Source organism: Eublepharis macularius, chromosome 4, assembly GCF_028583425.1.
Source record: "Eublepharis macularius isolate TG4126 chromosome 4, MPM_Emac_v1.0, whole genome shotgun sequence".
In the NCBI taxonomy this organism is placed as follows: domain Eukaryota; kingdom Metazoa; phylum Chordata; class Lepidosauria; order Squamata; family Eublepharidae; genus Eublepharis; species Eublepharis macularius.
In genome coordinates this window covers 83,107,735-83,233,168 of record NC_072793.1, presented here as the reverse complement: position 1 = coordinate 83,233,168, position 125,434 = coordinate 83,107,735, and the positions used below count along the sequence as shown (strand labels likewise).

The following is a 125,434-nucleotide window of genomic DNA, read 5'->3' as shown; positions in this document are numbered from 1 at the left end:
CTGCCCATTCCACTAAAAGAAAAGCAAGTTCTCTGAGCTATCTCCTGGGACATTGAAGAGGAAGGGTAAAACCAGAGAATGCAGCTAAGATGAAAGGGCAGTTGGGGTGGAGGAGAAATAATCCTAGGAAAGTGACATCTAAGAACAAGCTTGTAACCAGAGCATAACCATAGACCCTTTCCTCAGCACAAGAGGTTCAACTTCTCTCTCACCATCATCAACCATATCTGTAGGTCCATTTGGTTGTTGAGCAAATCATTGTGGTCCTGTTCACATTACAGTGAATTCATTACAGTGAATTCATCTGTTTGTAAGAAGGCCAGGGACCGGTAATTGGATGAAGGATTGCAGTTCAGTTGCATACTGCAGAGAAATGCATGCTCAATTATATTTTGATGCTTCTGCACTGAGAATATGCACAGAGGAGGCCTCCATGCATAATTTAATTGCCCAAGGATGGAAAGGGTATGGCTTCTTTAAGGCAGAATTGTGTATGAAGGAGTTGAGCAGAGCAACCCCCTATAGGTTCATATTTTAGTGGTTTACATGTAATAAGATGTGGGTTTTTTGCATAGCACCAACTTCCATGAACTTAATCTCTGCATCAACTACGACATCTGACTGGCTCAGTTTCAGTTCTGGGCCAGCATATAAACCATAGTTCTGGTTTAAATAAAAAGCCTTAGGTTTTTTTAAAAAAATGTACAACCACTTAGTACAACCTATTGCAATACTTCAATAGTAATCTTTTGATAGTTTGCTGTAGTACTACATATTAGAGAGCTTACAATATTTCTTGAAGTCACCTGTGTATAAATGGTTGTGAACTGTAAAAGGTTGTGATGGAGAGAACATGGGATATATAATTCTCCATGTATTTTTTGCATAATGATGGGACAATTGCCTCTTAATTCAAAATTACAAAGACTTCTGAGGTTTCCATATTTCCAAGACCTGTCATAAGCCTTTTCATGGTAGAAAAAATAGACATCAGATGTTCTCATTTCATGAAGTGTTTGTGAACCAGCGTTCCAACCAAAGTGTGTGATGATAATTGACCCACATCTATGGAACCCACATTCTGTATTTGCCAGAAGGTCATTATGCTCAAAGCGCCAGACCAGGTAGGCATTGACTGTGTATTCCAGAAGTCTGTAAAGATAGCATGTGAAAGCAACAAGCTGCTATACTGGATTCTTGAAGCCTGAACAAGGCTTCAAAACAGGTATACTGAGGATAGTCTGTCACAGATCTGGGAAAACATGTTTCTGCAAGATTTGATTGTCAAGAGTTAGAAGATCAAGCACATATTGGGGCAGTCATGACAAAATTCCATGTTGGGTAGTACAGTTATGTTACCAGAAGGTGCAAAGAACAATGTATAAGTAAAGGCAATTTAAAGGTAGATCATATCCATCCCACTAGCAAGAGCTAAGCAAACTGCAGTCACTTCCACTCTAAATGTGAGAGACATGGATTCAGTGGGACAGAATTTGGGACATAAAAGGAGGATTTAATACTTTGCCTAGTCTGACGTCTCCAACTCTAAAAGATGCAAATGACTTTATTGGCAAGGGAGCCTACTGGCATTTTCAGGGAGCAAAGCTACATGATCTCTTGGTTTTCTCTGAAAAATGAAAAGGTGGCCTGTGGAAAGGTCAGTCATTTGGAAAGAAACAGAGTCTCCAGTACCAAATACTGATAAATAATTATTAAAGTCCTCCACAATCATATCCTTTGATCAGAATTAATTAGTCCTCAAAGCCTGAGATAGCCCTTGCACTCTGCCAGAAGCAAAGACTGTGGTGGCAGCTGCTCTGTTGTTGTTTTCTGTTCAGCAATTATATTTCTAACCTGCCATTCCTCCAAGGAGCTGAGGGTAGAATACATGGTTCTCCCTCCCTCCATTTTATCCTCACAACCACCCTGTTAGGCCAAGACAATGGCTGGCTTAAAGTTATGCAGTAAGCTTCATGGTGAACAGGGATTTGAACCTAGGCATGCCCAGTCCTAGTCCAGTGAGCTCTGGTTGACATGCTGTCTTGGAATACATCACAAGCCACCCTGGCTGCCATTGCCTGCGGAGATGTAGTCAACAAAATGAGTGGGAGTAGGATGCATTTTCTATACAAACTTGCCAATTTCCCCTCATTAGTAATGTCTTTCTCCATAACAATGGTGACTGTTAGACCCTGGTGAATTTGGTAGAAAAGGTTCCTGAAGGCACATTTCTTGAGGTCAGTAAGTGGTAACTGGTGATTTTACATCATCCAATTGAGACTAGAAAAGTCAATTCATTTGGATAAAGTTCCATCAAGCATAGAGGTGACCATATTATCTTTCCATCCGCTCTATTTGTTTTGGGGCAATGTTTTTTGTAGTTAATAGGCTGAGTTTGCATTTCTTCAGCATACTGGAGGTCACATCTGGCAGATGCTTCTCCATGGAATTACTCTTTTAATGCCCATTTTTTGAGCTTATGCTTTAATGACTTGTTAATTGTTTCCACTTCTGGAGACTGATCAAAAGAGATCCTTCTCACTGCTCTCACACCTAGAAGTGCCAGTCTCCTAATTATTTATTGTTCTGGAACATACCTGCTGTCTTGTGCTACAATAGCTCCCCTGCCGGAGTTAAGGGACATGTGTGAAGTCACAACAACTGGAACACTTCCAGTACCTTTGCACTGAATATAGATTAGAGGCATGCTTCTTAGGATATTTGTCATTGATGGTGAACCAGAAGAAACTGAGGCAGAGATTCTCATGCCGGTATTGCATTTCAGAGTTAGATAATGAATCTTTGGCCTGATACCATTGGCCAATCCCAATCAAAGGTTTAAATGAAATCTATAATACAATTAAGAACAATTTTGTGCCCAAGCTTCAGGTTGATACTGATACTAAGGATAAAAAGTTGTTCTACTCGTACACGGCAGAGTCGTCACATTAAGCTGTGACCCACTGCTAAGGTAACCCTGAGTTGACAGAAACTGGGTGGGCCACCCTTGCATACTTAATTAAGGAGCCAAAGTTGTACACTTCAACACCCAGAATCCCAGGCTCCTCTTGATAGGTATCTACATATGGCAAATATCCAAAAAATGTTCTACACCCAGCAAAGCTAGGAGGGAAGGCAGAATCTATACCACAAGCAGAAATCTGCTTAAGAGAGGGGGAACAGAAAGACAGCTGCATTTCTTTTTTCAGAAATCTATGACATATTCAATTTATATACCGCCCTTTAGGACAACTTAACACCCACTCAGAGCAGTTTACAAAGTATGTTATTATTATCCACACAACAAAACACCCTGTGAGGTGGGTGGGGCTGAGAGAGCTCTGAAAGAGCTGTGACTGACCCAAGGCCACCCAGCTGGCTTCAGGTGGAGGAGTGGGGAAATCAAATCCAGCTCTTCAGTTTAGAGTCCCGTGCTCTTAACCACTACACCAAACTGACTCTTGAATTAGCCACCCCATATGCTACCAAGTATGAATATCCTGAACAGAACTAGTCAGGGCTTCTGTCCAGAACGTGTGACAAAAGTATGTTGGAAAATTGGAGTGGGGGCGGGGAGGAAGAAAACGAGGTGAAAAAAATGATTGTTTTGATGCCCTTCTGTCTGGGAGAAAGGGGAATTGTTAATGATTACCCCCCCCCCCCTCTTGCTACAGCCTCTCACTTTGCTCCTCACACTGTTCCTTCAAGTCTACTGACTCACAGGAACATAACTGCAGGACTCACAGGAAGCTGTAGTAAGACAGGGGAGGCAAGGAAGTTGCCTTCTTCTAGTATGACTCCACTCATGCTGCTTAGGATCCAAGCCAAAGTTTACATGTTGTTGTTTTTTGCTAATGTATTTTTGCAAATATAAAATGCAGCACAACAGAGTTCAAAAACAGCCAAGTTGCTGCCTACAGTAGGAAAGCTGTATAATGCTATGAGGGAAGAAAATATGAAAGTCATTTCTTTATGGAGTAATGGTGTAAATCTTGTTATAGAATGTAATAGAATATTGGATTGCAGATTGGCCTCAGGTATTCTTGGGGCATATATTCTATCCAGTTTAACAAGAACCTGTGAGGGGAGGGGGGAATAGCACCAACATTTTTCACAAGTTCATTATTTCATTGCTTTTTAGTTGTAGCCAATTACCCAGCTTTTTTGTTTGTTTTTTGATTCTGCTTGCCTTGTACATTTCTCAGTTCCAGGTCCTCTTTACTCATCGGGAATGGGCAGTAACAGGGGAAGTTGTGGCAAAGGAGCTTTCATTTTTAAGATTTACTTCACACTTCCAAAGTGTCGTATTCTCTATTTTTGTCTTTCCTTGTAGCACTATCCTGAACATAACAGAGTTTGGCTTGGTAAGATGACCAGCTCATTTAGCTTTCTATCCTGTACAGTGCAGTCTAAGAGCCAAGCTACAAGTGACATCTGACACAGGTTGGACACTTGTCAGCTTCCTTCAAGTTTTGATGGGAAATGTAGGCATCCTGGTCTTGCAGCTGTAATGGAGAGCCAAGCTGTAAAACCAGGACGCCTACATTTCCCATCAAAACTTGAGGGAAGCTGACAAGTGTCCAACCTGTGTAAGGTGTCGCTTGTAGCTTGGCTCTGAGCCTACTGCTTTAAGTCAGTCCTGCGTAGAAATGATTCAAGTCTGAATGCTGCAACAGGTTCTTCTGCTCAGCCTTCCTTCCTTTCCTGGTTTAGATTTACTCTATTACTCTAAGCCTATTCATAGCAGTAGTCCAGCTATAAAGTGTGTGCACTATCCAAGTCATGGCTGCCATTGACTTTTTAGAAAACGTGCAGTTGATAATGCCTAAAAGCTGAGTTTAATTTTTTTTTTATGACAATTACCTAAAAATGGATGCCAGTTCTAGGCTGTACTTAAGCCACAATACGGATCAACGAGCAATTGCTTCCTCTATATCTGATCAATTCTTCCCAGCAAATGAGAGAGAAAATGCCATCATTCTTATGTTAAGCCCCAGTTGCCAGACTTTGGAAGCCTGTGTCAGATTCCTGTGCTTTGTTTACTATTTGCAGCCATGTCAACAGTATCCGCGTGCACCTTTTAGCCTGAACAATGAATTGTGTTGACATTAGACTCAAACAGTAGAGAGGTATTCACTATTTTAGAATCATTGAGCACTTTATTAACCAAGTGTGGTATCTTGTTCTGTTGAAGATTGCATCAGAAGGTAACATAGTGGTTAAGTGGCTGGGCTGCGAATCAGCACTTTGCCAATTAGACTCCCACTACAGCCATGAACACAGCAGGTGGCCTTGGGTAAGCCACTCCTCTCAGCCCCACCCCCCACCCCAGCTATATTGGGGGGATAATAATAACACTGACTTTGTTCACTGCTCTATATGGGCACTAATCTGTCCAGAAGAGTGGTATATAAGCACATTGTTATTATTATTATATTATTTAATGTATTATTAAATCCACAGCATTAATAGCCTGCATTGGACAAAATTAGCCAAGATCCAGATTATGTAATCAGCAGCATCATGCATTGTTATCTAGTGCTGAACTGTACCACTTCAGACTGCAGATGTTTGAATGTTCCCCTAAAAACACACACACAATTCCAACACTAGATTTTTTTATGATATAGCTTTGTATGTGCTGGAACTTAATAAATGGTTACTTATAACAATCAGAAATGACATAGCCCAGGAACAGGTATCATAGAATTGTACTGATCATATGTTTCAGCTCTGATTCCATCAGAGTATACAGAAATTGCTTGCCTTGATATAAAAGCACCTAAGCTATCCCATTGTGTGACAGAACAAATTAGCAGAGCAATGTGCACTTTACAAAGCACACTTAGCATGATTACCAAGTTGCATATTTAGTGACTTGACTTGGTATGGCAAGGAGGGGAACGTATCTCAATTATTAAGCAACACATTCCTGCTATTATGGCAAAAAAAAATGTTAAGGGGGGAACCAGCAAGTGACAAAGCAGTGAACTCAGGAGGACTTCATTTGAACTTGACATGAAATGTTTACAACAAAGTCCAGAAGAGTTTTTCTTCCTGAAATCAATTCATGTCATTCTGGCAGCAGCCTTACGGTACTGAGGATGCCAATACTGATGCTGTGCAAGAGGCTTTGGGTAGATTAGTCCTGAATCAGTATTAAGGAGGATATGTTAAGGTTTTGGTAGGAAGCATTTTGTTATGCCACAATATTAAAATACAGAGTGCCAGATACGTAACTTAGAAAAGATCTCTTCCCTGTAGCATTTTTTCCTCAAAACAAAGTGCCACATTTTTATATCAACACCTGCAGTACTGATGCATCCATAAGACATAAACTTTGTCATCCATAGAAGATTATATCCAGTTTATTGAATCAGGATACACTCTGCATATTTGTAATTCATTAAAAAAAATACATTAGAAGTGCATGCTGCAGCAATGTTTGTGTTTGCATCAAAAAAAGGCTAGAAAAGTATTACAAAGGGACCATGTGTTCTTATCTCAGATGCAGGGTATCTAGTTAAAAATCCAGTATGTCCCCTTCTCATACACAAGCATGGAAGTAATTTCCACAGATGTTTTTGAATGGAGCAACCAAGTGGGCCAGGCAAGTCACCTGGGTCTTTCCCACCTGATCATTTCCCTTTGGCCAAGAGACAATAGTAGCAGCAAGGGCCCACAAACATGATATTCACATGCATCCCACAATCATGTAAGATTGTAACATGGCTAATTGGGCCCGAGCTGCTGTGGATGCCTATGATGGGGGCCTTAGACATTCAGATCTTTTAAGCTTCAGTTCACAGACTCAACAATATTAACACATAAATTCTCTCTTCAGTAATGAGCACTGGACCAACCATTAATTGCACCCATAATGTTGACTCAGGTTGGAAATAAAGCAGTGAGTGGGAGGAAAAACATTTTTAAATGCCAATATTTTCAGTCAAGCTAGAATTGTGTGACTATAGAAGACATGCACTTTAGGAGGTATTTCCTCAACTGAAAGACCTTCCAAAAATATAATCAAACCTAAGCAAGATACAGTATTTGTGTAAACGATGCTACCCATCGTTTCCAATGAAGGACTGCCCTGCCTTTTCTATGTGAAATTTGTATGTATGTGTCCCATTGGTATGGCCTTAACGCTCCATTAAGGATGTGTTTTGCTACATCCGACCCAGAGTGCAAAGCAACTGCTTCCTTAAGAGTAAACATTTTTACATCATGATAAACCTGTAACTTATATGAAGTACAGCTTGCATGAACACAGAAAAAGAAACATTCAGATGTCAATGGCAGATTATTTTTTTGGCTTGTAAAAATAAATTTTAAGAGAAATCTATTTCAGCAGTTTGAAGATGGAATGTAAATTTCTGTTAAATGTATATAAAAAGTATATTTATTCAATCATACATTCATGCCAATTCCAACTAAAAACAAAAATAAACATTTTCTGACACTTTCTTGTCTTTTTGCTTATTTGTGGGAGGGTTCTTGTTAAACCCAAGGCAACAACTGTGATGGTTTAAGTGTTTTAGATGTCCATAAAGTTAGAAGTTTCCAAGAGATTCCTGCCCAAGTAACCAAATACAATAATCAGATCTTTGGGGGGAAGGGCACATTTGATTTTACTTCATTTATAGGCTTTCTTTCTCCCATAGTGCCCCGAACAGCATACATCTTTCTCCTCTCCTCTATTTTATCCTCACAACACTTTGTGAGGTGGTTTAGGCTGAGTGTGTGTGGCTGGCCCAAGGTCACCCAGTGAGCCTCCTCAGCAGAATGGCAATTCAAGCCTGGCTTTCCCAGACCCTAGTGAGACACTAACCACTACACCACACTGGGTCTGCAGCCAGAGGGGAATGGCAGGAAAATCCTAGCCTCCCTTCCTTCAGCAGAGATTAGACTGGATCCAAGATGAGGGTCCCTAGAACCTAGCCCCACAACCAGTTAATTTATTTGATCTGTTCTAGATAAAGGATCTACTATGGTTGCAATCCTGTAAAGCCCCCAAACAACAGGCTATGCCATTGTGCTGCTTGACTAGAAGGATGTGAAATGTGAACTGAGCATACACCTCATTCAATATGTCATGAGCAATTTATTACCTGCAGCAGGATTTCAAACACTAATAGCCTGCCCCCATCAAAACAAAATACACACATCAGAGTACTCAAGCTAGCCTAATCTCAGAAGCTAAGCAGGGTCCAGTCATGGTGAGTACTTGGATGGGAAACCACCAAGGAAGTCCATGCTCTCCAAGCAGAGGCAGGCAATGGCAAATTTCCTCTGTTTTATCTCTTGATTTGAAAAGTCTCTGGGGTCACCCTAGAGTTGGCTGTGACTTGATGACACTTAACACACACAGAGAATAGCTTACAATAAAAATAGACCTACTCAGTCTTGATTACATTTAAGATTACATTACATTCCAATAGCACGTGCAAACCCAATAATTTGGACTCTTTTTTAAAAGCCCATTTTACAATTAAAACAGTCAAACATTTTTTATTTTAGAAAGGTAATGATTTGTGTGTGCAGAGGAGTTACCTTGTTAATCTCAAAAAATAGGAAGCTCACAGAGAAATGCCCCCACCCCAAGGTATGCTAGACTCAGACCACAGAGGGCATTAGTTTGCACTAGAATTGACTGGGGACATTCATGTAGTCCCCACTTTAAGGCAGGAAGGATTTGGACTAGAAAGGAAAATCAATTTCATACATATTCTGAAATGCTTGTATAACTTACCCTGTTCTGTTCCTGCCCTATAAGGTTGGCAGTTTTTGAAATTAATTCTTGCTCCTCAATGATATGTGCAGTAGACCTCTCTGGGAAAGGTGGTCTAGGGGGTGGAACAGTGGGCCAAGCTACACATGACGAATGGCACTTGAACAGCAAGCGTATTTCTCCCTGTTCACTTGCCCTCCACTCAATCCACTTGCCGTTCAAGTGTCATTCGTCATGTGTAGCTTGGCCCTCAGTGTGTTTCTGACAGTTCTAGAGCCATACACCAGAGCAAAAGCTATTCACTTGAGATATATGGCTAATACAGTAACCAGGCCAGAAGGAAATGAGAAGTGTCTCATTGACCTTCACTTCTCTGGCAACCCATCTAAAAGTTCGTCATAATGTCCTTTTGATGATATATCATTCATATGCTCCTTGGAGGCAGACAAGAACCTGCAACAGCAAACTCTTTTTCGTTTCAGCTGAAGGCTGAGCGATTCTAAAAGAAACATAGAAAACAACCTTAAAGAGCACAGTCACTTGTTCTTTGCAGACTTGTTGTAGAAGTGTTACCTGGAATGGGCCTCCTTGCAAGTAAGTGGGGGAATTAGTGGCAAGGAGGAAGGCTATGTAAGAGGGGTAACAATGGGATGTCTCCACCTGTATTTACGGGGTCCTTTCCCCAAGGTAGCAGATGAGACTTGGTGCTTTTAAGGTCAAAGAGTATTTTTATTTAAAGAGGAAAAACCAACATGCACACAAGAGACAATTAAAAATGATTGGCACACGCACGTGCACACACACACACAGAGTCCTAGGAAGTTAGCTAGAAACTGGAACAGAGTGAGGGGAGGGGAAGTATATTTACCAGTCCAGGAGAGTAGAGTAGTCCATGGAGGAAGGAAGTAGCTTCAAACGTCCCATGTTCTCAGCCAGGAGAGAAAGGCTTAGGGAAGCGACCCTAAGGGAGTAGCACTTGGATCCAGTAAGCGTGCAGAGTTTGAATGGGGCAGGAGCCCTGGTTTTTATAGGGCAAGATGTGTCCTGAGGTTGGAGAGCCCTTCAGCGGTTGGGACAAAGACCATAAAGGTCAGTCTCTGGGAATTACAACGGTTTGATTACCTCATGATTGGTGCTGCCAGATTGTGTGAAAGGAAAAGGAAAATCTCTCCTGCCGCCTCACAAAGCAGCAGTTTGTTAATGAGTTCCACTGGAGCTAGGTTGAGAGTTTAGGTATGAGAAGGATAGGTTCCCAGTGAGAAATTAACTTATCGATGCTGATTGATTGCTCCTTGATCATGGGTGGGAAATGTAATCACGGGAGGAGGACATCGGAATGTGCCAATGAGGTAACACAGCGAGACCCACTATTGTTATGATCTCATGCCAGTTGCTGGGACAACAGTAAATTCAATCACTCCAGTCCTCTGCATTGTATCTGAGAGTCAATCTGCGTGTGACTCAATCTCCCGGGCAGATCTTCGTAGTGCTCTGCCCAGCTGGCTTGGAATTTCCCCTGACGCAGACCAAACTGCATTAATCCAGGGGCCCTGTGATTTTTACATCACAAGCCTGTATTAAAGGTATATTAAATATGGCAGAGGCCAGAGCCAACCACTTACAGAAGCATTGGTTTGTCTGCAGGCCTTGGATGGGACACACACACTTAGAAACTTAAATAACCCAGCTGTCTTCTAAACTATTATCAGTATTAGGCTTATTGTGCATGCTTCCTTTGATTATAGCTTCTCTTTGTGGCAATAATAATTTTATATACCACCCTTCAGGACAACTTAATACCCACTCAGAGTGCTTTACAAAGTATGTTATTATTCCCACAACAATCACCCCGTGAGGTGGGTGGGGCTGAATGACCCAAGGTCACCAGCTGGCTACAAGTGCCGGAACGGGGAATCAAACCCGGTTCTCCAGATTAGAGTCCCACTGCTCTTTACTACACCAAACTGGCTCTCTCAACCAAGCAGGTTGACTTTCCCTAGGACTAAGTACATGTAGCATATGCCCATGATCATACAACCAATGCTTTTGTGACTGTGCATGGAATGTAATTGCACAGGAGTCATGAGCATGTGACTATCCACAACTAGTTCTCACCTTCACAGCTGTTGCATGAACTTTAAAAAAATAAGGCCAATCTCCAACATTGCAACCCTTTTAAGATTCATTCAAAGAATTATGGCAAATAAAAACTAGAAATATCTTGAAATTTGGGCTCAATTTGTTCTTCGAGACCTCATGCTTCTCCTTCTCCACCTCCACAAGGCCTCATCTGTCTGCATTGTTAAGGGGAGAAGGGATACTAGTACAAATGTAACACTACACTTTGGTCACATGAGTATGGGTTCATGCACACTAAATTACATTATGAAACATAATGCCAGAACACTTGTTGAACATGTAGAAAGGGCCTCAGTAGTGCAACCACTGGAAGCTATCTGAAAAAAAAAAACAGCCTTTCAGCAAAAAGAGTCCAGCCACCCTCACATAGCAGTTTCACAGAGCTTCTTGAGCAATACGCACCCAGGAGGAATAATTTTTCAGCTCAGAGAGCAGATGTACTATAAAAGGCATAAACAATTACCCTCTTGACTTCTTCCTACTTAATGTCTTCATTTTAAAAAAGCGGATTGAATGCTAGCGGGTCAAACTTGTGAGCAGAAAAATAAAAGGGAAAACATTGAAGAGAAAATGCATGAACAAAAGTTATTCTGTAAACGGTGGTTTATGTCCTACAGATCCTCCAGTCACACACACGCACAAAATTTTTAACACAGAGCAGACATGGATGTATCTATATATGTGGCATTATTATGAAGGAGCGTGGAAAGCAGAGAGGTCACAGGATTCAACTTCTTGAATTTCTAAATTTCCATAGGTAACAAAAGAACAAGTTTCCAGCTTATGTGACTGGAAACAAGCTAGGAAGTACAAGAGATAATACCTTGCTGAGATCTCAAATAGGTAGCTTAACAAGATCTAGTATGGTATTGTCATCAGGGTGTTAGTCTGATGTAGCAGTTATGAGCAGCAGAACTCTAATCTGGAGAACCGGGTTTGATTCCCCACTCCTTTGCTTGAAGCCAGCTGGGTCAGTCACAGCTCCTTGGAGCTCTCTCAGCCCCACCCACCTCACAGGGTGATTGTCATGAGAATAATAATGAGTGTGGCATTAAGTTGTCCTGAGGGGCACTATATAAATTGAATGTTATTGTTGTTGTTTTGTTTTCAGTCTAGGATCTGAAAATGCAACTCAACCATGGAAACTCCGAGTAACCTTAGTCACTTTGTTTCAGATTAACCTACCTCACAGGGATGTTGTCATGACACTAAAGTAGAGGGAAGAATGATGGTATAAGCTGCTTTAGGTCCCCACTGGAAAGAAACACATGGTATAACTATATAAATAGACAAAACATTAAATTACTAGGGACGGGGCTTCGATGTCCACCACAAATTCCCTGACCAGCAAAACTCAATCTATGAAAAACAAAAATAAGAGACAAAAGCAACATTCTGCTGTGTAATTTGCTATTTTTCTCATTCATACACGTGACGGAACAGGACTTTATTTGGAGCAGAATTTGGATAATTTTGAGGCAGAATTTCATTCTTTTGAGCAGACAATATTTTTCCCTCCACGAATTCCACTGTGGTCAAAAAACAATTTTATGAAATGGCCATAAAATATCACAAGTCTTTGTAGTTACCTCTGTGGATTGAGATCTGTGATACAAACTACAAATGAGGGGCATGACAATGGCAAACTACCTCTGTTCGCCTCTTGCCTTGAAAACCTCAGCGGGGGCCACCACCATAAATTGCTTGTGACTTGACACCTTTTTATGAACAACAGTTATAGGTAAGTGCAACCCTGTTTTCATCGTCGTATCTTCTGTGCAGTCCCACATAGGAGATTAGTGAGCTAACTTATTCAGGAGGTGGGCGATAAGCTCTTTAATGGAAGAGACTCTTCAGGACAGCGTCACCAACAACTGTGCCTCTTCTAGAGTCTATCAATGGCATAATGCTTGATGGATGTAGACAATGTGAAGCAGGTGGCCACTTTACATAATTCCACTAGAGGGATGCCCAAGTTGAAGGCTGGCGAGGTGGAATAAGCCCTTGTAGTGTGCACTGTTATGTATAATGGGCATGGTTGTTTAGATGGAATATAACACTCCTTAATGAGCTAAACTATTCCATTTGAAATGGTCTGTGTGGTGACTTTCAGACCCTTTGGGGGTTCAAATTGTCTGTGGCCCAAAAAGACTTTCCATTTTCCATTTGGCAAGATATGATTTCCTGGTGATTTCCTAGCCTCTCAACATCGGTATGCGATGTTTGTATTTGTTACCCGCCCTGAGCCTGCGAAAGCGGGGAGGGCGGAATACAAATGTAATAAATTAAATTAAATTAAATTAACAGGACCTTTTGGAAGAGAGAGGAAAAAACTAATCCAGATGAGATACGAACCAGGCTGTCAGTTTCAGAGTGCCCAGGTTTTGGTGAAGAACCACATTGTTCTGTAACAGGTGTGGTATCTGGGGGAAATGGTATTCTGCTACGCACCATTTGAAATACAGTGGCAAACCAAGCCTGCCTCAGCCATAAGGGGCTATTATGATTGCTGAGGAACCTTCTTTTATCTTCTTGCTGAGTGTTAGCATCATAAAGAGATAGAAGGGGTGATGCCTACAAGAGGGTACGCAACCAAGGGATCTGAAAAGCATCCCTGAGAGGCCTTCCCCTTCCCCACCCTTGGGTAATACCAAGTCCATTTTCTGTTGAGGTATGTGGCAAACAGATCTATGGTTGGATTGCAAAAACAGCAGTGAGGAAATCTTTCAGATAGATCGTTTATAGTTCTGAGTTTTAGACCATTTCAGGGCATCTGCCAGAACATTGTCCTTGCCTGCTATGTGTATGGTAAAGAGACTGACTTAATGCTGAATAGCCCATTCTCAGGTTAGGGGCAGGGAGGCTGTGCTCCCGTCTGTTTAAGTAATGCATAGCAGTTGTAATGTCCATGCATATTTGAATGTTTTTGCCTTCAATTAGGCGAACCAGAGCTTTCAGAAAATACCTTATTGCTCTGAGCTTGAGGAGGTTGATGTGCATAGACGATGCTTGAGGGGACCACAGTCCCTTTACTTGGGTAGTCCAAGAACAAGCTCCCCATCTCAACAGGCATCTGTGTAGATCAAAATATGAACTGGAGAGGAGCCAAAGGGGGTTGCCACTAAGAGGTTCAATGTGTTTAGGGATCAGTGGATGAGAACTGCTTGTATGGGTTCTGATGATATGGCTGGAGCGAAGCTTGAGCCTGGCAAATGGAACTAACAGAGTCAGAGAGACCATAAAACCTAACAGTCTTAATTTGTTTTGCACTTTGGTGCCTGTATGAAAGGACCTTGTTCAGTCAGGAAAAAATTCCCTATCCTGTCTGGAGTGGGAAAGGCAAAGGCTTGGGAGGAGTCTAGGACTGTCCCGACAAATGCCACCTTCTGCTGGGAACCAATCTGATTTTTCCAGATTGACCCTCAGGCCCAATAGGTTGAGAATAGGGGTGTGCAAAGGCACACTGTTTCAGGATGTTGGGGGGCCATGTTATGGCCCCCCAAACCAGGTCCCCCTATCCTCGCCTAAAAAAGGGAAACGTGAACGTATTTTTAGCTTGCTGCTGCTAATCTTCTTCATTATTTCCTATGGGGAAAAAATGAAGAGGCAGGCTTGTCTTTCCAGGGGTGGCATTTTGCATGCAAAATGCCCCCCCCCACACCCTTAGGGGCCCTTCTCCCACCTCTACTCCCACTCCCCACCAAGGCTCAATCTGCTGCCACTTGGGGGGGGGCATTTCATGGCCTCCCCAAGTAGGTGCTCTCAGCCCCCAAAGTCCACCCCCCACAGCCCCACACAAACCCAATCCCCCCCAGCAGCCACACACAGACTCAAATCCCGATTCCCCACATTAGCCCCTCACAGACCCAAATCCACCCCCAGCAGCCCCACACCCATAACCCCAGGAACAGGCTGGCAAAGGCCAGCCCTCTCCCTTTGTTCCCTATGCTGGGAACTTCTAAACTCTCTTTCCCAGGGCAATTCCGCACAGCCCAGGGGTGCCACAATGGTGGGCAAACTTCTGAGTGCCAACTTGTCCCTGGGAAAGAGCACCTGACCTGACACACAGACAACCACCCCCTGACACCCCCACCACCTACAGAGAAGCCTGGCCAGCCTGCCGCACTGTTTCCTATGATGGGAACCAACTGCACATCAAAGAATAAAACATGAACAACACAAAATAATTTTTTTAAAAAAATATTTTCTCACTTTCAAAGTACAAGTAGGAAAAGCGTTATGACACATTACACCAGCAGTTCCCCACACAGAAAAATAACACAACTCACTTAACATCAGAGAATCACAAAAACACAATTCCTGTCAAAAACACTTTATTTCTTGAACAGCTTTAGGTTACACAGCAGGGGGGCACACCAAAGGGTATGCCAGAAGTATCTTACACGAAAATAACACAACTCACTTCACATTAAAGAATCACCCGAAAACACAATTGCTGTCAAAAGCACTTTATTTCTTTAACTGTTTTAGGTTACACAGTAGGAGGGCACAACAGGGCACGAAAGCAGCGTACTACACAAAATAATACAGCCCACTTCACCTTTTTTGACAGCAATTGTGTTTGAGTGATTCTCTGATGTGAAGTGAGTTCTGTTATTTTTGTGTAGTAGACTGCTTTTACGCCCTGTTGTGCCTTCCTACTGTGTAACCTAAAGCAGTTAAAGAAATAAAGTGCTTTTGACAGCGATTTTTTTGGGGTGATTCTTTAATGTGAAGTGAGTTGTGTTATTTTTGTGTAAGATACTGCTGCCATGCCCTTTGGTGTGCCCCCCTGCTAAAGCTGTTCAAGAAATAAAGTGTTTTTGACAGGAATTGTGTTTTTCTGATTCTCTGATGTTAAGTGAGTTGTGTTATTTTTGTGAGGTGGAATGCTGGAATGTCCTTTGGTGTGCCCACCATCGTGGCATCCCTGGGCTGTGCACATTTGCTCTGGAAAACAGAGTGTTATAGTTCACAGCATAGGAAACAAAGGGAGAAGGCTGGCCAGCCTGTTCCTGGGATTGTGTGGGGCTGCTGGGGCTGGATTTGGGCCTGTGAGGAGCTACTGTGGGGATTTGGATCTGTGTGTGGCAGCTGGGGGAGAATTGGGTATGTGTGGGGCTGTAGGGGGTGGACTTTGGGGGCTGAGAGCACCTACTTTGGGAGGCTATGAAATGCCCCCCCCAAGTGGGAGCAGGCTGAGCCTTGGGGCTGAGCCTTGGTGGGGGGTGGGAGGAAAGGTAGGAGAAGGGCCCCTGAGGGTTGGAGGCATTTTGCATGCAAAATGCCACCCCTGGCAAGACAAGCCTGTTATTTCCCAGCTGGAAATAGTGGAGAAAGGGGAGGAAGAGCATCTACTTTGGGAGGCCCCCCAAGTGGGAGCAGGCTGAGCCTTGGTGGGGGGTGGGAGGAAAGGTAGGAGAAGGGCCCCTGACGGTTGGGAGCTTTTTGCATGCAAAATGCCCCCCCTAGAAAGACAAGCCTGCCTCTTCATAGGAAACATGGAGATCAGCAGCAGCATCCACAGCGTAAGAGATCAGCAGCAGCATCCACAACGTAAGAGATCATCATCAGCAAGTAAAAACCTTTCCCTTTTAGGCGAGGATAGGGGGACCTGTTTTGGGGGGCCATAACTTGGCCCCCCCAAAGTCCAATCTTTCTGAAACTTGGGGAGTTGTTAGAGGGGAGTTAGAGGAAGGTCTCCACCAAGTTTGGCTTGATTTGGTGGGAAAATGCCTCCCCCAGGCTTCCGGGAAGCCTGGGGGAGGCTTTTTCCCATTGAAATGCATTACTAAAACAAGCTGAAATACCGAAACGTTTCGGAAATCAGTTTCGGATTACCCGAAACGTTTCGGGTTTTCTGAAACGTTTCGGGAAAACCCAAAACAACCTGAAACAGGTTGTTTCGGGTTTTTTTCGGGTATCATATACCCGAATTGCACACCCCTAGTTGAGAATGGCAAGAACCAGAGATGTGCTGGAGAGAGATTCTCTGGCCCGCTAGCAGCGATATGGTACACCCTTTTTCTGAGGTGGCTCACCACTACTCCCATGACAAGGGGCGGAAAAGAGGCCAAAAGGAAGAACCTTGTATCAATATTTTTGGATCCACATTGGAAGCGAAGGAACTTTCCAAAGTGAACATATATTGGAACATCGAAATATGCATCCTTTAAAGCTACAGTAGCGAACCAAACAACTTCTTAATAGGGGTAAAACATTTTTTTAACAACATTTGAAACTTTTTGGAAACTATAAACCTGTTTAGGGAACGGAGGTCTCAAATGGGACAGGAGCCCCCTGGCTTTTTGTCCTCAATGAAATATAAAGAAAACAATTAATACAAATAGATGGGACCAGTTCTATGGCCGGTTTTTTCAGCAAAGACTACACTTCCTCTATGAGGAAGATGGGAGGAGGTGGAGGGTTGGACAGAGAAGGGGTGTTTGGAAGGGCTGTCTTGAACTCCAGGTAGTAGCCTTCGTTAACTATGGACAACACCCAAGCCTCCTGGGTAACCAACTCCCAAGCCTGCAGAGAAAGTGGGTGGCTGTCTGACACAGTACAAAAGGGTTTGGCATCAAAACCTTAGTTTTTTGGAGCCAGACTGGTCCTTTTGGGATCGGGAACCATCCTTTGATTGATTCAGAAGTATCTCCTCCAAGGCTGAACAGGGGCTGAGGAGCTGTTGAGAGGAGCTGTACGAGCTTTGGAATGTCCATGGCTGGCCTGCACATGAGCAGTTCCTATGTAGAACTGCACAGAAGACATGGCAATGAACAACAGAGCTGCTGCATTCTGCATCAACTGTTGTCTTTGAATTGACTTCAAGGGGAGACTATGTAGAGTGCATTACAGTAATCTAATCCTGATACTACAGTGCCATGTATCCAGGTGCCCAGATATGCTGTGTCAAAGTAGGGGATTATAACGTGGGCTAGACGAAGTTGGAAGTGTTTTCTGCAGCTGCATTAACTTGCTTCTCCAGCAGCTCCCCTATCAAGTCAGCAAGGGTCAGCTGAAACCCACCAAAAAAGGGGAAGGCAATGCCATTCAAGATTTCCACTTTCCCAACCAGCATCACTTCTGTCTTGTAAGCATTCAGTTTCAATTTGTTCACTCTCAAGCATTTGACCACAGCAATCAATCAGTGGATCAGGACCACCTCTGCATCACTAGATTTGGATACAGAAATACAGAGCTGGGTATCATCCACATCTTGATGGCACCCAATTCCAAAGCTATGAATGTTTTCTCCTAAAGGCTTTACATAAAGGTTGAGTGACAGGAGGGATAAGATTGAGCCCCCAGGAAGACAGCTGGTCTCCACCACCAATACTTTTGGAGTCCAATCTCTGAGGAACAATTTAAAACAGAACAAGGGACATTCTGAGACCTACTTCTGTCTCCGTATTAATGTAGTCTTTACATGATTCCAGCTGTCAAGATGGCAAAGGTCCGCCGCACAAGTGTCATTCAGAGATCTCAGGATCCTTTGAATATCCATCACGGTAACTGGGCGAAAACAGTCCATAAGTAGACCAGAATACATTGGGCATTTCTTCTGCTTAACCTGTATTACAGGTGGCATCCAAATCAAGAACATATTTGTGTTATTTTATCAGCAAAAATCTTTGCAAAGATGTCACAGCAATTATCTGTTCCTGATACAGTAAAGGTGCAGATTTAGGAGTCAGCAGATACTAAACAATTAAACCTTAAACTACTGGGATAGTTGTGAACTAGCTGGTGCAACAGTTACAGAGAAATTTTTCTTTGCTGCTGTCACCACTGCTTCATAGGTCTTCCAATGGACTGCAGAGCACGCGCTCCTGAATTCAGCAATAGTTTTCTGCCAGTTTTCTAGACATCTTCAGGTCCTCTTTAGGTTGGTCCAGTAGCATGTCAAAGGCCAACAAAATTTTCAGGATATAAGCTTTCAAGAGTCAAAACTACTAAATATTTATCACAAGATCCCGCCACAGACTAAAAGCCTTGTCACCTTTGACTTTTTTTTGCCATCTTTTGAATTCCCCCATCCCCATTCTCTGTAGTTTTGTAAAATAAAGTGGCCTGATTTCTTTAGCTAGATCTTTTCACACTTTACCAACAGATCAAATCCACTCTCTGATTCTTTTCCTGGGTCCTGTACTGCTATTTTAAACCTCTCCAATTAGGGTTTTTTTTCTGAGAAACCATTAATACATATGCCAAAAGTCTTATCTGTTAATTCATATCATCCTGATTTGCCAAGGTTGAAATGGCATAAACTGAAGGAAGCAGATGGGGTAAGGCCAGAACTTGTACAGATTTTTGGGGAAGTATGGAATTCAAAGAAGAAACTACTACTGCTTGAACAGCTAGAGACATTAAGTAATGCAACTTGGGGAGCTGAAGCAGCAGTGAAAGGAAACAGCTATTGCAGTTGTTCATGTATATGCTTAGATGACATTTGCTGTTTGGCTGGCCTTGGGAGATGCTGTACCAAATGACAGAGGTCTGAGCAAAACAAAGCTTGGTACAACAAGGTTGGGAGAAACAGTGACCATCTTCTGGGTAAATATAATATTAATTTCTATAATCATGCATGTAAAAAGCATTACAAGATCTCAGGGCTGAAATGACAGAAGAATAGCTATTCAACTTTCATATACCTTAATAGAATTAAGAACATCAATCTGGCCTAACTCTATAATCTTTATTTCAAGTATAAAATGTTAACTAGGACCCCATAAAGCAGTAGGTGAAGGTTCTTGCAAAGTGGCTATAAGATGACACCATCTGAACCAAACCTGGGGGATTAGAATATCAATTTTCATTTCAGATATGAAACCAAGAAGCTGTATATGTGAGTTTGTGCTCAAGGCTGTTTTTCCCAAAAATAATATAACAATACAGTAGATGTTGCTTTTTTAAAAATAAAAATTCCCCTGGCATTGCTCCAAGCAACTGGGCAACTGGGGCTGCTGGCAGGAGGCTTCCTGCTAAATCAGACTGGCAAGCACTTCCCCTCAAGATCCATTCCCAGACAGCCAAATCATATGTTGCTGAGTAATTTCTCTGCAGCTTCTTCCTGTTTGACAATAGGCACGTATCAATTAGCATTCTCCACCCAAATAATCATATTTGTCCAACTTCATTCACTGCCACATGGCCTACCATGCTATAGGCAAGCATAGACATTAAAAGGGGAGGGGAGCTACCCCAACTAATGCTAGCTTACCACTAATATGAAAAAATAAACTCCTAATTAATTTATGAGATATGGATGAGAAAGCAAGCACACTAAAGGCACTTGAACAAGTAATATAACCTCTACCTTGAGTTGACTTCTCTAGCCTATTGGCCTGTATCAAACCAGACAATTTCAAAACAGAATGCATTTCCGTTTACAAGGGAGTCCTGCAGTTTCTGTCCCCCCACACCGCAGCCCTCTGCTTTGCACCCAGTGTCGCACCAGAGGATCTGCTAATCTTGCATGAAGCTCCCATATATGGAATCAGACCTGTTGTCCATCGAAGTCCAGTATTGTCTACTCAGATGGGTAGTCCTACAAGGTATTTGTGGTCCTCCAAAGCAACTGATCCTTTTAAAGTGTCCTTCTGCACGCCAAGCAGCTGCTCTGCTACTGAGCTGTGGCCCCTCCCCTTAAAGGAACAAAAAAAAAATCAAGTAAGTGGGAAAGTCCCAATCTGTGAAGTTTATGGAAGTGTTGAATATACACCATTACTTCAGTGATGCTTAGCTGCTATTTTGCCAGAGGAAAAGTGAACTCAGAAATATTGTATTCCCCTAATTCTTCAGCATCCAACACCTTTTTATTAATGTTATTAATCAATGAGCAGCAGCAGCATTGGCTTTTTAAAAAGCAGCAGGCTGTGCATTTTTGTACATCAAGAGAATGTTGAAAATACAGTTCCAATTTCAGATTTATTTGAGAATACACTAATAAAAGTAATCCAAAACACTGCAGCAGAATTGTCTATGGAGAACTTTCATAGGAAAGTATTATGTAAACTACATTTATGCAGCAATATCTGAATTGTGTGTGTGTATTATATGTCATCAAGCCAACTTATGGCAGCCCTATGAATTAATGACCTCCAAAACATCCTGTCATTGTTTTGCTCAGGGCTTGCAAACTGAAGGCCATATTTTCCTTTTTTAAGTCACTCTGTCTCCTGTTGGATCTTCGTCTTTTCCTAACGTTGTCTTTTCCAGTGAGTCTTGTCTTCTCATGATGTGACCAAAGTACAATAGCCTCAGTTGTCACTTTAGCTTCTGAAAACTCATGATTTGATCTAGAACTCACTTGTCTTTTTGGAATTCCATGGAACTCGTAAAACTCTCCCTCAACATCACATTTCAAATGAATCAATTTTCTTCTGTCAGATCTCTTCACTGTCCAACTTTAATACCCATACATAGTAATGGAGAATCCCACAACATGAATTACATTGATCTTGGTCACCGACAACCCTTACACTTAAGGACCTTTTCTAGTTCCTTCATGACTGCTCTTCCAAGTCTCTCTCCTGCTGATTACTTGGTTCCAGGCTCCCTTCTGGTTGATGATTGAGCCAAGAAACAATTTGTAATCCTGCTTTGGCACTTACTCTCTTAACCTTTATCTGTAGTTGCTTTACTACTTCCCGCCAGTAATGTGGTATCATCTGCATATCTCAAGTTGTTAATATTCCTTCTGCCAATTTTCACTCCGTCTACATATAAGCCAGCTTTCTTTATATGTTCTGCATATAAATTGAACAAGACATGAAGATAAAATACATCCTTGTCTGACACCTTTGCCAATTGGAAACTATTTCTTTTCTCCATGTTCTATCCTAACAGTAATCTCCTGGTCCAGCGTACATGTTGGGTATCAAGTCAGATGTTGTGGCACAACCATTTCTTTTAACATCATCCATAGCTTTTTATGATCCATAGTCAAAAGCTTTGCTGTAATCAATAAAACAAAACTGATGTTCTTCTGAAATTCTCTGGTATGATTCAGTAACCAACGTAAATTTGCAATGATCTCTAATGCCTCTTCCTCTTCAGGATCCAGCCTAGCATTCTTGTTCCATTTACAGTAAGAGTTTGGGTTGTAAAATTGAATCACTTTGTTTACATGGGAAATTAATGCGATGATCCAGTAGTTGCTACAATCTTTGACATCTCCTTTTTTTGGAATTGGAATGTGTATTGAGAGTTTTTATCTTGGGTCACTGCTTTGTTTCCCATATTTGTTGGCATATTCTCGGTAAGATCTCAACAAACAGTTTCCGTAGCTTGAAATAGCTCTACTGATATTCCCATCTACATCTGGGGATGTGTTTCTCCCAATTGCTTTCAATATAGCTTTCACGTCACTTCCCCAAATTGCAAAGTGTTCATCAAAAGATTCTTCGTTGAAGTAATCAGTCATCCTTTCATCTCTTCTGTATTGTTCATCGTTTTATTTTGTTCTGAACAGATGTATTTCCATGTTGATCTTTCAGTATCCCTAGCTGTGGTTTGAATTTCCCCTTTGATTTCGTAGGTCTTATGGAACAGATCTCCTGCTCCTTTTCTTCATGATAATTGTTCTTTCAAGTCACTGAAAAGCTGCATTTAGAATTCTATTTCAGCCGCTTTTTACATTTGCTTCTATTTATCCATAGCCATTTAAAGTCAGTCATCCCTCAAATCTGGCAATTTAAAGACCTGTCATCCCTCAAGACTTTTCATTTCTTTTGACTACAGTTATACTCTTTTGTACATTCTTCCTTGATAATATTTCTGTTTCAATGCAGTTCTTCTAGTTCACATTCCACTGAACTCAACAATGCAAATCTGTACTTTATGTGGTCTTTAAATTCTTCAGGAATGTTATTTATATTTTGGCACTGATTTTTTTCAGTATTTTTTAACTTTGTTCTAATTTTTGATATTAACAATATGTGGTTTGTGCCACAATCAGCTCTTGATTTTGTTTTAGAACTTTGTCATCTTCTGCTTCCATGTGGCGAAATCCACATACACAATTGTTTGGTTGCCTGAAGAGTGTGCTTGCAATGAACAAAATGTGGACTTCACAAAATTTTGAGCCTCTCTCCTGCTACATATTGTGCATCTAGTCCAAATAGCTTTTAATTTCTTCTTCGTCAACATCTGTAGTTGGGGAGTAAATCTGATGGTTGACAGGCCTTCCATGAAGTCTGACTGATATTATTTGATCAAATTTGTATTGCAGTTCCTGATTGCTTGTGCTATGTCTCCCCTCACTATTACAGCAACACTGTTCCTTCAGTTTGTCATTCCCAGAGTAAAACTCTTCGTAATTTTCTGACTAAAAATGTCCTAACCCAGTCGAGTTTAATTCACTTACATCCAGGATTACAATGTTTAAACATTCAATTTCTCATTTTACCGTTTCAAAGTTCCCTTGATTCATACCTTGCACATTTCATGTTCCTATTATACACATTGCACTGCGCAGGACTCTTCCATCTATTCACATCAGCAACTGTATATCCTTCTGGTTTTATTCCAGTACCATCATTAAGAACAGTGTCATTTGTATTTGTCCTCTGCTCTTCCCCAGTAGCTAAATTAGTGCCTTACAACCTGGGGGTCCTGTCTTCTAGTACTATGTCCTCTTTCTTTTGGGTTGCCTTGTCACAAAGTTTGAGGTATGAAATGACCATTGCCTTCTTCAGTGTGCTAATAGTTAGCTGAAGAATCATTGTTTATGAAAAATTCTCCTGCCAGTGTCACCTTTCACTATTGCTGCTGCCCAGTAGCTACCCTTCAAGGATTCCTCCACCACCGTCAACCACTGGAACTGTTAATTTTCTTCTGTTGAGTGACTGTTGGTCACTCAAAGGGGTGGATGCATCTTATTCTATTGTCTCAGTTTTGAGCATGCAATCTCGACTCTGCTTAGACTTAAGATTCTTTACAGATGGTCCCACTGCCTGCTTCAATGACACATTCAAACCCTCTCACCATGTTAAGTTGTGCATCCAAGAGGGAATATCCAAGAGGGAGTATCTGAGTTAACAGTGTCAAATTTAATTTGAGCTTTTTCAATTGTATCCCACTACTCACAAGTTTCATTAGCACAAAGCTTATTATCAATGCAAGAAGCTCTTTTACAAGCAAAATGAACCACCCTTATCTTACCAGAGTGAAAGTATATAATCTTATCATCAAAAATAACAGATTCAGACAGTAAGCCATGTTAGATTACTTCAACATGATTCAACAACATGCAACAGTAGAAGGGAAAGGATGACTTATGACATACTGGTAGTTAGGAATAAGCGAGGGAATGTGGACTTCATTCTTATAGGCAAGTTCAGAGAGCTGCAAAGAATGAGAAAGTTTCTCATATGCAGTATAGGCATGGCCAAGCAATAAACTACTATTGATGGAGTGGAGTACCAATACTATTTTTCTGTATAAACAGTTACCAAACTTACGTTTATTTGGGGAGGGGACTCAGGTGAGTCATAGCATTTTCAAAAATACTTGTGCTATTTGTGAAGCCAAGTGATCTAAAGATCATGTTCTCGCTTGTGATGACTTTTAAAGAACTTAACATCACTAATACACTAAATCTTAGTACTTTTTCTAGCTCAAACTATCCATAAGCAACTCTACTGACATTCATCATGACCTTTTATTTTGATCTTCAGGCTTATTTTAATCACCCTTATGTTCAAAATTGCCCTGACCTGGATAGCCAAGGTAAGCCTGATCTCATCTGATCTCAGAAGCTAAGCAGGGTCAGTTTTGGTTAGTAACTAGATGAGAGACCTCCAAAGATGACCAGGGTTGCAGAGGCAGGTAATGGCAAACCATCTATGTCAGTCTCGACGTCAAAGCCCCAGCAGGGGTCGCCATAAGTAAGAAATAACTTGATGACACTTTCCACCACCACCAATGTTCAACATTAAGAAATTCTTAGTCTCCAGGTTGCAGATATAAGACTGAAAACACAATACAATGAACTAAAAGTTCTAAAGAGGATTGGCTTAATGTCTTTGATGTTTGGCATTTGGTCACATTAACTACGGAACAAGAACATTACTAAGAGTAGCATGTCCAACCTTGCAACCATCCTCCTGTAAATAAACAAACACTGATGAATGACAAGTTATGATTCACAATGCTGATCCAGTTTTTCATGCTTAATCTACATCCAAATATGTCTCCATCAGGGTCTTGTAACAGTTCATTCGGAAGCCTTGTATACTATGCATTCTACTCAATATATAGTGGAGAAGACCATACATGCACTGAAAAATCTACAACGTTCTGCATTTTATTTTGTTTTATATACATTCAGCAAAGACAGATGTCCCACAGCATATCCAATACTGTGAATATATTGCAGTGAAAATAGGTATTATCAGCACTAGGATTTTAGAGTTCTTAGCCCATATTAGAATGTCATTTTAAAGCTAATGATGATTATTAACATCACAGCAACATACTACATAAATTGAACATGTGCATACTGCCAAATTTTATGGTTTCATATCCCATTGTCACATAACTGTGGAAGGCACTCGCTTCAGAGCTAATGACTTTGTCAGTTCAGGTGGGCCCTTGTACGTCTTCAAAAAGCTTTTAAAAATACATACCTATAAGTCTATTAAAAACAAGCCGTGCAAACTCTATAAACATGTACACTGATGAGGAGGGGGTGAAAGAAACAGATCTCTTGAAAGATTTAAACGTACTCCAAAACTGGATAAAGCAAATCTAGACTTTTTTATTTTTTTAACAATTTGCCAAGACTGGAATGAGAGATAAATAGAAGGCACAACAATTTTGTTTTTGTTTAATACAAATACAAACTAAACATGAAAAACCTCCCTATTTCAATAAAAAAAAATTTCACAAGTTCAGGAAGAGTGTTTTAAAGAGTCAAATTCTAGACATTTAAAACCTATCCCACAATCCTTGTAAGTGGTAAAGCAGTAGTGAGAATTCCTTTTCGTGATCATGTACCAAAAGAAAACATTCTATGGACACCCTTTATTCCACTTTTACAGCGCCAGAGAGAAAAGGGTGAGTGTTGATTTTCGAGCGGCAACACCTCCAGACCAGGGTTGGGTAGTTCAGGCAACTCCCCATCCCCCACCCCTCCCAAGGGAGATAAGTGGCTTTCCTTGCCCTTGAAATGTTTGTCAAGTGCTAGGCTCTTCCTACAGGCTCCTGAACACATGCAGCTGAAAAGGATAATTCCACTGACTGAAACGCTCCCCATTTCAGTAAAAACAACAAAAAAGCCACACATTCCATTAGGAAAAACCACTGGTACCAAAAAATCCAGTCCATATGTCTGTAGCAATCAAGGATTCAGTTCTGTTCTTTTTAAAATCCACTTTTTCCTGAAATATTGTTCCACAAAGCTGGAATCTGGGACAAGGACTAGAAAAAAAAATCACGAAACCAAACACAAACAAAATGGGCCAAAATAGTATCAAACGTAGCAGTCTATAACAGGCTAGGGCCACATTCCAAGATACCCAAGGCTGAAAATTCACAAATCTGCAGGAAGAAGGGTTTGTCGTATCACATCAATCATTGGCGTTGCCCGATGCCCCTTCCAATGCCAAATCCTGGTTTCTGAGACATCCCTCCACGTGGAGGCCCTCGAATCCCACCTCCCAGCCCCCCACGGGTGCCACCAGGCCCACGGGGTCTGTTGTCTCGGCGATCACCCTCCCTGGCTGCTCGCGTTTTTTTCTCTTCCACATTCAAACGCACTTCACCTCTGAACATGATTGGCTGTAGGAGGAAAGCAGTAAAATACCGTCAATAACCTGGTCACTAGAAAGCAATGTATCACATTAAGTACAAATCTTAATTCAGTTGAGGTGTTATTTCAAACAGCAGAAACTGATGGTAAAGACAAACAGACCTGATCTCCAAGTCATATAAGGTTTCCACAGTTCAAAGGGCTCTTGCCTGAATAAAGGGCTCGTCCCTCTATACTTACCTTGGACTAGCAGGCTGCCAAACTAACCTCGTTAAATAGTTTAAAGTCAGGACTAGGGTTTTTTTTTTAAGAACTTAAGCTTCACGGGTTCTTCAGTACACTTACAGCTTCAGCATGCATTCAAGATTTTACAGGAAGCTTTGTAATCCGGTAACAGTGATTTCAAACCACCAAAAAAATGAACACTGTAGTCCAGCTAAGGATACAAGCTCAAGACATGGCATTCACACCAACACCTTCATCTACCATTCCCACATCAGCATTAACTCCACCTTAAAGCAGGGAATTTGTTTTGTTTCTAAATGGAATCTGGGCAGGAATCAAATGTGACCTGCCTTTTGAGTACCCCCATTCTGAACAAAAGTAATGCAAAAACATTCTAATTAGTAACCTTGAAATGAACGATTTTAGAAGACTCAAATATGACTCTTGTTGCTTTAACATTACTTGTTTGAATTTAATGTACCCTATTGGCCAGGATCTTCTGAACTGGTTCTGGATCATCAAACACCACAAATCCAAAGTTAGGGAGCTTTCCTCCACTGTTGATACGTAGTTCCACAACATTCCCATAACCTGCAAGAGAATGTCCAAGTTCTTTGATCACACATTAGACTGTTCTGTAGAAAAAGCATGTACTCTTAGACACAACCCCCAAAGCTCCACCACTAGAAAAACAAAATCCGTTAACTTACTTTGGAAGAAGTCCTTTAGCTCTGACTTATCCACATCATGAGGAAGATTTCCAACGAACAGCTGGTGACTGTCTGGGTACCTCACAATCCGTCTAGTTTCCATATCGCTCTGCTCACCTTCTCGCACTTAAATTAAAAATACACAGCAGTGACATACTTGCTTTCTTATAGGAACTATGGTACCTTTCACAATCCTTTGTAGATGTAAATTTGTAGCTCAGCCTGCTGCAGCCAAGGAACAAAGTCTTGTGGCAAGTTCTAACCACAAGTCTATTATATTTGACTTGCCTCCCTCATTAACTGCTTTTTTAAAACTGGATCTTATTTTCATCTGTGATTTGTAATGTTTTGAGATACTAGGCCTTATGGCTTCTCTTTGTGCACTTATATCTCTGCTGAACACACACATCACTTCATACCTCTGATCTGCTTAGCTCTGGCTTGTGAATGCTTATGCTGTAATAAATTCATTTGTTTTCAAGGAGCCAAAAATATTAACCCTCCAACACTCAAATTTAGTCTTCACATTCAAAAGCCTGAGTCATCAGCTTGCAAGTGACCTCGTGCTTCAACCAAAATAAAGAATTCATCGTAGCAGTTTAGACTTAAAAGAATCTGGTTGAGTTTGTTTCACAGAGTCAGTGCCTCTGGGTATTGTAACAGAAATTAAAATATTCACTCAATTTAGTAACTTTAAATTACTTGCTGTCAATTTCTAGATAAGGAGGGGGAATTTTTTTTTAAATCTTCTCTTACTTGGTCTAGGGCCTCTTTGTGGGGCGATGTTTGTCCGTTGCTCACGCACCCTCTGGTCCCGCTGAGGTCTCTGTGGTGGAGTCTGGGATTCAGGCTTAGACTCAGGACGGGGCTACAATGAATGTACCAGCAATAAATACGACATGAAAAAACCAGGCAAATTTATCTCGCATATATTCCTCTGTCTTAACCACGGTAACAATGAATGGTCCTAGGAACCTCAGAAGGAAGGTTGCAGAAAGCAGGCAACTGCTTTTGCTTGGCATTGTCTGTCTCTTTTTGAATAAGAAGATATGAAAAAAATCAGTCTGAGCTGGAAGCATTAATGAAAGAGCCACTGCAATCTCATTGGCCCTTCCAACGCATGGGTATTTCCTAAAAGCTATGACTGTGCATCAGACTAGAAAGATATGGCCAATCAACAAGCTAGGAAGATTATGGTGGTGACAAATGAATCAGAGATTGTATTTGTAGCACAGAAATTATGACTAGCAAGCCAATTATCCTGTCCCCACACAATGAAGAAGAGTGGCAGGGAAGGGAAGCTACACTGCAGGGGAATGCTTTTTAAATTTGGACTAGATGGCACTTCAGCACTTGGGGAAGAAGTACCCAGTTTAGAACTAAATGGCAAGAAAAGTTCAAAACCCCTTGATATTGCCCCCACCCACCCAGTCATACTAGCAGCAGTGGGCACATAGGCAGTTCTGCTAATCATGCCCTCAAATTTAATAATATGCTGGAAACAATCTATGCTTGAAGAATACAGCAAAGCAGCACTCAGTTTAACACAGATAGGAAACTTTAAAGAAACTAGTATGGCCATTCTTTGGGGGTAACAGTCAGCAGTCATGTGCACTAGCCAATAGGTATAAGTGCAGACAAAATACACAGCATTTCAAGTTCCTATAGACATGCAAACTAAGGGAATTCACATTCTAATCAACAAAAAAATTTCTGATGTAGGAAAAATTCTATTTCCATTACTACAGGTGTGCTAACTGAAGGATGAGATGCTTGGATCCCCCCTACAACAATGGAATACTAATGTAATTATCTGGTGGTAGAAATGCCATAAAGTACCAATTAATTTTAAGTCTATATTACAACCAGTGGGGCCTGGCTGTATATTGCTTAAGTAAGGTATTCAATTGATCTTTCAGTTACTTGTTACTTAGTCTGTTTGATTCAATTATTTTTGAAGTACCTGTTAATTACAGTCTGTTTGACTCACTGATTTTGAGGTACATATCTATATTGCTTGATTCACTGATTATGGTGATGATATATTGATAGCTTTGATTTTTTCCCCTCATTTGTGTAGAGTTTGTTAATTAATAGCTTATGCTCCAGTTTAGCCAATGTTCAATTATTTTTAACTAAGATGCTAAATTAAAAAATAAAATAAAAAGTAAGCTACTCCTACCTGTGAAGCAGGTAACTTGACAACATGAGGAGGTATGCCTGACACTGGAACAGCTCCACTAGGAGGAAGATTCTTACTAGTTACTGATGCCCATGAAGATGTCTAACGGGGTGAAAGAAGTATTTTAGCATTACCACGTGAACTCAGATGTCAGTGTTCTTCAAAATTACAGGAACTTTCCATCGCATTTAGTCATCTTTCTTCAAAATGACCCCCAAATGACCAACTAATACTTTATTTATATTATGAACCATTTATACAGATACACATCAAACCTCCTTTCAACCTCTTCCAACAGTTGGGATGAGGATACAGACATCTCTGACAGCTGTTTCCTCGATATTAACAGATTAGCCATTCACAAAATCCATGAGCTGAATAATTCTAAGGGTGTGGATAAACTCTCAAGAAAGCTCTATATTTTGCTGAGAACCATTATGAAATTGATTGAGCCTCAATGCTGAAAATGAGTCAGTAAATCTAGGCTTGCACACTGCCATCACAAAGTGGTTCTCCTCACACATGGCTCAAAATAATTTGTAACAAAGTAGTTTGTATATGTTCAAATCGCTTGTGCTTTTGACTACAGCCCAGGATTCTAAACCATAAATCCAATTTTAGAATCCTTGTTTTAGGGAAGAGAAAAAACATACACTTCATGCTTCACCTGATTTGGATATTATAACAAACTACAGTTTGTGCAAAATTAGGAAGTCTTCATATCACACGCAGGGAAAAGGCACACAAATCCAAGGGCTTCTTGGCTTATTTACATAAACAAAGGAAGAATTGCTTGGGAAAGCTAAAGGAGGAGGTTGTCTGCAGGATCTCTAAAAGCCAAGGCTACCCATTCATTGTTTCACTGATGCATACAGCAACTATAGGCGGGACAGAATCAGGAATACTGTTTTCTCATAAATCTTACACTAAGCTTTGATGCAGACAAAGTTTTAAGACCCTACAACTTTGCAATTACGGTACATCCTGAAAGACTGCTTTGTCTTCTTCACAATACTTGGCACTAGTTTTCTGCTGAGGTAGTACAACTGGCTTTTCTTCAAGAAAGCATGAGGGGGAATATAGAAGTGGTACCATCTATAGAAGAATAACCTGAGGGTTTTGAAAGTTTTAGCAGATCTCTCCTGGGTCTAAAAATACCCTTAAAATGTGGAAGAATAAACTTGATGAAGAATGTCAGTGAAAATATCATTCATGTATTACCCTAGAGTCCTCTTGCACCACAGGAGCAGGATCTGCAGGTACAGGAGAAGGACTCTTCTCTACTGTTTCCTCAGGAGCTGTTTCCTCCAGCGCTGGCTCAGGCTTTTCTTCCTGAGCCTCTGGTTCAGGCTCTTGTTCAGGCTCAGGCTCAGCTTCTTGTTCAGTCTCTGCAGCTGGCTCCTCTAACTGCTCCTCCAAGTCATTGCTGTGGATAGGAAATTGATTCACTACGGGTGACCATTCATTTTGTGCTACTCAACTGTGACACCTAACAGTATGTTATTCCAGTTAATCTCTACCCTCATGCCGCAATTCTTTGTTAGGCTAAGTTACACTTGCTAAAGAAGAAACCTACAAAATTACTTCTTCAAACTAAACACACACTTCATTGTATTTCATTAGCATCTGTTCATGTAAATTTATGCTTTTTAAAAGATAAAAACAGCATCCATCAAGGTTAAAAAAAAACCCTTTCATCCCCTTCCCCCAAATTAGATTTTGAGAACTGATGTCCTTTGGTTCTGGCAAAAACAGTGTTTCTTACCTGTAACTGTTGTTCGTCGAGTATCTTCTGTGCAGACACACATTTGGCCTGCGCGTGCGCAGTCCCAATGTAGGGCTGTACAGAAGGACGAAGACGAACAGCAGGTTTTCACCTATTAATGTTTTTCACAACCACTGTTTAAATACGAAGATTAGAACCCCAAAATCAGAAATTTTCTAAAATAAACATCACACTTCAGTAGTCTGTTCAATGACATTTTATAAAGAAAACCAATACTGACAAAGTGGAAGGTCAAAATTAAAAAAAAGAGTCACTGAAGAAGTTAACTTCATCCAATCAGATACCATTCTTCAGGTTTTTTTCAAACACTACAGCCACCAGCAGTTAACAAAATGGTCAGAAGAGGTGGAACGATTACGCTGCCACATGTGTGGAAATTCACCTGACAGACTGCTCATAGTAGGCTGCAGAGTCATCAGCAACTGCCTCAGGGGTTTGCTGCCTTTCCTCAGGTTCTTCTGTCTCTTCCTCGGATTCTGATGGTGTCAAGAGTAGATTTTACACATCAGTGACAAGAAAAAGACTGACAGTAAAGTCAAAGTATATACTCAGTAATTTGTATACGAGTTATATAAAAAGTCATTACAGCTAACTGAAATACTTCTTTATTTTCACAGAACTTGGACAAAACAATTTTAAAGACATCTTTACAAATTTGAATGTGGCCTTCCTTGTGTTGTTTCAACTCCACAATTAAACAGCACATGAATGTTTGAAATACTCATACCACACCCAGTCTCCACTTGGAAGTGGTCTGGGAAAAGGAGGGGGGATGGAGCATTAATAATTACTTGATAACTTGTAAATACTTTTATGTACCTAATCTACCCATTCAAATTATTACACAAATAGCAGACCAATATATAAAACCATGTCTCAGCTTTCTGTACTCACTGAAGCTTATAAATATTTCCCATCATCTCATTTAAAGCAAACTCCAAGAGTCAAATCTTAAAGTTATAGAAAGGCATGAGTGACAACTGCTAGCTGCATATCAGAAGGAGCTAGTATAGCTTTCTTTACCAGACTGATTTTTGACTGTCACAATCAGAAAATATGAATGCAGCACTTCTCTTCATATTTTGTAGCATAAAATATTTGCAAGAAGCAACTTTGTCATTTCTCAAGCGCTAAATCCTCTCATTCCCAGGATATGCTTTCCGGGAAAGGGGCGGGGGGAGGGTGGATGGACAGGATTCTTAAATAGTTGTCTGCCTTGGCTGGTACTGCAAACCGCAATCTCCACAGTGCAAAAAGATAAGTAACATGCAGAAAGGACGGTCAGCACACATGTACCAAGATTACCAGCTGAGGCTGAATTCTAAGGAAAAACGAATTTTTATCCAAATGTTCACCAAGCAAGCTTTTAACTGCAATATTTAGAGTAAGACAAATCACATTACTTACCCTCAGCAGGTTCAGTATCTAAGTCACCAAAAACTTCATCCTGGTAGCGGAAAATGTCATTGTGGACATAAAACTTGTTTGCCACAGAACCCTGCAGACGAAACAAGGGCAAAATAAAATCCAATCAATTATCATCATTAATTTTGGGACTACATAGTAGTTTTACTCTGTCAGCAAGAACCCCATTCATTTGTTGGTGAACACTGTTTTGTCTCTGTGTCATAAAAGAAATTCTTTCACTACCATAACCACCAATCCATATAGATTTCCAAACTTACACTCATTCTAGACATAGGGAGCCAAGAGATGGAATACAACAGACCCACTAACGCAACAGAACCAAAGGCAGGGTGAGGATACTTCCACACAAGTTCAGCTGATAAGGTGTTGACTGAATGAACAGTTTTTAAGCTAGAAACAAATGAAGTTACTAAAGAGTGGGCAAACTCTCTGGGCCTGGTTCTGGTGCTGATAACAGCCACACAGTACCCCAGAAGCTCTCCCAGAGTAGTATGCCCCACCTGATTATACCAGACTCACGGGTTTCAGGGTTCTTGGCTGGAAGCCCTTGCAGGAAGACACTCAAGACTCAGGAAAGATAATTATTAGCTCAAGAGAATAGTCAAAATAACAATACTCACTCTTGAGGCAAAGCAATGGCAATAAAAAAAAAAGAGCTTGACCTAATCTTAGCTAAAACAAAGCCCACTAGACAAATAGGTACTCGACCTCCATGCTCCTGTGATTCAGCTTTGTTCCTTTTTTTTTGATCCACCCCGCCTTTTCTTAAGCCTGGGGGAGGAGCCACCTAATCAAGGACAACCACCAGGTGCACTTAATTAGCCACTTATCCACTGTTCTAGACAGTGGTCATCCCTTAGTTCAAAATACTTTTAAATACCAGCAAACCTACTTTATCATAAATGAACAAGATCTCTCTCCCATGGCTTGCTTGCCTTTTTCTGGTGCAGTACAACTGCTTATTTTAAATAGTTTGAAGCAACTATACCAGAAGATGGATAGTTACTTCTAGTTAACCTGAGAAGCTCTCTCTTATTTCCAAAGACTGTTTTCTACAGTAAATTTCCAGGTTATTTCCAGGATTAAGCTGCTAAATTAAACTATTTCCATACAACATGGAATTAATTAACACTTTTCACAGTGCAATCCTAAACAGATTTATACCCTCCTAAACCCATGGGCTTCAGTGGATTTAGAAGATTATAATTCTGTTCAGGATTGCACTTTAATGGAATACATATTTCATATCTGATATTTCAGATTAGTTCAATATGATGGATATAAAAAAGTAACCCTGTCAACTATCTGACTCTATAAACAAGGCCTTGACCAATTTTCTGTGTTTCTAGAAGCCAGCCCAAAAATTTAGGAGTGAGATTCATTTTTCATCTTTCAGGGTTTTATATTAATGTTCATCTTATATATTAATAAAAAGTAAAGATAGTCCCCTGTGCATGCACCAAGTTATTACTGACCCATGGGGGGAGTCACATCACGACGTTTTCTTGGCAGACTTTTGTTACAGGGTGGTTTGCCATTGCCTTCCCCAGTCATCTATACTTTACTCCCAGGAGACTGGGTACTCATTTTACCAACCTCGAAAAGATGGAAGGTTGAGTCAACCTTACCACTCTGCGCCATGGAGCCCCGAGACGCAGAGTGGTAAGCTGCAGTACTGCAGCCCAAGCTCTGCTCTCAACCTGAGTTCGATCCTGGCAGAAGCCGGGTTCAGGTAGCCGGTTCAAGATTGACTCAGCCTTCCATCCTTCCGAGGTCGGTAAAATGAGTACCCAGTATCCTGGTTTAAAGTGTAGATGACTGGGGAAGGCAATGGCAAACCACCCCATAAAAATGTCGTGATGCGACATCCCCCATGGGTCAGTAATGACTTGGTGCTTGCACAGGGGACTACCTTACCCTTTTTTACCTATATATTAATAGCGAAGTGCCCCCACCCCACAGAAACTTAAATCCACAGATTGGAGCTACAAGGCTACAATCCAGAAGCTTCTGCAACCTTGGGGAGCCCCCCCACGTTCACAAGCAAACTTGGAACAACAACAACGAAACACAATTGGGAGTTTAAACACCCTCCCAAACCACTCACCTGACTGCTGCGCATGTGTACTGGAGCACCGCAGCCAGAGAAGCAGAAACCATCCAGCCCACTGGCCCTCACCGCTCCCCAGTGGGGGTGTACCCAGCATGCCCAGCCAGGGCTGGGATGTTGTGAGACCCCACATGCCCAGGGAGGGCAACTCTGAGGCCAGCTGCCCTGGGTAAGTAGGAAGAGGGGGGAAGATGTTTTGGATGGAGGGATGGGGAAAGTGAACAACGTTCGAGAGGAAGGAGCAAAGGAACCAAGGAGGAATGGGGAAGGAAAGTGGGGAAGGAAGTGGGGAGAAACAGGGGAAAATCCTATGGAAGGGAAAAGCAAAGGCAGGGGGAATGGGATTACCCCTCTCTATAACACTCCCCTGTGCCATCCCAACCCAACACAATTTGCAACATTTGGTTTTGGGCCCTCACTTGAATTTTCTAATTACTGCTCAATTTCTTATAACTTTTACAATTAGTGCTATGACAAAAAGTTACATATAAATTAAGGAATAAATATATGGGTAACCATGGGTGTCATCCCCAAATCAAAAAGCTAACCTCTTACCCTAGCTTAACCTCTCCTACAATTTTCATAATCCCATTACTGCTTTCAAAAGCTCCATTTAATTGAATACTGGATGCAGTATAGAAGGCAACTGGTTAAGAAATAAATTAATCCACCACCACTGAGTGCTACTCACTCTGCAGCTCACATAGAGTCTCATCTGCAATTATTAAACACCAAAAGAGCTACATTTACTTTCACCCTGGCATGAGGCCTGCACTTCACGGAGATTCCCAGTTTAGCCATTCCTCTGGCAATGGCTGTTTCAAGGTGGAAACCACCTCCCAACCAGAAGCCCCACTGGGCAAGGGCTTTGCCCACTTTCCTGAAATATGGAGAAGGTGCCACATTGGGAAATGGTGTTCAGAAAAGCCACAGGTGGCTCCCAAGCCACTGAATAAATATAACTTGCATACATTTAAATTTACAAAGCAATGAGAAGATTTTTCATGTACATTTAATTTCATGTCATGTAACAAAACATTCTGATGCAGATTGTAGTTTCTGCATGGTTAGAATTATGTATGGCTTGGAATTATTATGAAGTGATATATATTGTTGGTTGTAGGAGAGGGTGAGTGGATAGGGAGTGGTGGGTAAAAGTGGGCTGGCCGGCATGGAGCCAGGAATCCCAGTCCTGCTGGGGCATGGGAGGTATGGTGGTAGGACCTGGTTTAAGACGAGAAGGCCACAGAGATATGGTACGGCTCAGTGCCCTTCTAACCTGCGCCCCATCCTGAGGCATGCTGGGTGTGGAGCTAGGATAGAAAACAGCCCCCCTTCGACACTGATGCTGTGCAATGCCAGGTCCATTAATAACAAAGCCAAAACACAGCAGGATTTTCGCAATGAATGGTAAGGACCTGGTATGCGTGACCGAGACCTGGGTGAGGGAGGGTAAAACAGTTGCCTTGAGAGAACTATCCCCCCCCTCCCAGGTTTCTCAGTCCTCCATCAGTGCCGAACAGGATACTGGGGGTGGTGGTGGTGGTAGCAATTCTTACTTGAGGGTCTTTCTCCTGGTATGGGGTACCAAGGAGAGCTTTGCTATCTGTTTGGTGTACTATCCGCCTAGCACACCAGCAGATACCCTGCTGTGCCTATTGGAGATGATGACAGGGTGGGCCTTGGAGTATTCCAGACTGATAGTGCTGGGGGACTTCAATGTCCATGCTGATGATGCTAACTCCTCACAGGCTATGGACCTGGGACTCTCCCAATTTGTATCGATCCCTACACATTGAGTAGGCCACATGCTAGATTTGATCTTCAGGATGGGGATTCATGTGGCTCTGAAAGTAACTGAATTGGTGCCATGGTCAGACCATGCAGTCTTGAAGGCTCAGTTGAATGCGCCACACACACACTCTGCAGGGGTGGGCAAGCGGATTTATGCTTGCCCATGGAGACTTATGGATCCAACTGGTTTCCAGAATGCTCTGCAGGATCCGATGCTCCCTGGTGGTTTGTTAGATGAGCTGGTGGAAAATTACTTGGATTTTAAAATTACTTAGATTTAAAATTACTTATATTTTAATTGTTTTTAGGATTTTATGTATCTATTGATTATGTAACATTGTTATGATTATGTTTTTAAATGATGTAATATCCCCTGAGCCCATTCGTGGGGAGGGCAAAATAGAAATATAATAAATAAATAAATAATATTAATAGTAATAAATGGATGTAAAAATTATGACATGACCAAGTAAACGGGAAGGTGTCTCCCATCAAGCCTTGCCCCTGACCACCCCTTGAACAAAACAACCTGACCTTTCAGTTTTCTCTTGCACGAAACTATGTCTGGAAAACACTACTTTTGGAGCACAGGTGTTATGTATGTATCCTGGAGGGCCCATTCATGAGAGTTCACCTCGAGCCTGCTGAGCCAGTCTGCAATGATGTTGTCTGTGCCAGATATGTTTACTGCACTTATGTTTACATCATGTCTGATAGCCCAGTCCCATAATGCCATCACTTCTTTGTATAGAGACCTGGAGGCTGTCCCTCCCTGTTTGTTCAAGTAGAACATGGTAGTGCAGTTGTCGGTAAGAACATGCACGTTCATGTCTCCTACCACATCTGTGAAGGAAATGTAAGGCATAACATATGGCTCTCAACTCAAGTAGACTAATGTGTAAGTTCCTTTCACTGTCTTACAATGTTCCGTGTGCACAGAGTTTCCCACAGTATGCTCCCCACCCTTTGGTGGATGTGTCAGTAGTAATGGACACCTCCGTGATCACATGTCCAAAGGGGATCCTTTTGACAAGTGGGTGTCTTCAAGTCACCAGTGTAATGATCTTAGCACTACTCTAGGAATATTGAGCCTCTTTTCTTGAGATTCCGACTCATTGTGGAAAAACAAGATAAACCACAACTGCAGTTCTCTCATACGCAGCATCATGAATGGAACCACTGTGGTGGTGGATGCCATGAAGCCCAAAAGTGTTTGTATACTTTTTGCTGACTGAAAGCGACATTTTAGGAATGTGAGGACCATCTGTTTCAGTTTTTGTGCTCTCTTTACAGACAAGAAAGCCCTTTCTGCCAAGCCGTCTAAAACAGCCCTGATAAATTGGACCCTCCATGCCGGTACTATTTTGGACTTTTTCTGATTGGGGAAACCCAACTGTAGGTAGGTTTATAAAGTCAAATCCACTTGTTTTTGTACTTTTCCCTCTGACCGGCTGGTAATAAGCCAATCATCAAGGTAGGGGTAAATGGAACAGTTGTGTGTTCTTAGATGGGCAATGACCACTGCTATGCATTTTGTAAACACTCGTGGTACGGTGGATAAGCCAAAGAAAAGGGCCTGGTAATGATAAATCTCCCCTTCGCACATGAATCTTAAGAACTTCCTGTGTGACAAGTGGATTGAGATGTGGAAGTATGCATCTTTCAAGTCTATCATTGCGAACCATGAGTTTGATGATAGCAGGGCTAAGACCGTGTGCAGTGTAGTCATGCAGAACCTGCATGGGGCAATGAACCTGTTATGGTTTAAGTCTCCATTAAGAAGAATTTCAAGTAGAAGCCCAGTCTCACCTCATCCTTAGGTACCAACTAGACTGCCCCCTTTCCAATAAGTGCTCTGAGTTCTGCCCCCAGTTCTGGGTGGCAGTGGCTAGCCAACCGGTTAGGAAGACTCAGACACGGGAAACCATCAAATTCAAATTTATAACCATTATTGATTATATTTAGGACCCAAACACTGGTGGTAATTGTGCACCAGGCTGAATAGAAGAATTGTAGCCTGTCACTGAATCAGGGGCCTTATGTCTGGCCTAGACAGAAATGTTGCTATTTGGGATGGTGAGACTGTGATCCTTCTCTCGGCCTGTGAGGTTGTTTCCTCCTTGGGAAGCTACTCTGACAGCTCTGGTAAGAACAATGTTGAGGATACATATATCTTTGGTATGGTTGGTACCAATAGGGCTTCCCTTTATACTGTGGTTGTTGTCGAAATTGGCCTCTTCCTTGTCCTTACTGGGTCGGTGGTAGGATTCCATATGAACGTCTGTCTGCCTGCCTTTTCTTTTTTGTGACGGGTATTCATTGGTTTTCTCCGAGAACAGCGTCTTCCCTTAGAAAGGTATGTCCTCCACCCTGTTACGTGTCTCTGTGAGAAGAGCTGTGGTCCTCAGCCAGGCATGCCTTCTCAAGACGATGGCCGTAGTCAAAGTCCTGGCAGAAGTGTCTGCCACATTCCTGCCTGCATTAATCTGCTGCCTTGCCAGTCTCAGGGCCTCCTCTTGTATGAGGACATAATTAGCAATCCTTACGTTCAGTGCTGCTGATGAATAAATTTTCCTTCCAATGGCATCTAGCTTCTTTCCTTCTTTATCAGACAGCATGGAGTGTGGACCCTGCCTCTGCCTTGTCTGTATCTCTTCGGTAATCAGTGAAGAGGGCGATGAGTGGGTTGACCGGTATAAGCAAGAGTCGTCCTTGATCTTGTAAAGGCTCTCAGTCTTTTTGGTGGTTGCTGTTTTGGACACAGATTTTTCGCACAAGGTATTCATCATGTCCACTAAATCCTCTATAATTGCAAACGCCGGGGGGACGGATCTGATGGGACACTCGGGCTGTTGCCTCCTTGGAAGGATTCAGGCTCAAATTCTAGCTTGGGTAGTGAGAAGTCAGCCTCGAGCAAGGAATGGAATGCTGCCTTCTCAGTGGTCTAGGTGATGGGTCCCTGGATATAACATCTGTGTGATACGACCCTCCCATATCCGCTTCATAGTGAGTGTGATCATGATGGTACCACAGGGAACATTTATGGGAGCAGCATTGTTCTGTCTGGGCGCACTGATGTGTTGGGGTACCCTTCTTGGCCTTGTGGAATCTCTCACTCCCCCTCAGACGAGTATATCGATGGTGTCTTGGAGTGCATTGATGGTGTGTGAAGAGACTATTATCTCCACCTCTGGAGCAGCCCATTCACCACCAGAAAACATCCTGGCCACATTCTTCTTCTTGGACATGTTCTTGGTCTTCTTCACCCTCTTCCTGGGAGGTCCCCCTTCCCCTCAGCCTTTCTGATGCTCAACTTGTGTCGACGGCGGAGTTATCCTGGTAAAGTCTCTTGACTTCGACTGTCGGATTCGAGAGGTTGTTGGATCCGATTGAGCAGGCAACCTCGGTTCCAAAGGGCATGCTAGACTCCGAGTCGGGTCTGATAGACTCAACATCTGGGGTGTCCTTGAACCCAATGGGCTGGGTTGTTGCATCAAGGTTGGTCTTGGATCCGGTGGCTCAGCAGCATCACATGTTGCTGACTTAGTTGCCTTTGGAGAAGGTCCTGCTACCTCCAGGGCACATTCCCAAACTGCTGCCTTCAGCCAGGTGGCCCTCTCTGCATTGGCTTTAGGGGTAAAACTCTGGCAGAAGAACTGAGGGTCAAAGGGCGCCGCGCCTCCCTAAGGGCTGTTTCGGTGGGAAAACAGCCACACATGTGCGCTCACAGGCAAAGTTGCCCTCTAGTGGACAAAAAAGCTACAACAAAACTTCCAATAGGCAGGCCTGCGTGTGTACAGTCCCATATGGGACTGCACAAAAGACCAAAAATGAACCCTGCATTTGCTCTTCACTGAGGTGTCATGCCTCCAATACAAGGACATATTTTAGGACTCTGCTATATAACTTTACAGGATTAAAATACCCATTAGAATACAGGGTCTTAAAGTAATTCAGGAATTCATCTACACATTTTTCCCTTGTTTTAAAAAAAGTTTTGGAGCATTATACTGACATTTCCAGTTCCAAACACACTTAGCATCACGTCTATTTCCTGCCCGTTCAATAAAATGATCTACACAGTCTTGGTCCATTAAAGCATTTCCACTGTGTTAAATTTCATACTTCCTCTTGAAATAAACAGATTTCTGCTTACAGCTGGTAAACTGAGGTAGCACAGTGGTTAAGTGGTTCAGCTGCAAATCAGTACTCTACTGGTCCAAATCCCATTACTGCCATAAGCTCAGCAGGTGGCCTTGGGTAAGCCACTTCTCTCAGCCCCAGCTCCCCAGCTGTATTGTGGGGATAATAATAACACTAACTTGTTCACCGCTCTGGGTGGGGCACTCATCTGTCTAGAAGAGCGGTATATAAGCTATTGTTGTTGTTAAACATACGGTGTGCATTAAATTATTCTTTTTGTTGTATCATAATTTGTAAGATAATGTCAAACTGTAACTTCCCTGGTTCAACTAATGGAAAAGGTCAAATTTGAAGGGCAGATCCAATGTTAAAGGAACACCTTTTTCATGACCCGTAATTTCAAAGCGCTGGTACAATATAAAGGACACTGCAGAGAATGTTTGTATGGCATTGAAATTAACTCAATAGCATAGGCAAGAGTTAAACAATGAACACAAAAGCCCCCCCATTACTAAAGAGGCCAAGCACTTTAGGGACTATTTCAGGCACATTAAATACATTTTACATAGTTCAATGCAACCAACAATCCTTTTCTGAACAAGTTCCTGGCACATGGTTAAACATTAGATCCAAAAACTTCAGGCATTCTACAAGCACTGAATTAAAAAAAAAGGAACATGAATACATGCTCTGTATTGATCCTTATCAAGGCAAATTAACAAGGTGAACTCATTGTCAGGACAAGCTATTGTGCGGAACTGAGGATGGTGAGAACACTCATCACACCAGATCATAATTCTCAGGACTGTAACCCTTATTATCTTACACAAAGCGCACAGATCCTACAAACCAAAGTAGCACACTAAAACTTCCACTTTTTATCATTTAAAATACATTTTGCTTGGCACACAGGGCTGGTTCTCTGCTCAAGGGCCTGTGATGAGGCACTGGCAGAAATGCTACAGCTCAGCTTACTCCCAAACATGTCTGGCCAAACATAAGCCTCATTCCCACTTCCTGCATGCAAACACACCAACATCTTTACAGGCAGAAGCTGTTTAAGGCACTCATGTCCAAAATGCTGCCTACTCACTTTACAATACCAGAAACTTCCAACTCCACTGGGAGAATATATTCTCAACAGTGCCAGCGCTGAAATCTAACACACATTATAGCTAAAGAAAAGGAGGAAAATCAAATAATTTCATGGTAATATCACATCTTAGTGTTTTTGCTGGTCCCCTTCATACAACAGAACATTACTTCTCGGGTTTCATGGAAAACACTAGATCAAGGACTTGTAGAAAGAAGCCTTTCATGTTACAAATGATTAACAGCTCTCTCTTCACTTAATCAGCACAAACATTTCTTACACACATTAGATGAGCAGGCAGATAGGTAGGCAGGAGTCTTTTGTGGTGCAGTGGCAGCTAATCCATAGAACACGCAACACATGCAAATATTTGGACACACAGAGGCATCAGAGTTGTTAAAGACTCGGAAGCTTAGCAGTGCTACAGGCAACAATGTAGAGAGAACCCAACCACCTCTATCTCTGATATCCCAACCCTAAGATCCTGCTATAGAAGTAGCATATTTAAATTCAGCATATTGATTCATGGACACCAGTTCCTCCAAGATACATACCTCAGGAGCAAGGACAAAAGTTTGCATGAATCTTCGCAATGGCTGAGTGTTATTAGAGAGCTCGCCCATGACCTGTACTACAACACCATCATTAAGAGTAGCATGAGCATCCACATGACGAATCTTTGTGTGGCAATCTTTAAAGTTCAGTGACAACACCTTCTTGTGGATATCCTACAGAAATCATATTAAAAGTTTATGAGATACTTTGCAAGAAGGTGCTAAGCAGAGACAAGATTAACACTGTCATGAAAATAATCCTCAGCTTGTGTGGAGCCTACCCCTTTTGATTAAACACTTTCTTAACAAAAGTATATTCTTTTATTCCCTCTGGCACCACTCTCTCTACTTTTTAAGGCACTTTTGTATTAATGCAACCACTAACCTAAAATACATTCTGCTTAATAACCTGAGCATGTATCTGTTTCAAACCACCAAAAAGCACACAAAAATATTAACAAGGATTTTTTTAAAATCCCAGTACAAAACAACCCATACTATTGTAAATTTGATCTTGGTGCCTATAACTTTTCTGACAGGCTTATGACAAATTATCAGAAGAGTATGCTACCTTTGCTCACACACATGCAAGATGCTGACAAATTTGAAATGATGGTTGTTGTGGGTTTTCCGGGCTGTATTGCCGTGGTCTTGGCATTGTAGTTCCTGACGTTTCGCCAGCAGCTGTGGCTGGCATCTTCAGAGGTGTAGCACCAAAAGTCTTTTGGTGCTACACCTCTGAAGATGCCAGCCACAGCTGCTGGCGAAACGTCAGGAACTACAATGCCAAGACCACGGCAATACAGCCCGGAAAACCCACAACAACCATCATTCTCCGGCCGTGAAAGCCTTCGACAATACAAATTTGAAATGCTCTCTGAACACTTAAGACTGCCTCATTCACACTTAAGAGTCAATTACAAAACAATTTCACAAACGCTTACACTCTGCCCATGGACTGCATCTGCTGGTTTTCCATTTGAATCCAAGCCACCATGAACATAAGAGGAATTCTTTCCATAGAATCTGTGAGGGAACAGTTTACAAACATTTCACTGTGTACAATTCCAATTCATTGCATGGACCCTCGCTGCAATAAAGTGTTAGTCATATTATTGGGTTTTAGGTACAGCAACATCTTGGTTTAATCTGACTGAGGTGTAGCTATGGTAAAAGCAATCTGTTAAACCATTTTCAGCAACCATTCACAAAATTCAGGAAAGCAAGATTCCCCACCCACCTCAACTAAGGCTTTTTACAACCCCTTTCCTGTCCTTAGTTAGATTCTAACTTCAACTCTTTTCTTCTTGTCCCTCTGGGTACATTGCTGCCACCACGAATTATATCCAAAACCAGTTAAATTAAATGTTCCCCTGAATAACGTGCCCAAGCATCAGGGTCCTTTGTAGGACTATGTGGCCCTGAGGATAGGAATGGGATATAGGAATAACATATGCTCTGGGATAAAAGAAACCCAAACAAACTTATTTTTACAAGACGTGTATCGGTTTCACACTATTACTTAAGCTTGATGGTTTCATAGGCTCAGGTACACACACACACACACTCAGGAACACAAACAGTTTGCCTGCTTCAGATAGATCAATCTCTCACTCAAATATACATAGACTTTCTCTCTCAGGCATACATACAGTTTGCCTGCTTTAGATAGAGTGAATGTTGTCTCATAGACACACACATTTCAGGCTTTCACACAGGTTGCCTAACTGAACTAGAATGAGAATCTGTTGCAGTAGTATAGATTAAAGCAAAATGCAACAAGCAATACAAACCAATACACATGTATTCTAAGTGAACTGCACTTTGCATGAACTGGCTGTGTGTTTTTTTCAGAATGTAATGTAACTAAAACAGGAGTCGCTTTCATCTTTGACAGCCAATTAAAAATGGTGGCCTTTATCTAGATTAATGTTCTTCTATCACAGAACGGACCAATGGTGATCTACCAACTTAACTCTTTGTCATTTCTCAAAGATTTAGTTTTGTTTTGCAAGTTGGATAACACGTCACTTTTGGGCTAATTAGAAGGTCATACAATAGAAATTATGAATATTTAATGAAGCATCAAACCAATCATAATTTGTTTATGCTATCAAAGATACTGCATAAGATAACCTATATAACATGCAAATTCAAATAGTATGTTAAGAGTTCTGATTGGAAAAAATCTCATGAGGATCTAGGTGAGAAACCTTACCTTTGCATTTTATGTTATGGGAATCTTAAGGCATTTCGGAGAAACTCTGGTTTAAATTTATTTAGGAAATGTTAGCAAACCTAATTCTTATTGCTTTTCTGTGTTCTATTTTTGTAGGATTTATATTAACGATCATATTTTGATATCTTGTTTCTTTAAAAAACTAGAGTATAATTTCAATAATAAAGGAAATAAACTCTAGAAGGTGTCTGTATTTTGATGAGAAAAAGTAAAGCAAGAAGGAACAGATAAATAATGTACTGATAAAGAGAACTTGTTCAAAAAGCAGTCCTGCTTGACAGGTCTTTATAATTGCTGAAAGCTATCCAAGAGTAAAAGATCAATCTTTCTTTTGGGATGGTGGGATCTTTGGTAAGATGTGGATAAGAGTCCATTACAAGCTTCCACACAGGTTGCCTGTCTAAACCAGCATCAGTGTTCTCTCTCAGAAATACATAGATGCTCTCAGGCTACATACAATTTGCCTGTTCAAACCAGAACAGACCTTTGGACACTTACCGAGGAGGGTCCTTCTCCTCTGAGGAAGAGAGGACATCTTGGGTGATTCCCTTTGCCCAATCAGGGAGGCAGGAAGTTAAGTTTCTTCCTCTTTCCTGTTGGTGCTTGGAACACCCCCCTTCTCAGTTCGGGTGACTCCAAACAAGAGTGGAATTTTCTGGTACTGGCACTGCTCAAGAGCAACTTTCACCTGGTAGTTGTGGGTTTTCCGGGCTGTATTGCCGTGGTCTTGGCATTGTAGTTCCTGACGTTTCGCCAGCAGCTGTGGCTGGCATCTTCAGAGGTGTAGCACCAAAAGACAGAGATCTCTCAGTGTCCAAAAGACTGAGAGATCTCTGTCTTTTGGTGCTACACCTCTGAAGATGCCAGCCACAGCTGCTGGCGAAACGTCAGGAACTACAATGCCAAGACCACGGCAATACAGCCCGGAAAACCCACAACAACCATCGTTCTCCGGCCGTGAAAGCCTTCGACAATACATCTTTCACCTGGTACTTAGACCTACAGAATAGTATAGAAAAAAGGGAGACAACATGGAGAGATAAACACAGAAGGACACTGACGAGGAACCTGGGAGGGGAAAGATGTCCTCTGTTACTCAGAGGAGAAGGACCCTCAGTGGAGAAGTGTCCAAAGGTCCATTCTCCCTCTGAGGCAGAGGACATCTTGACTGCTCCCAAAGCAGTTACTCTTTACAGGGCGGGTTGAGTTCCTCATCCTGTATCACATATTGAAGCACTCTCCTTCCAAAGGCGGCATCTGCCAAGTCATACGGATTTAGCTTGTAATGTCTCATGAAGGTAGAAAACTGAGGAGCAAGTGGCGGCCTTGCAGACTTCCTCCACCAACACGTTGTGCAGAGCTGCGTTAGTAGCTGCACTCCTGACTGAATGAACTGTGATTCCCCTGGGAATCTCTCTGTTGCTTGATCTGTAGGCTTCTATGATATGGGTCCTGATATTCCTCTCAATCCTCACCGCTGACATTTTCTTCCCAACGTTAGGAGGGGAAGTGTTAACGGAGAAGATCACCTAGGCCTTGGCTGATGTGTTGTCCGTGTGGATCAGAATGTCTTTGCCTGTTATGCTCCTGGAAAGGTTAGATAGAGCCAATCAAATTGCCCACATCTCTAGCAGGTTGATGGGGTGCCAAGATTCCTCCTCGGACCAGAAGCCCTGGATCGATTGCCCCTCTAACATCGCCCCCTCATCCTGACATGCTGGCATCCATGAACAATTGAAGTCTGTGAGGGCTCAGGAAGCGTTTTTCTCTGCCGAAGGTTGGCATCCTGTCGCCACCACTTGAGGCTCTCCTTGACTTTCCATGGTACCTTTATGAGTCTGTTGAACTTGGATATGTGATCTGAAATGGTTGAAGGAAGGAGTAGATCCTGGGGTGGAAACCTCCCCAATAGACGGTCTGACAGTTTGCTACTAAGGTCCCCACCAGCTTGGAGAATAATGTGAGCGAGGAGGAGCTGCTTCGGACCACAGATCTGTTAAGTTCCTTGGTCTTTTGGATCTTTTCCTGAGGGAAGAAGAGTCATCCTTTTTTGATGCCGATTGTCAGACCCAGATGAACCAGCCTCTATGAGAGAAGGATGGAACACTTGTTCATGTTCATCAGGAACCTGTGGCGTTGCAGGAAGTGAATTGTCTCCCAAGTATATTGGATGACTTTCTCTCTGGAGCCCGCCCTTTTAAGGATGCCGTTGAGATACGGATGGATGTGAATCCCCCTCTCTCTTTGTCAAACAATGGGATTGATAAGTACTTTTGAAAGGACTCTAGGAGCTGTAGCCAGGCTGAAGTGTAGCGCTTTGGTAGTGGTGGTTGACGACGCATAATGGTGCATTTGATGTATGGGAATGTAGAGGTAGGACTCGGTGAGGTCAGTGGAAATGAGGAAGTCCCCTGAGCGAAGCGCTTCTGAAATGGATCGTAGTGTTTTCATGTAGAAATGCTTTAGTTTGATGAAGTGATTTACGAACTTGAAGTCCAGAATAGTTTGCCAGTCCCCGTTTTTCTTTGGTATGATGAAGAGGGAATACACTCCAAGGACGCTCTCCTGATAAGAGAACGTACTCTATGGCTTCCATGTTTAGAAGATGTTGTAAGGATTCCCAGGAGATGAGCCTTCTCTGGGGATTTTTGCAAAGTGGTGACTTCAAGAAACGATACAGTGGGTGGGATTTGAATTCAATGGAAAACCCCTTGGAGACTATGTCAAGGGACCAGACGTCTGCCATTGATTATACCTACGCTGGATGGAACTGTAGAAGTCTCCCTTCCACTGGGCCCCTAGGTGAGTGAGGATTTTGGGGGCTTTGGCTTTGAAATTTTGCCTGTCTCCTCGAGACTGATTAAGCCTGTTGGTCCTAGAACTGAAGGAGCTTTGCTTGAAGCTTTGTCTGTTATTGTTCCAGGAGGAACATCTGGGCTCCTGGTGAGGTCTGGCCAGGGAGTGTTGAGGACGAAGGGCTGAAGATTAAAGATGCGCCTGTAGATCTTCTGAGTGTTCTGGGTAGGGCCGTCTTCTTGCCCCGCGTTTCCACTAAGACCTTATCCAGCATTTCTCCAAATAGTTTGTCACCCCAGAAGGGATAGGCCATAAGGATGAATTTGGAGTGGAGGTCAACTGGCCATGCTCTCAATCATAGAAGTCTCCTTGCGACTGCTGCTGATGCTATGGTTCTAGAGGAGAAGGTCAGGGCATCTAAGATGGCGTCCACCATGAAGGTACTGGCCTTCAGAATCCTGTTGGCCCCCTCCAACAGACATCTGTGGTTTCCAGGGAACAGCTGGATACGCTTATGGTCCACACCACCAAGGCTCTTGATATGATTGAGGCTGTGGTGGAGGCTCGTACAGCCATGGCCGAGTCTTCGTGGGCCCTCCTGAGGGCAGACTCAGCTTTCCTGTCCAAATTATCTTTCAAGATGCCGTGGCCATTCTCTTTGAGCAGGCCCGAAGACTGAAGTGCTGCCACCGGAGCATCTGTGGAACCTGCAACAACTCAATAGCATACACAGGTAATGCATATAGCTTCTTGACAGAGTTTGAGCACAATATATTGGCTGCAGAGAGAGACCATTCGGCCTTCAATAGCCTTATAAAGTACTCTGGGAATGGAAAAAACTCTCTCTGGAGTATCAGTCCTGGGGAAGCATTCCCTACATCCCCGGGGCCTGGAGGCCTTGCCCGTCTTAGGGTCTTCCTCTTCCCCTTCGGTGTTCTCCTGTAGAACCAGGGAAACCAGGGCTTTGGTCAGTAAGTATTGGTAGTCCTCCACTTGAAAAAACTCTGAGAGGAGTGGCTTACCTAAGGCCACCTACTGAGCCCATGGCAGAAGCGGGATTAGAACCAGCAGAGTGCTGATTTTCAGTCTAATGACTTAACCGCTATGCTACAGCAATTCTTTTTCCTCCTCCTCCTCAGAGAGACCCTTCTCTCTATTCTCATTTTCAGAGGAGGTTCACCCCCCAAACCCTGCCCCCACCCCTGGGTCTGTCTGGGGTGGACCTTTGAGCTGCCTTAATGGGCCATTGTCTCTTGCTTAGGCATTGCTTATTGGTGGGGAGGGGCGCTGATGCTGTCTCGCTAGCATCTCTAGTTTGGGATTGTCAAAATCGAAAGACCTCTTGCCACAGCCTGTCTTAAAGTGGAGAGGTGGTCACCCTGAAGGGGGGTGCCGCAATCGCCAAGTATATTTCCAGCCAAAGAATCATCAGGTCCGGATTCTGCAGGGTCCAATCTGCACCGGAAGGGCCTGCTACTCCTTCTCCTGGTAGGAGGGTGGTAAGCGTGTCATTTTTGGCTGTGTGGGTTTCGGTGCGGGCACCGCCACCACTTCCCACCATTTTTGCATCCTCTACAGCAGCACAGTTCTCAGCCTCCGGGCAGAGAAGCGCTGTGGATCTCGGCTCCTGCTGCTTCCGTTGTACTCCTTTGTGAATGGTACACGGCTCTAAGGCTAGAAAGTTGCCGAGATTCCGTTCTAGCCAGGAAGGCAGGACGGTACCGTGGGGGGGGGGGGGATTCATGTTCTCTGTCGCCGATGCAACTGTAGCAGGGTTCTCCTCTTTGCCCTCCATAAAGCTCCCGTCGGGAGTCCACAGGCTCCATGTCCCCTTGAGCTCACCAAGATGGAAGCAAAAAACAGAGGGGAGGGAGCAGAGCGAGCAAGAGAAGACAAAAGTAGAGAAGAGAAAATATAAAAGGAAGGGGAAAGTGAAAGTGAAAGTACAGCAGTACAAAGGATTAATGAGCAAGAGTGGCAGAGCAATCTGCCTTTTCAACTGTTCTCCCTGGAGGCAGGAAAGAATTGAGAAAGGGGGTGTTCCAAGCACCAACAGAAAAGAGGAAGAAACTTAACTTCCTGTCGCTCTGATTGGGCAAAGGGAATCACCCAAGATGTCCTCCGCCTCAGAGGGAAAATGCCTTTTTCTCTCTGCTCAGAAACTAAAAACTGCAGTTCATTCTGCCTCTAGAGCACTGCTACTGTCCAATCAGATTTCACTCCAGTCACATTTCTCAACTCCACCCACACTCTCAGTCATCAACCAATCATCTAACTCACTCACCCCTCTCTTACAACCCCACTCTTCATCTGTATCACATCAAGCATTTAAAGAAACATACACATAAACACATTACATCATTATAAGGCTTGCTATTAACTAATAGCTTTGTTGTCACTGTGACTCCAGCTTGTTTCCAGGTAATGATCCATAGGCCTGATGTGCAGCACATGCCACAGCATGCACCTTTAAAAATATTTTTTTAAATGTACTGGACATATTCAGTTCACAATTTGATAGTTAAAGCCAGTGGTTTCACAAAGTCTACTGCAAACAATTGTAATGCTTGTATCCTTTTTGCACTAGTTTATGATCCAGAGAAATAAGATAAAGACTGTAGGCTCTATGTCTCTGAAAGGCACTCTTTCCTACAATTTACCTGTTCCTAGCCCTCAGACTAAACCACAGAGAAATCTGTGAAATGGACCATAATTCCCTGATTGTATCTGCAATAATAAACTGCAGGAGTGCCGTGGAAACCGCATGCGCTTTAAGGGAGGTCAGTACAGGAAATGCTTTGATATGGAATTAAGGGCTACTCAAAATATTCTATGACTTCTTGCTGAAAATGGTATTTTTACTAATGCAGAAAAGCTAAATTTTATTTCACATGTTCACAAGCTGAGCCCTGAGAGGAAAAAAGGGTTCTGGAACAAGATCTAACACACCCTGGATCAATTAAAATGGGTGAAGAGGTAACAAAGAGAGAAAATGTTAAGCTGCAAAGACCTACATAGTGGACAAAAAGAATTTTGGTCAGTTAAGAGCAAGATCTGGGTCCAATAGCATCTTAAAGACCAACCAGATTTCCTAGGTATGAGCAGCACAGCAATGAAAGGTTTCTATACAAATGAGGCCACGTATCTTTAAAATTACACAGAGGTGTTTTTTTAAAAAACAAGCTGTGCTAATTTTAATCATTTTTTAAAAATGGTTGAGATTAGTTTTTTTAAAAAAAACTCTTTATTTCTAAATGTATTAGTAGTCAGGCTACTAAAAAGAATGATACAGGGGGACAATGACAAAAACTCCAGGCATACTTGAGGTAACAATTTCAAATTCCATAAGCAGTTGCTAAATTAACTATAAATACCCTTTGCAGTATTCATTCCACAAAAAATGACCACGCCCAAACTATTTTTTTTTTTTACCTGTGCAAGAAATCTGGTGCCTGATTCAGCAGGGTATAATATTGTCTCACGAACTCCCGCCCAACCAGCAGGGGACTTGGCTTCTCCATCACCATTTCTTTGGTCAACTGAAAACTAAAGCCAATACAACCAACAATTAGAATTATGAAAATAACTGTTCCAATTTCTTCACATTGTTTCAGTTTTCTGTACATATCATTACAATTGCAACCTCAAGAAGAGTTTTAGGATGGTAACTAATTCCCCATGCCACAGATGTTATTATTTTATTTATATTATTTATAGTCCACCTTTCTCACTAAGACACAAGGCAGATTACAGAGTAATTTAATGTGATCAACAGCAGTAACACTCAATAACCAATACAATAGAAATTTGAAAACAAGTAGAAAACTGATTCAGAGCTGAAACAAAATCAAATTGACATGAAGTATTAAACAATATGGAGAAGGTATCCAGTAAAGGCATAATTACAGCAAAAGACCATACACAGTAGAGTGGTCAAAAGCTCCTATCCCTTTACCAACTTATCTCTCTGAACTATTTTCTGACAGAATCCTCTTACCTATATAAAAAATCCCTCCTGAATAACTGAATTGTGCAAAGTCTTCAGGCAGTCAGGAGACTGGGAGCTTTCCTGAGCTCTTCAGGCAAGCAATTCCACAAAGTGAGGGCCACTACAGAGAATGTGTGTATATGGGCACCTGCAGAAGGTCCTATTCAGATGAGTGAAGCAGACATGGCAGGGTATAGGTAGAGAGACGGTTCTATAAATATGAGGCTCCAAGTCCATGAAGAGCTTTGGACGTGATAGCTAAACCCTGAACGGAGCATGGTATGTACACTCTACCTAGCTCCTCATAGTAATCAAGCTGCAGTGTTCCACACTAACTGTATCCTAAGCTTTCACATTCCATGGCCCTGCCCCAACGCTGGCAACTTGTAAGGCCGAACAATGTGATCCAAGTTAAAATACTCCTACTAAATTCAATGGAAGGAAAAAAGTATTGCACCCCTCCCCTGTCCCTACCCACCTACATGGTCAAGAAGGTGTACAGGATTCCAGCTAACTCTACAGTCAATCACAACTCACAGTACTATCTGAACTGCAGCCAGGACATCTGTCTTTGGTAACAGGGCATGGTACACAAGATTTTCTTGCTGCCATCAAGGTATGTACACATAGAACACCGAGTATAGGGAGATGCAATGTTAGCCAGGAAGTGTTGTTTAAAAAGACAAAGCAGAAGACTTGGTCAATTTCACCTCTCTACACAAGAGTAGTTTAAAAAGACAGGGCCTGTGGGTGGGTGAACCAGTCCAGTTGGTGGCTTACATGGGAGACGGGGAGGGGGGCACTATTGTTCTTCCTCCCAGCCTGCCAGCCTCCAGAGGAAACATGGAAGGGGGCTGTATCACCACAGAGATTGCTTGGGTCTTCCCTCCTCTTGGTGGGTAAGTTTACACTGTCAACATCTGCTCAGACATGTTCCTCTATGGGGGGGGGGTGTAAATCCCTCTCCCTTTGTGCTTTTAACTTTTCAGATTCTTCTGCAAACATGGAGGGGCTCTCCTAAGTTTGTCAAATGATCTCTCTCATTTTATCTGTAAGGCATATCTGAAAGTAGACTATATCCCAAAGGCTTAACTAACTTAAATACATGTGCAGACTCCCAAGTTACTCAGCACACTGAAGCCTCAGTTGAAAGTTTCAAAGTACAGTGCCTCTCAGTGCATTATACAGATATACAATAATCAAAACACAGTCTAGGTTCAACCAATATTTCCATGGATTTCAATACAATCCACTTATCGCAATAATTTCCAAGTTAACAAAAGGAAATTTTTACAGTTCATAAGTCAATTCATGACATTTAAGGGTCCAAGTTAATTCATGTTTCTGAGAAATTTTGAGACTCTTCAAGCCGTAAGCATGTGGCAGGTAGACTGATATGTTCTTCCCATTTCAAGCCAATTTCCTCAGAGCAGTCACAGCCAAGTCTAGTATCTCATCAATTTCATACAGACACCCAAGGCAGTTCTTCAGCCTCCCATAGGGTGGGTTCAGACCAACTCACCTTATGGGAGGCTGAAGAACCCACCTTATGAGGGGCTAAAGAACAGCAGAAATGAGGGACTTAGGCCATAAACAGTTTTGCATGCAATAGCCAAAAGCTTTGAATTCAGTCCAGTAACTGATGGGTAGCCAATGGAGTGACTGCAGAATGTAAGTAAAATGCATGCTCTGCCTAGCACCTGATGGTAACTGAGCTGTAGCCTTCTGCATTAACTGGAGTTTCTGAGCTGACTTTGAGGGGAGATGTGTAGAATGGATTACAATAGTCTGGTCTCTATATTACTGGGGCATGAATCCAGGTGGCCATATCAGCTGTGTCAAGGTAGGGAGCCATCTTCCAGGCTAATCTGAGTTGAGAGAAGGCCTGTTTGGCAGCTGTGTTTACTTGCTTCTCTGGCAGCAGAACTAGATTCAGTATAACCCCTAGACAATTAACCGAGTCAGTCAAGGTCAACTGAACTCTATCAAAGGTGGGAAGCACAATGTCAAGACTTTCACTCTCCCCACCAGCAACCTTAAATTCTCTATGCTTCTGTAAATAGACTTCTCTTTATCCTGTACTGCAAGTTCTCGCCTAGCTGGCATGTACAATTCCATCTCGTTTCATTCCAATTTTATCTACTAAGACCCCACAGTCACTTCATTGGTTTACATAAAGAAATAGAAATAAATAATGAGGATGCTAAAGAGAGAAAAATATTTTAGCTTGTTTTGTTTATGAGGATAAAAGTTGTTCTTATCTCTACTGTCAAACAAGGAACAGCCTCTGCTTGTTTCTCTGTTCCAGAAGTCCACAGCAATGTCTGAAATCTGTTGTCACACTGCAGAATCTAACATAATTAAGACTGCATAACACTTCCTGTTCTCCATACCTGAAGACAAAGAAGCTGCAAGCTACTGGGTTTTTCCAACATACCCTGAAACACTTCTCCCTCCCCTACACCATTTTTTTAATTTTTGTTTCTTTTATTGACTGTATAACCTTTAAAAAAGTTTAGGGGTATGTAAAAAGCCACGTTGGGTCCCCCAAAACGGGATACAATTTTTTTTAAATCCTTACTTTCTCATAGCAGCACCTTTTGGGTCCGCATGCCCAATAGGAAAGTTGGAAATTAGAGACTTAATACATATAGAAGACACACTGGAGGCGGGAGGGAGGCTGCAGTAAGGATGTAAACTAAGCAAGATGGCCTCTTATGACTGCAGAAAGCTCATAGGAACCAACCTGACCAACTGTCAAGTCATGTAGAAGTCTTTAAAGACCTTCAAAATTGTTGTGTTCATTAATCTAGATAAAGTTTTGATAGGTGCTGCAGACCCCAAGGCCAAAACTAAACCAATACCATAAAATGCAACTCCACTAGTTACTAAACTTCTTTTTTTTCTTATAATCCAGCTAGGTTATGCCCACACCAATTATAAGGAATACTTTAAATATCACCTACAATCAGATACTATATTGAAAAGCAAATGATGGCTCCAAAGTGGCTCCAAACTTCAGTCTTCTATGTAGGCTGGGAGGAGCTCAATAAATGTGTTTTTATATGATGTAATGGTGGGAGGGCGGACTAAAATCTAAAGTAAATAAATAAAAAATAAAGTAGGTAGCAACAACACTACCGAGTCCCAGGTACCATATCCTTCACACATTTCCCATCCATACCTTTTATCATCATTCCTATACAGAGGTTCTTTTTAAAAAAGGAGGTATTCTCTATATATTTGGGCTTTGGATAGGGTTGAAAACACATGGATACAGCAACTTTGCCATAGCTAAACTTGCACAGCACGGATTATGACAAGTGCCTGGAAACCGTATGTACATTGCCTTTTGTTCCATAGCACAGGAAGTAACAGCTGATCCGAGCTCTGTGCATAAGGTATCTTGCACTGTCACTTGAGGATTTCCTTTCCCATTTATTCCTATGGAGGTGAATAGGTTGCTGCACGGAGAACCCACCAAGCATCCAACTGCACTGTACAACAGTTGGCATTAGCCTGCATGCGTTCATATTTTCTTTTACCTGCAAAGCTTGATACCTTGCCATATCTCACTCCAGCCCAAGAAGTTATGACTGCTATTTGACCACAAGCTTTCTAAATCTCATCTCTACTGGGACTCAAGTCTTAATTAATTCAATGGGACTTATTTCTGAATAAGTGTGCACAGGATTGAGCCGCTCACTGTTTAAAGGAGTCAAGTATTTAAAGCTTTCATCATATGCACACTTAACCAGACTGCAAGTATAATTAAACTCACTAAGTAATATCCTTAGAATCAAGTTCTAAGTGTGTCCTTAAAATGAAACTGATTATCTTAATAACCCCATCTCCCAATGGAATTGTTATAATTATCTTAAAAATGTTCCTAACTCTGTATATGAGGGACTTTAGCTTCTGGAAAGTTAAAAATCCTGGGTTTTTTCATAATTGATTCTGAGTGGTACTTTCCTCTCCTCTAACTCGTTTCCAGAGATCTTGGGGGAACAGCATAAATCGCTATTTATTTCTCTGAAAGAGACAAAATTATCAAGTATAGTTAATGCTACACAAGTCAGTCTTCTTTTTTTTTTATATTTTTTTTTTATTTTTCAAACTACAAAACACTACACAGCACTACACAAGACTATCACAAGGAAAGGGGAAAGGGAAGGGACAAAGGGGGATGGAAAAGGAAGAGGGGGGGGGGATGACCTACAAACACTAAACACTACACTTCAATGTTTTCCCTTCATACTGTCATAATACAAAAATAGCTCCATAGGATAATGATGGGAGTGGTTAATCATACAGAGAATAAGCATTTCAAATTCTGATTAAACTTTCCTCCCCCTTCTAGGTCCCGGACGCAATTCTCTCTGTGCAACCGCTGTTGCGGTGCTCTCCTCCTCCTCCTCCCCCCCCCCCTCCGGCTTCTCCTTTTCTTCGTTCTCGGTGCAGCAAAATTCCGGGTTTTTATCCTCAAAATCCTTTAGTTGATCTTCTGATAGTATCTTATAGGCCTGATCTTTATATCTAAACCATATTCCTTCCGGGAATAGCCATTTGTACTTTATTCCATGGTCCCTCAGAAGAGCTGCAAACTTTTTATACTTAAAACGCCTTTTCCGGACTAGAAATGGAACGTCCTTCAAAATCTTGACTTTCAAACCCATAAAGTCCAAATCCGCATTGTATGAGTTATATAGGATGGTGTCCCGAATCTTTTTAAATGAAAAGTCAATAATGATCTCACGAGGCAACTGTCGCTTTGTTGCATATTTTGAAGAAGCCCGACGGACCTCCAAAATGGCGCTTTTAACCTCTTCTTTAGTCGTCCTCGCGGGTATCGCCAATAGTTCCGAGACCACCTCCCACAGATCCTCATTTTCCTCCTCTTTCACGTTTTGGAGACGCAAAATTGTCTGCGTTCGTTCCATCTGTAGCCCGATCAGCTGGTTCTCAACCAACTTCAGCTCCTTTTTTGTAGCCTTCACAAGTGACGCACTTTCCAGAGCAGACTTCTCTGCCCCCCCCCCCCGCTACTTCTTTAATGGTTTTCACTTCGCTTTCAATTGAGCCCACCCTTTGATCAGTTTCGTTCAGCTTGTCAACAAAGGGTTTTATGGCTTCCACCACCGCCCTGCACACCAACTCTTCGAGCGACTCTCCCTTCAAGGTAGCCGAGATTGACTTACCGAGAGCGGGACTTTGCTTCTTTGCTGCCATTTGGGGGGGGGGGCGCCAACAAAATTCTGGAACTCACTGAAGGGGAAGAACGAGTCTTCTTCAGATCAACCTCTCCTTCACGAACGCTTGTAGAACAGAAGGGATTCGCTTGTTTACGGGCTTCCGCCTGTTTCTTTTATTTGCCGTTTCTCGTTGCCCGGCGGCACTCGAGGCGCCGCGCACGTCTGCCGGCCTCCATAGGGACAAACGGGCAATTCCCCCCCCCCCGCATTGATTTCGGGGAGTTCTTCCCGCAGCGTCCCGGACCCTGGCTCCCTCCCTGGGAGTCCTGGGGGCTAATCCTTGCGGATCAGCCGCCCGGTCAGGGTGCCCGGTCGTTTCCTCCCGGACCAGCCGAGAGGAGCGTCCGGCATGGCTGAGAAAACGAAACCGAATCTCGCTACACAAGTCAGTCTTCAATTGTGTACGTGGATTTTACTTCAAACTAGAACTTAGTCTAAGCACTTCTGAACTGTTCTTAACATATCTTTAAAAATGGTTAAAATATACTTTAAAGATTTAAGTATTGTGTCTCCATTTATAAACACTTATAAACAGGTTGTTATGAATGAATCTGGCTCCTGGATCCAAAGAAAATTTGGACAGTGCTAAACCTCAATTTGAATGCTTCCCATTTAGATTCATCTTCTACTTCACTTCATCATCCCCTTATCTTAACTGTGGCTATAAGCTACAGTGGTTATCAATGAAGGAAAAAAAGTCACTGGTGTATCATACCTGGCTGAAATTCAAGTAGACAAAATGCTTAGTCACTTGCTTACCTAAGGTAAATAGAAACTGGCCACACAACTCTAGAAGTGCCCTATTCTCCAACACTCCATACTGAAGTGCTGCAGTTTTTGCCTATCATATAACTCTCACCCAGCCATCTAAGTAAACAGGCCCTCCTCTCAATGCTGCCTTCTAGAAATCGTTACCACAGGATATGGCGATTGCCACCAACTTGGAAGGCTTTAAAGGGGAGTAGACAAATTCATGGAGGACAGAGCTATCAGTGGTTATTAGTCATGATGGCTACTACTCATGATCGATATCTACTCCCTCCAACCAGAGGCAGTACGCCTCTTTATTTCACTTGCTGGGGAGCACGGGCTGGTGAATGCTGTTGCAGTAATCCTACTTGTGGACTTCCTAGGGCTGGACCAGATGGGCCTTCAATCTGATTCAGAATGGCTTTTTTATGCTCTTTGTTTTGTTTGTAAGGTCTGAGTGCCCATGCTACCTGGCAGCAAAGGCACTATTTACCATTCACATAGACCAAGGACACTTGTCCCTTGAATGAGCAGATTCTAATCTGCTTACAAAGATAACATGTAATTTTAAAAATATTAGATGTTTTTAATGCAATCCAATGTCCAAGAAGAAAAAACTGCATTTATGTTTCCGGATGCTGAAAAGCGTTTGATAATGTTTCTTGGAAGTTTCTTATGAAAGCATTGCAAAGAATGAAATGTAGGACTGAGTTCTTGAATTGGATCCAAAGTATTTACACCAACCAACAAGCTGCAATTTTAGTAAATGGTTTTACGAAGAAAATTGAAATAACAAAAGGAACACATCAGGGATGTCCAATATCACCATTACGGTTTATTATTGCGTTGGAAATTTTGGCAGTGAGAATCAGACAAGATAGAAAAATTGCTGAAATAAAGGAGGGTAAAAGACATATAAAATGAAAAGCTACGCAGATGATTTGGTCATATCAGTGATGAATCTATACATTTCCCTGACTTATGTAATAGAACAAATATCAAGATTTGGACAGCACTCTGGATACAAGTTGAATAAAAAGAAAACAAAGATGTTAATTTTGACAATGACAGAGGAACGAGATAAGATTGGAAAGATACCGAACTGTGCCATTACTACAAACCCAATAAAATACTTAGGGATAAATGTATCACCACAAAATGAGACTCTCCATACAATTATTAAAAAGTCTGGACAAGAATTACTGAAGATTTGCAGAGATGGGGAAAATTGAATATTTCATGGCTAGGAAGAATCTCTACTGTCAAAATGAATATTTTAACTAAACTGAACTTTTTATTTCAAATTATCCCAATTCATATAGACCAAAAAATTCTAAACAAGAGACAAAAAGTAATAAATAACTTCATATGGAAAGGGAAGAAACCAAAGATAAGATTCAAAGTACTACAAGACAACAAAAATCAAGGAGGACTGGCAGTACTGAACATCAAATTGTATCACCAAGCGGCAGTGGATTATAAATCCAAATAGTAGACATATCAAATTGGAGATAGTAGATGCTGAAGAAGGCATCAATAATTATCTATGGATTAAGAAATCATGGAAACCCATTCACAAACAGGATGGGACCCACATATTAAGAGATGGATTGCTTAAAACATGGTTTCAATGCAGATAGAGATTGAGTCCACTGATCTCCCCACTGATGTCGCCAATAAATGCTCACTACGACACAGCCATGAGAAATAGAATTGATCAGCTCAGCTATGAATCAATGATTGATAAGAAAGGAAATGTAAAAATTTGGCAAGAAATTCAAGCTCAAGGTAAAAATATCCCATGGCTGATACATCACCAAACAGTATCAAAGAAAGAAATCGAGGAGAAACTCCCATTTCTGGATACCTTGGTCATCCGCAAAGCAAACTTTCAGTTAGTCACAAGGTCTACAGGAAACCAACTCACACTGATCGGTACTTACACAAAAACTCCAATCACCACCCCCGACAGAAAAGAGGCATAATGAAAACATTAGTGGATCGTGCAAAACGGATATGTGAGCCGCACTTTCTCAATGAGGAAATTAATCATCTAAACCACGCACTTCAGGCAAATGGCTACTCCAGAAATGAAATCCAAAGAGCAATCAAACCCAGGATGAATCAAACAACCAAGGAAAAACAGTCTCCTACAGGAAAAGTGTTTTTGCCATATATCAAAGGAATTACTGATCAGATGGGAAAGCTTATGAAAAAGCATAACCTTCAAGCAGCATTCAGATCCACCCGAAAAATACAACAGATGCTACGATAAGCAAAAGACAGTAGAGACCCCCTCACCTCTGCAGGAGTATACCGTATACCCTGCAGCTGTGGACAAGTTTACATCGGGACCACAAAGCGTAGCATCCAGACAAGAATAAAAGAACATGAAAGACACTGCAGACTTGGACAACCTGAAAAATCAGCAGTGGCTGAACATAGCCTAACTCAAACAGGGCACAGTATCCTATTCCAGGACACCAAAATACTGGACAACACTTCCAACTACTTTGTCAGACTGCACAGGGAAGCCATTGAAATTCACAAGCATAAGCAAAACTTCAACAGGAAAGAAGAAACCTTAAGAATGAACAGAGCATGGTTTCCAGCTCTGAAAAACACCAGGCTAACAAAACATTCTATCCCAGACAATAGCCCTGCAGAGAAGATTAGCACATCAAGTACCAATCCATATGCAAAAGAACCTCCTCAGGATACAGTGAAGCCTCCCGCCATTAGCATTCCACACCCTGGGAAACTCTTACAGGATGACTCAGCTCAACCCCACCCCTCCTGAGTAGATATAAATGACCTGCCAACATCTTTTCCACACTGTGACACTGAGAGATCTCTGTATTTTGGTGCTACACCTCTGAAGATGCCAGCCACAGCTGCTGGCGAAACGTCAGGAACTACAATGCCAAGACCACGGCAATACAGTCCGGAAAACCCACAACAACCATCGTTCCCCGGCCGTGAAAGCCTTCGACCATAGTATCAAAGAAGTCAGTAGGTTGAGAGAAAAAAAAGAATTTGAACTATTAATATCTAGAGATCTGAAGCATCTCCTAGGAAAAATCTACAATTTTACTGCAATACCACACAGAAATGGAGCAAGTAAAAACATGTATAATAAAACGGATGGAAAATTTCAGAGGAACTATTCCTATGAATCTATGGAAAGATGTATGTACTAAGGACACAAAATTTTTAGGCTGTTAGTTACTAAGAGAGAATTGGTATAAAATGTTCTTTAGATGGTACACTGCCCCCAAAGACATTGTGAGAATTATTAAGGGTTACAGTGGACACTGTTGGAAATGTCAAAGCATGGACTCAACATTTTACCATATGTGGTGAACCTGTAAGAGAACACAAAAATATTGGATAAAGATGCATGAAGAGATGCAGAAGATTCTCAAACTCAGATTTGAGTTAAATCCAAAAAACACATGCTCTTAAACATCCTACCAATTAATGTTAGGAAAGAATAGGGAGACCTTTTCCATTACATGGTGACAGTAGCAAGAGTATTATACACAGCAAAATGGAAAACAGATATATGTCCTGATGTGTCAGAGTGGATAGATAAGATTTATCAATATGCATTAATGGCCAAATTAACTAATCTACATAACAGACCAATAGCCAAATTTAGGGGGAAATGAAAGGATTTTTTGATTACTTAGGCAGAAATTGACATCATTTAAGGTAACTTAGTATAAAGATAAGAAGATAAAACATAGGGAAATGATTAATCAAAAAGTTGATATTATAGTGTGTATAAGTAACCAAGGAGGGGGAAGGAGAGCCATTATACAATTATGTTTAGTCATGGCAAATTTTGAATGAATTTTTGTATTATTTCAATGTAATTTTAAAGCAGCGCTTGTATATGTCTTAAACTAATTTCAAATGTACTGTTTATATAAGTTTCTTTAAGTCTCAATTCAATTTCAAATGTAGTGTTTATATAATCTTTTATTATGCACTTTCTATTTTTATATAAATAGGTTTTTTATATTTAAATTTGTATATCTTTTAAATAAAATTTCTATTAAAAAATTAAAAACACTGAGAGTCTCTGAACATGTTAGCTTAATTCACTGTGGCTCTTGCAAGCTGCTGTGTTAAACAATATTCTGTATTGCCAAGTTTAATGAAAATATTAAAGAGCCTCTAACACAAACCCACTGGAAGTCACCAACTTGGCACTCAAAACTGAAGGCAAACTTGACAGGCAAATTTTTTTACACACTGTCAATAAAAATATCCGCAAGATTTAAACAAAATATCAATTGCCTTACAGGCAAACAATGCTACAATAAACAGAACTATCATTATTTATTCTGGGCCTGAGGCTTGATCCATCTCAAAAATTTCTAATTTGGTTAATTCTTGGAAATACTGCCTTTTTTCTCCTGCTGTATCTGAATGGAAAATGGGACTTCTGATCTGGAATCTAAATGCCTAGCAAGGAACATAGATCCAGGGCAAACTATACATCCAAAGAAATGGACTCTCTCTTAAATCAATAGTCCTCTCTTCACTCAGACTAGGGTTAATGGAGCAAATTCATTGATTTGCTTCCCCACTAGAGATGTGCATGAAACAAACCACGGAACAAAATTCCGTATGGAATGGCTGGTTTGTTTGCACCAAAACATGCATTCCATGGGAACGCGTTTTCTGGAACAAATGAATTTTTCCAGCCGTTCCATGGCCGGTTTGGAGTTTCACAGACCCTACGCCAGTTTCAGTCCATGGGCTGGACCCATTACAGGGTCTGTGAAACTGACTGACAGCCCCTTTCTCCTGCTGCTCGGGCTGTCAGTTTCTTCTTGCTTTGTTGCCCATCAAACAAAGGTGCAGCGATAAACACAAATTAGTGCTCTATGAAATTGTACCAGTTTGAACTTTGTGATAATGTTATCTGTTGGTATGCCAACTTGGTTCCCCCATACTGGAGTGCCCTAAAGTCATATAATTTTGGCAAAGGATCAGGATTAATCTTACTTTAATCCAGGGATATATGCTTAATTTTAGGTGCTTCTGTTTGAGTTGTTTTCCACCTTTATTTACTTCATCTATTTTTTTGCCTTTCTCCCCAACAGGGAGACATAGCAGCTTACATCGTTCTCCTCTCCACCATTATATTCTCACAACAACCCTGTTAAGTAGGTTAGGCTGAAAGTGTGTCAGTAGCACAAGGTCACCCAACAAACTTCCAGGACAGAGTGGGAATCTGAACCAGGGTCTCTCAAATCTTAGCCCGATATTCTACCCACTATACCAACATTGGCAATATTTCAAGTCCCACATTTCCCGCTCAGTGGACTTTAGGTTAACCCTGTACTATAACTTTGTACCAAGGAAAAGAGTTATACGTTCATCATTAAAGTGCCCTCCATACAGTCACACGGCAAGATCTCTTTCTGAGCAGCACCACCATGAGTCGCCTAGATTATCATGCCTCTCTGCTATACCCCATTTTTCTTCTGAACTCAGGGTTTGTTTTTTTTACTTTGTCTAGCTACATACTTTCATAACCCATGAACAACGTGTTAAAATGGTACTTTCTTCCTTCAGGGACGGTTCAACTTAAGGAAACTAGTCCAAATGGCTACATTTCATACAGCTTGAACACTGAAGTTACATTATGATGTACATTTTAAATTCTTGCTTTGTGAATGGAATACCACACACAACCATCCTTAACTTTACTTCTTACAAGACTTGAACACCAAGGCTACTAAGCATATGATAACATTAGCTACCTGCATCAAGCACATATGCGTAAGACTGGGTTTCCAAGAATTCCACAGCAAGATCATCGAAATACTGCCTTGTGTTTTACAGCACCACTGATCAATCTAATATGTACTTGTCAATAGCGGTACAACTGAATAGTATCCTATCACTCCACTGATCCATGTCTCCAGTGCTTTTGCTGGTGGAGGTAGAGGAGGAGGTTGATTGTACTAATATATAAGGTTGCATTAATTTCTACCAATTCTCCTTTCAGGACTTGGGACAGCCCTGCCCCCCCCCCCAAGATGCTAACACTCAGTACCATCACAAAAAAGCCCTGCCATGTCACTATGCTAAAGCAGTCAAATTTAGTAGGCAAAAAACATACCTATTGAATGTACACCATTTCCCCAGATATCTACTTATTAATTAAAACATACATGGGTGGTTAAAATCCATGAACGGTGTATTTCCTTTTTCTTGTTGGAACACCTCCCCTCCTGATCGCATTAAGATGTCTGCATTTTCCAAACATTCCTAAGGGAGACTAGCCATATCAGGTTAAAGGTAAAGGTAGTCCCCTGTGCAAGCACTGAGTCATTACTGACCCATGGGGGGACATCATATCACGAAGTTTTCTTGGCAGACTTTTGTTACAGGGTGGTTTGCCATTGCCTTCCCCAGTCATCTACACTTTACCCCCAAGGAAACTGGGGCTGAATCCACACGTACAGGCATAGCGCTAAACTGTCAGAATGTCAGCATCTTCCTAGCACAATTTCTGATGTTATTGCACCACAATGCCGCTCTCATGGCGTGATGACATCAGAAATCGCACCAGGAAGACGCTGGCATTCTGACAGTTTAGCGCTATGCGGGTACGTGTGGATTCAGCCTGGGTACTCATTTTACTGACCTCAGAAGGATGGAAGGCTGAGACAACCTTGAACTGGCTACCTGAACCTGGCTTCTGCCAGGATCAAACTCAGGTTGTGAGTAGAGCTTGGGCTGCAGTACTGCAGCTTACCAGTCTGTGCCACGAGCCCTATCAGAAGGCTTGACATTTCCAGTGCTTTAAACATGTGTATGAAATCATTAAGGGACAGCAAATGAAGTTCTCTAACTAGTATGGTAACATCACCAAGATCTACCTTTCCTGGACTAAACTCCACAAGCTGCTGCCTCTGCCCAGAACCAGAGGGGAGACTGTGAGCAAGGAGGAGTTTAAGGTTGGGGGGGGGGGGGCTGTCTGTATTAAAGCAAAATTCCTAAGATTCTAATTTACAATACCCTTCCCACCCTCTGCTTGGATTATATAAGGACTCCTTCCTTTTCCACTCATCAGTATAGTTAATTCTCAGCATGGCCAAATCTATAGATAATTAAAATCTGGAGACTGGAGCCATGAAGAGACAAGACAGATCTTTTGAACAGACCTAAAGAGCACCCTAGATTTGCAGAAAAATCTGAAATCTAAAAAAAAAAAGTGTGTGGGTTAAAAAAACAAAATAACAGAAGATGCAGCTTTAAAAAACAAGTATCTTCAGTTGCCACTGCTAGGCAACCACAACTGTACTGCCAGCCTTGGTTTCTATCAGTAAAACACAGGCGGGGGAGGGGCAGGGTGCTTTCTAGGGCTTTTTTGGCCTTTGATGGAGCACTCAGTGTCAGAACTGACCGCAAACACTGGGCAACTTGCTACCACCCAACTTGCATGAGTCACCCAGCTCTCGCTGCTTACTACTGTTCAACATCAGCCACCTCACAAAATCCAACATGGTGTAATGATTAGTTTCAGACTAGGATCTGGGAGACCTAGGTTCAAATCCCCACTCTGCCATGGAAGTTCAATGTGGCCAGTGACACACAGTCAGCCTAACTTATCTCACAGAGCTGTTTGTAAGGATGAAATGGATGGGAGGAGAATGGTGTAAGCTGCTTTAGGCTCCCACTGTGGAGAAAGATGGGGTATAAATGACATAAATAGATAATAAATATAGCTGAAGGTGGATCGCAGATAAAAGATAAGTTGTTTGGTGAGAAGGAAGGAGAGAAAGAAGCAGGGAAAGATGAGGATATGAAGGCTACCAAGAGGGAGGAGAGTGGAAATATTATGGGGAAGGAGATACAGGAGAGAGGTGCCCCCTGCAAGTCCTTGCAATGTCCCCACTGTGTAACTGAGCCAAAGCCAGCCTATCTGCCAGATCCATGCAGGGCTTTCCAAAGAAGAGGCCGTCAGAGGAACAAAGGAGGAAAAGCTGGGGGAGAGGGTAAATACAGGTAGATTGGCTGGTGAGTGGAAAGCTCAAAAGGAAGCTGGAAAAGGGGACAGGCTATATGGGCTTGCAGGGAAGGGAAAGAGGAAATACTGGAGGAATGAAAATGAGATCCCCCCCCTCCCCGCAAGTCTTGTGAGTTCTTCACTTGTACATACCATAATGTATGTGTGGTTCATCCATCTGACTGAGCATTCCAGAACTCTTCTTTTAATATAGAAGTCAAAGTTTATGGTAAAACTCAGTTCAGTTCTAGAACAAGTTCTAGAACTATAGCACAGGACCTATGAAGTCTGTGGTTTACCATCTTGCTTGCCATGAACACACAGTATGGCTTTAAGTAAGCTAAATAAAAGAGAAGTCTAGTGGCACCTTAAAAGACTAACACTTATTCTAACACAAGCTTTTGTGAGTCAGAGTTCACTTCTTCAGGTAGCTACACACACATTATTTCAGTAATCCTTATAACCTTTTAAAGGTATGATAACATTTAATACCATTATTATGTGTGGTAATTGGTAAAAAAAATTACCCCCTTGTAGTGACTATGTGTGGATTACCAAACTTTGCTTGCACAAATTCAGTATTACAATCTCAGTTTCTTCAAGCAAGATACTGAGCCCCCCAAAACAGTAGTGACATTAAATACCAGTATACCTTACAAGATTATAAGGATTACTAAAACATGATATAAAAGCCACTGAAGAAGTTACAAGTTTCCCAACATTTCAGACAAGAATGCTGAACACACTTAACACAAAAAATTCTATAGCTTGAATCCAATGGAGTGTTTCCATGGATAGGATTTCTATACACAGAGCATTATTTATTCTATCTTCTGCAGCCCAAACTGCCTCCAAATGAGAGTCCCTTGTCCACCCTGGGTAGCACTTTGAGCAGCAACAGAAGGGAAGAGGCAAGAAAACTGTGGATAGAAACTCCTCCATCCACAGAAATGTTGTGTTGGATCCAACCACTTGAAACCATTAGGATTTAGTGTACAAAAGCTGGTACTCAAACACACAAGGGGTAACTGGCTTGTACTACGTAGTTAGTATTTTCTGGGTTTGGTCCAAGCCTTTCCATGTTATGTACAGATCTGTAAAGCATTTAACTATGACCTTACACACCTGAAACTTTCCATTTTTGGTCACAGCAAAGGAATGTTCAAAGATAGTGGTATGATCTGGTGATATGTTAAACAGACGTCTGTTTGTATTTCTTTTACCAAATGTAGTCTTAGTCTGTAACTTTTAATTTACTGAAAGCCATTGCTTACCATAACGTTGAACCTAGCAAAACAAATACACAGTGTACAATTCCAATTTAGAAGATAAACACAAACCACAGTTCACCTGTTTCAAAGTACTGAACAACTAAGAGCTGTGTAATACTGAAGCCCCTAACTGTCTCAGATTATGATAGGGAGTGGCAGAAGAGGAAGTGCAGAATGCATTTAACATCTAAACTATAACAATGTATTAAATTAAGAGTTTGCCAAATTCAAAAACGAAAGGATTGAAATAATTAGCTTGAGGAAGCCGACTCATCTGTGGCAAAAAGGTCAAATGCAATAGACATGTCTATGCGGGAAAAAGGTATTGCTTGTAGTGAAATCAGATTAAATCTGGTCTATTCACTGTCAAATTCCCTCATCCCTCACAACTGCCACTGCACCTCAGTAACTTATTGATAATATTGCATCTGAAAAATGTAGGCAACCATTCCAGGTTTTGATCATTTCTAAAAAGCTTTTCTTCTTTCATACCACTATAACCGAAGCACATTTTTCACATTAGTGTAAGAGAATTACTAAATACAGAGTTAGAGCCAATCAGCTTTTCTGCTGGTGAAGAAAAGGAGGAAACAGTCCCTCTTTGACACCAAAAAGAGTGCTGGGGATCATGGGATCTGCATGAACAAAAGCCATGTGGGATAGGGACTGTAATAAGAAGGGGAATTAAGTCCAACTGAACCAAAAAAGATAGCTGGATCCAATCAAGGAGTGTAAATATTCATGAGTTTCACAACTTCTTTAAACAAATGGTTTTAGAAATCTTTAGCTTGTTTATCACAATCACTAAAATCATACATTTCCCCCTATCAAAAATTCCAAATAGTGTCAGTTTTGAACATAATCTGTCTTTAAGAATTTACTCTTAACTTTGTATATTTAACTAAAACGCAACCTAAAAAGTGGGCAAATTAACAAAAGATTCTCCATCACATGCAGAACCAGGAAGACAATGTCTTTTGTTCCCTTGGTATGTTTATTATTCCAGGGCTTTTAAAAGGAGGGAGGGGAGAGAAGGTACAAACAAAGGATTGCTTCTTTTGTAACCCATGAGGTACCACTCTTCATTTTGCCAACGAATATACATATTCAACTATGTTTCCTCATTTTCTTGTTTGGCCTTGTTGTAGCTCCCTTAATCTTCCTATGACACCAGAACGTCCCCGCCCCCTCCCCACTCTAGCTTCTTCCATTTAAAAAAGGCATGGCTTGAATTTTTCAGTCAAAAAACACAGAATGTACAAATACATTCAGGTCTCCTAAATGGAAATGCAAAAATGAGTAGACAGAGCATGATATAGCTTATTTACCTACATACTATTTTCACACAAAGACCATAACAATTGTATCTCAATCAGCCTCTCTTTCAGTTATCTGTCATCTGGAACTGCTGACAATTCTGCTTCACTCAACACAAAATGCAGCATACTGTATGTGAAAGCTCCTATAAAAAACTGAATTTAGTTGTTTAAATAATTTTAAGCAGCTTGGCTTACAACAAACTATACTAGTACCCATTAAGTACTTAGAAGAGGCCTTCTAGACAACAGAACATTGTGTTCCAAACCTTAAAATTATACTAATTTAACTAGCAGACAACACTAGCACAAAAAGCAGGGTACCTTAAAACCCCACTTAAGATGTTTCCTGTGTTAAGGAATACAAGCTTGTAATCCATTCAATGACAAATTCAGAGCAAATTGGCATGCATCTAAAGCACAGTAGATTTGTCTGCATTTCCTAAACCTGGCATGTCTATCTGTGAAAGGAAAGGCAGACAAAAATAGAACAGACAAGAAACATGGCCACTTGCTACAAATACTCTGCAGTTGATTACCATGTGCCATCTCACCAATAGTATATATACACACATAGGGCACAACCTTAATACAGATTTCTATTAACAAATAAACATGCATTAATGATTCATACTAGCGTTATTTAAATGGATAAAACATAAACAATTAAGAATGAAGGCTGGAAACTGGTAACGACTTCAAGAACATATGATCTCCCTTTTACAACATGCAGACTGACCTTGAACAAGTGCCCTTACTTTTAATCCTTTGGAAAAAAATATCAAACATTTTCTCCTCTCAAGTTCACATCTTAGCTCTATTTAAACACTAAAAATTTTATCTCTGGTGGGCTCTACCTCATTACCACCACCACCACGAAGGGGTTCATAACCTAACTGCCTTCGCGCTGCTTTACAAAAAGCTCCAGCGGCACAAGGCAACGGACAAAGCTTGCAGCTCTTACACAATGAAGCCGCAGCCCGGTTCACTTTGCGGCCCTGCCCTCTTTACAAATGTCTCCTTCCCCCCACCCTCGAATTGAAGGGCATCATTGTCTCCCTCCGTTTCTATGCGGTTGTTTCTGTTGCAATAGACAGCGGCGGGGTCCGATTCCTCTGACTTCAGCAAAGGCGAAGCCTCTGGCTTTATTACACCCAGAGACGTATCCTTCGAGACAGCGTCGCGCGTTTCCGCTGTTTTGTACAAAGCTCGCGGGCTCGTTTTATATGGAGGCGCTAGAGAAGCGCGAAGAGGGCTACGGCGGCCCTCTTCCTCGGCTTCCCGCTGCAGGCTCGCCGCCGCTTTGCATAGGCGTGATCGGGCGACCTGATTGGAGAGGGCGGCGAGCTCTATTTCTCGCGAAGCGGGGATGGAAGGGCGAGGAGAGAGACGGCCGCTTCAGAGACAGATCTGGAGCCAGCCCCACAATACCCAGCGAAATCCTCCTCCTCATGCATCTAGCCACCCCCCTTCCCCCCTCCATGCTGGGCTCGATGAGCTCCCTCGCCCACCCAGAAGAGCCTCGCTTCCTCTCTTCCCGCCCATCGCTCCCTACTGCATCCTTCCCAAGAACCCCGACCAACCCCCAGGCTGTTACCGCAAACAGGCCCCTCGCCCGTCCCAGGGACACCGCACAGGCCCGGGCAACACGCTCACCCCGTCCGTTATGCGGCGGACCTACCAGCCGTCATCCCTATTCCGGCAGAGAACGACCTCGCCAGCGCAAGGGCCGGCTGCCGGACGACCCCGGCGCCACTTCCTCACACATCACGCCCTCCCGACCGAGAGGCCTTCGCCTCCTCCCCGCCCCGGACTCTCCTTGCGCCACCGATCCCACCGCGGCCGCACATGCACGTCGCCGACAGCACTTCCCCCGCCCCTCCGGGCGTGAGAAGAGGCCGCAGCCTAAGAGGGGAGGAGCGGCCCCACTGCCACCCAGGGCACCGCGTGTCTATGGCAACGACGGCTGAGAAGGATGCGGCCTTGACCGACCAGCCGACCACCCACCTGTGGGCGAGACGGAGTTGGGTGAGAGCAGGAAGCTTTACTTCGTACGAGGCAGGCAAACAGGCCAAAAGAGACGGGAAGCACCTCACGCAACGGCGTGCTCTGCCACCGGCTAAATATACCCGGCGTGCAGCCTACCCCCATTGCATGTCCTCAGCCACTCAGGAGGCAGCTGCATCTCCGCCTCGGGGGCCGATAGGCCACAGCGGAGCAGAGGTTAGCCCGACATCCTGAGCGGCAAGGAGATCAGCCATTCACGGCCCAGGGAGTGCGTAGCCGGTGGACAGAAGTGACATCCGCTCTAGCCAATAGATGTTGAGAAAGAGGATCGTTAGCGGCGAGAGAACGGCCTGCGACTCTAACGGAGGCCAATGAGACGACGCTCCCTTCATTATTAAGCAAAAGGTTCTGTGGAGGCGTGGCTATGTTACCCGCCAAGGATAGGTGCACCGCGCAGTAGAAAACCCTAGAAATCAAGACCTAGAAACCCCGTGGAAGAAAGGGCGTGAATCCGGAGCGGCAGCGGACGCGAAGCCAATAGCGAAGAACTTAATCCAGTGAAGACGTCATGACGGCTGAGAATTCTTAAAGGAAAAGACCTTCAAAAAGAGATGGGGAGTGGGAACGGGGGACTGACGCGCGTTCCACCTTCTCCACCCCTCCAAGCAGGTCTGTGGCAATCTCGAGCCCCGAACCCTGCTCGCATTTCCCGCAGAACAGACCCAAACGCCTGCAGGTCCTACCCCGTCATCTCCTTCTAATTGCTTGAGGACAAGACGCCTTAAAGCAACCGGCCCACGTTTCAAAATACAGATACTATTCGCTTCTCCATTTCCCATTAGATCTTGCGCAGAGCCCTGGCCAGCCTTTCTCGCCCAGGGCCGGGGAGATAGTTCCTTAAAAAGGTTAATCAAGTTTTCTAGAACGCTGTCACCAAGCCTCTAAGAGTCTACACTTACTTTCATTGATTTTGGATTGTTTGCATCAGAAGCTTGGACGATAACTAGGAACATCATAAATAGATCAAAGCGTCTGAAATTAATGAACAATTTCATTAGGCGATACATTCCTACCCACCTGCTACACTCTGCCAGGAGGAGGATGCTTAAGTAATTCAGAAAAAGAAATAATAAAGGTGACAGCTATCTTGAAAAATTCACCTGAAACCAGGTGAATCTTGAGTAGACAGAACTGAGTGGATTAGGTGGTGGCATTTGGAGCATTGCCACTTTTGGGAAGGACCAATTGCTACAGATTTTAAAAACACACACAGGAATGGACCAATTCTAAAATTAAATCCCATCCTTAAAATGGAAGTTCTGATGTCACATTAAAAAGCAAAACAAAAAACAAAAAAACCCCCATTAATTTGTAAATGTGACTGCTGGCCTAACCGTAACACTAGACTGACCACCACTTCCATTAAGAAGCTATAGGAATCTAGTGTAGCTATTATCAGGGCTTTTTTTCAGCTGGAACGCAGTGGAACGGAGTTCCGGAACCTCTAGAAAATGGTCACATGGCTGGTGGCCCCGTCCCCTGATCTCCAGACAGAGGGCAATCTAAACTCCCACCAGCCATGTGACCATTTTCTCCAAGGGCAACCCACTGAGTTCCACCACCTCTTTTCCCAGAAAAAAAGCCCTGGCTATTATTATTTCTCATCTTTCAATTCTCCAGTATGAAGCAGGAATATAATACATTATCATCTGACACAGTAGGAAAAGTGGGATAGTTTTTTTTTAAAAAAAACACCAAATAGAATACATTATAGAAACTAAACTGATAAGCTAAGTCAGTAAAAAAAGTTGGATCAGAAGCATATTTCTAAAAGCTGCTTATAAAACATTAATACTATAAATAATGTCCAAAGTATTTACATCCAGGAAGAATGAGAATATGTATGGTAATGTATAAAACATCAGTCACAGTATCAGATTAAGATGTGGCAAATCCAAGTTTAAATTCCCACTCTACCATGAAGCTCACAGGGTAACCTTGGGAAAAAATCATTCTTAGCTTAGCCTACCTCAGAAGGTTTTTGTGGGCATAAAATGGAAGGAAGGAAGAAGGATTTACACCCCCATGAGTTCTTTTAAGTAAGGGAATGCACAAAATAAAACAAATTAGATGTGCAGTAGCAGCATGACCAGATGCAATACAAGGTGAAGGGGCTTATCTTACTTTGAAACATAGCTAATATGGCAGGTGATATTTGTCAGAATTCAATCTAAACTATTCCAAGACAAAGAAATCCTGTCTTCCCTCACACTTAGTTACCATATTAAAGGATAAAGGCAGGCATTATACCTATTACCCCTTTTCTCCATTTATAGTGATGCATTATTTCCATAAATATTGAGTGTAGCAGAAATAGTGTATTTCTGTAAAGCTACTAAAGAACATAAAGCTTTAGGATTTTTCTGTGTTAATAAGATATGGTACATACCATATCTTAGGTTTTGAAGTTGCTTTTAGGCAAACTCATCTCCCATACATAAATTTCCTGTTATTACAGTAGAGGTTCACCAGCTCCTTAAATGAAGGCTTTGACATTTAGCTCATATACTGCTCCTCCTCAGCCAGCTGCTATGTCCTAGTAGACTTCACAATGCCCAGCCAAAATGATGATAGCCTGATTCCAGGACTAAAGCCTTAACCACCTTTCTAATGACAGAATACTTCATTAGTAGATGCTAACCAACCAATGTTTACTGTGTACATTCATATTGGTTACTTGCCATCTATGGTGGTGGTAGAAAGCGCTGTCAAGTGGTAGCCAATTTACAGTGACTCTTGTGGGGGTTTTCAAAGCAGAGGTGGCTTGCTATTGCCTGCTGTGTGGATCAACCCTGGTCTTCCTTGGTGGTCTCCCATCCAAATACAGACCAAAGCCAACCCTGCTTAGCTTCCAAGATTTGGCAAAATCTGGCTACCCTAGGTTGTCCAGGTCAAGGCCCTAGAGAGGGCCTTCTCGATCATGGCACCAAAACTTCAGCAAATCTCCCTGTAGAGGTAGTTCCAATATTCCTCTAACATCATCTTTCACCAGCAGAAAAAGTCTGTTTGGTTTGGTGTACCCCAGTTCTTATTGGCCCTCCTCCCTGGTTGTTTGTGTATTTGTTTATACATCTATCTGCTTTTATTGTATTTATATATGCATTTAAAATGTCATTTAAATGACATTGTCTGTAGTTAGCCACTTTAGGGACCCATAAATTACATAAATCACTAAATCTAAGACTTACTTTCAAGTAAACATCCATTGGATTGGGCTGCATAGCTCCAACTCAAAACACACTGACTATATAGTGGGAGCAACCTCCAATGAACATAGTGGGATTTCCAAATAAAATTATGTAAGATCCAACTACCAAGACCATTAAGCTCTTCTTCAGAAGACTTAGATCATTGAGTATTTTCCCAGATTCATTTTCCAGCTATCTATTTGTGTCATGAACCTAGATCCAAGGTTGAAGAGTGGAGTTACCTGTAGGCCTCAAGGCTGCTTCCCCCCCACCCCACACACACACACTCAGGCATTGCTGCAGATTTTCCTGCAGGCAAGTCTCAGGAGCGGACTGGGCAAAGCTGAGGGGAAAATGTAATCAATGTATTCCTCATTTAGTCTGCCAGGGTCCTTCACACCTCACATTTTGTTTTACAGCAGGGCATGCCCTGACTGAAGAGGAAGCAGCCTGGGGGGCAGGGAGGGTGGTCTGGGCCCTTCCCAATCAAACCCTTTAGCCATCATGGTGGCAACCAGTTAAGGCCCTTGCCTGCTTTGGGGCTGAAGAGGCTAGGAGGAAAGGTGTGTGTAGGGATGGAGGGCTCCTTGGAACTCGCCATCCACAATAAAACTGCCCAGTCTAATCCCTTCTAGCTACAGTTTGTAATATACCTAAGTAGTTTTATACTAAATATACTTCAGTCCTTCTGAAATCTATGGAACTCTGGAACCAATACAGTGAAGACTAGAGTGCAAGTCAGATACTTAATGCTAGATTCAGAAGTGGCAAAGTTATTTTCTGAGTCTCGGTGACCATATCACCCTGCATTTCTTCTCTTGATTCTATGGCATCAATTTCTTACCACAGGAGAGTGATGAGACCACACCAATATTAATGGGACTTTCAAAAATAAACATTTGAAGATTGAGTTTTAAGTCACCCCCTAAAACCTAGATAATCTCTATTACATGGCAACTTTTGCCTTTTCTTCCCAGCTAAGCTTGTAATTGTTGTACTCTAGATGGCGGATAATGGATAGGATATTAATAATATTAATCGAACTAGTAGAGATGGCTCTCAGCAGAAAGAAATCAAAATGAAAGATGGTTCACCCCATTCTGTGCTCTTGCCATCAGTATTTTACGCTAAGACATCCCAGTGAAGTCATCCCACCTCTGCAACCACATCTCAGCTCTGAACTACAGGGAAAATATGCCTAGAGATGTCAGTCTTGCATTTCATGGCCATTTATTTGAAACAGTAAACCTTGGGCTCAGATTGAAAACAGGCCAGAAACTTCAATGAGTCCAGAATGCTGCAGCCAGGATATAGTCAGGGTTGGTTACAGGGATTGTATCAACAGATCTGCACTGGCTACCTGTCTCTTTCTGGCACAATTCAAACAGCTGGTCCTTTCCTTTAAGGCCCGAAATGGCTTGGGGAAAGGGTATCTGAACAACCATCTCCTCCCATACGATCCAGCTTGCTAATTAAGACCTCTCTCTCAAGCCCTGCTCCCTATGCTCCTTCCCTTCAGAATGAAGTGGGCAGTGGCTTGAGACAGGGCATTTTCTGTAGTGGCACCTTGCCTTTGGAATGCCCTCCCCTTGGGGGCTTGCCATTGTGGAGAAATAAGTTGTCCAAAATAAACAAAGAAGCCCAAACACTGTTTGTAATAATTTCAGAATATATGTTGTTATTGTTTTGTTTATGTATCGAGGTTCTGTGAGGAGATATCAGGAGGGTTTCAAACTGTTATGTATTTTCTAGTCTATAGTCCATGTCTCTTACCAAGGTATCTCTGAGATATTACTTATGACACAGCCCTATAATCAGAGTAGAAATCCCTCCTGGATATTTCAGTCTTGCAGAAAACCAGGAGAATGGGAGCTTTCCTGATCTACTCAGGTAGGCCATTCCACAAGGTAGGGGCTACCACAGAGAAAGAATATATACAAGCAGTTGTTGATTTAGCCCAATTGTGGGGTGGTATCTACAGAAGGTCCTGTTCAGATGAACAAAGCTGACTTGGCAGTATAGAGAGAGGTGATTCCACAGATATGAAGAGCCTAGGCCATGAAGGACTTTAATGTAATAGACATGACCTTGAATTGAGTCCTGATAGGAAGCCAACGGAGTGCCTGCAGAATAAGAGTGATGCGTAAGCTCTGTCTAGCTCCTGAAAGTAAACAAGCAGCAACATTTTGACCAGCTGGAGTCTCTGAGCTCACCTATATAGAGTGCATTACAGTAGTCTAGTCTTGATATTACCATGGCATGAATCTAGGCAGCTAGATCAGCCATTTCAAGGTAGGGGCCCATCTTCCAGGCTAGTGTGAGTTGGGAGAAGGCCTTTTTTTGCTGCTGCATTTACTTCTTTCTCTAGCAGCAGCACTGGATCCAATATAACCCTTAGGCTTTTTACAGAGTCAGCCACAGTCAACTGAACCCCATTAAAGGTAAGAAGCACAATGACTTTTAAGATCTCTGCTTTTCCAACCAGCATCACTTGTCTGAGTTCAATTTCAATTTGTTTGCTTTTAGCCAATTGACAACAGCTGTCAAGCAGTGACTCAGTACCTCTACAGCATCACCAGCATCAAGTGATATTTAGATGTTTATATAAGTCAAATTCTCTCCAGTCTTCACAGTATCATACTTATGATTCTGATCATATCACAAAGGAAATGGGATTCTCCAATGACATGTTACTCCACAAATCTGGGATTGGGACTTCCAATATGCTCCAGATTTGGCACATTTTAAAATGGGACTGCAGATCTTGAACTCAGTACTAAAAAGCTACCAGTTTGGATTTTAAAAACATTTAACAGCCAACCAACAGTGCAGAGATGAAGGTAGAATTCTGTCTTTCTTGTGCCTCTATGTTCTCCATCCACTAATATTTGGTTCCTTGCAACTTGCCAGGGCACCAAATATAACTTTGTTTTTCTACAACTCTCAGCCTTAGATAGAGTTATGGAAAGGTTGCCCTTGTATAGCTGTAAGAAACCATTTTTATTATATTACTGTTGTGTTTTGAATAATTTGGAAGTTCACAAGGCATGAGATACTCTTCCTTAAAGTCATTTAACTTAGTGAAATCTTAGACACAGAGTGATATTGCCACAATTTTAGAAGACGCATCAGAGAAGCAAAGCCTGTCAGAATCGTGACTTCCTCATCAGCTGGAAAAAGTAGTGGTAGAGAGTACCCTCAAGTCATAGCTGACTTATGGTGACCCCTGGAGGGGTTTTCATGGCAAGAGGCTAACAGAGGTGGTTTGCCTGCCTCTGCAGCCCTGGTCTTCAGTGGAGGTCTCCCATCCAATTACTAACCAAGGCCAACTCTGCTTAGCTTCTGAGATCAGGCTCACCTGGACTATTCAGGTAAAGGTGGCTAGAAAGAGACGAAGGCCAAATAGCTAGGGTTGCCAAGTTTTGTTTGGGAAATTCCTGGAGGTATGGGGGTGGAGTTTGAGCAGGGTGGAGTTTGGGCAAAGAGCTCAGTGGTAATGTTTAGCGCTGTAGTCCACCCTCCAAAGCAGCCATTTTGTCCAGAACTGATCTATGTAGTCTGGAGATCAGCAGGCCCCCCTGGAAGTTGACAGTCCTATAAACAGCCATGTTGCTCTGCATAAATTAGGCAAAACTGCACACATTTTGCCTTCTGCCTCCTGATCTTAAGCCCTAGATATTTCGGGGCTGATCACACAATCCACCTAATGGGCCAAATGGGTTGTCATAAACTTGGATCTCTATGGCTTCCTTCCCTTTTCTAGTTTTCTGGTTAGTAGCGTGGCCTGCATGCCTTGGACCAGTCTCTCCCTACTCAAAGGCCTGGGCCCTTGCTGTAAATGTTCTCTCTGGACCTATATCTCCCCAATATCCTACACCCCAGGATTGTGCCTGGTGAAACTGGAGGGAAAAACCCATTGCCAAGGAGGGAGGGCCTTACAGAAAGTTAATGTATGGCCTCACACAAGGAAGAGCATTGGACTCTCCCAGGAACTAGGCAGGCAGAGAAGCTGCTAACAGCAGAAGATGATCAGTGACATTAGGAGGATGAATCAACCCGGGGAGGGCCAAGTTCTGAAATTTAGCTATGATCCAATAAGGTAGCCACATTACACTCACACATATGCACTTTTTTTTTTTTGCCAGCTGCTTTGTGGGTCAGTTTCGCCCTGCTTGTTGGGAAGGTACCCTGTATTAGAGCTGCCTGTTTACAACTGTTTTTCTCCATGCGTTTTTTTTACTATTGTCATGTTTTGTTTAATAAATGGATTATTTATTCTTGCCTGAATCTTCATGTCTCAAGCTCAGTCTTACGCTTGGCAGCACCTCCTCCCCAACAAGTAAAGGAGTATAACCAGTAAGAAGAGTGTAACCAGGCACAAATCTCAGCAGACCAGCAAGCAAGGTCAGTTTATGAATTTCCAAGTAGGGCAGTGCATCAGATTTTGAGTAAAAAGCAACTTAATACATCTTACAAAAAAGAAATGTTTGAAATGCTTTGAGTAAGGAAAGCTAACAGAAAGCTAACAAATATCAAGTGAGAAAAGGGAAACCCTCAAATGAAAGAATTTTCAACAGATCTGCCAAATTCACTAAAACCAAGCAATAAAAGGGTAGCTAACAATCCATAAGCTTAGTTCCATTCACTGAAAGCTGGCTTGGCAATTCTATAGGAAGCCTGCGCTAAAGAGAGGAAGGGGAATTTGTGGCATGATGCTTGATAAAGTTCATTTAGATGGGGCCCCTGGGATCTTTCAGAAGAGACATGGGAAACAACAAGCAAATTCTAGATACTCTGTATTTTAAGGTAGGAAGAAGGAAATAAAAAGTATTTTTACCTTTGCCTTCCCTCAGATAAGATTTTTTTTAAGCCGTCATCCATACCATCTCCTTACTGTCAGAGGCTTCAAGTCACTGAACTGGCATTTTGATATTCTCCGTTTGGAGTGTCCCCTCACTTTGCCCAGCTATTTATAAACTGGAGCTTCACTACATTCTGCCAACTCATAAATCAGCATTGTGAGCTAGGCCTCTGCAGAACTGCTATAAAACAAGTGACCAAGAGGGAGAGAACACTCTTCACAAAATTCAGAGCCAACCCCACTGTCACTCCCAGTAAGAAACTTGTAGCAGTCTGAAGTAACAACAAAGTTAATCTCCCTTTTCTCATAAAGGAATTCTTCCTTCAGTACTGTTAAGCCCCACCAATGATCTCACTCCCATGCATCTACAGCGTACCAGGGAAATGGTACATCCTTCACCACCCTTCTCTCAGCAAATGGAGGTACAGGACACCCTTGCCATTTGCAGGGGATCACCCCACATCCAAAAACCCTGGGAAGCCAGATTCTCTTGCCTCTGAGTAGCAAAACAGTCAATGTTCCCACAAGATTTAAGAATGCAGTGATTATGGCAGTTTAGGAGCAGAAACAGCCTTGAGACCACATCATGTGATTAGACCCTGAGTAAGTAAAATCACAAACCTACAAGCGGTGAGGGTCTGCTGTACCGCTAATCCATTTTAAATTAAAGACTACGGTCTGGAGAAGAAGAGGGGGAGGGGAATCTAAATTGTTATGAATTAGCCGAGCTTAGCAAAGGCCAGCAGAAAACAGGAATCATTGGCTCCCCTCCACACTTTGCTGTTCTTTCCAGGAACACAGTTATAGCAGAAATAGTGACTGCATTGCTCACTAGTGTAGCAAAGCATTTCAGAAGTATTTATACTATGCTCTTGTTTTATTGTATCTCTTAGGTTTTGTATTGATTTTAACTGAGGAAATTGTTGTGAACTGCTTTGAGCTCTTAATTGAAGAGAAGCAGTATATAAATCTAAATAAATCAATATGTACAACCATAATCCCACCCCTTTAAAGAGGCCTCCCCCACCCCCCAGTATTTGCTAATACTGTTCCAGGTGTCTAGCAAAGATGACTCATCATTTTCCTTTAGTATAGTAATCACTGATTATTCTATTCCCAACTAATCTTCAGGTTTTACCAGAAATAATGTCAGTTTCTATACAAATAAAATAGCAATGGATAAAACCTTCCCTATTACCGCTACTCATGTCAGAAAAAGCATTACCCAATGATTTCCTCCTGTTATGCAGAATCATTTAGCAGGCAAGCCCAGTCTCAGAAGCTACGCAGGGTCAGGCTTGGTTGGTAAATGGATGGGAGACCTTCAAAGACAGGAGTCGCTATGCAGAGGGGCAAGCAATGGTAAACCACCTCTGTTAATCTCTTGCCTTGAAAAAACCAACAGAGATCACCATAAGTTGGCTATGACTTGACACCACTCTCCACCACCATGCAAATTCATAAGATTCTCAGCTTATTAAAGTAACAGCAACCTTAGTCACTCAAGTCAGTAGCTTTCCCGAATTCAGTGCCTATCCAGCAGCTATATAGATTGTTACTGAAGTATTTACATACCTTTCATTATCAACAGCAAACTTCACATTCCCTTTAAGTGCCAGAAGCCAATGAAACAGGAAACAGAAAAAAATATGCCCCCAAACAAAGCAGTCATAAACGCACACAATATCTGGCATTAAACAGAAGGGCCAAGGAGGATCCAGGCCACTGAACATGTGACCCAATCAGCCACCAGTGGCTTAATAGAGCTACTTTCTTTGCTTCCTACTTGAGACTATGAAAACAGGTCTGCATCCAGCATTTGATGTGCCACAATACATGGCAGGTGAACTGAAGTCAACTTGGTGGGTGGTAAGTTTTACAGGCATACTCAAGAAAATATTAGAACAATCTGAAAACTAAGGCCAATTCAATGAACCTTTTCTAACTGTAAAACTAACATATGTTAACCAGTCTTCAACTTCCTTTAGTATATTTCTAATTACCACTAACAATTCTATTTTCAACTAATCTTCCAATTTTACTGAAATAACGCTACTATGCTGGCAGAAATCACACTCTGAGAACAAGGAACTATTCTGCAACTATCCTTTACATTTCTTTCCCTAACTGAATTCACTGTAGGCAAGTTACATGAAGAGAAGGAACAAGTCTGTTAGGGAGCCAGAGATGCTAATTGTACAATTAACCAGTCTTACAGCACCAACATCAGTTTAATCCCATTTTCCTGCAACATTATATTAGTTTTTGTAACCCTCCTGCGCTCTCTAGAATCTTTTAAAAGAGATAGTAACCTTATAATACAACTGAAAAGTTTCAATTAACCAGTTTCTTACAGGAAGTTCTTTCATCATTTCTTAATACAATTGTTTTCCCTTCTTCCACTTATTATAGAATGCCTTGCATAGTTGACCAATTCAGACTGATACTCTGTACAGGAAAAGAGAAACATGGAGTTTTGACTCCGTTCCTATCACCTGAAATGCATTAGTTCCTGCCATTATCTCATACAAATGCTACATTACCTTCCAATTCTAATAGTTCTTAAACAAAATTAAAACTTTCTTTCCCTTTTTCCTTACAATTAAGATAATAAAGACAATGCTTTTTAGAAGAGCTAAATCCTACAGATATTTACAACTTGATGGGACTAGTAGAACTGTTTTAACTACTGTTATTTGTACATTAATATGAGATATTCCTGGTGAAAAGAAGCATGTATATCTAACACACACACACAAAAATCACGCAAGTGGCCATTTGTAATTTCACATATTTGAACTTGTGCATTGCACTTCCATACCAGAATAATTGAGACAAAGAAATATAGCAGGCAAACATTTCACTTTAAAAATAACACCCTTCACTCTATCAAGGAAGAGCAATAGTTTGACAATAATTTTCACATACTATAACATACTCATCAGTGTACTTACCTGCTCTGAAATTATCTTCATACTAGACATGGGCATGAAATGGAAAAAAAACTGAGAGGTTCACGTTTCATCATGTTTCATGAATCACAAACCACGAATTTTCAAGAAATTGACCCGTTTCATGAAGTGATTCATTAGTTTCCTGATTCATCAGAACCAGGGGCATTTCAATGCTGACATAGAGTAGAACAGGAAGTCTGTGGTTGGCTGACAGACCTGCCTAACAGGGTTTGAAGGGGTGAAATTGATGTCCCCATGGCTACAGAAGGCTGACCTCCTTGGTTGCCTAGGGGATTAACCCTCTGCTCCTCACTGTACAGGGCAGAACAGAAGCTCTCCGGATGGCTAGGAGAGCTGCCTATCAAGGAAAAGTGGGCTACAATTGGGGTTTCCAATGGCAACAAAAGGTCTGGGCCTATTGTTGCCTAGGGAATCAATGCATTGGGGCCAGCCTGTCTGAAATTACAAATCTAACAAAATGGGCCAAAAGTTGTGGATTTTGTGAAAACTGCGGCACCACAAAACGTATTTTGAGATTAGATTTTTGAATAATCATTCTACATGTCATTTGTAGTCCTGCAGTCTTGAAAGACAGTAAAGCACAATTACCACTTGTTAACTCTTTTAGCATATATTGGTAGTTTTTCAGCTTGTAATGACAAAATATTCATTTCCATTGCTGTTTACCATAGATGGTTTTAAAAGGGAATTAGACAGATTGATGGAGAATAGGTCTGTCACTAGCTACTAGCCATAGTGACTAAAGAGAACCTCCACATTCAGAGGCAGTAAACCTTTGATTACCAGTACCAGAAGGCAACATCATGGGAAGACCTTGTCCTCTATGAGGTTTTCTGGCCTTGCAAAATAACTGGTTGGCCTCTGTGTGAACCAGGAGGCTGACCTAAACCTGTTTCACATTGCATGTGGTTATTTCTAGGAGAACTTTTATCTATGGGGTACAGGAAGTAAACATAACATATGCTTTTAAAGTACTGTATTTACCCCAAAGGAAGACTAAGCTTTTTTTTCAGATGTGCCACCAAAACAAAGAGGGAGGCATACATTTGCAAATAAGTTTTTTATTAATTATATGGTAATAAAAAGTATGTATATTTTTAGGGGAGGGATCATCTTCCTTTCTGTTAAATATGGTACATTTTCTCTATCTTACTTTCACATTTTGCAGCACGATCTTCTACGTTTAATTTAGGAGACAGCCCTCCTTTTATTCAGAAGTGCTCACTTTCAGGTAAGTGTGCCTCATGTTGCAACTTTGATTTTGAAATATGGCCAAGAACAGACCTTTGAACTTTGCTCTGAATAGGGCTCCTTTTTCCAATATTTTTACATATTTATTTTTATTTATTTACAGTCTGCCTTTCTCATTGAGACTCAAAATGGATTACACAGTGTAGAATAATGTGACCAAATTGCATGAGAGAATAAGAAATACAATAGGGATAGGGTTACAAAAATTAGAAACAGTGCAAAAAAGTATCAGACATATGTCAGATAATGCAGAAAATGGAATTACAAAAGCAGAAAAGAACACAGTAAAAGCAGGATAAATACAGTTTGGTTCCCTTCCTGCACCATTGTGTTATACTATTGGTTGGCTGATTTACAACAAATTGTATACCCCATCTTTCTGCCCTCATCAGGTCCACTAAGGCAGCTAACAGATTAAAAACATACGTAATAAAAATCCATCTTAAAAACGAAAAAACACGTAATTCAAACAATTACAACCAAGCTAAAACACCTACAAAAACACAAAAAAACAATTAAAATGCGAGACAAGTATGAGAGATCCCTGAGGGAACATGAGACAAAAGAAAAAAGTCTTCACATGCTGGTGGAAGAGGGCAATAGAATGGTACAGCGACTGAGAAGTCCCTCTCCCAGGTTGGTATACCCACCTAATCTCAGGTGGGGGCACCAGGGTCTTCAGTTGTGTGGGTTCATAAGGTTCAGGTATGCTGGTCCCGAGCCATGTATGTCTTTAAAGGTGAACATCAGTACTAGGGGTGTGTACTTCGGGTATTCGATTCAGGAAAAATGCCTGAATCAGACCCGATCTATAAAGATTCGGAAACCCCAAATCAAAGCTTCCCGAAACTATTTGGGTCGCTTCTGGGTCTTTTTAAAGAGGCTCCCTCTCACACACCACCCCACTTACCTGGGCCTTCCCAACAGAGGCAGTGGCGCGGGCAGCAAAGATGACGGTTCCAGTCTTTATTGCCACCCAGCTGGCTGCTGCAGAGGCAGCGCGGGCAGAGGAGGCACTGCCTCCAGGCCTTCCCCACCGCCTCACTGGCCGCTGCTGTGGCAAAGGTAGCGGAAGCATGCCCTCGCACAGCCCAGCTGGCCATGGCGGCGGCACAGGCGCTGGCTCTGGGCCTTCTCTGCCGCCTTGCTGGCCGCCATGGCAGTAAAGGCAGCGGGAGTGCGCCCTCGTCCTGCCCAGCTGGCCACAGAGGCGGCAGCTCCAGGCATTCCCACCTGCCAGCTGGCCAGCACAGTGGCAGAGGCAGCAGCAGAGCGCCCTGCCACTGCCCAGCTGGGCATCTCTCCCGTCTCAGTGAGGTAAGTGGGGTGGGGTGGGGCAAAGATTCCCCCTTCACTTCGGTATGCTCCAAAGCAGGAAACCCGAATTTTTACCCACTGCACACTCCTAATCAGCACCTTGAAGGGCGCCCAGATACAGACTGGGAGCCAGTGTAGATGAGCCAAGACTGAAGTGATATGATCCTTAAGACCCACTCCAGTCAACGTACTAGCTGCAGCAGACTGCACCAACTGAAGTTTCCAAACACTTTTCAAGAGCAGCCCCGCGTACAGCACATTGCAGTAATCTAATCTAGACTTAACCATAACACGCACCACAGTGACCAGAGCTTTTCTCCCCAGGAAGGGCTGCAGTTGGCTAACCAGTTAAAGTTGGTCAAAGGCACTCCTGGCCACAGCTGCTGCATGCTTATATATTGTAGGCATGTGTCCAAAAGTGCTCTCAGACTATGGACCTGTTCCTTCAAGAGAAGTACAAACCTCATGTTGTCATCTTTGTAGATCCAAATCGCACCCCTTGCTGCAATCTTAAGCATACTTTTTAGTAAATGTAATGGAAACAAAAGCAACTTCTAATCTGGGGGGGAAGGCGTAAAAGCCAGAACAGGCCTATTCATTTACAGAATACTGCTTTCTTGTGTCTTCAATCGTTCCCACTGTTTCTTGTGGCACTAGCATTTCTTTAGTGCCCATTCCGGTCTGTTCTGTGGTGTTCTGGGAGCATTTTGGCAGGGAAAAGTTAACAAAGTGTGCCAATTTAGTGTTTTCATTTCTAAAATCTTCTTCTCCAGTGCCTCTAATGCTTCCCGCTGTTTCTTGTGGTCCTATCATTTCTTTATTGCCCGTTCAGGCCTGTTCTGGGAGCTCTTCGGCAAGGAAAGGGTTAATAAAACCCTGATATCTTCCCTTGTTTTCATTTCTAAAATATTGTTCTCCAGTGTCTTTAACACATCCCACTGTTTTTTGTGGTACCACTATTTGTTTTAATGCCCCTTCCAGCCCGTTCTGGCTTTTACCCCTTCCCTAATCTGGACAGCTTTCTTAAAACCAGTTTAGTAAAATAATACAGGTAATAATGACTCTGCGGAAAAATCTCCTTTCCCGCAGAAATGGCCTGAAGGAATGCAAGAATCACTGCTCCAGTAGAGGGCGCCAGATTCCTACTCTTTATGTATTTAAATCAAAAAGAGTCCAGTAGCACCTTTAAGACTAACCAATTTTATTGTAGCATAAGCTTTCGAGAATCAAGTTCTCTTCGTCAGTTTATGTATTTATTTATTGAAACAGTTAAGACTCTATCTTTCTCCATGGGTCAAAACGGCTTACAATAATTTTTAAAAATCCAATTAATAATTGTGTTGTGAGAGCGTTTATGCCTCAACGGGGCAAACTAGATCAGAGGCTGGGAGATTTATGATCAGGTTTCTGTGGATTTTTTAAAAGTAAAAGCAACGTCTGCGCCCCTAATTTGGCTGTATCCCTCCAACACACAAAACAACAACTAGCAGGTTAAATCTCGCCTCCCCCAGAAGTGGTCGCAAGGGTCTTGTCTTGTTCGACCCTAAAACAGCAGAGTTGTGGCACCTTAATGACTAACCAGTGTTACCGCGGCATAAGCTTTCACGGAGGGAAGCGCCCTTCGTCAGTTGGGCAGTGTTACCCTCCACAGAGGGCTGTATATATTGCCCCGAATAAAACGGCGCGGCCAAAGGCTATGAAATGTGGGCCTACTTTTCTACGCAGTATAAACGCACGTAAAAAAAAATGGAGACGATCCCGCCCCGGGTCGAGCTACGCCGAGCTCACCGAACCCCCACCCTGGAAAGCAAAGCCCGAAGTCCCAATTGCGTCCGAGCAGAAGGGAAGCGAACGCGCGAAGACGCCGCAACTCGGCGCTTTCCCGCTGGAAACCCTCTCGCTGGCGGCTCTGAGCGACGCGCCGGAAGACTGGGCGAGTCTCCCTCCGGGCGTCTGCGGGACGGCCTCGCTTTCTCGGCTGCCATCAGCCTCCGGCAACGCCGCGTCTCTGCTGGGTTTGCGGCAGCGGGGCTCACCCGGCGCTCCCTCTAGCGGCCCCGAAGAGCAAAAAGCGACGCCGGATTTCCCCCGCCCGCCGGCCGCTGCACAGCCGACGGAGGCGGGGAGCAGGAGGAGGAGCTGCCGCCGTCGCCGGCGGAAGGTGGGCGGTCTGGCGGCCTCCCATTTTGCGGCTGCCTGAAGGAGGAGGCGGATCGCGCTGCCGCATAGCAGACAGGGAGGCTTCGCCGCTTTCAGGAGCAGCCATGCCGGTGGGTGACTTCGCGCTCAGGTCGGAGGCGGAGGTGGGGCCGGGGGTGGAGGAAGAAGGGAGGTTGCTTCTCGCACGGGAAGCTTCGGACGCCAGTTCTTCGGACGCCGCTGCCGCCTCCGTGATTTTTTTCCCCGGCCGTCGTTTCTTGTTGCTGAGCAGGCTTTGCCTTTGGAGAGCCCCGTTTGGAAAGTGCCTCTCCGCCTTCCTTTTGCCCCCAATGCCTCCCTCCAGCATGTCGCTCCACGCTCTGTGACTTGCCGCAGGCTTCCGAGACTGGCCTTGACCCGGCACTTCAGAATTTGCACTAGGCGTGGGTCAGTTTTAAACGGCCTAGGATGAATCCTGTTCTTGCCGTTTGCAGTTCTTGCAGGTTTTCATTCTTTTGACAAAAACTTACTATAGCTTTGTTGCATAGGCAGAGCATATTTTGTCTCTCCTAGTCAATTATGCCTTGACAGCACAATACTTACGTACATATTTAGCTGTAGATACAGCAGGATATGTTCAATTAATATGTGGAAGCAAAGTAAATTAAGAGCTGGATTGTTCAAAACAAACAAAAAAATAAGCTATTATTCCAAGAGAAATAGGAGCTACAATTATGAGTTTTTCTTTCAGTGTTACTAATGTTTTTATTCCATAAAATTCTAGCCTACCTTTCTGTGCAAAATTGTCAAGGCAGGAAACATATTTTCTGTTATGTGACAGTCAAAATGAAAGGACAAGGAGTTCTACATCTGCCCCTAGAATCCATCAAGAGAAGTATTAGCAAAAAAGCCTGCGTGAAAAATTGTGTCCATAGAGCCCATTTTAAAGGGTTGTGGCTCAAAATGTAGCAAATTTCAGAAGATTCCATCACTTGAGGGCTGCTTCAGAAAAATCCTTCTCTACAGTGATCACACTAGTCTAAGGGCATAGGAGGACCAAGCCCTCCTCAGTGAAGCCCTCCAGTGAATCGCATCTTTAGCAGTTCCAGGAAAAACTGGTTAGTCACTCAAAGCTTGGCTTCTGTTACTTCTTCCTTTTTTTCCTAGCATAGGTTCTTAATAACTGAAAACAAGAAACCACAGAGATTTGTAATACTCTCAGGATTACCCTGTTTACTAAGGATACAAGTTTGCCACATATTTTATCATCGAGGGATAAGCCTACTCTTCTCATAGTCAAGGGAGATGGTATCATTATCTTTTCTGATGTAATATTTGAATGCTCATTAATATTTCTCCTGGCAAAGGTATGTGGCAACTAATATACACCCCATTATGACTGTAGACACCAAGTGGTGCCATGTTCTTTAATAACCTGTGTGAGAGACTCTCACAACTCTTATTTGATTGTGGCATTGCTCAGAAACAACCTGTAAGAACTGCAGAGTTGAAAAGGCCACCCTTTTCTTGGATGTTTATTGACTTTGTATTGTAAACCTTAAGAGGATGATCAGCTTTTAAATGTAGAAGCTGCTTACAAACTAGCTGAAGGGATGGTAGATAAAAATCAATTATAACTTTTTAAGAAAAAGAAAAAAATTGTTTCTGTCAGAATCTTTTTTTTTTTACTTTTTACAATCATGGGGTTAAACTGCATATAATCTTGTTAAATGTACCATTACAGTCCCTTAAAACTGTTCTGCATGAAGAACCACAAAAAATATCATAAAAAATACTAGGTCATATAGGATCTTGCTGTTGTTGGCTTGTGAGCCAGCAAGTCATCATAGCCTCTAGATGCAGGAGATGTTATTTTTAATATCATTAGATGTATCGTCAATTACCTTCTCTCCAAATGATCTTGCGTACACCTATTTTTGTGAACTTTAACTTCTCGAGGCCTGTAGTTGATTCACTTCTCAAATTGTTTGTGTTCTGTAGACCAGCAAGCATATTTATAAAAGTAAAGTGATGAGCCTCATCGTTAACAGCTAGCCGATACTATTGGAAATGTCTGTTGTTTCTAAGCTGATGAAATACATACACAAAAATGTACTGGCTGCACTGAGGAAATACTTTGGATTGTCAGCTACTTTCTATTTCATGGGTGCAAGAATGGGAAAAATAAGAGAATGGCACAGGAGAATGATCCAAAGTGAAAAAGGAAGCAGCAAGGCAACTCCAGAAAGAAACCTACACTCCTAGATAGTGCAGAACCCCTCTTTAGCTGTTCTCTTAAATGCTGTACTAGTTAATAAGCGGACATCACTGCTTACAAAATACCATTTGGAAACTTGTTCTTCTACATCCTTGTAAGTTATATTCCCAGAGTAGGAGTGAAAGGAAGATGATGCAGCAGCTTTTGAGTTCCATGATGGAAGAAAGGCAAGGTATACATTTAATATTTATGCACATAGGCATAACCTCATATTTTGGGCTGCTTTGATTGACATGAACTGAAAATTGTTCTTTGTATAGGTTTTAATGTGTGGGAGAGAACCATATAGTCAGGATCAAGCTTGGACATCATCCGCTCGTAATTAAGAGAAGTTGTTGGCTGCATTCAAGTGTATCTGCATTCAGATAAAAATCTGCACAAACCCAATTTTTTCCAAGCTTTCGTATGCTTGCCTGACTTCTCTCTCTTTCCTTTCTCACATACGGTGCAGTGGAGGAATGATAATTTACGATTTAACTGGTTATCCATGATGTACAAATTCGGGTGTGTGGTTTACCTAGAGTTTTAAACCAGGTTTTAATTCTCCTGGTTTAGAATCTGGTTAGTGAGAGGAAAAGCAACTATGGTTCAGCCACATGCCTGTGTTGGTGTGAGCCAAGTTCATGCATGCTTTGATTTAGCTGTGGTTAAATGTGATGGCTGAATGTAGTCATTGTCACTGAACTGTAGCGAGAGATCTGTTTCAATGACCCCTCCAATCTTCCTTCTGGTGATTTCAGAAACATGAGTTCTTTGTAGACATGACCTGTGAAGGATGCTCCAATGCTGTCACCCGTGTTCTCAACAAGCTGGGAGGTGAGTGGTGCCCCGTAAGCTCTACAGGCTGTAATATTAAAGACTTCATAGGCCAGTGTGAGTGCCCTCGTCTGCATTCTAAGAGAAGACAAATATCCTCTTGCTGGAGTGGCCGGTCATGGAATGCCTTTTGAACTAGACGCAAATACCTGTGTCAGCCACAGCTCCTTGTAATCCCAATTAAATACTAAATGGGAGTCCTTTGGCAATTTGGGTCTCACTTGTTAAAACTGTGACATTTATTCTGAAGTATATTTATACTTGTATATCCTTTCTAATTACGTAATTTAAAAGGTTAACACATCCGCCCACAAATGTCATTTCCAGTGTAGGATTTGTTTCCTTCTGTGCTGAGTACCTAAAGTAACCAAGCAACTTTTTGAAGACCGCCTTCTTTCTGATGGAAGTCTCTTGGTTTGTAACTAATCATTGATAAGAGAATGTTTAACTTCAGGGACCAGAGCTTTCTCTTCTGAACTACCAAAGAAAAAGGGGGTGGGAGGTGTCCATTGAATTACATTGTGCTCAAAGGCTTGAGCCAAACACTTAGTTATGTCATTAATAATTCTATGTAACTCCAGAAGCTTCTACTGGAGGAGATTTGAAACTGATCCTACTTTTAGTGTCTTATTGGGAATGTACTCTTTGCTCCTGTTTGATGGGCGGGGGGGTCAGGATAGCTGTTGCAATATATTGAAGGAAATATTTACCATGTGCCATTTCTTCTTTGGGGAATTTGTACCACACAGTCACAGTAGATGCACAGTAGATACCCTGTAGATCCACGCTGTAAAGCTGCTATTTTCTGAAGTGCCGTACTGTGAAGGCTTGTTGTCTGCGCACAGGGAAATTGCATAGCATTCAAATGTTTGATTGTCCGGGGTGACAAACCATAGGTGGAGGTACCTTCCATGTAGGAAGCCCATATAATCAGTAGTGTTTATTTCATAACTAACTTGTCAGGAAGTCCCTTCTTTGTATGGAGGAGCATTCAGTAATATGAGCCTTCTCTTGCAGTCTGAAGCAGTGCAGCCCAGGCATAGGATAACTACCTTAGGTCTTAGAATGCTACTGAACAAATGGAATTTGTTTAGTCTTTTGGTTTCCTCCAAAATAAAAGCCTGCCCTCCTTAATATGCAGTATTAATATGCCCTCAGTAATATGCAATTTCACATTTCAAAATTTGCTCAGGTATTTGATTTGTGAATTGGAAAAGCCTTTCTCATTTCAGCTCTGCTCCATAGTACAGATAGCAGTAGTATGGGTTTTTACTGTACATTTTTAATTATAGATCCATTTCATTTTGTACATTGCTGTGCACCAGTTGTATCTGAGATGCAAAGCAATTGTGAGTGGCCCGCAACACCTCCCTAAGTACTGCCTTGCAACTGTGCAGGGGACAGTGTGATGGGTTCACATTTCAGAGAAGGTGCAGCAGGAGTCGATCCGTTTTCAGCCAGGGATCATCCAAACTCTTAAACCTCTTGGTTTTAAATGGATGCATCCCCCACCTCACCCGAGGAAAGTTAGGTATTCCTGCATTGAGGAAACAGTGTTCATTTCATCACAGGGCCTAAGGCAAGAAGAAGCAGTGCTGGCATTTTCCACTGAAGAAAGTAGCCTTGCTGATTTTAAAAACTCATTTCAAATTGCACTCAGTCAAGAATTGCAAGCAGGAGCAGTGGAGAAGGAATTGGCTGTTAAAATGCTCCACATGACTTTTACAAATTGTTATTTCTTTGCCTAGCTGTGCAGTTTGATATTGATCTCTCCAACAAGAAAGTGACTATCGAATCGGACCACAATGTGGACACCTTGTTGGAGACCCTGAAGAAAACTGGGAAAAATGCCTCCTACCTCGGAGACAAGTAACAGCATAGGATGGCTTGTCTGGTGGGGTTTCTGTGCTGCAGGAAAGGTCAGTGGCCAGAAGTCTCCTACAAAACATCAAGGGTGCGTCTACACAATGTATGGGAAAGGGCCATGGCTCAGGGGCAGAGCATCTCCTCAGCATGCAGGAGGTTGCTGGTTGAATCCCCAGCACTCCCAGTTAAAAAAATGATCAGATGGTAGGTGACATGAAAGACCTCTGTCTGCAACTGGGGGTGTGCTAAAAAAAATCCAGGAAATCCAGATCTGGGTTTCAGGGATTTCAAAAACAATCCAGGATTCCTGAAATCTGGGAAAGATTCTCTGACCTGTTTAAGACAGATCAGAGAATCCCAGATTTATTAATCCATTATTCCCTATGGAGAAATCTATCGGGGAGGCTATACAGATGGCTGGGGGTGGGGTCATGTCTCAAGCAAAGTCCACCCAATTTGGACTTTGCTTGAGAACCTACTCCTGACTGTCCTCTAAGTTTTGGAAAGATTGGACCTCAGGGTCTAGTTCAACCACTCTCAATTATTTCCTGTTGGGAAAACTATCTAGGGGGCTGGGGTTGGCATTTTTCAAGAAAACTCCACCAAATTTGCAGGGAGCCTACTCCTGACTGTTTTCTAAAGATCCCCCAAATTTCAAGGATGTGGGCCTCAGGATCCAATTCTGTGGGCCTTTGCACAAGGTGTCCCAGTCATTCTCTATAGTGTCCTATGGGGAAAAGTCAAAGCTGACTCCCGCTACAGTAATACAATGGGACAAGACTGCCATGGCCAAGGCACACTCCCAATTGCAAGCAACAGGACCAAATTCTGACTCCCCAAAACTCAAGTGCCTTCTGGACAAGCTGCCCAGCCACTGTCTGGTGTTTCCAAGCAGGCTCTCAGACAGAAACACACAGGGGCAAGGCTGCCAGTAGCCAAAAGTGCACTCCCAAATGGAAGAGGAAGCCCAAGAGAACCAAACTGAAGCAAGGGCACTGTTGCAACTTGGCCCAACTGAACCAGCGTCAACTCAGAGATGCCAGGCAGAGAAGGAGAGCTCCTGCATGGATTGGCCACTCACTCCCTTCTTCCTCCTCTCTTGGAAAAAAAAAAGCAGGAGAAGCCCAGGAAGGAGCTAGCCATAGGCTTAAACCACATTTCCCAGATTTACTCAGATTTATCTGGGGGTCTGGATCTGCATTCCTGGATCGGGTCTCTGATTCGCTCACTTCATTTGGGAAAACAAGATTGGCAAAAATCTTTCCCCCCGAATCCCAAATCCTCACCCCTACCTGAGACCCTGGAGAGCCACTGCCAGTTGGAGTAGGCAGTACTGACCTTGATAGACCAGCCGTCTGACTCAGTATAAGGCAGTTTCATGAGTTCATGCAGTATTTGAATATGCAGCCTTGTGTCGTCTTCATCTCCTGTTCCCTAATAACATGTAATAAAATAACCATGTGCTGTCCTCATTTTTGTTGGCGGGAGTGGAGTGGAGAGGAACACAGAGTGTGGTGGCATGCTCTTTCACTACATGCTACCAGGAGACAGCATAAGATGCACAGTTTTACTGGCCACCAGGTATTGTCTATAGCATGTGGTTCTGCCCTAGGAATAACCTCTGCACATTTTAGAAAAATATGAAACAGCTGGTTGGTGGGAAACGAGGACAATTTAGCTCCTTCTGAACAAGCCGTGCGGCATGACTTCAACTTTGTTTAAAGCACTGTGCATGTGCAGAGCCACCTGGTGGGTCAGGCTGTGGCATTGTGTATGAAGCTGCCGTTTATCCCAACTAATTATATGCCTGTAGCCGTGTAGTTTTTCAGAGATCTGGCAGCAGTATTGTTGATGTATCTGCAACTCATTTTTACCCTGTAAAAATGGCCTTGGAGATTTCTATAGTACTTCAGGGACTGTTTGGAAACACCAAGATTAGCAACATAATCCACAGCTGCAGTAGCTGTGTGCGCATCTTGATGTGGTGACTGCCATGGGCCTCTGTGGGATCCTCTGCCTTCATTTTCTCTATCACAATGTCAGGAGAGGTTTACCAGGTTGATTTTGTAACTATGTGAAAGGGTCAGAATCTCTATTTGTAAGGATGGCCAGAAAGTTCAAGGATACTTCTCCTGAGCTATACACCTGTTGTTGGAGTACACTGAATTTTTCTTTACAATTGAAATTGGCTAAACCAGGAACTGGTTTGATCATAGTTTCATCATTCCATTGACTTGTATGAAGCTGGAGGAAGTAAGTGTAGTGTAGGATGGGAAGGGTTCCCCCCCCCTTGCCTGCTGTTAGGCTCCCTGACTACATTTGTATGGTTTGCACACTACCAATTGCTGGTTTAGAGTAGTTGCTATATGGAGGAAGTTGCTATAGCAGAGCGGTTAAGTGACTGGGCTGTGAATCCGCACTCTGCTGGTTTGACTCTCATGACTGCCATGAGCTCAGCTGATGGCCTTTGAGTAAGCCACTTCTCTCAGCCTAGTTCCCCAGGCTGCATTATGGGGATAATAACACATAGAGCAGAACCACAAGTGACAAAAGGCACAGATTGGACACTTGTCAGCTTCCCTCAAGTTTTGATGGGAAATGTAGGCAGCTTGGCGGAATGTTGGACAAGTGACAGTTGAAAAGTCCATTGGACAGCAGTCAGAGAGCCAAGCTGCGAGACCAGGATGCCTACATTTCCCATCAAAACTTGAGGGAAGCAGACAAGTGTCCAATCTGTGCCTTTTGTCACTTGTGGTTCTGCTCTAACTTTGTTCACCACTCTGAATGTGGCACTAATGTGTTCAGAAGGGTGGTATATACTTAAGCACATGTTGTTGTAGTTGTTACTTCTCTTGCTCAGAGAGTTTGGGCAGAATTAATGACTGCTCTGTGGCTCCATTAGTGGAAACAATAACGAAGAGTTTGTGTGGTATAGTGATTAGAGTGCTTTGAGTAGTAGAGGAACTGTGGTTTAGAGGAAAAGCTTCTCTTTTATATTTAGATGGTCCATGGCTCGATCCCTGACATCTTTAGTTTAATAGTGATCAGATTGTATGTGATGTGAAAGACTTGTACCTGAAACCCTGAAGAGCTACTTCCGATCCAAGTAGACCACAATTAGCAGTACAAATGGCGACATGGGCCAGAATGGATGTTTGACTGTAGATAAGTGGGCCCCACCCCATGACATCACCATTCCCTGTGACATCACTTTCCTGTAAGTATGCTCCATTGAATAAAATGGGACATTTATGGAAGAGTAAATGTTCATTGGGTTATACTGTAGGAGCTTGTTTATGGAAGCTCAGCTCCTCTTCCCCACATGCGGCCCAGGCTGCACCAGTAGATGAAGAGAATGGTGAGAAAGGATGCAAGACGTGCCAGCTGCTTCCTCCAAGGCCATCTTAAAAGCATGAGGAATGTGTGTCTGCTGTCACCACTGTCCTCCCCTTGCCAAGCCCATCCCCACACTTGAAGGTGGCCCTGGGGGAGGCATCTGATGGACCAGCTGCCACTCCTCCTCTTGTCTTCTTTTCCCAGAATACAGCATACACTCTTGGATTAGGCAAGAAGGGTCTGGACTGAGGATGGGGCATCATCCTGTCTGTGGCAACCTTGGGGGAAGCAACTAGCACCCCTTCCATACTTTCTTTTTGTTCTCTCCTCACCCAGCATCAAGATGTGTGCGGCACAAAGGGAGGAGGCAGGTTGCCACAAGGCTCTTACAGTACAACCCTGTGCATATTTATTCAGAAGTAAGTCCCATTTTATTTATCCAGAGGAGTTAGCCTTGTTAGTCTGTAGTGGCAAAATAGAAAAGAGTCCAGTAGCACCTTTAAGACTAACCAACTTTACTGTGGCATAAGCTTTCGAGAACCACAGTTCTCGTCAGATGCATCTGACGAGAACTGTGGTTCTCGAAAGCTTATGCCACAGTAAAGTTGGTTAGTCTTAAAGGTGCTACTGGACTCTTTTCTATTTTGCCATTTTATTTAATGAAGCCTGCTCCAGGTGAGTATTTGTAGGGTTGCAGTTTTAGGTTTTTTTCCCTTCCTTAAATCTAAATTCCTCAAATCCCCACCCCTGTCCTTGCTGGGATGCAGAAGGTACTGGGGAGGGGGGCTGACTCTCAGCTGGAATTCTGTGTTTTGATTGCCCCCAGAGGCTCTGGCTACATAACGGGGCTGCCAAGCCTTGTGTTGTGCCCCCCAGGACTAGACAGTAGTAACTTGGATCGAACAGCAGTCTAGCCAAGTCTGTTCCCACCTTTTGTCTGTGTGGCCAGGGCAATCATTAGCCATATCCAAACGTAGCCGTTGAACTCTCTCAGTGACCACCTCTCTCATCCCTTCCTACCTCTTAGGATGGTGTGAGGATAAAACAGAAGGGAGAACCATGTAGGCTGGCTTGAATTCCTTGGTGGAACTGGGGGACAGAGATGGATAGTATTGTGTTTGTGCAGGTAGCTCATGTTCTGCTCTTTGTGCACTATGGAGACATAAGCCACACTAGACATACTCCAGGAGTGCTTCAGTACTTGGTAATCAGATGGAGTGTAACAGGAAGTGATAAACTCTGGTAAAGCAGGTAGCCTTGTTAATTTTAAAAACTATATTGAAATGTTTTGTATTGTTTAGAAAATTTGAGTGCATACTTAAGTGGGGCATAGAACGGTAGGTACTATTTAAAATCTCATGCTAAAATAACTCAAATACTGCACCAAGATGGGTTCTTTGACATATACACAAAAAATGAATATAATTGTGTTTAGTGCTTTTTTTCTTAAAAAATGTTTAGGGGTACTCTCAGTTTAACTCAAGAAAATCACCATTTTATAGTTCAAATCTGAAAAAATAAATACAGTCAATGGACAAAATTACCAAGAACATGCATTACCTCATATTACACAGCTCACAATAACTTCCAGATGAGGTTGTGTTCACTAACATCTTCCCGATGGGTATCAATATTGCCAACCAAGCCCCTCTATAGTGACAGGTGCGCACAACCAAAGAGTTTCGGTATAGACAAACTCTTTGCACTCTTTACGCAGAACGTACACAAATTGGTCGCCGCCATCGGGGGTAGCAACAAGACTGACCAATCACCATGCTAGATTCCAACTACCACAGCTCCCAAGTGGCTTAGAGAAGACTTGTTTGTATTTGTCTGCACCCTAACGATCACCGATTATGCCAGCGATCTCAGTGGCATGTTCGATGCTCAAAGATGTTCCATTTTTTGTAAGACGAACAGCGCTCCTACTGAGTTTAAATATAACTAAACATCTTTGTTGCCAGCATACGCTACATAAAACTTAACAAATCACATAAATATCCATAATACGTTTGGAGTTGGTTTAGCGGGAATTCCAACATTTTAAAATGTTTACTTTCTCCCGTTAGATTCACAAAATGTTTAGGGATATGCATACCCCCAGAAAAAAAGCACTGATTGTATGTATTTGCTTATTTAGCAGATTCATTCAACTGTTTGTGAGCTGTGACTCACAAAAGCGCATACCCTACCACGATTTTTTTTTAGTCTTTTAGGTGCTACTGGACTCTTGCTCTTTTCTGTTGCTGCAGCCAGACTAACATGGCTACTTACCTTGATCATTCAACTGTTGTTAGTCATGAGGAAAGAAAAAAACCTTACAAAGTGCTGGAGCCCCACCCCCTTACCACCTCTCCACACCACCCACTCACCTGCAGCTTCTCTGTATTTACCAGGCATTGCTCAGAATCTACCAAGGGCTTTTACTCTGCCAACTCCACCCCCATCCCAGTTAGGCCAGGACTTAACCACATTTATAGAGAGATAAATATCCTATTGTAACAAAATCTATGGCTATTGTTTACCTATTACAGGTGTTAACTAGTTTAGCATAACTAGTGAATGCTGGTCTCTGTTTCTTCTGAGTTAGATTTAAATTTTGCATAATTAAAGTTTATATTGTACGGCCTGCTTCTCATGACCCCTTGACCTTGTTTGGTTTTTCAGACCTGCTGCATAGAATAAATGCAAAGTGAAAATCAACTTGTAGTATCTGAAGTAGGTGGACTCTAGCCCACAAAAGCTTGAGTGGAAATAAAATTATGTTAATTGTCAAGATGCCATAAGACCTCCTGTTTATTTTCATGGGCTAAAAACTTACTATGAACAAGCTGTCTTGTGTTGACACGGAGGGTAGTGAACTCTGCTCCTAAAACCAATGTCTGTGTTAGATAAGAAGAGCAACACAACAACAGTCCCAGTTTTCGTTTCAAACTCCAGAAGCATTTCCTAATTATTCTGCTGAGAAACTGCAAACAGCTTCTTTAGTTGGGACATCCCACCTGACCTCCTGTTTCATCAGATGTGCATCTGATAACCATTTTATTCTTCATGTATATGAGATCTTGAATGCTAACTATTTTATTTACTTCATTTATAGTCTGCCTTTCTTGTTGAGACTCAAGGCAGATTACAAAATATTTAAAAAACCAATTTACACAAAGAGCAAAGACCTCCAGTAAACAATGCGGTAGGACTGGGATTACCAAATTGGAAAACAATGCAAACAAAAAACTCTAAGGTAATAAAAAGCATCTAAGGATAATATACCATAAAGCAGAAAGTGGATTGCAAAGATAAAAGTGCAGTAAAAGGAAGGTGATACATACAATAAACAGTGCAATAGACAACAGTCTTATCTCTTAAGCACAACTTCCTGAGCTATTACATTACACTATACAGTTCTAATCCCTTGATAAAAATGTTCTCTTGAACTCTTCTGTTTTTCACATTCTGCAAAGTGATAGTGGGGTGGGGGCCACAACAGAGAATTCATATGGACAGGCAGTTGTTGATCTTAACTATTTACAGGGTGGCACCTCCAGAAAGCTTTACTCAGATGAGCGAAGCTGTCACAGCAGATTAGAGCATGAGCGGTAGTTGTGCAGGTATGTGGATCCAAAGTCATTAAGGGCTTTGTAGGTGATAACCAGTACCTTGAATTGAACTCAATAGCCCAGTAAATGTCTAGAAGGTCAAGAAATTGGCCGTATAACTCTAACCACATCCTCATAATGCTTGCAGGTTTGGGAACCAGAATTTAGAGAGCTATCAAAGCTGCAAACGGGTTCATTGTTCCTCTGCAATAACACACACACTCATTCTCCTCTCTCTCTTCTCTGTAGGGCTCACTTTTTATGATCCTATGTGAACCAAAAACTATAAGAAACTAACTTTTGCATTATACACAGACCACTCACTTTAGGAATAAGTCTGTGTCTTTCCTTTGTACAATTATCTTTAAGATGGCTGCACAACTGGAATCTGGAGGGTTTGGTTAGGATTTTTCTAATTCAGCAATTTTGTAAGCTTGCAGTGTGTGTGAAAGAAAGAAGGAAATACATAAAAACAGTTCATGTGCAGAGTAAGGAAAGCATAGCCTAGTGGGACTGGTGCTGGCTTGATGGTGTTTTACTTTTTGATTGCTGGAAAAGCCACACAAACTAAGCTGTGCTCTCCCGAACCCAGTTGCTCTGAATTGAACGCCCATTCAAATGAGCCAGTCTGCTCCAAAGTGGATTGTGACCTGAACTTTTAGCAATAATGGCTCACATGAAAACTAGAAACATTCTTTTAACTTGAAGGTGAAATATTTTGAATTCTGAAGATTCTTGAGGACTATGTAGTTTTTCCTCATTCTTTTCTAGATCAAAAATTGTTTAGACAGAGGACCAGTGTGCTACCTGATGAAGCAGTCCAGCATAACTTAAACTATATAATGGCAGCATATGAATCAGACCTACATAACTTGTGATTGCCACATCCCCCTACTTACAGCTCTCCTGCTATGTATGGCAGCCTTGCAGAGAGTCAAGCCTTCTGTTTTTGTCAGTCAGGGACTGCAGAAATGGGAAAGAGGGTGTCAAACACATGACAGGTCACTTTTAAGCTAATTTTTATATATTAATATTTAAAGCTAAGATTCCTTCTAAGTTCAGCCAGCAGGTGGTGTTCTTGTCTGACTCTTGTTTGTCTCCTTCATTTTGCAGCAAAGCTAACATGGCTTCAGTATGAAGGCAGCTGTTTATGCTTCTATCAGGCTCCTTCCTTTGACCGCAGTTGCCCTGCCAGATGCTGGAGAAGAGAGGAAGGGTGGGAAGAAAAGATGCTTTGTAGGGTGAGGACTAAAATACATTTTAACCATAGATGTCCAGATCTCCTCCTCCAAATGTAATGTTTGTGCATTCTTCTTTTGGAGCCTTGTAATAAAACAAGGAGTTGCTTCTATTTTCAAGTAAACATTATGGCTCCTGGTGTTTTTTTTTCTTTCAGTTTAGCTCTGATTCAGTGAGAAGGTGCACACATGCTTTTAAAATATGTGGTTGTATTAGCCCTTAAGAAGCTCTAGTCGAATGTTGAGCCAACAAGGGTCTTTTTGCTGGATACAGTCATGTGGCAGATTCATGATAGACCAAGGATAGTTTGGGTAATGGCATCATTAACTAGGTCAGGTGCCAGCTGAACTGTATTTTTCTTGGCCTCAAATTAGCTGATTGCAGTACCATTACAAAATGGTGGAGGTAGGTAGATACATAGTTCTGTACATGGATCATGTTCTGCACAGAGTTCACAGAGTGTCCTTCGACAGGTTACCATCTCTGAACCTAACTTACCTCCCAGAGTTGTATGGATTTTAAAAAATGAGACAATCTCACATCTATTACTCTGAGGTCCTTAGAGGAACAGAAGAAAAAAATGTGATGTGTAATACTAATGGATTCTTCCATTTCCTAAAATGTTTCAGTAGGGCTCAGTTGTCTGCTGGCACTAAGAGAAAGTTCCCGTTGTCATCACAGTGAACCATTCAGACGTGAGCACAGAATATTTATGTTCTCCCAAATTACATTATATCCACACCAAATGATTTGATTACTAAGTGGCAGATGGTGATACACTTAAGAGCGAATTCATGGTAATACAGTACAAACAAGCAGAAAATATCCTATGGCGTCTACACTTATAGCTAAGGCATCTCTAGACACTAAGATTAATTTGTTTGATAGGCCTTAGGGATGCAAGTTGCTGTTTTTTTCGCAGTTTATCTGTGATATTTTTCTATCACAGTTGTACCCATTATCAGGTAGAAGACTTGAAATAAGTACGGAGAGATGTATTCGATGGAGGAACAAATTTCATTGCCTCCATTTCCCAGTTTATTCTCCCTTTATCTCAATCCTAAATCATGGTCAGCAGAATAACTTTATACAGAGATAAATACTGTAAGTGAACTCTTAAGACAGGTTCACAAATACATTCTCATTCCTTCACCACACAGCTTTTCATATAACAACATACAGCCATATCCACAATTTTAGCAGCTGTAATAATTAAGGGCAATTAAAAACAAGACAAGGAAGTGAAAGGTTTAGGTAATTAGGAAGACTTCATATGTATGTGTGCCATCAAGTCGCAACTGACTTATGGTGACCCCATCAAGGGGTTTTCAAGGCAAGTGACAAACAGAGGTGGCTTCTCATTGCCTTCCTCTGCAGAGTCTTCCTTGGTGGTCGCCCATCTAAATATTGACCATGCTTAGCTTCTGAGATTTGATGAGATCAAGCTATACCATGCCACCTTCCAGCCATACAGGAAGACTTAACATGCTGCTTAAAAGATAATGATAGTTCCAGGCAATATCCCTCTGAAGACTAAAAACAATCCTAAACAAGTCTACTTAAAAGACAAACCCATTTTACTCCATGTTCTTAGGACTGCAGCCAGATAAAAGGCCCTGTGCCCAGTAGACCCTCATCTTCAAAAGGTAGCAAAGTGAGAAGGACTGGAATAAATAGGTTTTTCCATTAAATCTTGATCGATAGTTTAAACTTGACATGGCTGTAAATTGCTGGACATTTTTTGTGCAGCAATTGTATACTATTCAGAATGAAATCGGAGGCTTGCACTGGCAGTGGAAGTCTGGCTTGTACCATTTCAGACTGCAGGAGTGGATCCTATTTCTGTGACTGTCCGCCTAATGCTTTAGTGTAACTTCAAGCCAATTTGATTTGTTAAAAAACAGCTTACAGATGCAGACTGATTTGCAGTACCATGTTAGGTTGTCAAGTAAACGCTAACCCACACTACTTTTAAAAACTAATATATGTTACTAATGATACTGCTATTTCTTTCCCATTTTAAAATTCCCCATTTGAGGTGCCTGTGAAGTTTTTGGTCCTCTGATTTCCTACATTTGCCCCCAAAATAGACCAGTAAGACAGAGCCATGAGATCAATGAACCATCTCAAAAACGTAGCCAATGAGCAGCCTCCAAATCTGGGGCATGAGTGGTTGGTCCACACCTTTTTTAAAAAGTCCTGGTCATTTAAAGGTGAAGTTTTCTGAGTTAATAATTGACAATGACTTAAGTGGGATTTGACTGCGCGTAACTGTTCAGCCTTGTATATATATGCTCTTTTTAAAAATGTATTTGTCTAATTCAACATAATCATCGCTGAAAATCTAATCCATATTTAAAAGCATGCAAGGTATGTAATGAAGCTATATTAATACTGTTGAAGAAACATCTATTGGATCTTTCTGAATTTTATGAACTCAGTTTCTCTGTTGGATTATTTAGGGTAACATAGAATGGCCCTGTTTATTTATTTAATAACTTTTCCTTTTGCTTCCATCCAACCACATAACATATGCAAATGCTGAATGTTTGTTCTGAAGTCCTTCATAGCTAATTTTAGTGTGTGGCTCTTCCAAGGAAGCAAAATAAAATCAAAATTTACTACTATATATGTGCCTGATTTTAGTCACTGACCATTGAATATAAAACTGAAGTAATTCTTACCCCCTAATTTGGAAAGAACTTCCAATCATTCCATTGAAAATAATTCATTGGAAAATAAGTGTACTGAGGATTGTTGTATGGGAATTAGTCCTCTATATCTCAAAGCTATTTCTCAAGATGAGAGAACTAAATAGCACTAGGATGCTCAACTGTTGACCTGTGGACTTCATCCAGCCCCCATCCCAGTTTTTGTGGCTCACATCAGTATGAGCCAGGCAGGAAGTAGAATTTCTCTGGAATGGAAGGTGCTTCTCCAAGGATAAAATGCGAAGATGCCTCAATCTACCACTGTGTTGCTGCAGCGTTTCATTTTGATTTTTAGCTTGGCAATACTACTTCCTGACAGGGAAGAGCCACCTCTCCAGGCTGAAGATGCTGCTTATTACCAAAAGTCTTCATCTCCAACTTCATAAGCACCACCCCTCCCATGTAAAAAGAATTACGTTTTTTCCCCCAGAAAAATCCAGTTTTCAAGGCCAGAGTTCCACAGAATCTCAGCATAACCAGATAAACGGGCAATGCATCTCTGAAAAAAATCTTTCCCTCTTTAATGGGCCTGTACATACATCACTGAAATAAAATGTCATCTGCATCTGGTAGCATATCATTATCTGAGGACCCACAGCTTTCATTTCCCTGCAATTATCTCTTAATGTGTTTGGAAACCCTATCTTTACTATGTCTGTAATTTTCTTGGTATGGTAAGTTTTAGTTAGCTTCTGTGATTCCAAGATACATCCTTTTCCAGCTCTCTGATAACCAGATCTTATGGCTCAAGGCTTCAGTGGGCAACACCAGTGCCTTGTGCCACGAGATTATAAGTTCATTCTCTCTCTTTTTTAAAAAAAATTGCTCCTAAACTGTCAGAACAGCAAGGTTTCTTAATGGCTAGTCCCACTTTGTGGAACAGGCTCCCAACCTTAAGCCATGAAAAATGCAGGATATAAATGTGTCAGACTCCCCATTCACCTGGTTGAAGTCCAAGGTTGCAGTGGCCTCCAGTGGTGCCCATCTGGATCTGGAATGACCTCAGAAATAGGTGATGAGGGGGGTTCGTCAAACACCCTTCTCCATTGCCCTCTTTCCTGCTCAGTGCCTCTCCTCCAGCTTTGGAGGAGCAGCCTGGCTCTTCCTCCCAGGCTCCTCCAGCCCCTGCTTTGTAAAGACTCCACTAGGGGCAGGACATCTCCAGGCATTCTCAACCACCACCACCACCAGGGGCTCGGGGTCAAGCAGGACCCTGGGCCCATAGGACTGCTCTCCTAGCCCCATTTGCTCTCGCCCTCCCTCCTGTTGCCCCTCATAGAGCCAGACTTCCAGCCCCACCAAGCCTGGGGAAGCTAGTGTAGCAGCCTGCCCCACCTCCTTCGACATGCGCTGTGGTGCTCCTTGGCCTAGCAAGCTTACCTCAACCATTTCTGGCAGATCTTGGGAGCTACTGCTTTGAGCTGCACCTTCTGGAGGCTCTCCCGACATCCACTGGGGCTGGCTCCACCCCTGGCTTATTGGCTATTCATCCTCTTGGTTTGGGCTGGCTTCTGCTGCTCCTTTGTTGCTTCTTCATGCCTGGAGCCTTCTGGTGCTTCCTCCAGCTGCTGCCCTGGGCATATCACTCCTGCCGGGCCCTCAGTATCCTCATTACAGTGGTTCTTGGTGAGGGTTGCTCCTGGCCCTGAGGAGAGTAGGGGTGGGTGTGGGAGTGCCAGCCCCAGGCATACCTCTCCCCTTGGCAATGGCATGGCCAAGGTGTCTGTAGGCTCAGAGAAATGAAATATAAAGTCTGCACTGAGATGGTTCCTCCCAGCACAATACCATTCAGTGAACCTGAAGGAAGAGATAAGTACCACCTTAAGATTTGGCCATTAAGGTTCTTCATCCTTGCTGACCATTGGAGAGGGGCATGGCCCATCACTAGAATAAAGATGTTGAAGGTGAGGTAGTACTGAAAGCCCCCCCCCCTCAGCCTATTTGACAGCCAAGGCCTCACTCTCAGCTGTGACAGAATGAGTCTCTGTGGGGTCGCAGGTTGCAGAATAATATTGTAACCTCTTGACCATCTCATTCTTGGAACAGAAATGCCCAGTGCCCTGTTTGTGATGCAACCATTTGTAAAGGATGAACGGCTTGTCGAAGTTGGGATTGTGGAGAGCTATGGCCCACAGTGGGGCTGACCACAATAGGCACACTCCAGCATTCATTGGATCTGGCTGGTGGGCCATTGGATAAACACTCTTGAGAGTGGGAGGCTGGTTTGTGAGGCGAAGTGAGGAATAAACCAGCTGTAATATCCAAACAGCCCCAGGAAGCGTTGCACCTTTTTCTTAGTATATGGGAGAGAATATTCTAATGAGGTGACCTTTTCAGTAAGGGGTCACAGGTGACCATCCCTGATGTCAAACCCCAAATAGTGTAGTTCCCAGAAGCCCATGTGGCTGGGTTTGCTTTGAACCCAGCTTGGTCCAGGGCCTGTAGGACTGTCTGTAGGTGGGAGGTCCAGTTAGGGCAGAAAACAGTTACATTATCTATATATGCTAGGACAAAGGAAATCCCACCGGGACCTTTTCCACAAGTCACTGGAACATGGCCTCCACCCTGTATAGCCTGAACAGCATCTTCCTAAACTGAAAGATGCTGTGTGAGGTTGCAAATGCCATTTTCTCCAGTGCATTGGCACTTGCTAGTAGCCTTTGGTGAAGTTGATTGCAGTTAGGAACTGGGCTGCCCCCAGCTCGTCTGCCAGTGTGTCTGCCCACGGCATAGGGTACATGTCAACGGGAGCCACTTGTTAAGTTTGTGATAGTCAGCACAGTACCTGATACTGATGGTGGGCTTTAGGATCAAAATGACAGGACTGTGGCATACTTCTCAAGCAGTAATATTAAGTCTTTCAGGAAGGACTACTTACTCCATGTCAGATGGCCCAATTTGTAGTACCTGTTCAGAAACCACCTTCTCTAGAACAGTAGCCTCCCCCGAAGTCTTGGGGTCCATCCAGTGGATTGCTAACTCAGTTAACTTGGTGACCACCAACCACAGTCAATCACCCCACTTCCAGCATTGGGCTTGGAATCGCTGCCAAAAAGTCTCCTTGGTGATCTCATATCAATTGAGTATCATGACTTTTAAGACCTCCTAATCAGTGGCCTGCGCCTTGGTATGGGCCTGTAAGATACAGTCCCAAAATATAGGACCACTGAACCTTTGGCCATTAGAAAAAGCTAGCTTGGTCAGCTGAACTAAGGGAGCCTGGGTAGCTGCTCCTGGAGCCACAGGGAGCAGGAGCATAAGGGAAACCTCCCATGTTTGGCATAGGTCTCAAATCATGGAGGCTTGCGCGTCTTGGTGCTTTATCATCATGGCTCTGAGCAGCTTGTCCTGGCACTCGCTTATCCATACCCAAACTGGGCCAAGTCCGTAGCTCCTGCTGGGGCTGCCAAGTCAAAGCCAGCTTTTTTGGGAGGGTACTGCAGGGTAGCAGGCACTATGTGGGGGTGGCCAGGAGACTATCCCAGAGGGGCTGGGATATAAATGAAAGAGCAGTATGCAGTCCCCATATGGGCCCTCAATTTGCCAGACTCCCCCTTTGCCTGGTCAGAGTCCAGGTCTGTGGCAGAACATCCCTTTGCTCTCTCAACCAACTCCCTGAGGCTGGATCCTGGTGACCAGCAGGGTCCTGGGCCAATGAGTCTGCATTCCCCTTATAGGGCCAGGCTTCTGGCCTCCGTGGGCCTGGGCAAGCTGGTGTAGCAGGTGCTTGCTCCCTCCCCAAGTGCTTTGAGACATGGCTTCTGGAGGCTCCCAGCATCCACTGAGGCTGAGGCTGCCCCTGGCTCATTGGCCGCTTGTCCTCCATCAGCTTGGACTGGTTCCTGCTGCCGCTTCAGCACTTCTCTCTGCCTGGGGGCCCTTGTTCCTTCTGCTGACTGGACACACCGCCTCCTGCTGGGCCCATAGTGTCCTTGATGTGGCAGCCCTTGGCAAGAGCAGCCTCTGTCCCAAGGTGAGTGCAGGGATGGGGGGTACCAACTCTGGACAAAATGTTTTAATACATAATATTTTCTCCCTGCTACCAGGTTTGAATGACAGTTTTGCAGAGGACTTTTGAGATTAGGAAAGCAGATCTGGAAACAGTGTTTCATGTATTCCTAATAATGAACTAATAAGGATGCTGTCTTAAACGTACCATCTGTGCTGAGTCAGAACAGAGAGCGCTCACAGAATGACATTTCTTCTAACTGGAACTCTGTTAACATGGAGACCTATCAAAGTCTGTAGTATTTGATAAAAGCTCCATCCTTCAGGTTTGGACAGGTTTTCTACAAGATGGTAAGAAGATAATAGGGCAATTCTTTAGCCATTTAGAACCTTGTGTGAGTGTTTTATTGTGCTATAGTTTAGTGGGGTTGCCTATCCCAAACACAGAGCCAAAGAAAAAACGTTTCCTGTTACTACTTTGGTTTTGCTTCTCGCCTACTCTCTCTACCCTGATTTCTCCTTTTAAATGCTTTCTTCTTAGTATCTCCTGTTTCCTGAAAGTTGCTCCTAGTTTTTCTAAGGTTTTCCAGCTGTGAAGGGGAGGGGGATCAGCTGGAGTTCAGTAGCAGCTGTTCCAGAGCAGCGGTATTTCAAAAATGTAAGTGCATACACTGAAAGCATTGGGGAGGGATTAGTGCTGGGAGAGAGCAAAGCAAACACAGGGATGGTCATGTGCAACTTGTCCACCAATCTTATAGGCAAATTGGTTACCAGGGCAGCTTCCCATGACTAGTTTTGTTGTTCAATATTGATTTATATTTTGTTAAGTAATTTTAATCTGCCTGTATCCTATGTGGGACTGAAGCAATTGCATCGGCTACCCCCCAAGAGAAGAGGGAACATACAGTCCCAGAAGAGGATTACCAATATCAAATAGGATCCTGTCTTCTTCCAGAATGACAAATGATCTCCAGAGTACAGAGATCAATTCTCCTGGATGGAACTGCAGCTTCAAAGGGTGGAATCTGTGGCATCACATCCCTGCTGACATCCCTCCCGTTCCCAAACTGCCTTTTCCAGACACCACTTCCAAATCCCCCGAGATTTCCCAAGCCAGATTTGGCAATGCTAGCCAGATAGTATTTTGCTTCCTGAGCATATCCATACTGCAAAAATGTTATTCTCTGCTAAGAGAATCCTGGGAATTGTAGTTCTGTGAAGATGAGCAAGATAGGAATCTAACTGTAATAGTGAATTCTTAGCATATCACTAAACCATACCGCCCTTTATCTTCCACAGCAGCAGCATGGGAACCAGTTTTCTGTGGCTTCATCCTCTATATATTTACAGTGTTTATGCACCAGCATCACATGTGCAGGGCAGTCAGAGTGGGCCTTACCATGCAATCAGTACATGGCTGGGGTGAAGGCTGATAATCAACTGAAAAGAACTGTGTGACTGGCCTTGCCTGCATTGTGCCAGGCCATTAAACATTGCAGTAGCACCACGGGATGCAAAAACCATGCAAAAGCTGCTACCATACCACTACTGTAATATATCAAGGGCATGTCCAGTTCCTAGGATTCTTTGAAAGAACCCATGTGAGGGTGGACTTAAATCCAATTAGGTATATATCTTGTATAGGGCCTTAGTCAGCTGTTACCACTAAGATGGCATAAAGGGCAAAGAAAGAAAAATTGGGACATTTGACATTTTTCAAAGGGTCATTAGCTTGGTGTACACTCCTATAGACCTGCTGTTCAAGACCGTTCAGAACATAGTGGTGCATCAATATATTTAATAGTCAACATGGCCCCATCTGTGGATACTTAAATATCCAAACTGGGACTGTGTGCCCAGCAAATGAATATTTCTTCAAATTTTGGGACCCCCCTCTTCACAAAAAAATCTGGAAAGTTACAAACAATGGAGAAAGGGGGTATAAATCTCCCTAAAAGAAAGGATCATTGTTTGTGCATGTGCAAAAAACATACACCCACCATAAGTGAGGGGAGGAGGAAACAGACAAACCAGCACATTTGGATACCCACCACCATTGCCTCTCCAGCCATCATGCAGAGAGGAGGACCACAAGCTGCAGGAGTCACTGCCCTCACAACTAGAGTCAGGTGGACCAAAGAGGGGCAGCCAGCATTACCACCCTCTGCTGAGGGTGAGTGAGCCAGTCTGCTGCATGAGCCAGTCATGTGGTGTGGTGGTTCTTCAGCAACAGGCCAGCCTGCCAAGCAAGGGGAGAAGATGGGCTGTGATAACAGTGGAAACAGGCAAGTGGAAGGGTAGGCAGAGCAGTGGCAGGGAGGGGGGCTGCAGTTGAGCATCAACAGCATTGAGAAAGGAAGGAAGGAAAAGCAGCAGGGTGGAGGGCTGGGGAGCAATTTAGGGCACCACTGCCACTACGATTCTCCCTCTCCTGTGAGTTTCTTGCAGGTCCAGACTTGTCAGTATATCTAAGGGGCCATACAGACCATCTAGTCCAACCCCCTGCCCAGTGCAGGATCAGCCTGAAGCATCTCTGACAAATATCCAGCCTCTTCTTGAAAACTGCCAGTGAGGGGGAGTTCACCACCTCTCTAGGCAGCTGATTCCACTTTTGAACAACTCTGACCATGAAAAAGTTTTTCCTAATATCCAGCCAGTACCTTTGTGCATGTAATTTAAGCCCATTGCTTTGGGTCCTACCCTCTGCTGCCAACTGGAACAGCTCCCTGCCCTCCTCCAAATGACAGCCTTTCAAATATTTAAAGAGAGTAATCATGTCCCCCCTCAATCTCCTCCAAACTAAACATTCCCAAGGCCCTCAGCCTTTCCTCGTAGGGCTCAGTCTCCAGACCCCTGATCATCCTCGTCGCTCTCCTCTGCTCCCTCTCGATTTTGTCCACCTCCTTTTTGAAGTGAGGCCTCCAGAACTGCACACAATACTCCGGGTGCGGCCTGACCAAGGCAGTATAGAGAGGGGCTATGACCTTCTGCAATTTCGACGATATGGCCCCTTGGATACAACCCAAGATTGAATTAGCCTTTTTTGCCACCGCATCACACTGACTGCTCATATTTAGTTTATAGTCCACTCTTACCCCAAGATCCCTTTCACATATACTACTGCCCAGAAGTGTATCCCCCATCCAGTATTTGTGCTTCAAATTTTTGTGACCCAGATGTAATACTGTGCACTTGTCTTTGTTGAATTGCATCCTAGTCGCAGCTGCCCACTTCTCCAGAATATTCAGATCTTGTTGAATTTTAATTCTATCTTCTTGGGTGTTTGCTACTCCTCTCAATTTGGTATCATCAGCAAATTTAATGAACAGCCCTTCCACTCCTTCATCCAGATCATTGATAAAAATATTGAAAAGTACCGGGCCCAAAACTGAGCCCTGCGGCACCTCACTGGACACCTCCTTCCAATCTGATGAAACGCCGTTGACCACCACTCTTTGAGTGCGGTCCTCTAACCAGTTCCCTATCCACCAAACTGTCCTATAGTCCAGTCCACAGTCTTCCAGTTTGCCCATCAGAATGTCATGGGGGACCTTATCAAAAGCTTTACTGAAATCCAGATAAATCACGTCAACAGAGTTCCCCAGATCCAGTAAGCTGGTCACTCGATTAAAGAAGGAAACCAGGTTGGTCTGGCAAGATCTGTTAGGGACAAAACCATGCTGACTTCCCTGGATCACTGAGCGGTCCTTCAGACGCTTACAGATTGATCCCTTTAAAATCTGTTCTAATATCTTCCCAGCAACAGAAGTCAAACTAACCAGCCTGTAGTTTCCCGGGTCAACCTTCTTCCCTTTCTTAAAAATTGGGATAACATTCGCTCTTCTACAATCTTGTGGCACATCCCCAGTCCTCCAGGAGGCCTTGAAGATGATGGACAGGGGTTCTGCAAGTTCTCTAGAAAGTTCTGTCAGCACTCTTGGGTGCACCCCATCTGGCCCAGGGGATTTGTATTCGTCCAGTGCAGCCAGATGCCTCTCCACAACCTCTCTGTCAATGTCAATTAGCCACTCAGGTGTCCTGCAACATTTTCTACTATCTCTGAGTTCTGAGTGCCTGAGTTCTTCAGGGAGAAAACAGAGGCAAAAAAGTCATTAAGCCTGTCTGCTTTTTCTCTGTCCTGCATCAGAGTTTCTCCATCTACTCTCAACAGTGGTCCAATTGCCTCTTTTACCTTGCGTTTGCTTCTCACATATCTGTAGAAGTTTTTCTTATTGTAGCAAGCCCTCCTGGCCAGACCCAGCTCGTACTGAGCTTTGGCCTCTCCGATGGCTGATCTGCAGTACCTAGTAACCCTCATACTCCTCTTTAGAGGTCTGTCCTTCTCTCCATTTCCTGGACATTTCCTTTTTCTCCCTTAGCTTATTCTGGAGCTCTTTGTACATCCACATCGGTTTCTTGGAGCCCTTACCATGTTTCCGCCTTGGCCGAGCCCCTTGTAGCTTCCTCCACCTTTTGAAAAAGGAAGTTATCAGCCAGGCAGGTCAGGAAATTGTGTGATTCATGATGCTTTGCTAAGCCTGTGTCCCAGCACACATCGGGGAAGTTGAAGTCACCCATAATTACAAGGTTCTGATGTCTGGATACTCTTCCAATCTGTTCAAAGAGGGCAGCATCCGTTTCTTCTCGCTGGTCAGGTGGTCTGTAGCAGATTCCAACAATAATACCCTTTGTCCTTCCTCCCCTTATTTCTACCCATATGCTTTCCACTGGGCTGTCCACCCCATTCTCCATAACTTCTTGACAATCAAGCCCTCTCCTCACATACGATGCCACTCCATCTCCTCTTCTACCCTTCCGATTTTTCTTGAACAACTCATACCCATCCACTAGCACATTCCTGTCATGGGAATCATCCCACCAAGTCTCAGTAATTCCTACTATATCGTAGCCCTCTGTTTGCAATAGAAGCTCAAGCTCTTCTTTCTTATTACCCATACTTTGGGCCCAACATGGGGAACATTGGGAACCTAGATTACCCAACATGGGGAACCTAGATTTGCAGAAAAATATGAAAACATTTTTTTAAATGGAATGGGGTTACCAACCCTTCTTAAAAACTCTCATGAAGATAGTGTGTGTTAAAGAGAGATTGTTAATACAGAAGATTTTGCAGTATTAACAACATTCCAAAAGTTTGAAGTCATACTGAGATTTCAAGATATCTTTTTGACAGGTGGGCACTGGACAGTATTAGTCAGTATTTGAAAGTATTAGTATTGTGTTCTCCTGAACCAAAGAGAAGACCTGGGAATGAAAATAGCAGCCCACCTAGTCCCCCCCCCCCAAACCAATTCTCTTTCTAAATTCTCATGTAGTAGTACGTTTGGGCCATGTGTGCTTAAGAGATGCATTTTGACTCTTCTCTTTACAATTTTGAGTTTGGAAAAATTATAATAATGATGAGGATCATTCACTTGGCTTCTTATAGTATGTTAATGATATAACAGAAGTTATGAAAATCCTAATGAGAGAAAGCAGAACATGGAAATACTTTCTTTCTTTGGATTGGAAGAAAAGCAACCCCAACAATTAGCATGTTGAGACTGCACTCACACAAATGCACTCCTACTCATAACCTCTTGTTGACTCAGAAAGACTGAGAATCAAATATCATGCATATCAACTGAATAGCTCCGGCTTGGATGATCTCAGTAGGCTGTTCAGACATCCAGAGAGGGGTTCCCATTGAGCTGAAGTATCTCATGCAAGTCCGAAAGGGCTGCATCCTTGACCAGGTGTCCTGGCTAAGGTTCCAAAATTTTAATGCTATTGATATGCCTTTGTGCATCATCAAAGAAATCTGTACCCCACTGCCCACTGCTACCCTCCAAGATACTTCCTGCCGCAGCTGCTCAGCCCTGATGCAGAGATGCTAATCAATCCTCTTGAATCAGATAAATTATCTCTCACAAATTGCGACCAAAGTATCACAGGGCTTCACTTGGCTTTTTGAAAATGTATTCAGCTACAAAAAGCACAGTTCTGCATCTCATTTTAACTTGTTTTCTTCCTTGCCTGCTTTCAGTAAAACAAACACACAGTTTGAATGGCTTCTCTTTCTGCAGTGTGAGTTGAAAGCCAATTCCTATGCAGCCAGCTTGGACAAATGGCAGAAGGGAAGCAGCACAACAGAACTTTGCGGTGCTTTTGCATTCCACCGCAGCGGAGAGCTGAACTTTCTGCTCTTTATTTTTAACTTTGGCTTAGCCAATTTTCCTGAGCCTTTTATAGTGTTCCTTCAAAACAAAAATATTTGCATACCTGCTAATACGTTTATAGGTGTCCTCATCCATTACATCTATTTAGTCAGTGCTGTATGACTGATTTTTAGCTTCTATATTAGGGAAGTCCAATAAAAGCATCTCTTTAGGTTCATGTGTTCTCTTGCCCATTTTGGGCTGGCAATTATACTGCAGATATACACTGTGATAGAAGACACTCCCTGTGTGTTTGAGCAAAAGAGTTTGAAAGTAACAGTCTAATGAAGGGATTTGTACAGCCAAAAGACAGAGAAAAGCATATAATGAGCTGGTGAAACCATTCATCTGCTTTATGAGAAAAGTAGTTGATAAGGCAGGGAAATCTGATTTTTTAAAACTTAAATGTTAAAGTCATGTTAGTTAGTCACTATAAACCTAGGGATTTCCACCATCCACATAGTTTGAAGAGTTCTTTAAGACAACAGTATCCTGTCCTTTCCTGTTCAGCATACATGGGATGATCCCATTTTGTTCTACACAACAGTCCTTTGCAATAGGTTGTTCACTGTGTATATAGTGAAAAGTGTATGAATAAGGCCTCATTGCAGCAGCACAAGTCTGTTTTTGTATTTCCCACTAGTCCTAGGCCAGTCAGTGCAGTAGTGAAATTAACTAGACCAGATACAGTGCAATTTCTGGCCTAATCAATGTCATTTCTAAGAGAAACTCTTCTTTAAAAAATGGGGAAAAACTGTTCTTGGGGGGCCTGAGAATTGTGGGGAAAGGTAGCTGTACTGTTTTTAATTGACAGGTAATATGCATGGCTATTTACCTTCCTTTCAAGTATTAAGGGGAAAGAGAGAGTATGTATAATTTCAAAAGTTTGCCGAACTGTTTAGGACATGCAGGCGGGAGGGAGGGAGGGCTTACTTATTATAAGGGCCAGGGTCAGTTTCTGGTTTGGGGAGCAGGCAGAAAATGCCCAGGACAGTGGTGGTCTCCCCAACTGACCACTTGTGTCTTTCCCTTTCTTGTGAGCCTTCCCACAATCTGCATTCCCTGCAGCATGCACCACCCACATGTGCTTCCACTGGTGGTGCCGAGCAGCACATACCGTTCAGATCACAGGTGGTGGGAGGGCTTGTAGTTAACTGGATGAAGGAAAGGAAAGGCTGGGAGATGGAGGCAATGGGCCCCTCTGGAAGCCCTGGGCCTCGGCAGCTGGCCCACCTCAGGGTGTGCTGATGACAGCACTGGTGATGACTATCAAGGAGTCACCCCTGATATTTAAACCAAATTTCTATTGTGGAAGTGGTGGTGCAGTTTGAAGCACTATGAAAATGTGCAAATGAACATATAATGGACAGCCAGCGTGGTGTAGTGGTTAGAGTGTTAGACTATGATCTGGGAGACCCAGGTTCTCAAACCTCCATTCTGCCACAGAAGCTTTCTGAGTGATCTTGGGCCAGTCACACGCTCAGCCTAACCTATCTTACATAGTTGTTGTGAGGGTAAAAAGGGGGAGAGGGGAATGATGAGAGCCACTTTGGGTCCCCTTTGGGAAGAAAGGTGGGGAATAAAATACAATGCCATGGTCAGATCACTTTGTTCTGAAGGCTCGTCTGAGCATGCCGCTCCTTTCCCGGGTGGGCGGTGAGCGGATTTACGCTCGCCCGCAGAGGCTTATGGATCCAATTGGTTTCCAGGCGGCTCTGCGGGATCCGATGCCCCCTGGCAGTACGTTAGATGAGCTGGTGGATGATTGGCATGGCCGTCTTTCCGAAGCCATCGATGCTATTGCCCCCTGCCGTCCTCTCCGAGCCCGCAAACGGGTAGCTCCTTGGTTTACCGAGGAGCTTCGCCAGATGAAGCGGTCTCTGAGACAACTAGAGCAAGTGTGGAGGCGGGGGCACGACGAAGAGGCAAGAACATCTTATAGGACGTTTATGAAAGCCTATGAGGTGGCAGTGAAAGCAGCAAAGAGGGATTTCTTTGCTGCTTCCATTGCATCCGCTAGCTCACGCCCGGCTCAATTATTTCAAACAGTTCGGTCCTTGGTCTCCCTCTCTCAGGGAGACCACCAAATTCTTAATTCAACTATTGGCTGCGAGGCTTTTGCGAGCTATTTTGCGGGTAAAATCTTGTCCCTTCGCCGTGGCCTGCCACCCACTGTTGATACAGTAAGGGAACTGGAGACCCCTTGGCCGTCTTCTGGGTCCGTATTAGACCATTTCAGCCTGCTCTCTCAGGACGATGTGGACAGGATCCTGCAGGGGATGAGGCCAACCACCTGTCCTCTGGACCCCTGCCCATCCTGGCTGGTGAAGGCCAGCTCGGAGGGGCTACGTGACCATCTGGAGGCCATTGTTAACATCTCCCTGAGCTCTGGGGTTTTTCCAGGAGTGTTAAAGGAGGCGGTAGTGCGGCCCCTCCTGAAAAAACCATCTTTGGACCCCACCGACCCGTCCAGTTACCGCCCAGTGTCGAACCTCCCATTCCTGGGCAAGGTGATTGAGCGGGCGGTGGCGGTACAACTGCAGGAATTCCTGAATGATGCTCTAGTCCTGGACCCATTCCAGTCTGGCTTCCGTCCTGGCCATGGGACGGAGACAGCCTTGGTTGCCCTCACAGACGACCTTCGCAGGCATCTGGATCGAGGCGGGTCAGCGCTGCTTGTGTTACTTGATCTCACAGCAGCGTTTGACACGGTTGACTATGATTTGTTGGCCAGCCGCCTTGCCTACGTGGGGATTAGGGGGACAGTCTTACAGTGGCTGGTCTCCTTTCTCCAGGGTCGGGGACAGAGGGTGGCGCTCGGGGGAGATCTATCGGCCCGTCACCCTTTGGTGTGCGGGGTTCCCCAAGGGGCGATACTCTCCCCAATGTTATTTAACATCTATATGCGCCCCCTCGCCCAGTTGGTGCGGAGGTTTGGGCTGGGTTGTCATCAATACGCGGATGACACCCAACTTTTTCTGTTGATGGACGGCCGGCCGGCCAGACACGGCCCCAGACAATCTGGCCAGAGCTTTGGAGGCTGTGACGGCATGGTTGAAACAGAGCAGGCTGAAATTGAACCCAGTGAAGACGGAGGTCCTGCAGCTGGGACGGGGGCTGCCAGATGTTGGGATCCAGCTCCCTGCCCTGGATGGGACACCACTGGCAACTTTGCCAGTGGTAAAGAGTCTGGGTGTGTTCCTGGATGCCTCCCTATCGATGGAGGCCCAGGTCACGGCGGTTGCCAAGTCTGCATTTTTCCATCTTCGTCAGATCAGGCAACTTGCCCCCTACCTGACGCCCCAGGACCTGGCTACAGTGATCCATGCAACGGTCACCTCCAGGCTAGATTACTGTAACTCACTCTACGCTGGGCTACCCCTGGGCCTGATCCAGAAACTACAACTGGTCCAGAATGCGGCGGCACGGGTCCTGACTGGTATACCTTACCAGTCACACATCACACCTGTCCTGCGCCAGCTGCACTGGCTTCCAGTTGAATTCCAAATCAGGTTCAAAGTGTTGGTTCTTACCTTTAAAGCCCTGAATGGGTTGGGACCGGCATATCTTCGGGACCACCTCTCCCTGTACGTTCCCCGGAGATCGCTCCGATCAGCGAATAAATATTTACTTGTGGTCCCCGGCCCTAAGGAAGCCCGCCTCGCTTCAACCAGGGCCAGGGCTTTTTCAGTCCTGGCCCCAGCCTGGTGGAACGCTCTGTCAACGGAAACCCGGGCCCAGCGGGACATATTATCGTTCCGCCGGGCCTGTAAGACAGAGCTGTTCCGCCAGGCGTTTGGTGATTGAAGGGGGCGGTGCCATGTCGGCCTCCCACCTTTGGGGTGGGGAAGGTTCTCCCCACCACTGCACCTTGTTAATTTGTTTTATTATTTGTATATTGATTTTAGTTTTGTTTTTATCAATTTTAACTGTTCACCGCCCAGAGCCCCTGGGATGGGCGGTATATAAATTGAATAAATAAATAAATAAATAAAAATAGGTAAAATATAAAACTTCCATGGGCTATGGTAATTCTATACCTCAGCCTCCAACCTACTGAAAAACTATCACCTGTACGCAGGCACACAGCAAATATTCACATGATGTCAAACAAGTTTTAAGTGTGCTCCAAATTCAAAACACTTTACTGATGACTCAGTATGAAAAGCTACTATAACTGATTGCTCTGTCTCATGATGACCACTGTATGATAAGGTGAGTATAAAAAGCTTCAGTCCCTACCTTGTGTCAAAATCTGATGTGACTGAGATACAAGTCAGATAGCCACATCGGCATATGGCTGTAAGAAGTGTTACATTTACCACATGTGCAGGGCCACACATATTGGCCTCTATCATGAGAACAAAGTTTGTGCCTCCTCAACACCAGCAGGTAAAAACAGAAATATTTTTGTCTAGGACTTGGGGATAAGCAAGTCAAAAGGAGGAATGTATTTTCCTAACAATCCACAAAAGAGGCAGGCCACACAAACTTCTGCCTTTCTTTCATTGACTGGAAGGTATCAGAAAGGAGTTTATTATAACTAGCAACTGTCCCCATCTGGGAAGATAGTTTTGTGAACAATAACCTCTTTACATAATTCAGGAAGCAGCAAGTTAACAGATTGATGGCTTTTTTAAAAAAACAGTCATTACAACTGTCTTCACTCACATGCACACCACAATACTTTACTTTTTATCCTGGTTAAATGTGGCTAGATGTAGACAGTGCTAAATGCCAAAGGGAGCGTACAGCCTTTATTGCTCAGAAGTCCATCACAAAAGCTCTTGTAATTATCCAGAGCTAAGTAACTTCCGACAGACAAATGTCAAATTTCCATGTTAATGACTCACACATTCATAACAAGCGCTCCTGCAAAGTAAAAGTAAAAGTGTGTGTATGTGTGATTGTTTATTGACATAACAATTAAGGAAAGATAGCAGTGACCCGCTTCTGTAGAAATGTGTTGCATTGCTTTTCATTTCTGCATATTTATGGAGCTTTTATAGCATGATACTGAAAATAGAATATTTTACTGAAAACATTCTGTGCAGAAATAGTTTCAATATTTTTTTTACAAAAAGTGGCGCATTTTGTCTAGATATGCTGCTGCAATATTTCATTAAAACTAAAGATGATTGGTAGCCTTTCAAGAGTTTGGGGATCTCTATAAGACTGGGGATCAAAACCAGCACAATGTTCCCACTGACTTTCTTCCCAAAGATATTAAGAAACATTAAGAAAGCATTCCTAAACAGGTCTACACAGATCTATTCAATGGGGGCTTACTCCCAGGAAAGTGTTCTTAGGCTTACACTATAAGAAAAATAAGATATTAAGAAATAGTAGTCATTTTCTGGAACATCAGTATTGTGTGACAACCTATGTATATAAAATTACAGATTAAAAACCATGTTTAATCCAAGTTCCTTATCAAAAGCAACTGCAGTGGAACGTGGCTCAACTTCTTTTCCAGTTAGCTTATGTCATTCTTCAACATACAGTCCTTCAAGTTACACAAGCAGCAAAACCAGAGATTTAACATTTCTGTAAAAGGCAATAATGCTGGTTGCCTGTGGAATGGTTGCAGTTTTCACCATAAATGAAACAGGCTGTCTGGTTGGCTTTGGCAGCTTGAGCTATTCTTGAAATGTCTATTTCCACAGTTATTTTTTCATGGTTTCCTCTCTTTTTTCATTTCGTAAATTCAGCATCTCCTCTGCCAGATGTGGCTAAGAAAATAGGAGATGTGGAACTGGCAGGATTTCTTGCCTGGACTTTTGGTTGAGTTTTTTGCAGTGCTAAAGAAGGACAGGAAGGCATCAACATTTCTGCAAACTATATAAAACAGAAGTGTTCAGGTGAATATTTTATAAAGATAATATGTCATAAAGGAATGGTTTAGGAAGGCACTTTCATAAAAGGAACAAGTCTGTAGACTGTGCCATAGTGTATGTATTATCAATTTGTTGTATGTATTATCTTGCTGTTACTGCGTTATTTTCTGTTTTTGTAACACCTTTTTATGCATTCTTTGACATTATGTCCAATACTTTTTGCTTTGTTTCAAATTTTTGTAATCCCATGTCTATTGCATTGCTTATTAAATGTCTCATGTTAATTATATTGACTTACACGGCGTCATCTGTCTTGAGACTCAGTAAGAAAGGCAGTCTATAAATAAAGTAAATAAATAAACAAACATAACTTGGAAGGAGAATGCTTAGTTTTAAAGGATAGTTCGAGTAATAGTAGCTTATTACCTTTTATGATGCTGTGTCTTTAACAATATGTGAAGCTTTTCTCAGTTCAAAAGACGAAAGACAAAAATACACTTGTGGATTTGCTTGTTAAACACTGTTAATGGACAAAACCTCTGCTCATAAAAGGAGACAACACTCATCAGTACACTTTCTTGATGACTTTTGGGGACAGAGATAATCTTGATCTACTATTATTGCTTGCTTGTTTGCTTGCCTCTATTTACCTATAATTTGCATGTCTTGATCTAAAGAAATCTCCTGCACATTTAATAGTGGCATGGGTTTGTGTGTGTGTTCTTAATTAGGCTCATCTTATTGTGTCACAATGTTGCATCATTATCTAGAGAAGTGCTCTGCAGAGTCTCTCTCCACACAGCTGTAAAAGACCCAAGATTTATCCCTAGAACAGCAGTTGAATCCTTACTATAGTCCAAATTTAACTAACTTTTATTGAAAGAAAAAAGTCACCCCCCAGACCAAGTCCGGTGTAGAGATGTAAAATTGGACAGAATGCTTGGTGACAACTCATTTGTTGACCTCCCACCCAACCAAATTCAAAGTCTGCTACTATCTGTATTTGTATTCAGAGTTGGAAAGGAATAAGAAACATCCTGATGACAACTCAAGAGATGTACCTGAATTCACCTCTGTGAATACACCCACCTTCTGTACTCTGGGCCAATGTCAACCGGTGACTCTAATTGTATCGAGTGGGACTTTCCTGGGGGCCTTGAATTGGAGAGGGTATAACTCCAAGATCCCTTTTGCAATCTTGTCCAAACTTGGGTGATGGCTGTAGGAGAGCCTGCAAAACACTCCCTGGGAATATGGGCTCTCTTAGTGCAACGGGTGCCGTTCTGCGAACTGTGAACCGCGAACCGGTTTGGCAGTGGAAAATGTTCATTTCAGTTCGCGACCTCGGGATCGTTGTCGGCACCAAACCGCGAACTGTGGAATCATCAATTTTTTTTGGTTCATGCCCATGTCTAGTAGTGAGCTAAGACCCCACCCCTCACATACACACACACACACTGATTCTCTCCTAATAAAAATTTGTAAAGCTGCTTTTTAAAAAAATCAATAAAACATAACATAGCACTGAGACTCTTAAAATATGTATTTACACAATAAATATAGTTAACCCCTAAAATTAAGGAGGGAACAATTACCATCCTTCTCTTGTTTTCTGGAAATGCTCTCCTATAAGTCATGCAAAATATGAAAAGTGATACTTGGTTGTTGGACATGAGGACACAAGATTTGACGTTTTACAGAATTATTGACTGAGCAGAGCAGAGGAGTAACTGATTCTCTGAAGAGGGCCAGGTTGGGGTAGAAATGTTAGCTTCTTATGAAGCAAATCCAGGGTCTGGGAAAGAATAGGCCATGTCAGAAACAAGAGCTGAGATGAACATTGGCATTCTGAAATGAAGCTAGGTGGAGGGCAGTATGGCAAAGAAGAGCAAAGTTAGATCTTATGGAAGAGAGGAAGTGATTGGGAAAATGGTATGGATAAGCCTGGGAGTGAAGTCCTCCTGAGTAAGGGGAAAGAATGAAAACCAGAAGTTTCGACTCCATCCATAGTTCTCACATAATGAGCTCTGCCCCACCAATGTGTTTTTTATTAACTCTTTTCAGAGGACTCATGTAAAAATAGCAGCTGCAATTTAGAAGTCCAAGACAGCCAATGAGTAGAAATTGCAGAATGAATATATTCACAGACCCAAATGTATATTGATGTAGAAATGGTCTATTTAGATCAGCGGCTTCAAACTTTAAATAAACAGGGACCTCTTCTAAGATAATCATTGTCACTGAAGAGCTTTCTCCTTTCTATCTCACTTTTTCAGGAAAGGCATTTTCAGGACAAAGCTTACTTTATGGAATCCTGAGGGGAAAGGCTGTCAGCCAACTCCCTGACACGTCAGCTTGTGAAGAGCGACCTCCTTTTCATTCCAGATGCAAGATATCATTTGGAAGAGGCAGATGGGGGAAAGCTGGAATCTTTTTTTCTCTCAGGAAGAAACTCACAATCTCATTTGGGAACCCTTTTTTTTTAGACTGTCACAATTGCATTTCTTTATTAGATTTCATTCCTAACATATCATGAATCATGGAATTTCATCTGTGTGTCTTTATCGTAGTCTTCCACCAGTGGGTGAAGACTTTTTGTTTGGTTTGGTGTTCCCTCCATAACTGTTATCAGCCCTCCTCCCTGGTTGTGTTGCTATATGTGTTTATATATTTTATTAAATTGTTTAAATATTTTATATGCACTTTAAACACTTTTTTGATGTCTTGATACTGAAATATTTTAATGTTCACCATCTTTGTCCCTATTTGGGTAGAAAGTTGGCACAGAAATGTTTTAAATAAATAAACAATAAATGTCCTTTATGTTGATGTTTAGTATGTATATTCTTGCTATATCAAATCCACTATAGTGGGAACAACTATGAGGGAAAAAACTGCATGAGAACCATATTATTTTCCACTCCATCTGCTTAGGCTTACGAGCTTTCAGACTAGCTACTGCTCCTCTGTCTTTAACAACCATTTCATCAGTAGCAATACAGTGCCTAAGGTTTAATGTTTCTATCCATGTCCTAAAAAGCTTTACTTGCTATTTCCTGCGCCTGAGGCAATAAAAGAGCAGGCAAGGCTGTATTTTAGAGGGGTTACCCTTTCTGCTCCCCTTTGCTTCCTATCCAGCAGATTCTTGGGTCAGTCAATAACACTTTCTATTTTTAATGTCCCAGAAAGTTACAGGTTAGAGTGGTGAAGCCATCCAAAGAGAGCAAAGCAAACACAGATGCACTTCAAAAAATTCAACAGAATCCTGTTTTCGTTCTGCAGAAAACTGTAAACTATGAAAAGTTGTGCCGGGCAGAAGCACAGTTATCCCATCTTTAAGTTTGTTTTGAAAGAGAAAAGTATTCAGACACTATGGGGGCTTTGTATAAGAACTCAGTGATCTCAAAGGGCAGGACATATTATTTAAAGGAAAGAATAACTAGAAAGTGCTGGGATGGCAGGGGATGAAAAACTGTCATGGTTATGGTTGATGGATAGTTCAGAGAGACTTACCAGACTAATCCAAACAGAATAATCTGGAAACGCACACTTGGCCAGAGACATCATCTGGAGATTCATAGTTTCCCTCTACATTGTAACACACAGAAATACACATGCTCCAGCCATGCTGTGGTGTGTGAATGAGAAATTCATTGGATATTACTTTCACATCTGCAACCAATCTCTATACGGTTTCCCTATCCACCAAGGGAATGCAAGCCTACAAGCTGCTTCCACGTATATTATCTTCCTTGCTAGTTCAAAGGGTGACTACTAAGAAAGCTAGCCTGAACCATCCTGGAATGTTGGGAATAACAGACAGCGTTAGCCAGGAGATGTTAAAATTCATGGGGTCAGGCTAAATGGTTGAAATTACAAGAAAGAACAAAACTTTAGTTGTTTGTTCATAATAATTCTACATCTGTAATCCTGATGTAGGTGGATTACATTTAAAATCATGTCACAATTTTTTAAAAAATAACTGGCTTAAACTGTGCCCATTAAAAGTTCATATAGCCACAATCAATGTGTAGATTTCATTTCTATGTGTGTTGTAGGGTAAAGGCAGGACTTTTTTTCAGCAGGAACGCAGTGGAACGGAGTTCCGGCACCTCTTGAAAATGGTCGCATGGCTGGTGGCCCCGCCCCCTGATCTCCAGACAGAGGGGAGTTTAGATCACCTTCCGCGCCATGCGGTGCAATCTAAACTCCCCTCTGTCTGGAGATCAGGGGGCGGGGCCACCAGCCATGTGACCATTTTATCTGAGGGCAACCCACTGAGTTCCACCACCTCTTTTCCCAGAAAAAAAGCCCTGGGTAAAGGTAAAGGTAGTCCCCTGTGCAAGCACTGAGTCATTACCGACTCATGGGGGGATATTGCATCATGATGTTTTCTTGGCAGACTTTTGTTATGGGGTGCTATGTGTGTTGTAGTGATTAAAATAGTGATTAAAATATCCAACAAGGATCTGGGAGACCCAGGTTTGAATCCCCACTCCTCCATGGAAGCTTGCTGGCTGACCTTGGGCCAGTCACACACACTTAGAGCGGGACCACAAGTGACGCCTGACACAGGTTGGACACTAGTCAGCTTCCCTCAAGTTTTGATGGGAAATGTAGGCATCCTGGTCTTGCAGCTTGACTCTCTGACTGCTGTCCAATGGACTTTTCAACTGTCACTTGTCCAACATTCCGCCAAGCTGCCTACATTTCCCATCAAAACTTGAGGGAAGCTGGCAAGTGTCCAACCTGTGTCAGGCGTCACTTGTGGTCCCGCTCTTAGCCTAACTAACCTCACAGGGTTGTTGTGAAATTAAATCAAAGAAAGTGGAACAACATAAGATGCTTTGGGCCCATTGGGGAGGAAGGCAAGGTCGAAATGAAGTAACTGAAGAGTAAAATAAATACTATGGGAAGTTGTTACAGGCAGTGAAATAAATGAGTTCACAAAATGGCTATCAATCATTCGTAAGTTAACTACCAAAGTCCCAGCCTGGGAATTAATCTTTTAAAGTGTCTCCTTATAATGCTGAGGTGTGCTGGGGGTAGTGCTTCAGAGACACCTGAAGAAGGGAGATCTCGAAAGCTTAGATCCTGAAAATCTTGTTGGTCTCTAAGGTGCCACTGGGCTCAAATCCTGGTGTCCTGTTGTAGATTGTAGCATATTAGGGATGAGTCTATGTTAACTTTCTAAACTTTAAACTGACTAGAGCTACAGAAGTTTTTATTGATGGTACCTATATGACTCATGAGCATTCCTCTGTAAGGCATTCCAGCGGGGATGGGATGTGGCCTCCCTTCCTTAGCCTTCCTCAGACTTGCACAACCTCATCTACCACACCACACCCATGCTAACCATTGTACACGTCTCCTGTTCTATGGAGCTGGCAGATGCACAGGAAGAAGGAAAAGGAGCACAGGGAGAGGGGGAGAGAGGGAGGGAGGTAGAGAGAGAGAGGGCAGGCACTCAGAGACTGGTGGTGCAGCAGCTAACTAATCACAAAACAAAAGAGGCTGGGAGGAAAACATCAAAGATTTCAAATGGATTCTAATAATACTGGGTGTTAATTACGAGGCAAAATAAAAGCCTGGCTGTTCAGCATCCTTAAGGGCATTGCTAGCTTTTCTAATATTCTGTTTAACTACCTTGTTGAATTATACTTCCTCTTGTCATTCTTTAGCACCTTAGCACCACACAATACTACTGTTATCTAAATTAAACGTGTCTTCATTTTTATCTAAAGTGCCAGATTATTGTGCTGCCGTATTATGGAAGCTAAAGATGTTTGAAAGCATAGGTTAAACTGGTGAGTTGTATGATAACATGAGGTTCTGGAAGTTTATGTCCCAATGTTTTACAGATACCTTGTACTGAAGTTCTGAACTTCCCTCCTCTGAAACTAGGTCTCATTCCTTATCACACAGCCTGCAAACATATTTCATTTGTGAGTCACTTTCTTCTGTCCTTGGGCTAGTATAATAGTACTCTCACTTCAAAGGACATCATGAAATTTTATTAATAAGACTGGTATCTCTCAAAATGTACTGCATTTGTTCCATACACTGGAGTTTATCTTCTTAGGTTTCTGCAACACTCGGTAGCTGAACTAGATCCATCTGGCTAGAATATACCAAATTTTTGAAATTCTGCCCTCTCATTTTAGAAATTAAGTATAGGAATTCCATAGAATTGTACAAGCTGAAACCCCTTAGAGATACTTTTCTGTTTATATATCTTTCTTTCTGTGTCTCCAGTTGTTACCTTAGGACTGAACAACCTTGAGGTTTTGAACATGTTTGCCCTACCTTGAATGCTATTGGGAAGCAGCCCCCCCCATCACTTCCCCATAGCACCGTGGGGCTTTTGTGATGTCCTGGTTTGTCCTCCCCATTGCTGTATTATTTCCAAAACCTGTTTTGCCAAGATCTTTTTGGGAAGACCAGGGCAAAGCAGGGGTTTCCTGTCATGTGGAAAGGAAAGCCTGGATGTCTCCTGGTTCCAACCATATTAGCACCATCTTCCCTGCTGCAGTCCTGGTCTCAACAGCACCCCTACATCATTAGGGGACTTTGTCAGGATTTTAAAAAACAGTGATTGGCCTACTGATTTAGCAGTATATCAGTATGTCAATTATGGACAGAGCACACAAACACCCCATTAGTTAACAGGGGAAGGAGTATGACTTCCTCCAAGACTGGGGCAAGAAAAATGCAGGGAACCCTGCTATGTGGCAGCCCTGTGGCTGTTTTGCTGCCACAGAGGCAATAGGGAAACCTCTGAAAAATGTTCCCATGTAGAAGACCACATTACATTATAAATGAAGTGCATCTTACCATGCTTTGGGACGATAAGTCTTATAAGAAGCATCCAAAATTCTCATAAGAATTCACAATAAGGCTGAAGTGTGCAATATTTTCTACTCTGCTACAATCCAAGGCTTTAGCCAGTTCAGTGAGCCAATGTAGCCAGTCCTCCTTTGCTAGCATGGCAGTTTCTCTAATGAAATGAAACCCAGGCTTAAGTTCATGCCTGACAGGCATTGTGCAAACAAAGTGGTCCTTCGAGAGAGAGAGTGTGTATGTGCAATCTATAAAATAGACACAGTGGCCTCTTTTCTATATAAAACAGAAACAGCATATTATGCTGGAAATTGTAAATGACAGAACTTAAATGTGAGTCAGTCGTCCATACTCCAGTGAAACTGCAAAATAAATCTCGCCTTTTGCTTTTCTCAATGATTCTTCTTTCAGCTGCCACGTATGTGAAGAAATTGCAGTTATAATTATCTTACTGGCTCTGTTATTTGGTGCTCTTTATGGGAAGGTTTTACTTCAGGCTAGAATACAAAATGTTAAGCAGTTGCCACGTTGCAACTATCAAGAGAGGTGGGTCCTCTCTTTAAACTTTTCCAGATGTTTTGCCTTAACAAGACAAGTCCCAGCAGCTGTACTGCTTCAAAGCCTTGACACACAAGGCATAACTAATCTA

At 42.6% G+C, this 125,434-nt stretch overlaps 2 protein-coding genes across 6 annotated transcripts; one reads left to right on the top strand and one right to left on the bottom strand.

The window, feature by feature from the left end:
• Positions 1-25,617: 25,617 nt before the first annotated feature.
• On the bottom strand, positions 25,618-78,492 carry G3BP1 (G3BP stress granule assembly factor 1). Of its 5 annotated transcripts, none has more exons than XM_054978415.1 (12): positions 78,395-78,492; positions 51,123-51,236; positions 43,600-43,681; positions 42,656-42,829; positions 32,941-33,031; positions 31,916-32,009; positions 30,969-31,173; positions 29,748-29,849; positions 28,322-28,433; positions 27,566-27,691; positions 27,337-27,467; positions 25,618-26,659 (listed from the first exon to the last, which is right to left on the bottom strand). In XM_054978415.1, the coding sequence occupies exons 1-12, from the start codon at positions 78,436-78,438 to the stop codon at positions 26,453-26,455; spliced, it is 1,482 nt and encodes a 493-aa protein (XP_054834390.1). In that variant the 5' UTR covers positions 78,439-78,492; the 3' UTR covers positions 25,618-26,452. The 5 variants fall into 5 exon arrangements, with proteins under 5 accessions (XP_054834390.1, XP_054834391.1, XP_054834392.1 ...); XM_054978416.1 differs by having other exon boundaries at positions 27,337-27,446; XM_054978417.1 differs by lacking the exon at positions 78,395-78,492 and adding an exon at positions 70,310-70,434.
• A 7,626-nt stretch (positions 78,493-86,118) lies between these two features.
• ATOX1 (antioxidant 1 copper chaperone) lies at positions 86,119-99,355 on the top strand. Its single transcript, XM_054978373.1, has 4 exons — positions 86,119-86,231; positions 89,119-89,194; positions 90,943-91,113; positions 99,106-99,355. The coding sequence occupies exons 1-3, from the start codon at positions 86,226-86,228 to the stop codon at positions 91,065-91,067; spliced, it is 207 nt and encodes a 68-aa protein (XP_054834348.1). The 5' UTR covers positions 86,119-86,225; the 3' UTR covers positions 91,068-91,113; positions 99,106-99,355.
• Positions 99,356-125,434: the final 26,079 nt, after the last annotated feature.

Coding starts and splice junctions, on each gene's coding strand:
- G3BP1 (XM_054978415.1), bottom strand. CDS start 78,438: ATGGATGACGGCTTAAAAAAAATCTTATCTGAGGGAAGGCAAAG. Junction 33,032..42,655: donor CTTTTGTCCTTGCTCCTGAG/GTATGTATCTTG, acceptor TTTCGTCTGCAG/GGTTCTGTGGCAAACAAGTT. Junction 27,692..28,321: donor ACAAAGAGGCCCTAGACCAA/GTAAGAGAAGAT, acceptor TTTTAATTTAAG/TGCGAGAAGGTGAGCAGAGC.
- ATOX1 (XM_054978373.1), top strand. Junction 89,195..90,942: donor TGTTCTCAACAAGCTGGGAG/GTGAGTGGTGCC, acceptor TTCTTTGCCTAG/CTGTGCAGTTTGATATTGAT.